Raw genomic sequence first — 122222 nt, 5'->3', positions numbered from 1 at the left:
TGACACCTGGACCCTCTTGTCTGCTGGCCGTGCTTCCCCAGTTTCTGCCAGCACCACTCAGTCAATACTTTCTCCCCAAACATTGTCAAAACCTGCAGAACAATACCAACAGAGTCCTCTCAGATGGATAAAAAATTGTGAAAGGACCCTGCTGGAGCAATGGCCACCAAGGGGCAGAAGACCTCATGTTTCCTGCAGTTTCCTGCAGTTTTTCCCCAGAGCTGCCCAGCACAGACTCTGTGCACCCAAGAGCAGCACTGCAGCTTTAAAATGGGAAGAGGTGTCACAAGTTACAACTTCTACATCCTTTCATGTGGAATATCTCTGTAATTACTGGGGGGGGGGGGGGCATCCAGGAGTCTGTGCATGCTTGTGACTAGGAGAGCAGCTACCCCTCCATTGAGGACATTGCCAAGGCCATGGAGCAGGAGCACTGACAAACAGACGATCTCTTGCCCTGTGTCCCAGCAGCTGCTCTGTCCCAGGGCTTGGCAGCCTCTCAAGGGCATCTGCCCTTTGGGAGAAGATGCTGCATACATCTCTGTGGTTTCTCCAGTGTCGTGGGCCGGGTTTCTGCGGCAAGGGTTTGAAGTGGGAAGGCTGCAGGAGCAGCTTCTGTAAGCAGCAGCTACCTCATTTTGGCCAGAGCCCGTTCCAGCCAGCCCAAAGACAGAGCCACAGCTGGCCAAAGCTGTGTCCATCAGGTGCCTGCTCATGGCTGTGGGGAAAAGGCCATGAGGTGGACAATGAGGCTTTGGGCGGCTGGAAATATGAAACAAAGGCTTCTCTCCTCTGCACACTGCTCTGCCAGCATACCCCAGCGGGCTGGGGGTGCACAGGAAGCTGTAAGGGGACACAGTGGGGCAACTGACACCCATTGTCCAGAGGGATTTCCCACAGCATGTGATGCCATGCTCAGCAATCAAACCATGGGGATAGAGGTTGGCAGGGGCTCCCTTGGCTCAGAAACTGGCTGGGCATCAGTTTGTTGGTTTTCTTGGGTTTCAAGGGTTTTTTTCTCCCTTTTCTTTGTGGTTTTTTGTTTGGTTGGTTGGTTGGTTTTGGTTTGGTTTTGTTTTAATTTAGTTAAACTGCTTTTATCTCAACCCACCAGTGTTTTTTGCCTTTCTGATTCTCGCCCCCAGGGCTAGGAAGTGAGTGGCTGTGTGGTGCTGAGGTGCCAAGCAGGAATAAATCATGACAGACTTCTGTAAAACCATAACAGCAGTGCTCTGTGCAAATAACATCTGAATGAAGGGACACAAGCAGCATCTGCAGATCAGGACTGCAGCAGGAAACAGGAGCTTTAGCTGTTGATGTTTAGAAAAAATCACAAGTATCACAAGAAATCTCCACACAGGAAAACATCACTGTTAAGAATGGAGACAGTCACAAATACAGGAATTGTGGTACTCATAAAGACTGCCAAGTGAGCCTTGCTGTAGCCACGTTTAATGACAAAGCTAAGGTTGATGTGAACCTTTTGTTTGGAGAGCTCAGTCATGGAGTTGTGAATCTGTGGGATAAAACATGGAACTTTGCCATTTTTGTCTTGTTTGATTTGACAAACTGGCAAACAGGATACAGGTGATGTATCTCCAAGACTTGGTTCTTAGCAAACTCAGTGTATCGCTGTTGCATGCACTAACTAGTCTATCAAAACCTACCACCCATGGTAGGATTATTTAAAGTGAATAGTATATTAGCTGAATCTGGCTAGTCTAAGGAGATACTTAAAAGAGGCTACAGGTTTTCTTTGCAAAGTGGTAGATCGTATTGCAAGCTGAATGGTACAGAACTGTGTTTGGGGCAACTTCACAGATTAATTTGGTTTTATGCTCAAAATTAAAGCTTTCTTCTTGTTTCCATAGTCCATGTATCTCTGGTTTGGGACAGTTTGAATTGCAATGATTTAATTCCTTAGGAAGTTAAAGGGGTTTTTTTTCCTTTTTTAAAATTTTAATATGATTGATTAACTTACTTTAAGGATGGATTAACTGGAATGCAATCACTACTCAAGCAACAAAGCTGGCACTTTGCTATTTTTTCTCCTTCTTTTAATACTTACTGGTGGTGTCTGAAGGGATTATCACTAGGATTTAAAACCCTTGATGATTTGTAAAATTAGCTATTTTTTATTGTTCAAATAATGCAAACTCTATCAATACAATTCAGACTACATTGCATAGTATCAGCCCATCAGCTTCTTCCAAAGGTTACATTTTACTGTAGCCACTTCCTGAGCTTTTGCATGTACAGATGCAGCCTTTGTGGATGAAAACAGCAGAAAACCACGGTTATCATACAGATAGACAGCAATCAGTGTGTGGTATGTTAGGTATGGTATGAAGTTTGTGCAAACTTCACAGTTAGACCAGTGTGACAGAAAGCACTTGCAGAAAAATCAGAACAGGATGATTCTAATCAAGGGTGGACCAAGAAAGGTCATCATTCTAGCAAGGTTTTTTAAATTTGAGCCATGTATCACTAAGTTTAGTCAGCCTGACTAAGGACTTTCTTGCTCCTGTATTTCAAACTGCAGAAACTTTAAAGTGTTAATGAATTGATCAGAAAAAAAATCCACATAAAGCCTAAAATCACATTACATGAATTCCTTTGAAAACTACTGTAATACATGGTAGATCCTTAGGAATATAAGTGGAAAATAATGAACAGAGAAAGGGGAAAATGCTGAACTCAAAGCCACACATTAAAATTCAAACCATTTGCTTTTGGCAACACAGCTTTAAATTGTGCCATGCTGTTACTATTAATGGAAAAGCCTTTCTACTGGCAAGGCAGATAAAAAAAATCTTCCTGCAGCTTCCACAATCTCTTCTGTCTCCTGCTAAAAGAAAAAGTCTTGGTAAGAAAACACTTTATGAAGAGAGTTTCAGGTAAATATGACAGTTACTGAGTGACATGCCTGAAATGAGCCATGAAGAACTGTCACTGCCTTTCACCTCTTTCCCTCCATCATCTCAGACAACATCCTGACCAAGTGCACATGGGCAGCACGGCCTGTGGAGAAAACCAAGGGCATCCACTTACTGCAGGAATTCCAAGGCACAAATAATTGTGTGCCCCTATGCTCGTTCAGTTGTGGGGAGTTCTGATTTACAATTTACACAGACTTGGCTCTTCTACCCAATGGATGCACTTTGCCTGTTTTTAATATCTGGAGATAACCACAACAGTAATAATAATTAAGTAAAAGATAAGGGGTTTAGGTGCTTTAAAAAGCAAATAGAAATTGCATTCGTGGCGATGGAGGTATTGATATTCCATAGCTACAACAATAACCTTCAGACTGCTCCTCACTGCCACACAGAGTTGGGATGTATGTGCAGGCAGGTTTCAAGGAAAAATACTGCATAAGATTGAAACCTGCGCTGGGGCTGCAGTTTTAAATGGTGCTATAGTTGGAAACCTTCCTTCCGTAGGATTTCACGTGTCCAGCTTTTCTTTTGGATAAGATAAATAATGCATAGTTAGTGTGCGGGAACAACTGATTTTGCAAATTGTTAATAAATAAATACTAATAAATTGAGATAAATTTAACAGACTCTTGAATGCCAATAAAAAACTTTGAACCCAGTGCTGATGCACAGAACTGCTGAGGGACCTGGCCTGAAAAAGCTCCCCCTGCATGTTGTAAAAATGTCTCAGCCACGACTGATTTTAATGCAAATGAGTTGATATAAATAAAGCAGATCTTGTTCTTTTCTCTTCCCTCACAATTTTATTTTACTCACTTACAGTTAGTCCAGAACTCAGACCTAGAAGAGCATGAAAATTTTACCACTGACTGGAAAAAAAATTTGTTTAAATAGAACATTTGATTCTTCCTGGCCTGATTACAGGAATACAAATAAGGAATTATTCCATGGAAATCAGTGTGGCTGTAGGAAAGTAATCTCAATATAACCATGAAAATCTATCACCCTGTGAGATACAAGATTGCCATAAATAAATGTTGGTCTATTCCCCTCATTTCCACTTTCCATGAACAACACTGGAGTGTGAAGTTGAACTCGGTGTGTTCTAACCTTGCATTGCAAATAAGGCCTTTCTGGGGCTCCTGGACACTGCTGTCACAGGCACCTGCCCAAGTGTGTCCTGAGGGAGAGGGACACACACAAAGCCACAAGATTTCTCAGCAGGATGGGGATCAGGAAGAGGCAGGGGTGCCATTCCTCAGCAGCAGCCATGGCAAAAAACTGGATGTGGTGTGGAGAGAAAGCTAATGAGGACAACGACACTGGCTGCGCAGAGAAGAGCATTTGAGGGTCCTTGGACATACTACAAAGCTACATGAAACAGAAAATAGTTGAGCCTTTATGTGCATCTTTGCAATAGGCATTATCCCAAATTCAGCCTGATCCAAGAGTTAGGTGAAAGTTTTTTGATGGGTCACTAACTTCATGACACTGTACAGGATTAACTTTGTCTAACCATAAAGGACCTTTGGGAATGTAGATGACACAAAACTCTTCCCAAAACCTTTTTAATCTCTAAACCTTTTACCTGTCACCAGTTCTCTGAAAGTTGCTAAAGTGTGTGGTTCTGTTGCAACACTCCTGGTTCTATTACTGGTGTTTGCTGTTGGGATAATGTAAGGTAACTCCAATTATCCTTTACTTATTCCTGCCAGTAAGAAAACAACTTGCCCTGCTTTGTTATGCTGATAGACTGTGGATGCCATGGGACAGGGAGAGAGAAACGGCAAGCGTTTCTCACAGCGGCTTGTGAGAAGTTTTAGGGAGTTGGAAAGATGTGATAACCTGTTGAGTATAAACAATTTGCAGCTGCTGTTTTCTACCATGTTTTTCTGTTCCTCTCAAGGACAGTGCGTGAGAAAGATGATTCTGTTAGTTAGCCAATAGAACAGAATCTATCGTACCACTCTATAAAAACCACGCGGTTCTTTCGAATAAAGTTCTTCTTTGCCTTTGCTACGATCCTGCCTCTCGTCTGTACCTGCCCTGACCCCGGTGCACGAGTGACACTAGAGTAGTTACTTATGGTTGCAACAATAGTGCTGTACAGGACATTCAGATGATCCAAGGTAAGTCCCAGGACTTCTTGAGGAAACCAAGACCATCATGGATGGTCAGCTGGCTAAAATTTTGTAACTAAGAATGCATGAAATGTGTGGTGGAAGTTTTCTAGCAATAAAATTCTACAGAAAAGATTTTTTTTTTTTTTAATGTGAAGATAATTGATTATGGACTTAGTAAATTTAAATTCAGTTTTCATTACCTATAAATGAAGGGGTCCAAGTTGTTGAAACTTGAAACTGTCTGAATCTGTATTTGAAGTTCAAGTTAGCCAGTTTAACTTAAAAGAATCACACATGGGCTCTTGCAATTTAGGTACAACACAACTTCCCAGAAAGCCTGAAGCATCAGCTTGTGCCAGTTTGTGCTTTAAAGTGAATGTCTTCTTTGGAAAAGTGATATCTAAAACTCGTAGTGTAGTTTTCCAAGTTTTAGGTGTGATACAACTGAATTTTAGAACAGGACCTCAGCTCTGGCAGCATAATCTGAGATCTTTCCCTTGAGCTTGATTCTTCTCCATAAAATTCTGGTTTTATTTCTGTTTAACAAGACTTAAATTTGAACCTTTGATACATAAAACTATTTAACAGCAGGCTTGCTTAATAGACAGAGTAACTTGAGAGGAAAATACTAGCACAGGAGTTCGGGCTCTTGAAACATGAGCCAGAGATGATTGCAGCTCACCCTCCCGGCTCTAATACAGCTTCTTGCAGCTCTTTGCTGCTAAACTGGTTCATTTCTAAAACGTAACAGCAGATTTGCTGATGGTGTTTCCACACTGTTGCTTTTCAAGATTTATTTTAACAGTGTTTTGTGGCTTCTGATACTGCAAATATCTTGTCACTCTTCACCATGTAAGCTACCTCCATAAATCAGCCTTATGTGATGGAGTCTCAATGCAAGGTAGGTGGAAGCACTGGGACAATTATAATTTTTTTAAGTGTTCCTAACAGAAGACACCTACATTAGTTGCCCTTTGTTTAATAAATGTTTTACTGGTTTATCTGCAGGAACATGGAGATAGTGAAAAAGCTCTGAGGGAAATGACATGGACTTTTTAAGTGACAAAAGACACCTTGGTGTACAGAGTGTTGAAGATCAATAAAGATTACAATGTTTTTTTCTCACAACCTGCTTTTGCAAATATGAGTGAAGTTTCAGAATGTGACCCAAAAAGTGTCTCAAAAACTAAACACTGATTGCTGTTGTTCCAATGTATCTCTGACTAAAGTAGTTTAACAGGCTAGGAGTGAATTCTTACCTACTTGTGGCAAAACACATCCCCTCCCTTTGCCCAGCCAGCAAGATTTAATGTTAAGTAGAGAAAAAAACATGAAGAGAAAGGGAGTTTTGTGAGGAAGAACATGATCTCAGTGGCATCTACTGCTTTATTTAAGCTAAAGGGATCGCTGGAGCTTGTCAGCTGATTCCCGTTAACTGAAGCTCTTGTTTTCGGATGCATGGGTCTTGGAGCTGTCATTAGCTGATGATTTCTGAACATGGAAAACTTTCTGCTTGGGCCATTACAAAGGAATTCAATATCCTGATGTCCCTAAACCAGCCTGCAGTATCCTCTGGGTCTGGGTAAATGTAGATTTTTTTTTTTTTTTCTCACTCCTCAAAGTAACCAAGTGGAAACAGAAAGAACTTTGGCTGACTGGAAACATGTAAAATTTACCTATATTCAGCAAAGGAAGTAGTTGAACATTAAAAATAGCTATTTTCTCAATTCTTGCACTTCAGGTTCCATATTTTTGTTGCAGATTAAAGTGTTGGTCAGTATTCATAAAGAAGGTAGATTTGCTTTATAGATCAACTAATCTAATAAAAGAAGAATACTTTTATCCTAGTTGATATGCTGCTGCAGTAATCTCCTATGAGATACTTAATATTGTCCTAAGCTACTCTTGGTTACACATTTCTGTTTGCTGGTATGACTGAAGAAAGAGAGGGGAACCACTGGATTGTATAAAGTACTATGCAAGACAAGTTTTCTGGACATGTTTTGAAGGGATATTTAAATTATGCTTTTGCCTGACATTTTCATGGTAGTTGAGAAAAAGCATGCCCAAAATTTGGGTTTACATGGGCCTGTGTGGTTTCTGGCTAGCTAAACAGAATAAACAAAATTTTCCAGCTGCTGGGCTGTCAGTTAAAAATGCAAATCAGTGTTAACACTGTTGCCTCCCCTACTTTTTCCTTTTCCCTCCTTTAAAAAAAAAAAAAAAGTCAGTCTGAGTGTAATAGTTTACAGCATGGGGATATTTAGAAGGGCAATATTCCTCCCAAAAGATGTTTTCTCTCTCAACTAGGGAAAACCAAGACAGAAATACAATCACTGAAAGCAGACGTTTCATTCATCCACATGCAAATCGCCAACATAAGCCATGCTTGAGTCTCACAGGAAAGACTGGAAGTGACACAACCTCCAAAGCAAAACTGGGAGCTCAGTCTTTTTCTGCACAACATGTGCTGTGAGTAATTGAAAGTTGTTCATTTTTCATCTCTCTCTCTCACCAACCAGCTGCTGAGTGTCTCATTTCCTTGGCGTTTCTGCTTTTTCCTAACTTCAGAATTGGAGAGTTGAATTTGTCACTTTTCGGCTCCTGCTGTATAAACCAGTGGTCAGACTCAATAAGTGCTCCAGCTAAGATAGCACACTTCACAGGCCTGGCTGCACTGCTGGATGAAATACCAAAACTGAAAATATTTCCATTACACAGAACCGCTGTCTTATGATAATTCTGTTGCACATTAAGTCCCAGGATTTACAAAAGTAATTCTGTGGTCAAAGCAGTGGGATTTACTCCCATTAGTTATTCTAGTTATTCTCTGTGGGGTTTTTTAAAATTTTTGGTGGGTTTTGGTGGTGGTTTTTGTTTTTTTTTTTTTCTTTTAATTTCACTTCTCTTTAGAATCATATGCCCACTGGAGAGAGAATTTTACAGCTATACTGTTCCTTGTTTATGTTCTGAATGACATCTTTCAGTGAGAGCTCTGATTTTTTTTATTTCAACTAAGGCTGCTAGCACTGTCTATGGGAGGCTACTGTCCTGACTGTACATGATACACATTGGGAAGGAACAGTTATTTCCCTCATTAGTTTTGATGTTTCACTGCAAGGCAGAAAATGTCCACACTGCCCCTTTGCTCACAGAGCTGTGTTTGTCTTTCTCCTGATTTCATAAGTAAGCAAAGCATATCAGAGGAGGCCTGTGGTCAGCAATTTCTGTCTGGGTCATATCCACCCCATCCAAGCTTTTGGCAGACTTGAGAAGTCTTCTGCAGCTTGAGGATTGACACCTTGTCTCTCACTACTGCTGAAAGAGAAATATTTTCTAGTTGTTGACAAAAAAGAAAGAAAAAGAAATTCTGGATCCCAGGTTATGTCTTTGCTAACCATTTAAAATGCTTTTTCTGGAGAATACCCAGTGCTCATCAAACTGGGTATATGATGAGTAATAATCAAATTGCTCAAACCTGCAATGAGGGGCTCTACTGTAGCATTCTGACAAGCCTGCACTAAATGCTTTGACAAAAACCAGAAACTCTCTGAAAAGAAATTTTATTTACTGTGGTGTTATTAAAGTGCTAAACAAACAGACAAACTCAGAAGGGCTGCTAGGATGTGGGTGGGTGAATAAATAAGCTTTGATGCTAATGTCAGTCAATGCTAATTTCTATCCTCTGAAGAAAGTGTGATAAACACAGCTGTCAGAATTGTGATCTGAAATTGCCCTAATTAAATTAGATTTTTACTAGAATGAAAACAGCACGTTGTTTTGTTTTCTCTTTAGCTGGACCAATTCAGAGAATAGTAACTTTCCAGTTCTTTCATGTCCAGGTAGGAAAGGTAAGATTTGTTAAATATAAACAAGGATCTGAATATGTACAATTGTATACAATTCTATGTATAGAATTCCATATTCATATTCCTTTTGTTGTATTTGCTACCACAATTAACATCTTAATTTAGAATCTGAGATCTTCAAGGGGGAATTATTGGAACTGGCCATTAAGTGCTTTCTCTGTGGTATTATGGGGAGGTGACATAACTCCATCATGTGCATCTCTCAAGTTTATGTGTTACACTTAAAGGCAGACAAGGGTGTTCCAAGGTTAAGAACTATTTTACTGGTGATGAGAATAATAACTAGCCATCACTGTAAAGAAAGGCATGAAGGGATAAAAGATATAAACCTGAAGTCAGATGATCTCTGGATAACCTTTCATCTTTTGTCTCTTCCTCAAAAATCACCTTGTTCCTTTTTGTAGATGGATAGAAAGACCTGTTACTGCAAGCCTTGCAAATTTACTTTGTAAATGAAATTGTCATTTGGCTGGGGGGGGCTAAGTCCTTTTCAGTAGAGCTGAAAATGAAGAAGGTGATAAATTGTTTCAGTTCTTTCTTTAAATGAGACCACTATTTTCCAAAGGAATATAATTAATTACAGAGAACAGCATAGCCAAAAATAAATAACTGGTATATATACATATGTTTGATTTGTGAGTGCTAGTGATTTTAATTTAATTAATGTAAAAGAGATCTGTGTCAGAATTTAGTGCCATAAAAGAAAAATATGAATTTATATATCACTATATTTATATAGAGAAATAATATATTAATATACCTTCTACTGGTGCCAACTATCAATTTTCAAAATGCATTAATTATAGCAAATCGATCTGATGAGGAGAAATTCGATTAATTACACCATCTCTTCCAGGAGTGGGCACTAGATGTCACTGAAAGATAGGAGCTGAGGTGTGAAAATTTTCCTGATATTCGTGCACCTCATTGGAGGATCACTGGATGAATATCCTGTAATCTATTCAGAGTGGGGGGGGGGGGAAGGAAGAAAGAAAAGAGTAAAAGGAATTACAGAAGCTTTATTGCATGACTCAGTTGTTTCTCGAGGTCTATGGAAGAAATTGGTACAATTAGAGGCAAAGTGGCAGAACGTGATAATAAGTAACCAGGGCAGACAGCAAAGTCCTTTGCAGATGGGAGAAATGTAACTTTCCCTCTCTCTCTTGGTCATGTTGCTTCACAGAAAAATCTCCTCCAGAATTCATATGCTCCCTCTGTGTCACCACAGCACTCCTTGAGTGCAGTTCTAGTCCCAAACTTGACTGTTAAAAACATCAGCTTTTAAAACCTTTTACACTCTGATTCTGCCCCATATGACCAATGGCAAACCCTTGGGCTGGTGGAGGAGACACAGCAATGGCTGTGGTCAGGAGGAGGCCTGGGTCTGAACTGGAGATTACAATGAGCCCTCAATAAAAAACACTCCAAATGAACCCCAGGGGGAGAATTAGCAGAGAAGGAGGGGATCGGAGTCTGACTCAGGCTGCAGACTCCAGCTCTCAAACCATCAGCAGCCTGACCCGGATATTTCACATGCTTCAGAAGGGTTTTTGGAGAGGCAGTTACCCTTAGGACAGGATGAAAGTGAAACAGCTCATCATGTGCAAGGGATCACTGCAAATTATCCCGTGTGTTGCTATGGCTTTAAAAATTACAAAGACGTACTTTTATTCCAACTGCAGAAGGAAGTGCTCAAAGATTAGGAAATTCCGCATCTGTTTTTTAGCCCATTCTGTGCCCTAAATAAGAAAGATGCCTTTTGGGACAGAAAAGTACACAACCATGTAATTAAAAATTGAGGCCTAAAATTGCATAAAAATATGCACAAATTGGCACAACTATGTCTGGAGTAAGCGTTTCCTAGGAATTCAGCATCAAGTTTATCCGTACAGATAATGTTGTTTCCTCTGTGCACTTTCATGTGCAATATTGACATGTTTTTAGAAATGAAGGGTGGTCCATCACATGGACTCTGATCTGTGTCACTGCCTAGGATGAAACTGTCTCGGTGTAATCTCCTAAGACTAATGGGGAATCCTTTCAACCCCAAACACGACTTTCTCACAGTTTCGATACATTTTTAAAAGTGTGTCTATTAGGCTGAGGCTCTTTGGAGAGGTTTGGACATGCTCCGTTCGTCGCAGCCACTACCCCAGAAGCCGGGCGGGCTGCGAGAGGTGGGGCGGGTCTTCACGCCACGCTCAAGATGGCGGCGCCGGTTGCCCCGCCTTCCCCCGCCCCTCCGGCTGTGACTTCCGGAGGGAGCGGGAGAGGGCGTCCGTCCCATGGTAACTGCGCTACGGTGGAGACGCTGCTGCCGCCTTTCGCTTTCTGCCCTCGCCTGGCCCGCGAAGACGGGCAGCCGCCGCCTCCGGGGTCGCGCCGCCGGCAGCCGCCAGGTCGAGGTGAGAGGAGCCCGCCGGGGCGGGCGGGCCGGCCCCGCGGGGCGGTTTTTCCGCGCCGCTCAGGTACCAGGTCGGGCTGGCAGCGCCAGGGGAGGAGGTGGCGGCGGCGGCCGTGGCGGTGGCCGTGGCCGCCCCGTGCTCCTGTAGCGGGGGAGGAAGCCCCGGTCCGGGGGCAGCGCCCCGGGGATCCGCGCCCGTGGGACAGCGGCGGCCCTGCCGCTTAGAGAGCCCTGCTCCGAGCGGCGGTCCTCTTGTGTCGGTTGAGCCATACCTTAAAATATCTTGTAAACATGAATTAATTCTTCACCTTCACTTCTGAATCTTTTGTGTTTATTTTCTGGGACCTGGGGCCTTTTTTTTCCCTCTTTATACAAAGGTGTTCAGGCACCTAACTTTCTTCCTTCGCTGCGGGCTGAGATGTGATCAGCCTTTCGTGTGCTCCTGCCCTTTGTTCAGACACACGGTACTTGTAGTTGCCTATTTTATTTGCGAGGAGCAAAGACTCCTTGAGAGCAGGTCTGCAGGCAGTGGTTTCGAAAGGGAGCTCATATGGCACCCTTTGTTTTGGGAAATAAGGATACGGTAATTCCCGACTTCTGGTCGCACAACCGATGTTGTGATAAGGTTGCTCATTGCTTCCAGTGGCGGTGGAAAACGCTGGAGGTGTTGGAGAGACCATTAGGGCAGAGGTCTGTCCAGAGAGGTTAGAAACCTCTTCTATTTCTGGATTCAGTGCGAGCAACCAGTTCCCATGTCTTCTGTGGAGTTGGCACCTGCAGCCAGTGCAGGAGCTCTCGCTGTACCCCGCTTTGGGAATGGCTTAGTTCCTGTATCGGGGCACACCTACTGGTTCTTCACATCCTTGTCCTAGGAGAGATTGAGAGGATACTAGAAGTTTAATGAAAAACTTTTCTGTGATATGACACTCCGTCTCTTTATCTCAGCTGGAAGAGATGGAAAAATAGATTTTTGCAGAATGGTTGATGGTTCGTGTTGCATGGATGTAAATGAGAACCAGCTCTTCAGGAGAGAGATGAAGAGCTGTAGTTACTCAAAGTGTGTCTGTAGCATGTGTGTGATTTAAATGAACAAAAACTCTCTGATCAGACTTGCAAGTTGCTAGTTATAGAATATCTGGCTTGGATAAACCTGTGAAATAGTAACAAACACTTAAGACTAGGCATCTGGGTTGTCAGTGAATTTATAAAAGTGCTCAGCTTTAAGAGTGTTGACTGGTGGAACTACAGGCAAAAATAGGTGCCAGGAATCAGATGGGATGAATTGAGACTGGAAGGAATAAGGGATTTCTTAACTGAATAAAGGAATAAGAGCCTCAAGCAAGCAGCCTGCAGGAATGGGTGTGGAAGAGATCTGGTGTCAAACAGCCTAGGTGGGGCCAGGGAAAAGTGCATTAGAAAAATTTAAATATTTCAAACGTTGGCATGGTACGAAGGCTGCCAGAGTTCAGGTGTTTGGACAATGCTCTCAGGTACACGCTGTGATTCTTGGGGCTGTCCCGTGCAGGCGCTGGACTGGATGATTCTTGTGGTTCTGTTCCAACCCAGGAGATTCTGTGATTTGTAGTCTCTTGTGGCAGATATTTAAGCCTGTAATCAAACCTTCACCCTATATGTGAATGTATATAACATTTACAGATTATATTTATTTATCATATATTTATGTTTTTCTCTGCATAGAAAATAAATTACTTGTGCTTCTTCAGTTTTTTAGTAGCTCCCAGAAACTCTTAACTACTACTGGGGGGCTGCTGTGCTGATTGCTGAATGCTTGTGTAAATTAAAACACAAATTAAAGAGGCAAACATCCAGGTGGGGGCTTTTTTTCTTAAGTAATTGTCTTTAAATGTTAAAATAAGGAAACAAAACAGCCTTTGACACTCATGTTTTGTTTCAGAATAGAGTGGTTGAGCTTTATCATTGTTGTAGAGTAGGATATTTTGGTGGTCGTTAAATAGAAAGAAAAATCAGATTCCACAGGAAGATTTGTTTTCCCCTTTAGAGTGAAGGGACTGATATCCTGTAGTAATATCATAGCCTAGTTGGAGGACACAGTTATTTTGAGATTGGAAGCATAAATGCGTTTGTTGTTTAGAAGCAGATGGATGTTGAAGTGGGGACTTGACACTAAGAGTGGTGCCAAGTATGGAAGAGTGCCTTTAGTTTTGAAACCTTGTGCCATCACTCAGGAGGGGTTTTTTCCCCTTTTGAGGGACACAGTATATATATAGGGAATAAAATTCAATGATTGGCTTTTTCCATTTATTTTGCCTGCTTTTCAGCTCACTGTAGCAAAGTTAAGGTTGTTTGCCAGTTATATGAAGTGAAAAATAAGGCCACAGCGATGTCTGTTTGCCTTCAAGGCACCTGGGAGAGGGCAGTGTCAGTGGCTGGGCTTTCCTGTGTGTACAGCCAAACCTTTGCTTCAATGGATTTGCCTTCTCCAGGGCAGAGGGAGACACAACTTGAGGATGAATCTTTCTTAGCAGAGTCTCAACATTGCTGAGAATGAGGTTTCTTCTCTTCACTTCAGTTTTTTTCACTCCTTCTTTCCAAATATGCTACCATCACACATTCCTGGCTCTGTTGGAGCATGCCACGCGAAGCTATTTTTGACTGCTCAGAGAATTACTGTAGCAGGAACAAAGGACAGTAATTTGGGCCTTGAGAAGGTCCCAAGGGGCTTTGAGAAGAAAGAGATGGAATTCAGATTAGCAGCCTCCAAAAATAATCTTGCCGTAGAAAAGGTGAAAAGTAAGACTTTGAAAGAACAAAGGTAAAAACAACATATGAAAACACTTAGTTCTCAAAATGTTACCCTTTCCTTTGAGGAGGCCTTTTGAATGGCTTTCATAGTAATGTTTCTCATATGTTAACCATAGATTTATTTGGGCAGTAAGCTTGACTTTTTCTCTCACCCTTTAACAGAGATGATTGATTTACTGGCTTTGATAGAGGGATAGAATTACTTTCAAACTCTGAAATATATAATAAGCATGTCAGGTAATTAGCAAGCTTACATCTATCTCTCTTTAAAGTGATCAATGCCATGAATTTGGTTTGGTAACCATGGCTATTTTCTTGTTCAGCAGCCATATGGTATTTCTGAATTTAGTGTGATTTCCTGTATGTGGTTTTTACAGAGTCAGCTGGGCTTTGGTGTGAAGTGAAGCAAAAAATAAATACTATGGGAAGGTGTGAAAATGTTCTTATATTAAAAGAGAAAAAAACCAGTTGCTTTAACTTTGGGGTAAAAGTCGACTGTAACCTCTAAATCACACTTTCAGGGAGACTGCTATATGAAAGCGGTACGAATTTGTAACTGCTGCTTGTTTGACACTGAAGTTTTTTAATGCAAATAATGATCAACAGATCAGTATTTAGTTGTAAACAAAATACTTTTTAGCTTTTCTGTAAAAAGGAGACCCTTCTTTTAGTATCATACCCTTTAAGGGGTTTTCTTCTTGAGGTGTGATTCATTAATGCTGTTGTTAAATGTGTCATGACATTAATAGAACAGCCACAGGAAATTTCCATCTGAGTTCTGATTTTTTGAGGCCTGCAGTAATGAAAAAAGTGTGAATTGTATCTGTCCCATGAGAAGTAGCTGAGGGAACTGGTGTTGTTTAGTCTGGAGAAAAGGAGGCCCAGGAGGACCTTACTGCTTTTTACAACCACCTGAAAAGAGGTTGTTGACAGGTGGGAGTTGGTTCCTTCTCCTGGGTACCAAGTGATAGCACAAGATGAAACAGCTTCAAGTTGCTCCAGAGGAGGTTTAGATTGGATATTAGGAAAAATGTCTTCATCAAAAAGATGGGTCAAGCATTGAAGCAGATGTGGTGCTTACAGATGGGATTTAGTGGTGGACTTGGCAGGTGTTTGTTTAATGGTTGGACTTGATGATCTTAGAGGTCTTTTCCAACTGTAATGATTCTAAGATTGAAAAGGAAGATTTCTGAGAAACTTTCTGGGCATCAAGGAGCATAGTCCATCTGAGCTGGTGAAAGCTAGGATTACAGAGGAGTCTGATTGGGAAGCTCAGAGCTGTTTCTGAAGCAGTTTTATAAAGGTGAAAAATCCTGGTTTTTATTTCTAAAGCTGACCTTTACTCTGTGCTTGTAAATAGCAGCTTAAGTTTCTCTGTGGGAGACTCTCCAGCATGCAATATTAACAGAAATAAATCTGTCTGGGAGAGTTGCGGGAAGGGGAACCAGTGTCAGATGGTGATTTTGGAAGGAGATTGGAAGTGGAAGCATTCAAGTAAGGGGAGTGGGGCAAAGAAAAGCAGCAAAAGTGGTATTGGGAAATGGAATGGGGCAAGCCCAGGGATCACAGAAGACTAAAGGTTGCTGATGGTGTTGTAGAGTAGTGTAGACCTTGTGAGCATAGTTTTCTGGTTAGTAAAGGTGGCATTGAGGAGAGACAGAAAAAGAAACTGTGTGGTATATAGGAAGGAAAGTGCCATTTAAAATTAAGTAGAAATACATCTGAAAGGCACCAGAGAAAGAATTAGTGATTGTAAGGTGCATGTTCTTGAAGTGTGTGGAAGGAAATGAGAATAGGGAGATGTGGAGTCCCTTCCTATGAGGGGGCAGAACCTCAGTGCTGAGGTGGGGAAGCAGAGGTCTTGTGATACGGAGACAGCTGAACACTTGCAGCCCCAAACGAGAGAAGCTGTATGGTAACCTAGGGGCATGTTAGTGTGCCATGCTGGTTGTTCTCAGTGATGCAGAGCCCAGAGTGCTGCTCACAGTGTTCGCAGCTGTGAAAGAAACATTCTTTCTGCCCTCTCTGTTCTTATTTCTCCCCCATCTTTATCCTCTATGGGAGACATGAAAAACTTGCTTTCATGGGTTGGTACAGTCAACATATGACTGGAAATAACATCTTTCTGCATTCAAGTCTTTAAAGAAAGGTCTTGCTGTGTATCTTTATGTATAGCATTGTTGTTTTTGTAGAAACAGACGAACGCAGCATGATAAAAACATTCTTGTGCTGTCTATAGTACAACATCACTCTTGTGCTATGTAACACAAATTATTAAAAATGACTGAATTAAGCCATAACTAATAGCAGATGGAAACTGTGTTTTAGTCTTCTGTAGTATTTCCTTGTTAATGAACTTCACATGCAGATGAAATGGGAGGGAGATAGGCTTTAATAAGGCAAAATGTTTGCCTTGTCATCTGAAAACACTTATGCTCCTGGGTGAAGCTTGTGTGCTCAGCAGTACTCCCTTCTTGTGCAGAGCCAGAGTGTTTAGAAATCAAACTTGTTATTCCTGGGTTGACTATGTCCCCCTCCTAGAGCTTAAATTCTTATCTTTCTTCTTTATGAAACCAGGGATGGTCAGGGGCTGTAACCAGCCTTGTTTTAGACTTCCTGGTATTTCCCTGTACCATTGCCATCCTTGCATGTGATAAGATGTGCCTGCTGGAGCTGAACCAGGAAGTCAGTCTCAAAGGCACTAAGGTTTATTGCCACAGCTAATACTGAGCTTGTGCCTTGCTTTTTAAAAGTATCCTGTGTGCTGTTTACTGAGTGGTTGGAGAAAGTCTTGAAGAGAATTGTTTCAGGTTTCGAAGTTTAAGTACAGCATCATCTTCCTGTGGCTTGTACATGTCTGGTTAATGAATATGCTTGAAAAATATTTTAGATCTAAAGTGACTGACCTAAGAAATTGTGAATTTGAATGCATCTCTCTTTAAGGCTTCTTTTCCAATACCTTGTTTATTTGTAACATAATTTTTCTTTGTTTTAACTTAGAGAAGATTCATCTGCCGATGAGCTGCCTTTTGTGAAATGTTTGTGATTAATTATTTATAGACAGGATGAAGCATTGCTAGTGAGATTTGAGAAGATGCATTTTGTAAACACAAAATCCATTCTACCTGGAATGTGAGTGGAATGGTACAGCTCAGATTACACTTGAGCTTCAGGGTAGTGTTTCAATTAAAGCTGGGAGTTTTGGAACTTGTTTGTTGGTTTTTTTGCGAAGCCTCATTTGTGGTCTTCTAAGTTTTGCACTTTCTTATTACTTGTTCTAAGGCCTAGAGGGTGCTTGATACTTACAAGCTTAGACTGAAAATGCTTTTAGACTTGATGTGAACTTAAAAGATTTCTTAGGAATTTTCTTCCTGTTGTGTTTACTGAAAGTAGTTGCTGTGCTCAGAAATACAGCTGATAAGATCCATTTCTAATGGCAAAAGTATTTAATATTGAAACACCCCTCTTGGGCAGCAGTTCTTGAAGTTGCATCAAAACTGGGTGATGTGGAGATATCTTTGGGTGGGAGGAAGGAAGAGGGGATTTTGAGAACTAGGTAATTAATTAAAGATTGCTGTGGTTATGATGTTTTAGGCTTAGAAAATTACAGAGTGCTATGCCACATACTTTGAATATGCAAGTAAGTTAAAAAATTTTCTTTAATACATATGCTGTTCTAAATAATTATATAAAGCTGAAGGGAATTTTTGCTTTTTGGAATAAACTTTACCCTAGTCTTAAACATATGTTCTCACTTATTATTGATAGCTTCTTTACTACTATAAAAACTACAGTAGGTATTGCAAGAATTCAGTAACTTAACCCTTTGAAGTTAAGTCCTGTGAAATGTATGTCATGCTGATAGCTTTATACAAACATAATGGAGTTTAAACCAAAATCCATTATTAAAGCTAAAAGTAAGATCATTAATATAGTTTAGAACTCACTTCTGTGGCAGTGAAGTCTCGGATCTTGAATGGTCCTGGACAGTTTCTGGGCCTGAATTAGGCATCAGGTATTTTCTGTGACAGTGAAACTCTATAAACTTTGATTACAAACAAGATTTGCTTTAAGGGTTTTGAAAATGTCATTGTGTAATAATGTTTATACACCATGACAGCTGAACAAAGTAGTTGTGGTTGACTGTGAGCTGTAACTGGGAGGTTTCTGTGTTACTGCTTAACTGTGGCATCAGTAAACTACTTTTCTTTGCTGTCAAGCAAAGCCAGTTTGATCTGCTGCAAATGGAGTACTTTGGCAACTTGTTCTCTGTTAAAAAATGGTAGACAACATGGCATTAGTGGGAAAACAATTACTTGCTTTGTAAGTTGTGAAGTATATTGATTTGCCTGGCCAACACAAACTCCAGACAAATTTCTTTTTTTTCATGGCCTTTCCATAAGAGGGTCACATGGTGGTTTGTTATTTCCCTGTACATGGTTGAATTTTACAAACCAAACCACTTTCTGGGGAAATTGAAAGGGGTTTTAATTTTTTTGTAATAGATTTTGATCACTGATGTGTGATATTGAATGGATTGGGGAAGGCTTGTGCCTAAGAGCCTTTTCCTCTTAGCTTTTGTTACTTTGCGAAGCTCTTTAACGTCTCCTCTTTTATGGCTTTACTAATCGCATACACAATAAAGAAGTTACTGACTTCCAAAAAGATAAGATTTTCTATTTTTGTTTTCACTGCGTAGGCAGGAAAAATTGCATCTGTTTGCTTGTGCCAAACATGATTTTGTTTTTTCTTTTTTCTTTTGTTTTTTCTGGCATCTTATCCTCAAACCCCCAAAGGCAATTTTAATATGCTGTTTAGAGTTCTTATTTTAGAACTTAGGTTCTGATTTTAGAACTTAGGATGCTAAATCTGTAGAACCTACAAGTTGAGGGCTGCTAAAACTGTAAAACCCACAAACAGAAGCCATAATAACAGGATTAGGAGACTCTGAGATGAATTCTTCATTTTGAGTGCTCTCTCTTATCTACTGTTCCTCTCATCATTGCCCTCTCTGGTTCAGGGAAGGCTTTGGTGGTCAGTGCCTTAGTGTAAAAGATGTATTAGGTTAACATTTAGTCAACTGATAATAATGGATCTGAATGATAGCTCAAAGCAATTGTACTACTTTACTCTTCAAGAAATAACACCAGCCCTTCTGTCAGCCCAGTTAAGAGGATGTTCTATGGTATCTTCTTTGTCTTTTCTGGAAATTTGTGTTCATATCTGTGCTGCGAATTTTCCCCATTGTATTACAGCTTTGAGCAGAATGACTGGAGCGGAGTAGAAGACAGAAATGCAGCAAGTGAAAAGTTGAAATAAAGTAAATATTTTGGTAGTTGTGAATTGGATGTGGTTATCTCTTCTGTGAGCTGTTTCTGGGTAGCTTTCCATGGCATGTGGCGTGTAATAAACCATGGGCCAAAACAAGCACTTGTGGCTATTACATGGAGAAGGGCAGCTGCTTTGTTCCACTGCTTAAATTCTTCTTTTCTCATAGTTACCTCCTTCCAGTGAATTCAGACATCTACAGACAGCTTCCTGAGAGGCTGTCTACAATTAACAATATCAAGTAATTTTAGGTGTAGATGTGGCTGCTGTGTGCAGTAGCTGTGCTCCAATGACGTGGTCATCCTTTGTCCTTGTAAGATCCTGGCTGAGGGCCACACAGAAAGAGCTCAAGGCATGGTGGGATGTAGGACAGGAGGCAAGAGACCTCAGCACTAAGGAGATGTTTGGTGGTCAGTGAGATCATTTGTGTTTGCAACATAGAACTTTTGTTTTCCCAGTTTACCAGAGTGGACTGTTGTGAAGTTGAATGTGAAATGTTTCTGGGCGTTTATAAATTAGGGTGTAGACAACTAATAAAAGACCTGAGTGGTGAAAATCTTCTAAAAAATCAATTGATTGCAACCTTTTTGGAAAAGGTTTAAATGAACTTTCTTCCCAGGAAAACATTTAAAAATTCTAGACTGTATGTTTAGTATACTTGTTTTAGATATATCTTCATTACAGAATATGCTGTAGTTATACCTGACACCAGAAACAGAAGCATAGGAATTTTTTTTATATAAGGAAGATGAAGAACACTTACAAAAGGGGTAATTTGGAAAGCAGGTGAAACTTAAAGGATAAATTAAGGTTCACCTGCTTCCTGGTCACAGAATGATTATCGGATCAAGTTCTTAAATGGGGAGACAAGCCAGGCTGGGCACCTGTAGCTAAGTGGAAAAGAAGCATGAGAGTTCTGGAGTCCATTTGCAAAAATACTGCAACAAATGTAGTTGTTGGATAAGTTTTTCAAGTAATAAGTACAAAAAGTGTTAAATAAACGTAAGTGTGGATTTTCTCAAATCAAAATTTGCAACCAGTCAAATCCTTTTATGGCATGATATCCAGACTTTTTTGGGAGGAACAAATGTGTTCTGAGTTTAGTTAGTTATTCTAATGGCTTTTTCTGTATTTAAACCAAGGATGTTTCTCTAAATACCATAAAATTGGTGAAAAGCCTTAAATAGTTTCATGGATCACTGTCAGACAAGAGAATGTGGAGACTGAATGCTCACTGCAGGGTTCTGTCACTAATTTTGACTTAAGTGAAACGTTAAGGCTGTGCAGTATTAACAGCAGATGGTATCAAGCTTGGAATTGCTGTAAGTGTGTTGGAAAATGTGGATGGGGTTCAGAGAGACTTGAGGACAGAGAAGATGCAGTCTGGAAGGGAGAAAACCATGCCTTTTGGATAAGGACAAGGTTCAAGATCCTTCTTTTATCATCTTTGTACAAGAAGACCATGGAGGAGTAGAATGAGTGCTGTGCAGAGTTCTGGGGATGATGCAATTGAGAAGCCAGATATGATTCTGTTAACACAGCTGCTGCAAACAGCTTAGATGTACTGTGACATCTAAGCAGGATGAGTTTCTACAAAGCACATAATAGTCCTTCATGCCAGGCTTAAGCATTTCACCCCAGGAAAAGCTTGATTACAAGACAGTGTAGAGGAAAGTAAAGAATGAAGTCTTGAAAATGTAATTATTTTATTCACAGAAAGATTGAGAAGTGTTTCCCTTACAGAATGGAAGACTACGGAGAGAAGGAAGAGTTTTTTTCAGGTGAGGTATAAACACGGAGAGCATTTTTCTGTTTAGTCTCTCTGACAACAGAACCTCTGGTAATGTGCTTAAACTGCAACAGAGAGTGGAAATGGACACTAGAAAAGAACTGTGACCCACTGAAACAGATTGCTTGGGAAGACTCTGGTATTGCCATTTTTAGAGTGCCTCGTAGGGCACAGATTAACTCTGTCTAGACTGTGTTTTTCTCCCTGTCATCGTTTGAGCCTGGCGCAATGCCAGTGCCCCCATGAGATCACCTCCTTCCCTGGCACCCACTGTGAGATGTGATCAGAGACAGAGCAGAGCAGGCTCCAACTTGAGGTTTAAGGGAAAAAAAAACTTTATTAACCTAAAACTACAAAGGAAAACACTAAGGAAAAACACACAAAATACATAGAACCCAAGATGAAAACCTTCCAAATTTCTTCCTCCTCCCCCCACCTAGATTTCCAATTCCATTACCACCAAATCCACCCTTTAGATAATCAGTTCTCAATTCCTCGAGAAGAGAGAAGTCCCTCTTGCACCACAGACTTCCCCAGGAAACAGTCGAAACTTCTCGTGTTTCCATGTCACATGTGGCACCACCCGGAGAACATTTTGCCATCGTGACTTCTTCCTTCCATGTCCAGTGCTCTCACCACTGCACATGGATCAGGGCTGCTTCTAGGGTTTTTCCCTTTAAGGATACTTTGTCCAGTTCCAAAAAAGAGCACAGTCCCTCTCCTTTTGGGACACCTGTCCCCCCCAAATTTCACCCCCTGGGGCCGAGGGGTCTCTTGAACAGAGATCATCTTCCTCTTCCTCTTCTTCAAAGACGGAGGGCACCACCACCACCCTCCTCACCCGTCGTCTCTGTTCACACTCCTCCACATCACTGCACTCTCCTGGCTCTGAGCCATCGCCTCCCCCTAGAACGCAGTCTCTGTGTCACAGGAACACAAGGGGGTCCTGCTGTGGCTATACAAGAAAAGTCCAGCCAAAGGCCACTCCATCATCTCCTCCCACCTAAAATTCTTCTCAACATCCTCTCAATCTCATCAACCTCAGGAGGAATCAGCATTTGCAAGGTTTCCATCCTCCCCAGAAGGGTTAAAAGTCCCAGGCTCTGCCGGTTTGTTTCATGAACTCTCACGCTTGGCTGCTTTGCTGGGCACCCCCCCCTTCTCTTTTACGCTGGCCGCTATCACCGGCACCGGCTCTGTCTCTCTCCCTCTCTCCGGGGGGGAGAATGGAGGATGGCTGCCCGAAGCCCTTGCAATGTTCTCCTCCACCCTTGGGCCTAGGCCTGGCCTACCTCCGGCCACATGGCTCCCCTCCCCCTCCCCCTCCCCCCCCCCCCCGCCCAGCTCAGGCCGGGCAGGGAGGGTTGAAGGTCTGCTCACTCTCAAGCGGGACTCCAAGATGAAGTTCCCCTGGGAGATCACAGCTTTTAATTTCTGTGTTCTCAGAGGCGTATCCTGCCCTCAGTGGACAAACCAGGTGCCAATATTAAATCTGAACACTGATTGGCTTGCCCACACCATCACAAAAACTTCATTTCCTTTCAAACCACGACACTCCCTCAGCCCTGAGAGGCAGGATTAGCTGATTTATTGAGCTGCTTTCTAACCATTAGAGTATTAGAATATCCTAGAACGGTTTCTAGAAAGCAGGGATATTCAAATTAAAAAGGTATCAAAGTGGTTAATAGCATTGGATGCATATTAATCACCTTCTCATTTTGTGATAATGGGTCTTGTGGTCAAAATTGCACCTCTGTACTCTCTCCTTTACACTCCCTGCTCTTCAAAGAAAGTAATATTGCATTGGGGGAGAGGGGGAAATATTTTTATAAATCTTCTGGCTCACTTCCATTTCACATCTGTAAGTATCTTCCAGTTGATACACCAAGTGTATACTGATGGCTACAAACTTGCAGAATCATCTTTCTTCCCTAGCTGTATGTAAAATTGCTTTCGGGATGAGGGAGAAATTAGACTCTTCAAACCCCATGGTAAGTTTGATATCAGATTCTAAGATTTCCGACTGTTTAGCTCATTCCTCTGACTCAGAATTAAGATATAAAATAAACCATTCCCTCATTAGCAGATAGCAGCCTTTATCTTGCATGACTTTTTTTTTTCCCCTAAATCTGGCCATTAAAATGCATGAATAAGAGGCAGTGTATTCTGATAGCAGGAACTGGGGCCTGGGAGACAGAACTGTCAGCATCTTAATCTTAGACATGTTGTTGAATTATGATTTGCTGAAAGGAATGTTTAATTCCTGTCCCTGTTTTCCACACACATAATGTAATGCTGCAAGGATTAATTTTTGTCTGTAGCTGCAGAGTTAAAACTATCTTGTCTTCCCACATTGAAAGTTAGTCTATAAGCCCAATGTTTCATTCATTAAATCCTAAATTGTGTTTGAATTCTTCTGCTACAGTATCCTCAGGTTAAAGAACAATAATTTAAAATTCTGATAGGTTAAAAATATCTAGCCTTGTGGTAATTTCCTTCGTTTTTAATATATGGAAAATAAATTTATTTTTCCTTTCCTTTTTTGGTTCCCTGCTGTTGTTGAAGGTAGCTCCTTTCTCAAAGATTTCAAATGTACAGTGTAGTTTTTTGCTTCATTCATTATTTATAAGGATACAGAAAGATTGCAGAATTCAAATTTTACTGGAATCCCAGTCCTGTTATTTTCTAAGCAAGGAGGCTGCATTGGTATAAGCTGGTTTGTCTTGGAGCATTGATAAAGCAATACAGCTAAAGGATTTATTTTTTAATTTAAGTTCTTTTAGAGGCTGAGGGCAATGCTGTATGATGTCATTCTGGTTCAACAGACCAGGAGTGTTAAAGAGTGAGAGGGTGTGTGGGGTCTTTAGGGCAATGAAATACCTTTTCCTAGACTGGTAGCATGAGGTTGAAATCCCTGTGGGCTTCTTCCTGCAGGTGCTTGTTTTAAGTAAGGTCTGCCCAGACATTTATATTTATAATTATGGTGTCACCCTACAGGGTTTATAGTTCTTTCAGTGAATTCTTTGTAAAAGAGCTGGCAACATTTTTTAAAAGGTTATGTTGAATTCTCATTTCCTGAGCTAGTTGCCATGGATATGTCAGGTTCTTAATATTTGTTTACAGAGGAATGAGGTAGAGAAGGTTTATGGTAGCTATTTTCAAATGCATGTTCTGCTTTCAATTGATGCAGTTCTCACTGGAGCTAACTGGCCAATGAACATGAATTCTGCTGTCTGTCTGCTTAGAGAATTAAGTTCACTTTGAAGAGAGTTAACACAGAGATGTTCATGTGTATATCCTTACTTTGCATTAACTTGTCAGTTGCTCAGGTTGCTTTATTCCCCTCTGCAGTAAAAAGACCCTGCTGATTTTGTGTGCTTTGTATTGTGTGTTGAAGTCTGTCAGTCAGCATTTGAAATAGGAAGGCAACGCACACACCAAGAGCTAAGGAACTGCTGCTGCAAAATGTGCTGCTTCTCATGCACCTGCACAAAGAGGTCCTAGACCTGCTGTGATTGGGAAAAGGGGATGGTGAATTTTTTCTGGCTAAGAACTGGCATAGGAAGGAAATCAAGCCATAAAAATCCTGCATGCATAGATGAAATGCCTATGAAAGAGCATTTGTATGTTGTATCACATAACACAACACTTAAAGTATGTTTCTCATCTGTTCTCTGCCTTCCAAGTCAGCTGCTTTGCTCCTTTGTAGCTGCACACTTGCTTTTCTCCCCTTCCAAAATAAAGCCCACAAAGATAAATGTGCTTATGTAACCATTCAAATCTTGATTCAGAAATACAAACTCTGGCTTTGGAGCCCATGTAAATGACCTGCACAGCACTAGATTCTGCTGTCAAGTAACCACTAGAAAAAGTATGCAATTAAACCAGAAGTCAAACTTTAATTTGTTCCTTTTCCAGGTCGAACTGGAAGAAGAGTGGGCAGGCATATTTGAAAGCTGAGGAAAACGAACCCTGTGTCACAGTGAAGGTGTCACTAAGTGGTGCTCATGTCTCACTGTAAGCTGGGCAGCCCTTAAGGATGAGACAGCTGCTGCAGGACACTTGTTTCAGTTTTGGGTCAAACAGCCAAAAGAGTAACAAAAAGTCAAGAGGCATCATAGTGGAAAATAATGAAAAGGTAAATATCCTGTTGTGGAAAGTGAAGGGTGAGAGAGAAACACCTGTTAAAGAAGCAGCTGCTAAAAATGGATGACCACTCTTAGTAGAGTAAAACAATTAGCCGCAGCTTTCTTGGTAAAATTGGTCCTTGTGTACGTTCTGTGATGAATTTAGTTGTGAAACTCCACAGCCGCAATGACTCTGCTCCCTTCCACTTTGTAATCAAAGGTGGTTTCTTGAGTGGGGGAGCATGCCTGGGCATGGTCAGTCTGCCAGTCAGTTCCCATACAAGCTATACTGTCAACCTTTTAGAGTTACCTCACATGTAAAGTTTATTAAAAGTATTTTAAGAAAATTGTGGTGGTCTTATGCCTTGTGTGCTCCAAAACCTTGAAATGTCTCTACAAAGAAGTGTGTTTTTAAAAGTGTTAATGAAATACCCTCAGTGTGCTATTTTAGTGTAGTAGGTCTGAGTTTCCAGATTAAGGTGACAAGATGTTCTCTGGGTTTAGTATCCATAGCAATAGCCAGAGATGCCTTTGTGAAGTGACAGGTGCAGAGATAGCTGTGTTTGAAACTGTGTTTCGTAGAAGAGCTCTTTCATTGCTTTTATAGATGTAGTGCAAAATATCTTGAGTGGTTCATGTATGCTTAATACTAGCCCCATTAAACATTGAATGGGGCTAGTAAAAAAATGTGTTTTCCATTCAGAATGAGTAATGTGGAGTCTGTACTTTCTGCACCTCTTTATAGATACAGTTTCATTGGGTCCTTCCCTGCAGCCAAACATCCAGTCAGGAGTGTGTGCCAGGAAAGGAGCCCTTACAGAGCTGTGAGACAAGCTGTAGTCTAGTTTCTTTCACACGACTTCAGCTTCTTTGGGAAGAAAGTGGGCATGGATCTGAAGACATGTTCAGGACTAAATGAAGTTGTGCGAATCTTTACTAGAATTGCCAAGAGGTGGATTTCTAGCTTCGCGTTGTGAGGCCTGATGTGGTGCTGGCTCCACGTGCTGCTCTAATATAGCCCATATCCCACAAGTTACAAACTCAGTAGGATGCTAAAACGTAACAGTGCTTGGGGATGAATGTCTTTTGCAGTTCTTTCATTTTATTAGACATTGTTTTAATAATACTAATCTGTCTCTTCTGCTGATAATCACCAGTGACCAAATGCTCTTGGGTTAGAATGCTTTTATGGCAGTTCAAGCCTAATTTCAAAGTAGATTGCTAGATAAAAAGCCACTATGTTTTTGTTTTGTGTGTTGGGTTTTTTTTTTTTCAATCATCCCATATGTTGATTTTGCATACCTGGAGATTGTGCTGTACGCAGAAACGCCACTTGGCTCTAGTGACAGGGAAGAAAACCCAAAGTGCTGTGTACATCTGTTTCATTATCTCAGTTTTCATCAATCCTCATGGCTTGACCCAACAGCCAGCTTCCAAAGCTGACACTACCAACCATCAAGATCCTAATATTCACAGAGTAATCTCTATTAAATGCTTTTTGGTTAACCCTTAATACACTGTGAGAAAATGCCCCAGATGCAGAATGTTGGGATTAAAAAAGAGATACTTAGAATTTTTTTATCTTATTCCAAAAGGCGTGACTGCTCCCATGAGTGTGTCAGTGTGGAGGAAGCTGAGCAGCCACCTTGTTCTTAAGCTCTCCTAGCTTCCATATTGCTCTTCTGGAACAGGTCATGTGATTTGGGTTATGTTTTGAACTGAATTAGATGAAGCTTTAAAGTGAGAATGCTCAATATATGACAAGTGTCAAGTTCTGTTTTGCTGGAAAATATTTAGTATTTATCTGTTTTTTTCCTCAAGGTGTTTTCATATAAAAGATCCCCTGTTGCATGCAAGAACTGAAGCTTGTTCTATGAGCCAGAAAAATCAGTCTTAATATTGTGAACTAACGAGACTTAATTCTTCAGTATTGCTGTTTCTCTGTAATCTGCTTTTGGTATAATTATTTCCCTTTGAGAAAGAAATGATCATGTGTTGCTCTGCTTAAAAGAGTCATATTTGAGAAGTTTGTCCCAAACCAAAGGTTAGGTTTTAAAACTTAAAAGTTCCCTTTGTATGCAGATGGGATGTGGGAGTCTCATGAGAGTTCATGATTTGCACTTCTATGCTGTTTTGTGCAAACAGTACTCGAAAGCAGGAACTTAGCTCCAACTGTGTTCTTGCAGGAATTTGTTTTTCTTGATCTCAGGGGGTATTGCTTGTTTGATCCACGTGCTTTTTATTACTATTCTATGCTGAATGCCTGAGAGAAATTGTGATAGGCAGGTATGGTCAGTTAAATAAATGAAGGCATTGTTATATCTATTTGAAATGTCATAAGAGGACCTCTTTGTTGGCTGGGGCTGTGACTGTTCTGTAAGGCTGCCAGGGTCCAAGAAAATTCACACTGAGAAATGTTATTTTTGAAGGCTCTTGAAGGGTGTGGTTGAATTCATACTTCTCTTATCCACATAAGAAAAATAACTATATAAACAGTATGCCATGGCTCTTTCTCAAAGTAGTAAAGAGCAGGTTTACAAAATAAAGGAGTAAGAAATTATTCTCAGCTGATTTTGCATTCTCATTTAAATAGCTGAACTATTTGATCTTATTTCCTGTTGCTTTTAGTGATAATTTAGCTGAAACTTGGAGAAAGAATTCTTCGCGTGTGGTGCTGTTGATGTGATGTCCATCATCTATAAAGTTGTGACCAGCAGAGACCTGAGGCCTTGGAGGACTTTTATGTTACATTGGGGTTTTTTTTGTAAAACATAAGTGTATTAATTTTAAGTATTCTTTTTTCTTCCTGTATTATTCCTTTCTCCTCCTTTGGGATTAACAGAAGAGCAGTTATCAGCTACTTAGTACCAGAATTCTGTATTCTAATTTCTGGGAAAAAAAAAATCTCCTAAATAGAGAAATCAAGTGAATTACTGTAAGCATGTGATTTTTTTGAAACTCTGAATTAGGCATATATAAAGTCACTCTTTTCAATGTCTTGCTGCGCTAGAAAGAAGGTTTTTTACACAGGGAGAGTTCTGCATGGTTTTGAAAGCATGGCAAGAATGCCAGTGTTCATAAGTAAAAACCGCTTTCAAATATAGTGGTAATGCACTTAAAGTGGATGTTACCCAGTTTACTTACTTGCTCATCAGTTATCTATAACCTTTACTTTCTTGCTATATATTGGTTTTTACACATTTTGCAGAATAAAAAATTGATTATTTGAGATTCATTCATTTAAAATTTCTTTTTGGATTAGCATTTGTGCACTTGGTATCACTTCTTGAGCAAGCTTTTTGCTCTGTTTTCTGTTTCTGGCTAAATAGGATGGATGTGCATGTTAGGGGTGTGTCCTGGGAAGTATCTGCTAGGGATTCCTTAGGTCTGTCAAACTCTGGAAGTGCACGGGCAGCCTGCTTACCCTCCTGGCCTAGAAGCAGCTGTTGCACCGAGGCACTGGCATTCCTGCAGACAGAAACACTAACTTTTGAGTTATAATGGTGGTGAAGGGAGTCTGTAAAGTGCAAATTCATGTTACTGGAGTATTGTATGTGTTATAATGACTCCTAGTTAGCAAAAGACTGTGGCTTGCCTCAATCCTGCATACCTGCTGTTAAACTTTTATTTGCTTTCCCTGATATTTTAGACTTTTTAGCAGCTGTGATTAGTCATGTGGTTGAACAGTATGAGAGCTAGTTGGAAACAGGTGGTGCATGCTCCAAATATCTTGAGATACTAATGATGGTTAACAGTGTTGTTACTGAAATGTAGATATTTGTGCCAGCTTGTGTTGGTTATGCTTCAGCTGACCTTCTGTATTCTTTGCTGTGGAGAAGTACATACAAAGTGTTAAAAAATAAATTTAGGCATAAAATGTTGCTGAAACATCAATTTATTTTGCATTGCTAAGGCTGTACAAAACCAGCATAGAATTTGCTGTTTTTATTGTAGAAGGTATGGATTAAGGCAGCAGCAGAATGTCACAACTCTCAGCTGAAAGACAGCTTTGTATGGAGTGTTTCATTTAGCACGCTGCAATTCCCACCCCAAATATTCCCATGTCCGATGAATGTGGTGTGTGTATAACTGGGAGATACACTTGCATAGCACAGTGATATCTTTCACAAGCAAGCACTTTGGAAAGGCTCAAACTTCAGGCAGAATCTGGTATTTTGTACCTTATTTTATTTGCAATGGTCTATCCTGTAGCACAACATTAGTTGTTGGAATTAAATCTGTTTGCAAATTGAGCCTGTAAAGTTGCAGCTAAAAGTGCATAGTTTTGAGTGTGTTGTAATTGAAGACTTTAGAGAAGAAGAAAATTGAGGCAGTTAATTTGGTCTCCTTAATTGAATCTGTGGCTGAAAGACTCTTATTAAACCTTTTAAAAATATTATCCTGTATCTCTGTACAACGTTGTTTTGCTATTCAAGTAAATGAGGGTTGATTCAGAGCTTTCTTTTAAGCAAAGTCCCTAGACCATTAAGCTGGCTAAAATAAATGTAGACATTTGGTTTTCATTAGTGCTGTAACTGAAACAAAAACATTTTAATGACTGATCCCAGAGTGTTTTGAAGTTTGTGCAACTTTGCTAGGAAGGTATTTAAACTGTAGTATCAGTTGCAAGTTGGCCATAAGCCAGGGTTTCAAAGCAAGATGCTGGGTTTCCAGAGTGTTACTAAACAGGAAAACTTTGAGATGGGAGAAGTACTGGAAGGTAGTTACAATAAAATTTGCACTGAAATGAAATTATCTGCTAAAAGGAGACAGTGACAATGTTTATGCTGTACAACAGTTTGCTGCTTTGTTAAAGAGAAGTTTCAGTTATTTGGAAAGAAAAATTATTTTGAGCTTTAATACTTACATCTACAGAGAATTAACTTTGCCAAGAAATAATGTGCATTTTTAGGTGGGCTTTTGATATCTTAAACTTACACAAAATGAGATCCTGCTTCTAAGGGAAAAAACCTACTATATTGCTTACAATATCTAATTTTAAAAGTACTTTTTGGGAAAATATTTAAATTGGTCTTGAAAAATGATGGCAGCGAAACTGGACAAACATTAGCATGTGGTCTTGGTCTTGGACAAATAAAATAATCAGTAGCTTTGCATTTGTGGGAGAGGCTGGAGATTGTTAAATGTGCTGCAGGATGAAGGTTGCTTATTCTGTATCATGTTGTAGTCACAATAATGTCTCAGGGCAAACCTGCAGATATTGTTGAAATGTTCTGGGTGATCAGGGGTCAGTCAGGGAGGCAGGGACTGGATATCAAGAGCTTCATTGTGGCTAGACTGCATTCTTGTGGGTGCTGCTTGGCTTGGGTACCAAAAGTACTGTTTACCAGGATAGTATTAATTTTTTGGTGTTTGTTTTATTTATGTCCTCATGGTTGATTTGGGCCTAAGTGGCAATTAGAAAAAGATTTCAGATTACTTCATTTAAAATATTAGAAATGGGAGCTTTTTGAGCTAGGGAAAACCAGCACTTCTAGCAAAAAACTCCAAAACTTCTCAGATGAAATTACAGAATGGTTCATCTGAGCACGTTTGAATTTTGATGGGTTATTTTGCATAGTTACAACCTTAGTGATTTGTCTGTAGTTGACAAAAAACCAAGTGTTCTTACAAAAATCCCTCTGTTTTAAGCAAGAATGAGAGATCTGAGAGTTTCATCCCAGTTTTCCTGTTGGTATGTTTATATTCCACTTTATATATTCACCTTCTAGGCATAGTGTTCTTATGTAGAGATTCTGCATATCATAAAGGTTTTATTTGAATGCCTGAATTAAAGATTTTTACAAATGTTAAATAATGAAAAGTTGCTGTCCTTCTGAAATGGGTCAGAAAGGCAGTTTTCCTTTCCTCTTCTCCCATATTCTGTCTCCAGGATCTTTCCTTGGTGGTTTCACTGTTGGAATGTTATAGCTGAATTGTCCCATCTCCTAAAGCTTGTGGAGAACACTGTGTATTTACACCTTCATGTTCTTCAAATGGAAATAAAGGAACAGATGCAGATGAATGTTTACTTTGGTTCCTTTAGCTATATGTTAGAAATATATTCACATTAAAGTTGGTTTTGCTAGGCCATGTAATAATCATCTGACCACAAGATCATAATAGAGATAAAAAATTTTGCTGAAGATACCTTGCCTCACCTGAAGATTTTGGTAGTACCAATTTTGTGTTGTTCTACACCTGAGAAGAAACAATTTGTCATAATTCAGTTTTAGAAAGATAACTTCTTTTTGTCATCTTAAAATGCTAGAAGCTCATCTATAATTACACTGTTCCTTGAAACCTATTCAATCAGTTTTCCTTTTTTTAATACCTTCCCCCATTCCAATAGTCATTAGAGGTTCTAAAAAAAATATTACTTTCAAGTTTTAATTTTAGAACTTAATTTCGTAAGAATGTTTAGTTGAGATTTACTACTATTTGGTAGCACCATAGTCTTGGTGTAGTGAAAGGAAATACTAAATTGGTGACAGTACTAACATGAAGAGAAACATCTGATCTAGCCTAAAGCATTAAAAACCTTATTAGAAAGGGAAGAGCTGTTCAGTACCATTTCACTGTACCGTTTATTCACTACTTTTTTTTTGATATTGTGGTTGTTTGAGGAGGGATGAGATGGAGATATCAGAAGACTGAATAACTGTGAGAAGGCTGAAAGAAGCCAAATCCTTTTTTGTTCAAGGCCTGTAAGAGTGCTGGGTATCTATAGGAGCAGTGATGTTGTTTGCAAGTGTGGAGGAACAGAATAAGCAGGAGGAGAATGCACCATTATTAAGCTGGAGAAAAGGCAAGTTGAGGAAGAACATGGAATCTTACTGTCTCAGAGGGTGTGAAGTTATTTGAGCCAGGGGCATGAAAAGCTTAACATGCTAAACAGCAGATATTCACCTCTCTTCTAATAGTCCTTCTGTTGGCATTAATACTATGAGCAGCTAAAAGTTCCTGACAACCATAAAAATTTGCAGTGCACTAAACTTTGCCGTATTCCATGGTTAGCATCATGTGGCAGGGAATTTTAAAGGATGATTGATTTCAAAGACATTAAGGTGCCAAATTTAGATTTTTATTGAATGTTCCCTTGTCAGGAGCAGACAACTTGCTTTGCTTCTGTTGTATTTCTCTCCACTTTCAGGCTGCAACTGGGAGCAATATTCTTTCTAATGAGACTCCTGAGCATGAAGCTGCAGTAAGAGCGGCAACATCTGCCTGTAATAAGGCTTTGCTCTTTCCTGCTTTGTTATTTCCATATGCCAAATGCCTGGTGGCTTCATACAGATGAATCTTGCTCAAAGCATGTGAAGTATGGGGAAGAAAATTAAAGTGCTGTGTGCAAACCCAGGAGATGCAGGCAGCTGTGGGTGGGGGGAAAGAATGTAGGGTGGAAATATAACTTGCAAGGTCAGGAATGCGTGAGGCTCTTAAGTCTTTAACACTATGAGGACAGTTTCCCCAGTTCTGATGAACCTCTCTGTGTGGTTATTCTCCATATAACTTTTAGTAAGTACAACACACTCCTTTGCAAGGGAAATAACTTCTCTAAGTTCAGTGTGTTTTGATATGGATGGGCTTCTTTTCCCCTCTACACCTGGGAAAGTCAGAATGACAGGAGTGTTGTTTTTACTAGGGGGAATTAGGATGGAGGGCAGATGGAAATTCTGTGATTAGGAATTGGTTTCTTGATGCTGATGGAGAAGAAAAGCAGGGACTTGGTGAAAGATGCTGCAGTACTGATAAGAATGTTTACTTGGAGGGAAGGACCAGAGGAATCAATCAAGAACAAGATGAAGAGGTCTTGGGTGGCAGTTGCATTAAAGGTAAATTTTTACAAATGCATTAATTGACTTTTAAATAAGAACATTCAAATGAGCCATTATTATATCTAAAGAACTGGTAACAGCAAAGTTGAATGTATGGGATTTGTAAGGCAATTAAGTAACTGAGGATTCTTTTTACTGAATCTTTTTATTTTCATTGTTCTGCTTGTAATTATTGTTATATCTGATTTGACTCTGTTAAAAAGCAGGTAGAACAATTAAATTATTTAAAATATAGTGCAGACATAAGTGCAGCCTGCTACAGAAGTGCAGACCTAATGGATGTGCTTGGGTGGGATCGAAGCTGGGCACAGGCTGTGGAGGGTGAGGTCCTAAAAGCAGCAGGGTAGGGTGTGCCACTAAAATGACATCAATGCTTCACTTAAACATCGATCCTTTCAGCGAAAGCAGAACAATTTCTGTGTGACTCATGGATGTGTTGACTTGGTCGGGTTTTTTTCTTTAGTTTACCTCATTGCTTGGGTAAGTAATGAAGGTGGCTGTAGGAGTACTTACTTGAAATTTGGAATTAACCCTTTTTCATTTGATGAAAGAAGTACTTTGTCTGGGTGAAGATACTGGCATGGTTTCTCTGTAGAAATGGAAAATCTATAGTTTTTAGATGACAGAACTGGGAGTGAAAGTTGCAAATAAAACTTGCATGTGTGTGCTTTCCTCTTTCCACGTTTACATTACCCACTCAACATCTCTAAAGGGCTAGTGGCTGAAAATATTTACCTTCTACTTGTCCAAGCAAAATTGCACCTATATAATAATACCTAAATATTAGAGAGGTACTGTGTATTCATGTAAGCCTTGACAGTTTTAGTCATTTAATTGCAAAGTAGTTCTGTGATGGGGAAAGCAGCATTCAGCATTAACTGCTTCTACAAATTTATTTGCTTTGTGGAAATGCAAAAATTGCAGTTCTTTGTTTCTAAGAGGCGTAGTTTGTAGATCAGACAATTTGGTTTCATGGTGCAGAACTGATGATGCAGAGATAGGACCTCTGCCATATCTGAAACCTACCTTAAAAATGTCATAGACTCCAAAAGTGAAACATTATTCAAGCATTATTAAAAAAAAAAAATCATAGTTATGGACTTACAGCTTGAATAACTCCTAGGGAAAGCATTTGCTATAGAATTGTCCATTTTGTGGTAAATGTTGTAAACGATCAAATCGGCAGCCAAATTTATAATCAAATTTAACAAAGATTTCTTAGATCATTAACAAAAATAGAATTTCTGAAAACCACCACAGCCAAGGCAGTGTCGACCCCGGGAGTCGGCGCTGGGTGAACCGAGATCTGACTGACGAAGTGTCAGCATCTCCTCAGAGGTTCACCCCGACTGCTTCATGCAGCTGGCTTATATCCCGTTTATTCTGCCTGAGGCAGAAATGATGGAAGGTTCTTTTGTGTCCTTTCACATTTAGAACTGGGGCTATACATGTGCAGAAATATACATAAGTCAGTCCAGATGTCTGGATGGTTGTCTGAATTCTTCGGAAGAGCCTGCATTCACATGTAGCAGAGTGGCGCTGTGCTTGAGTATGGTAGATGCAATCTTCCCAGGTGAATGGCTTAGACATTCTAGGGAAGTCAGCAATCATGGCCCGGGAAGGTTTCATTCATACGTTAACAGACTTGATATTACCTTAACGTTGTCTGGGAACTAATTGAATAGAAATAAGACTCTGCTCCCAGCCAGGGTGGTCAAAGACATAAGTTGGATTTTACAATATTTTATTCACATATATAGCATGAATTATCTTTACTATATACTACATAATCATACTTTTATCTGAAGAACCAGATATTTTGGTTTTGAGGCTTATAAAGTTCTTACTTTGTGGATTGATTCAGCACAATCATTCCTATATTTCAATCACAGAAATGTAAATACCTACAGTTGTGTACACTGCAGTATGTAGTATTATAGCTGCTTTCTATGACAGACATGATTTCATGAGCTACAGAAAGCAGGAATGCCTTTTCTATTCCATAAACACATATGCTTCAGTATTGCTAATGTTTTCTCCTAACCTGATAAATATTGGAGAGAACTCTGTTATTTCTGTATTGATTTACATGTGATTTCTCCTCCTAAAGATGCATGCCTGTCTAAAAACATGCAAATGAAACTAATCTGTCTTTAAAATCCTCAAGAAAAGAGACTTCTGGCTCAGTTTTCTCCAGCAAGGAGATTCTTAGTTTTCTTTTTCTTGTTGAATGTTTACTTTCAATGGCCCACTACTGCCACTGATGACATTCAAGATTCCAGAGGCAAAGTTTTAACGTGATTAAGCAGAGATCAGAGTTTCTTAAGCATTCTTGGTTCATGGAAAGTAGAGCAAATCAGCAGACTGTGAAACAGCAATCGGTATGCCCTGAAGTTTTAAACTGGGAGTGGGCGTGCTCTGATGACAGATTTCTGCCTCCTCCCTGATTTTTACTTTTGAGACTTTGCACTGCACTTTTTCAAAGAAAGGTTATGAGTAGGAACACAGTCCCCTGCTATTCCTGAGTACTCTGAGTCTTCTCTGAGAGGAGAGTGAGTGGGGTGATAAACTGCTTTCCCTCTTTCCATTACCTCATCCTCCCACCTCCTTGTTTTTCCAGTATAAGCTAGTGTTGCAGACACTACTTTTTTTGTCATCCTCCTACAGTGACCTGATGAGCTGATTGCATGTTTTAATGGTTTGGTACAAAAAGCCTAATTCTTGTTTGTGCTGTGCTGTAAAATAAAAGTGTGAACTTTGTGTTTCTGCTTAGTTTAGCAATTACAGGAGGAAGTGCTGTTTGTATTCATCTTTTCATTTCTCAGAGCTGGATGAGTATCTGTGCAGAGCTCATTCCAGGAGATGAAGGGGGAATGACAAACCACCTCACTACTTGCATCTGCTTTTTATCCCATCCAGCTCTGCTGCAGTCCATAAGACTTGTAGGTCCTGCCTAGGGAATGGAGCAGTTTCTCATATGCATTTTAGCTCTGTGAGTTTAGTGGCAACAGCTGCTTCCATCTGTGTCCATGTGCAGGAAGAGATGCTCAGCTGAACAGGCAGCTTGCCTTTTTATTCTGGTGTGTATAATGCTCATATGGTCTCAGTTTGCAAAGCTGCAGAATATGACAGATTTTTTTATAAAGCTTATTGAGCAAAATATGACTGTAAGAGTGTGTATGTTTATATTTTAAAAACAAAACAAACAGCTTCGAAAAATCACCCTGGATCTCATAGTGGTAATTTGAAGCTATGACCTGTTTGGTCATCTCTCCAAATGAACTTCTGTTATAAAAGGCAGATACATTCTTTTTCTTTCTGTATTCTACCCTAAAAGTGAAATACTGTTTTCTGTCAAGGTCTCCAGAGAGGGAGCCAGGGCTTTTGGCCTATATTCCCAGTTCTGACAGTGTACCCAGACTCTATTTGCAACTGGCTGATGTCATCATAGGCAAAGTTTCAGTTCATTGAGTCTTTGCACCTCAGTCTACAAAATATATTTTTGATGCAAATATTTGTTAGGGCATTGGGATATATAGGAACTGTGAATTTAGTTATTAAAAAAAAAATAAATAAAAGAAACCAAACCAGTAAACTCAGGAGTAGAAATTCTATTTTAGGATAAAGACAAGTGAATTTTCACTTTTCCTTCTAAAAAAATCTAGATATTGTGTAGCACATAGAAGTCTTTTGCTAAACAGTGGATAGTTGCCCTACTACTTGTGTTAGCTATTGCTTTGCAATATCAGCTAACTTGGAGCCCAGCAGCCAATTCTCTTCTCAAATACTGTTATTAAACACTTGTTTTATTTGTGCTTGCAGACAGAGGGGAAAGAATGGTGTAAGTCCTGCTTCTCCACCAGACAGATTAATGCACTGACAGTTTAGCTTTTGTGAAGAGGAGCTGTGACTTGGAAAGCTTCAAACTAGTGAATTCCAACAAGACAAGCTGTGGTGTGATGCTGCCTTAGGTCAGCAAGAGGGAAGACAGACTGGATCCTCAGTCCCCTGCAGTATGCACAGAAGGGTGAAGAAGCATGGTATAACTAAAGTTTAAAAGCACGCTAATTATGTTAAGGTGTTTCGAGCCAACAGCTAAGTTCTGGTGCTTCCAAAGAAGCTTTTGATACAGGTGTAAGTAATGCTAACTGGAAAAAAAGGAAAAGCAGACCTGCTCAGATTTTCTCTCAGTCTGTTCTTATGTTTCCTGTAGAGTACAGAATTTTTTAAATTCATGTTTTATTCAAATGTTGTTAGAAGTACTGGCTCCCTTTCTGCAGTACTGTGTGTTTCAGTGATCAGTATAGACAAGTCCCGCTTTGAAGTGGTTTATATCTAATTACTTTGTTAAAATTCCAAGCAGAGCTGCACTTAAAAATTTACATTGAGATCCCCTCATGAGGCTGATCGGTTCAGACTGTTTACTTTTAATCCAGGTACAACTGATATTTCACTCTAAGAAAAATTTGATTTCTTAGAAAAACTATGTAGAAAGTGTGAAGTGGCATGGTATTCTGATAATGAGAAACTTTGTTCTGGTCTTTCTCATAATTATCCTTTGCAGAGATGTGATTTTCCTAAATGAGCACAAATACTTTGTACTAGTTTGTTTTCCATGTCAAATAGATAAACAAGAGATCATATTCCTGATGTTAATAAGTATTAAGAGTATTAGAAATCTGCTGTCAGTTGCACACCTTTTGATTGTTTCAGTTACACAGATTTGATTACATTTTGGTTTTTGAGTAAGGTACTTTATAATCATGTAGTAGGCAATATCAGAGAGATGCTTCAGCCAAGGAATTACATTTCCTTGGAAAGGTAATTTACGTGGCTTTCCATACACAGCACTCCAAACATAGAGGCTTTGACTGGGACATCCTTGGGAGTCTTCTGCCCCAGTGATAATCTCTGAGGGATGTTGAAATAATATCAGGTAATTTTTGAAGGCAAGTCTGCTCCCTTCCCTTCATTCCTGATGTTTCTACCGAGTAAAGCTTTTTACTCTCAGTTCTGAAATCAAGTCATTTGTTCAATTTGCATGAGCAGTGAAAAAGTTGTCTGATAACTTTTTTTTTAATGGATGCTGCCTGAAGCTGAATATCAACTAGCATGCTAGAGATCTTCCTCTCCTACTCCTAGTATCTAAGCTTTATAGTTATTTTCTGAACCATTTCACGTGGACATATTTAGTGCTTGGTATCTTTGTGAGTTCTCAATCCTTGTTTTCAGGTTAAGGCATTTAAAATTTTCTTTGTTTTTAAAAGCTTTATGAATATTTAAATAGACACTTGTTGATAATTGTTTTGTTGGTAATGTCTAAACTCAAATATGGAATGTAAATGTTGTCTGCTTTCACTATGTTGTTTCAGACTTGAAAATTTTTGCTTGAAGATGGTATAGATGAAATAATAAATCCCTACCAGTTATTTTGTGGAGAGAATAAGATTGTGATGATAATTCCTATTAAGCTTGTTGTCTAAAACTTGCATCTTGGTCTAAAAGTCCCAAGATAACACAGTTCTGACAAGAAGTCATCATCCAGAAAATGCAGAAATTAGATTTTAATTGTATCAGACAAACCAAAACAGGGGGTCACTGGTGAAGCAGCGCAAAAGGGGGAAGAAAAGTCATTGTTAACATTGTTGACAGAGGGTTTGCAAGGCAAATTTTAGGGAGTTGTACAGATATTGGGCTAGTAATGTCTTTGGACTCCCTGTGTAATGGCAGGATGAAACTTTGCTTATTGGCCAAACTTGGTTGGCTCAAAAAAATCTACAAAAATAAGTGTCGGGAAGTTGATGAATGTCTCTAGCTACCAGTAGTTCAAGACAGATGCCTGTTTTTCATCGTATAAAATTTTCTGTCTTTTTTCAAGATTGACAGATGAAGAAATTGATGTGATTGTTACTTTCAGATAATGCAAATTATCCACACATCTTATCATTGTGACTTCTCTGAGACAGTGGTTTTCTTCCATAACCTCCATGATTTACAACCATTTACTTGTCTGCTGCGTCCCTGCTGGTATGGATGTCACCAGCCAGTGCACCTCTGTCCCATCTGTTGGGTGTTTCAGCTGACACTGTGCTGCTTTACCTTACAAAGCATCATCCAATAGAAGATTTGTACCTAGCAGTTTCCAAAGTTAAAGGTAGCTGAAGGCTACCCGATTTCGATGTAATCTGTCCAGTGAGTGTCTGGCATTCCTGGGAAATTGGTGCTTATTGCCCAGGAAGGTCCCATTCACACGGACTCGATGCTATCTGAACGATGTCCGGGAAATATTTGCATAGACTGCTCCTGGCCAGAGCAGCAGACAACCTGATTTTATCTGGATGATGTCTGAGAACTGTTTGAATAAAAAAATATTCTGCCTTCGGCTTATGATGGTCAGAAGCAGTTGTTGGATCTTTATAATATTTTATACACCTACATAGCATGAATTACCTATTTTATATACTACATTGGTGTCCTGGTTTAAGAGGAAGTTAGTTTTTGAGATGATGTGGTCAAACCAATAAGTGCTCAGATTTGAATATTGGCACCTGGTGTGGCCACTGAGGACATGGATACACCTCTGAGAACACAGGGGGGTTAAAAGCAGAGAACTCCCAGGGGGAAGCTCTCTTGGGTTCCGTCTGAGAAAGAGAGGGGACCTCCCCTGCCCTGCTCTGGGCTGGGTGGGGGAGGGAAACCACGAGGCCTGAGTGAGGTAGGCCGGGGCCTTGGACAGAGAAGGAAGGTGAAGGCCCCTGCAGGATGGAAGGGTGGAGGAACTCTGAGAGACATCAGGCAGCCCCCCCCCTCCCCCAAGGGGGGGAGAGAGAGAGAGCTGGTGTCTGTGCCACCTTGAAATTTGATAGCACGGCCAGGCCGCCCAAGAAGGAGAAAGGGGGGGGTGCAGCGAGAAAGTGCCTGACAGGGCAACCGTGGAAGTTCTGGACAGGCAGAGTCTGAGATTTTTAACTCTTTTGTCAGATGATATAAACTTTACAAATGCTGATCTTCCTAGAGTTGAATGAGAAGAGAGATAGAGATAAGAGGAAATGGGCCACGAGAGAAGTTGAGAAGAATCCTAGTTGGGAAGAGATGATAGAGTGGCCTTTGGCTGGACTTTTCTTGTATAGCCATGGACTGAACCATTTTTCCTGTGACACAGAGACTGCATTTAGGGGGGAGACAATGGCTTGGAGCCAAGAGAGTGCAGTGATGGTATGTGAAGAAGTGGTGTGAACAGAGACAGCGGGTGAGGAGGGTGGGGTGGTGCCCTCCGCCTTCAGGGAAGATGATGTCTGTTCTTGAGACCCCTCAGCCCCAGGGGGTGAAATTAGCAGGGGACAGGTGTCTCAAAAGTTAGAGACTGTGCTTTTTTTAGTACTGGGCAAAGCACCCTTAAAAAGGAAAACCCTAGAAGCAGCTCTGGTCCATGCGCAGTGGTGAGAGCACTGAGAATGGAAGGAAAATGTCACCATGGCAGATGATTACCCCACGGTGCCACGTGTGACACAGAAACACAAGAGGTTCCAACTGTGTTTCCAGGGGAAGCCTGTGGTACAAGAGGGACTCCTCTCTTCTTGATGAACTGAGAATTGATTATCTGAAGGGTGGTGATGGACTGAGAGTTGATGATCTGAGAAGTGGATGTATTAGAAATTTGGTGGGGGGAGGAAGAATGTTTTTGGAAAGTTTTCATTCTGAGTTCTGTGTGTTTCTCTTTATATATAGTTGTAAGTTTAAAAAGTTTTTTCCCTTTTATTCCTAAGCTAGAGCCTGCTTTGCTCTATTTCTGATCACATCTCACAGCAGACACCAGGGAGAAAGTATTTTCATAGAGGCACTGGCATTGCGCCAGAATCAAACCATGACACTTGGATTATCAAAATTTTATGTGCCCATGCTTCTCTGATCTGACAGTTTATTAATAGGTTTGTTTCTCTTGTCTTCTCTTCCTCCCTGCTCCCTTGACATGAGTTGTATGAGGAGAAGGGAGAATCTGCCCTGACCAAGGAATTTCTAAACACCATCTTAAGCTTCTGTCCAGAGTGGGCAAAAGTTTCTGCCAACACAAACAAGATGCAGAACTTGGATGCAGAACATTGCATGTGACATCAAACTTTGCAGCACATGGATGAAAACAGTGAATCAGCAGTGCCCAGATAGCAGGCAACAGCAGTCTCGTGGGATTTGTTAAAAGTGTATGTCATGCAACAGGATTTATGACTTAAAATATCTCAGTGCATATGGGCTGGTTCTAATGCATGCAAAAAACATGCAAAGGTTTGCATGGTCAAGTGGTCAATAAGTTCTTGTTACCCATTCTCAAGACAGTGAAGTTTTATGTACAGCAGTTGAGACACAACCTCATTCCATATTCTGATTTAACTTTGTTCTGGAAACTTAGAGCAATGTATTTGGATGGATGTCTGCGCTCCCTCTGCCTCGTGATGTGTTGAATTTGCGCTGTTTATAACTTTTCAACTAAAATAGATCTGACTGGCTAAAGACCCTTAATTTCTCTGCCTGCTTGGAATCCATTTTGGATTGCCTGGGATGTGGGAGGGGAAGTCAAATATTGCAAAACATTGTTTTAAGCTGATTATTTTAAGACTCCAGTGTGTTGTCTTAGATAACACAAGTTCTAGCGATATCATAGCACAAGGATTTTGTATTGTCAGAGCTTCATACCTTCTTGATGCTCCTCACAGACAGCTCCTCTACACACTGACTGTTCAAGGTCCTTGCAGTAGTAATCTCACTCCTCTTTCCTTACTCTTATATATTACTGGTTCTTGTTGGTTACAGGTGTGGCCTGTCAAGATCAGGCCCGCCTCCAATCTTCAGCAACTGGTCCAGCTGCAACTCATTGGGGGACACGATCACCCTCTACACCAATGAGTGTACTGATTGAAACAGCAAAATCCTTCCACAAATACTGGTTTCTCTCAGATTGATAAAAAAGTTAACTCAGACTCTTACCTGTGACAGGCTGCTTTGGGGATTTTGGCCTCTTTTTTGACTTTAGGGAGGGAAGTAAGTTTTGGGGATTTTATTCACTTAGGTTCCAACCTGATGATGACATGCATTCAGTCTCTGCTCTTCTCTAATGTTACTCTTGCTCCCAGGGAGATTCACCCCCTTCAAGTCCTTTCATTTTCTTCTCAGAAAATTTGTCCAAAAGGCCAAAGGAACAGATTTTCAGATGTGTAACACTTCTAGATGTACTTCCAGCAATGCTAGGTGTTTAACCAAGCCCATCACTTTAAGGACATATTGAAATCTTGCTTTGCCATGAGTATTGTAATTTTTATTTGTCTGATCTCTACCTGTTTCTGCTTATTCTTGTGGCTGTGAGCTGTCCTGTAGTGGCCATACCAGTTTGGGTTGTTCTGCTGAGCTCCCATCATGGTGCTCATCCTGCTGAGCTCCCAATTCATCGTGAATATCTGAGCTTCTGGCTGGCAAGCTGTATTTTTGATATCCACCTTGATGTCTGTTTTGTGGGGAACTTCATTGAACCAGGTGCTCAGAATATGAGGTACTTGTGCACAGATAGTGGCTTGGGCCAAAATCCTTGAAGTACCTAAACGTGGTGTAGTGAAAACATGTCTGTAGCTAAAATCCTACAATTCCTTCCTTGACAAGAATCTGTTTGAATCATATTCGCCTTTAGTTCTGTTGATATTTAGGATTTTTTGTGTGTCAGAACAGTTCAATTCAACTTCAAACTCTCATTGTTCAGATTGTTTCTACCTGCCTGAGACCTATTACAGAATCCCAGACTCATTGTGGTTGGGAGGGACCTTTGGAGATCACCAGTCCAACCCCCTGCCAAGGCAGGGTCACCTGGAGCAGGTGACACAGGAATGTGTCTAGGTGGGGTTTGAATGTCTCCAGAGAGGGAGACACCATAGCCTCCCTAGGCAGCTGTTCCAGTGCTATTGCATTAAAGAATATTTGAAGAAGGAACACTTCCTATGACACTTTAAGGCAATGTTCTATATGATTATGTACTGAAAGATCAAAAGAATTTGGTTATATTGTCAGTAATAATATTGATATATAAGTTTTGACATATATTTTTTCAGTGGTAACTGCACTAAATGCTTTAAAAAGCTATTTCAGAATCATGTAGGGGAAAACTGCTGAAGACTTATTTGGTTTTTTTTTGGTTTTTTTTTTTGTTTTGTTGGTAACTTTGCTGTTGGAAACACAAAGCACATAGGTGGCCAAATTGCATTTCAACACGACCTGCTGGAATGCAATTTAGGGGATTTCTACTTCAGTGCTGCAGTTCATTAAAGAGTTGTAAGCAGAAGTGCTGGAAAAGTTTCCTGTGGGCATGTGACGGGAGATTTCTGATAACCTCAAGGCTGCCTTCCAAATGATTTATTAATTCTGTGAGTAATCTGGGGAAAACCGGTAGGGTTTCTTTGACTTTTGCCCCCCAAGGTTGCAGTTTTTACAGCTCAGAGCAGCTATTAGTTACAATAGCTCTTGAAGTGTAATTTAAAAAGCCACAGGAAGTGTGTTCCTGTTTTTCTTTCTGGTACACTTAAAACTGAAAACTCCTCTTCCTTTAGCCCCTAATTCAGTGTGCTGCTGTTCCTGGAAACCTGTTTGGAATGATCTAATGAAGGTCTTCACTTGCCTGAAGTACATCAAATGTAACACATGCGCCTGATTTCCAGCAGAGACTTGAGTCTGTGTGCAGTCAGCTGATTCTCAAGAGTCACTCTCATGGTTGGGTATGGAAGGATGGAGTTGCTTTGTGCAGCTCTGGGAAATTCATGATTTTAATTTTGCTTTATTGGGAAGGTGCTGTTACAGTTGTCAGCTCACTTTGTTCAAGGTAACTAATCCAGAACCAGAAAGTGACTTCTTTCTTGCTTTTAGTGAGAGGAGCATTGATGGAAATTTAGATTATAGGACATATGGATCTAGAATGTCTTGGTCTGCATTGATGATTGGAAGAAAGGGCAATAAGTATTTTCATCTCTTCTTGTGAACATGTTCTCCTTTTTATGTAGCTTGAGGTTAGATTTTTTTTTCTGATTCTCTTATTTCCATCATCATTAAAATCTTCTATTGAAGAGTAACACAAAGAGCTGATTAAAATTGCTTTTTCTCCTTATGCAGGAGCTTTCAGCGTGTTATCATCCCAACTAAAACTGGCCTACTTCTTTCTAGGTGCCTTTTCTTCTCCTGTTCCATTTTGCCTTTGCTCTCCAGAGTTGACATCATATATTCTGCATTGCAGAGGGCAAGGTTCCTGAGAATAACACCCTTTTTAGAAAGGATTGTATCTGTGGCCTGTTGTCTGGATGTTATTTATTATGTACGCAGAACTGTTAACTCTCTCTCTAAACATTTCCCAGTTTAAAACTATTCCTTTCTATGCAAATTCATCTTGACTGCTCTTTAAAAGTGGTTTTTCAGCTGAAAATAGGACTCTTACCTTGCTAGTCAGCATTAGCAATGTATTTATTTGCTGCATATCTATGTAACTTTAATGCTATTATAGTTTCCAGTTCAGCTAGCTGTCTTACGTCTCTGCTTTTAATTCCGTTTTGGGGAAAGCATACCTTTTAAGTCAGATAAATGGGAAAGGTAGAATAAAGAGTACTAAAAAGTTTGGTCCAATGCTCAGTAGTGTTCAACCTTTGGTTACTGCAGTTGGGAGACTATGAAAAGTTTAGCTTCTTATTCAGCCTAAAATTTTCTTATAATTACTGGTTTTGAAGCCAGCAGCTATGTTACTTAATGTGTGAAACCCTAACTGTTCAGCTATGAGTTTTAAATGGGAGAGTTAAACAATTATTTATTTTTTATGACTTCTAAAGCAACTGTTATTCCTATTAAAAAAAAGGTTAAGAAAAAAAAAGTGTCTACATTTTGTGAATATCCACTGTTATTTTCTGAAGTTCTATTTAAGGGTTTAAAGTTTCAGCACTGGTTTTTAATATTTTCTAAAGATAGGAGCTTCTGTGATAAGTAACTATTGCTTGTCCAGTGGTCTTTTGAGAATTTAAAGTAGTTCCCTGGCTTAATCTGAAATTGTTGAAATGTAACTATAACTTACCGGTTAAGTTAAAACCATTTAGAAAGGGTTTTCTGAAGAGTTTTTTTGAAGTCAGTCTGTAAAAACAAAGTCATTTTAATGAAAACTTTGAATAGTACATTTTCTCTCTAGTCTCATGAATAAAACCTCAGAGTTTGTTTTGCAGCGCTTTCCCTTAGGGGTTAAATAGCTTGGAAATAATCTTACTCTAAATTGGAGAACTCAAGGAATGCCTCATGAAGGAGCATTATGGTGACTGGCACTTGAGTGTTTTGTGAGATGGAAGTGCAGAGTACAGGTCACTGAAATTATTAAAACGTGAAAATGGTTAAGGGGGTCTGTGGAACCTGTGTGCTCGCAGCAGTTCTTTGGTTATTTGTTCAAACTGTCCTGCACATCTAAACTGCTTGCCATGATAAGTGGTGTTTATGCAGACAGGTATTCTACACAGGGAGATTGCTTGCAGGACAGAGGCAGATTTCTTCTTCCCTATCTAGACTGCTGCTTGTAGAAATTATTCATCAAAGTTTCTGATTCTTCTGATTTGGAAGGCTTTGTAATTAGGGAAATTCAGGACAAGAGGAGATAAAAACAGAAGCAGGAGATGAGAAAGAAGCAAAGGTCCATGTAAAGTGAGGAGGAATGAAATTAAGACCATGGCATAGACCATGGTGCAGAACCAGGAGTATAAGGAGAGATTGCTTTTGATAGACTGGTGGAACTGTGTAAAGTGGGTTTGGCAATAACAGCCATTCCTTTGAAATATTTTTTTGTCCTGCTTTTTTAAAAATTATGACTTGGTTATATTGCTGCCTTAGGCTGAAAAGCAGACTGGGACAACCTCTGTTTTCTTCCCTCCTTTTTTGATTTGCCCATGTGTTCTGAGTCCAGTATTGAGAAACTGTAACTTCCCACTGTGCAAAAACCACTTTTATTTTAAGTTTCTTTATATTCCTCTGTCAATTACCATGCACTTTTATGGATTCTTAAAGAATTCTGTAATATGTGGAAACAATGAACTCATTTAGATTCTTATCCCCCAAGTTTTCAGCATCCATAAGGGGGCAAAATCCAACTTTGTCAGATGGAAAAGACACACAAAGAAATGTTTACTTTGATAACTAAAGAGGCTCAGTGCTCACAAAGATTTTCTGGAAGGATATTCTTTAGTTAGAGTGCATAATCTGACAACTTCAAAATAAAGAATACTATACTATGTTGATACATTTATTCACAGCTTCAGCTAAAATGACACAATCAATGCCTTTAGCAAGTTTCTGCTAAACAGCTGTTCTGCTAACAGTCTTCTGTCTATCCTTAGCAACAGATTTCTGTTAAGTAGGAGGATATAACTCAGTGTGTGCTTATAAAAATAGGAAAACTGCTTTTGTCTCAGATGACTCTGTAGTATCTTACATGTTTAAATCTCCATTAGATTTACTGTAGCATGACTTTCTAGACTATGGGGTTGATTTAATAAATTAACAGTATATGGAGCATTTCTCTTGTAGGTCACTTTGCTGAATGTGTGATGCCAGCAAAGACCAAGCTGACTTCCCTCTTTGATACCAAGGACTCAGTTGCTCCTATGGAGACTCCAAAAGATTCAGTAGGCATAAAAATGCATTTTTCTTTTTTGATGTTGTTTGTGCTTGCATTTTGTTAGTACTGCCTTCACATTTTTGATTAAGCTTTTACTGCATCCGTATGTATAATGACAGTTTGACTTTTCAGAAGATAAATTGGAGTGACATATACAGAAAACTAATTTTTCAGTAGTGCTAACTTTAGATGCAGTTTAATAATATCTACACTTTATGAAAAATGTACATCTGCAGTTCTCTAAGGAATGCTTCCTAATACCTTTAATGTTTATCATTGTACATAGGGAAGATATACATAATCCCTCTGTGTCAGAAAGGCACCTCAGTTTAAGTTTATTAAAGAGAAAGATTACTTTCCCCTGTCAGGAGCAAAGTTACCCATAAATCCAGTTCCCTCCCATGAAAGCGTGAGAATTTCTGCACTGCTTGGGGTCTGAGCAAATCATCTGCACTACAAAAGAGCTCTGGCTTCTTCCATTTTAGGAATCTGAGAAGGTAAATATTTAGAAGTGCTGGCATAACAATAGCAGAAGTAGAAGGAAGTTAAAGTTTAGGATCCAGTGCTGAGACACATTTGGCTTAAGTGTTGGGTGAAAAAAACGCAAGCTTTTTGGTAAATTGGTGAAACATTACAATTTTCAGCTGTGGAGTACAGAATCAGCAGGAACCATTCTATGTAGAATAAAGCACCCGGTTTTGAAAATGTGTCCTTTTTGTTCTTGTTTAGGTTTTTTGTTGTTTTTTTTTTTGTTTTTTTTTTTTTTTTTTTGGTCAGACCAGAGTATATTGTTGTGCAGTCCCTTTCTGACAGGTTGCAGGAGCTAGTATTTCACTGAGCAAATACTAGCACTGTTAAGGGAACGAGGCTCTTTATGGAAGACAACTGCTGGTATGAAAACTTCTTGAATATAAAGCTCAGGGGCTATAGGTTGAATGTATATACAAAGCAAACTGAAATTAAGACCATGGCATAGAAATTGATTTCATTATAGGAACTCTGGTGTTTAGGTTGCAAAGTTATTTGCTCTATGAAAGATTTTTTGTAGAATCTCTTAGAGAGTTTTTAGCATCTGTTTTTTCAACAGCTGTTCAATATTGAGCAGAAAGATTCATCTGTTCTCTGCATAGCAAGAAAAATGTATTCTTTATCTTGATAAATTCAATTGAGCTTGAGTAACTCTTCGGATATTAAAACCTGGTGTGTTTCACTTATCTTTGGGAGATTTTTGGCACCATGTTCAAATACCTAGATGTGTCCAAAGACTGAAGTCTGTTTCTGCCAGAATTTGCTGTGTGACTTATGAGCCTATATAAAGACCATTAGAGTAACTTAAGCTGATATTTGGCTTGTGTTTATGCAAGACAACTCCAAATAATCCTTTAACTTAATTTTGAGCAATGCTGTGTTTTTCAGAAAGAGACTCTATAGAGTTGGCTGGATAGAGAGAACTGTACTTTTGAAACTTAAGTGTTTTGAAATTAGATTTATATTTTTCATCCAATTTAAAAGCTAAAACAAAATCTGCATTTCATTGTAGAAGGAAATAGAGTTAAACCTCCACAGATAGGAGACTGCTTAGGTAGCTTTTTCTGATGCCTCAGGGCTCTTAGCTTCAGGTTGTATGGGTCTTCAGAAAAGGCAGGTTTTCAGTCAGTTCTACTGGAAAGTTGTCAAGCTTTACCATCACTGTTGTGTTTTAATAATATTTTTTTCATGTCCCTTCCTGTAATTTTGATTTTTAGTTTCCAGATGGCAGATAATTCAGCACAGCCCCTGTCAGAGTTTGTTGAATTTTAGATCACCTAATGTCTGAAGGCTAGCAGAAGTTGCTCTGCAAGAGGACCTAGACTCCTGAAATACAATGTAAAGTAATATTTGGAGATAGTTTAGACCACTCCAAGACTTCAGTGTCTCAGTTTTCTTGCAAACTTTCTCAGCATTTTCGTTACCTTCTTAAATTAATACTGTTACCTCTAAGTTTCTTTAGCAAGATGAGAAACACTTCAAGATTTAAATGACTGTCCTTTCTTGGCTTATTCTTACTGAGAGTATTCTGCAAATTCTGAATACTGAGAGTATTCTGCAAATTCTGAATTAGAACAATTCAAAGAAATTCTTATTCCTGTGAGGAATTTGCCCAACCTAGACACTGGAGAATATGCTAATTTTTTTCAGTTTAGTCACCCAGTGCCAAGAGGAAGTGGCAGTCCTACTCTCTACTACAAAGATACAGAGACTAGCGCAGCACAGAGCATGTTTGCCTTCCTTGTTCAGAATCAAATATGTCCTATACAAAAGGTGATATTGAATCTTAGAGTTGATCAACCAAGCTCTTTTTCCAGTCTTTTGCATATTTATTTGTTATGGGTATGTCTAGTTGTTCCATGAGATATATTAGTTATTAAAACAAAACCCCTTGCAATAGTAAGCAGAAAAAAAGGAATTATAGAGAGAACTGAATTCATAGTAAACTGAATTTAGACTAAGAAACCTGCACTCTATGGTAAGTTATTCTCTTAATTGCAAATTAGTATCAGTCTGCTTCAGATTCAAGGTCTCTGGCAACTGTGGAATTTTGGTAATAGCTGCACGGAACTCGTGACCAGGGTCAGTGGGATTCTATGATCTTTGCACAATAGTGTTCCACTGGTAAAATAAATCACAACAGAGCACATTTTAAATTTATTTAAGGCTTGTGAGACTGTAAGAACTCTGTTAGGTTTCTGTTCAATACTAATGAACAGGGCTCAGTTGTGACAGGTGTCCCTCATTTGTAAGATTTACCAGGACCATTTCATGGGGTGTTCCATTTCTTCCCCAGTAATTCAGTTATAACCCCATTTTACCTCTCAATTCCTTGTGAACCAGCAGAATTCAAGGTGTTAGTTTTACACTGTGTAAAAACAGACATGTCAAAATGGATTTGGCTAGTTGGAATGGCATTACTTCTGGGAGTTCTTGAAGTAACCTCTGACAAAGTAGATGAGAAGTTGGGAGGGACAGCAGGGATGAAGGCTCTCATTGCTTGTGGGAGGAGTGCAGAGGGACTGGATGTCACATTTGCTTACACAGCTTGGTGTAAGCAAATGTGACATCCAGTCCCTCTGTGGTCCTAGCAGCCAGGCAAAGTGGTGTGCTGGGGAGCAGAGCTGTGCCCAGTGCTGCTCCTGCCAGCGCCCCAGTGTCCCAGCACCACACCAGTGTCTGCACATGCCCTTCAAAGTGGGGATATAATTGCTGGGCAGCTGTGTGATAACCCTGAGAAAGGGAAGACTTGGACTTAATGCTGAAATCCAGCTGAAGGATTTCAAGCTGAGGTTTCTCACCAAGTAGTGGACTCTTCACTCCTCAGCTGTTTACTGGATTGGAATGGAGGACATCCTTTGTACTCCTAGGAATGCATAATTTACAGAACCAGAGCAACAGAGAGCACTAGTAAGAGAAACAGGACTTTATAATCTGATGGTGAGGTCACTTCCTTGGAAGGGGGAAACACAGGCTGGACTCCATATGTACTTTACATGAAACAGTACACAGAGTTTATGATCTGTCTTGGAAGATTAAGGAGAACTAAGTGTTACCTATAAAGTGGTGAATTGAACAATTCCTGTCCAAGGTGCTTCATCAATAATTAAGCTAAATTTCAAAAAGGTGGTAATAAAAATATAATGAAAGTAAGGTTTTTGTACATGTGGGGTTTTTTTCCAGATTCTTGATATTGCAAAATTGATTCATTTAATAATTGAATTTTACGCGGTGAAAGCTTTTTTTAATCCTATTTCAAGCCTCTGTATAATATTATTTTAAATTTGCTAATCAAGCTATGGTTTGTGTACTTGCCAGAAAAATTATTCTTGATTTGTGTTATAGTTCAAAGAGAAATAAGCATATTTAAAATCAATAGAAATTCTACATCCACATCTGTGGATATAAAATGCTGATGTAATAGTGGTGAATGTCAAAACTCTTCTATTTCTCAATTTATAACTTCAAAGTGAAGAAACGAAAATGTATTGTACTACAGTGCATGACTAGATTAGGGTATTAAAGCAGGTTCTTTATTATGTTTCCTCTAATTTAGTTGGTTTCAAAAACTCAGTTGTTATTAGCTAAATTTACAGTGGCAGTTTTAGGTATCTAGGAAGCTCCAGTGACCTCTGTAAAGAGGTAATTCTGTGAACCTGTCACTTAATAACTTCATTCTGCAGCTGTTAGTAATGGATTTAATCCAGAAATCATGAACTGGGCCACCCTTTCCTGAGGGAAATATTTCTTTCCACCTTTAAATATAAGGAGGTGCAAGCATAGGAAATTAAACAGAACCTGTTCTTTTATTTTTGTAATCATGAGGCTTTTGTGAAGTACTGTGCAGAATCAGTAATGTACAGCAGTTTTCCTTGAATTACCTCCTTCTGAAGGTTTCACTGCTGCCATTTTAGTGGAATACAGCTTTATCTGCTGTTACATGTTTACCTGAAAACTCACTCCTGATGGCTATGGAGTCTTTGGGGTGTGTTCTGTGCCCAAGAAGCCTGACTGCTCTCAATCATGATCTGACTGATAATCTGAAGAGCATAGATGCTCCTGCTCAGTGTTTACAGTGGCCATTCAAGGAGCTTACTACTGCAGCACTTGTGAGGAAAGTCATAATAGATGATGATGTTGTTGAAGAGTTGACTTTTTTTTTTTTTCCGTGAAAGAAAAAGTGCAGTCATTCAACAAGGAACCTGGAAAAATGCCCATCAGTGCCTTTACCAATTGTACCCCACTATGTTGTGGTATTGAATTAGAGTGCTAATCACTGACTTGTTTTCCATCTTGCCCTAATGAAAGAAAGTCCTGTATGTCGGGAACTGGAATTGCAGTTTGTAAGTGTTTTGAACACAGCCCTTTGCTTCTGCTTTGCTTTTTTGTGAGAATTCAAAACTAGTTCAGCAATACCTTTTATACAGAAAAATCAAAGGCAGAGATTGTGCATCATGCTTATCCCTATTATTTGCATTTCTGCCTTTTAGATATATTCCATGTACTGCATGTTTTTTCTTAAGCATTTTTAAAAAGTTTCTCTTTAGTCCTGTAAAGGCTATTGCTTTTGCAGTTTGTACTCTAATATACGCATTATATGCATGGGTTCTCCTATGTGAACCTAAATCATCAGTGCCACTAAAAGAAATGCATTGCCCCCATCTGGTTATCCTTGCCTGCTGTAGCCACCATCCTTATGCCAGCAAACAAGTTTATGCAAGTATGTGGGGAGTTGAATTTAGAAAATTTATTGGGATTAAAACTAATTTCTGAAGAGGAGGTGTGTGGGTGAACATGATGAGCATGTTTGCATGATAAGCACTTTCCTCTTAAAATTGCCACCTAGCTCTGAAATTCTTTGTCCTCTGACCCTGGACCAAGAATTCCAGGTTCTTTTCTCTCCCGTCTTCCCAGCCCCCTTCCCCCTTGATACGTGTGAGCAGTTTGCTCTTACCCCTGGTTTATAATGTGGCAGTAACCAAGGAGCTCAGGGTCACTCAGTGTGCACAAAGTGTTGGTCCTGCCTGGCAGCTGACACTCAGCTGTACTGGAAAGGTGGAAGGAACAGTGGCTGGAATTACAGTCTCTACTAATGCCTAGCAATAACTCTGTGTGCCTTTGAATACTGTGACCAGATCCATATGATAGGGTTTTTTTGTCCACTGTGAGGAAAAACATGAATGTGTCACACAAGTATGAAGAACAAGTCATGCAAAATTCATTGGAATGGTTCCCTTAAGGTTAGATTATTTTTGGCTTTGTTTTTAAAGAAAACTCTTTGAGAAAGATTTTTTTTTTTCTGGTAGATTTATACTTGGTTTGGAAAGGGCATATGCAAAGATGAATATCTTCTGACAAATGAAGCAGCCTTATTGAGGCTGGTCTTTTAATAGCTGGGCTGTGAGTTCTTGCTGGGAAAGTCAGTAAATTTTGTGTGTGTTACTCTTTTAAATGATATCTGCTGGTGACTGTTTAATCTGTAGACTAAACAAGGCTGTTCTGTGAAGTAAGATTTAAAATTATAAAAAGAATATTCAGGTTTTGATATCTGAATACTTGCTATAAAGGTTCAATGGCTTGGTAGTAAACAGATTTCTCAGGTTCATTAAAATTGCCACCATACCCTGGAACAAGTACATGGTGCAACTGAGGGAGCTGGAAGGGAGGGAATTGCAAAGGGACCAAGCTTTCCTTGGAGCTATGGAATAGCTGTGCAGCTGCTGCTGCCTAGGGCTGCCAGGAATCTTCCACAGCTGCTGTTTCCTTGTCTCCATGTCTGATATGGAGGTGCTTTGTTGGTGTTAACTTTGTACAGCTGTGGTACTGCTGGCATATACCTGGGCACTCCTCTTTGCCAGGATATAAAAAGAAAAAAACAACTGCACAGTTATAGTCTCTAATGACCAACACTGAGTAGTATTCTCTCAATTCTCATAGCCTGGCTTCCTTTGCAAACTGCTATCAGTCTTGCTGCTTTACAGTCCTGATCCTCAAATCCTAGGTATGAAAGCATACTGTACTCCTAAATACATTTCAGCAGCTGATCCTCTTTAGATTCCTTAATTCCTGTGTGAAGAGAGTTAACCTGATACTAGCATTCATATAACCAGTACAGAACCAAATCCTATTCCAATGATACTCCTAGAAACTGAGCATGTGTAGCCTGTATAGTAATTCAATAAAATGGTAAAATCAGTATTGTCCAGCTGAATTTCTTCATACATCACAGAATGTATAAAGCAATCTAGTCAAAATCTTCTCTTGAATTCCATCTTTAAGTAGGTATCCAGCTGTATTTATTGAATGTAAATCTCAAGGGGTACCTTTAAACTTGAAAAGCACTCAAGTACCTCACCTTAGATATTTTGGTCAATACTGGGTCATCTTCTGCATAAAAAATCTGGTCTGTTAAATGGACCTCATGCAGAGAAGCAATTTATCTGGGTTTGCATTACAACTGTAATGCAATGTTTCTGTGCCATGTGCTTTTCTAAAAGTATTTTTGAGTCAAGCATTGATCAGGAAGATTTGCAATTGCGGTTTTGTACTGACAACACAAGTTTTGTACTGTACAGTCAGAACTGTGTGGCTCCAGGGAACCTGTGCACAGTAAAAATCTCCAGATCAGTTTTTTAAGAAGACACAACCCTTGGGCATAATACAAAAGGAATAGGGATAGCATAGAAAAATCCATAGGGGAATGTTACGTAGGTGTTTTGTAGTTTAGAGTTGTCTCAAGGTTTTTCCCGTAGAGTAGCAGGTGAAGTGGAAGTGTATCAAACCTGGTGAAGAGTTTTGGAAATTATGTGACTTGCATGACTGGCACTAACTGTATTTTAGTCTAAGTAGTGTGAAATCAGCGGCTTCTGCAGAAATCTGACATCTCCTTCTAAAGCCACGGAGGCTGAGGCTCTGAACAGTCTGGTTCTTGATTTGTCTGAATATATGAGGAATTCTCAGGCTCACATCTGTTTCCTAAGAGACAGGCAGAAAAGATTGACTTCACATTGCAGGAGCTGTGTTTGGGTAAGCCTGTGGCAGGCAAGCAGCCTGGTGAACAAACATTGAGGTTGTGCTCAAATACCATTTTCTCCTGTCTTGTCTGTCTGGCCTTCGTTAGTGTGTCACTAAAGCTCGCTTCAAAGAAAAGGTTCTCTCTGGGCTCTAGCAATGCTTGTTTACTCCAAAAACTTAGATCTCTCTTTTTTTCTGGGGGTGGGGTGGGGTGGGGGCGGAATTAGCTCTGGTGCTTATTCCACTTTCCTGATGAAGAAAGGTGAAGGTGTGATGTTGGTTAAGCACAAAAAGAGGGGGAACTCTTTCATGTATTGTTGGAAGGTTTAGGCAGCTAATTTTGAAAATCTTTAGAACAAAAGAGCTGGTAGGGATTTCCTCTCCCCTTAGTTTTACTAAGCCATGGGAGCTAGGCTAAGCTGAAGGCTGAACGTGCAATAGTTCAGCCTTCAGCTTAACGTTTTAGAAATGTTTCAGAATTGCCATTGTTACCCAGTTTACTCTTAAATGAATAGCAAGAAACTTCTACTTAGCTCTCTAAGTGGATGAACGGCAAATTGAATAGTTTTCTGATGTCTGCAACATAAAAGTTTATTTTGCACACAGCTGTTAATATTGCATAAGCATTATATGGCAATACTTATGCAGTTGTGTTAAATATGGATTCTACCTTTTTAGTTTCCCTAAATTAATTTCAAAACAGTTGTCCCTACCTTAAAAATAATTGATATCTTTTGAAAGAATCCCATACATTGGAAGACTTAGCTGTTTCCTGAACTAAGATTATGAATCTGCAAAAAGTGGCATTTCCTTTGCTTCCCTAACTGAAATGGAAATGGTGGTACTTGTGGTTTCTGGACTGTTGCTATATGAATTTCGCCAAATGGTGGGAGAAATACAGTTCTTTGTTACTTCTTTGATTACAGACAAATTAATGTGGTGGTTATTAAAACAGTCTTAGTAAAATACATTTCTCCTGCCGTGGAAAAAAAATTACACTGCAATAGTTGTTTTCACTGCCATCAGGCTAGTGGTTGTAATTTAAGTGCTGGTGTTGTACAATTGGTAGAATTACTGCTATTTATGTCACTTGTTTATTTTATACTCAGATAAAGCATTCTGTTAGTTTTTCCCCCCCGTCAGTCTGGACTATTTTACAAGTGACATTATACATGTGTAAACCTACATAAGATACATTTATGTTTAGTTACTTCATAGTGGAAAAGGTACACCTGTGAGAAAGGAATGTGAATGAGAAAATATAACTGTGTGTAAACATGTTTATGCAGCTGTGTTTTAATGTAACTTATTATTGGAGCATTCTGTTTAGAGAATGAAACTTTTACAGCTGAAGACGAGCTATTAAAAGTTCCTTCAAAACACTGTAAGCTGTAGATAAATCAAAAGCATAGATACTCAATTCTACTTCCAGATTTATTTGGTTTTTTAACAAGTTTTATTCGTATTAGTATCTGAAAACTATTTGAGATGCTAATAAAACTGTCTTATAAATTTTCCATATTAAAGCTTTTTTGCAGAGTATTAGATCTAATCTTTTCTTCTGGTTTTCATGGTTAATTCACAACTTTCAGGGTTTTTTTAGAAATATAAATAATTTCATCCAGTGTGGGGAATTTTAAAACTTCGTAGCTTTTCAAGGCTTTTTGTGTGATGTGGGACTTAAGTTACTGTGGAACCTCAGATATGCATTTCAGTTCAGAGTACATGTGGTTTGGAAACATGGAAAATAAAAGGTTTATTGGTGTTAGATGTCCACCAAAAAAAAAGTCATTAAATCTATATTAGTATTTCTGTTCTGTAAGTAGATAAAACAAGACAGTCTTATATGTCATATAAACTCAGTCTTCACATTTAAAATCTCAGAATCTCAATGAAAAAAAATAAGGGAAATGCTGAAAGTGACTTGTTTCAGTTGGGAGAAGAGGCAAGGCTGTAAAATGTCATTATACTTTGAGAGCTTTTTTAAAAAATCAATAAAGGACAAAAATCAATAAAGAAAATAGTTTAGAATCTGGCTCTGTTTTATGGGAGTCTTAGCTGTCAGTTTCTCTGGGTCTGGATTGAAGGTGCTTGAAACGGTAGTTCATGTTTGGATTCAAGTGTTTATTATTTCTTATCGGTAGAACAGTCTCATTACTGAGTTCAGCAGCTTTTCATTAGAAGGCACAAAATGGCCACAATCTCTTGTTAAAAGGTCTTTTAAGACTAAACTTTCCAATTAAGAACTGACACCTAGATTATTTTCCCTTTTAACCCAGTAACTGATCCCAAAGAGCCCTCAATGAAGACTTTTCTGCCCAATTGCAAGATGCCACCCAAACCCATGAAGAAGAAGAAGCAAGAAGAGGAAACCCAGGACAACATCCTGTGCCCTCCATCTTGTTTCCATCCACAACACACTAAAAATCCCAAAATCTAAATTTCTCACCAACTGATACACCTACACTACTCTCTATAATCTATTTCACACTTTTGTGGATTCTAGTCTATCTTGAAGTGTAGGAAACTTTCTCCATGAATGAGGGTCAAAGTCAGTGCTCCCCTGGGGCTCAGGGCACCCTAGAGCAGACAGAGAAATATTCCTGGTGCCCTGGGTTTCCACAATATTTGTTCACAGATTCATACTGAACTAACTTTTTCATTACACTAGGGACTGAGAGGACATTGTTCTAGGCACTTTGTGGACAATGAAAGACCCTCTTTGCCCCCAGAAATTTATTTCTGTGCTTTGACTTTCAGTGTTATTTAAACTGATGTGGCCTTAAATGTCCAGTTTCCAGCATATTAAAAAGAATAAATTGGTATCTGGTTTATTGAATGTAGTGTGTGGAGTTTAAATTTTCCAGATGCATGCCAGATGTCCTTTGCATATCTTAACCCCAAACGACCAAAACAAACAAACCAAAGCCCAAAAAACAACCACAAGGAATAGAGCATGAACAGTGAGCATGTCTGAACTTTTCCCCTGTCACTAATCCTGGAGAAAGGCTAGAATTGAGTGAGTTTACAGGCTGAGAAATCTTTAAACCTTGCAAAGCAGTCTTTCTCCAGGATGAAAGATTTTATAATAAAGTCTGGATGAGTGGAAGCTGGAGAAGGACAGTCAATTTACTTCACATCCTCTATTGATGAGACAATATTTCATCTTTGTGGATGCAGCAGACTGTAAGCAGAAGAGTCTGTAAGTGTACTTAAGGCTTCTGCTATAGGTATATGATGATTTTGAATCAGTTTTGCTTATAGTATGACCTGTAATTATAAGAAGGTCTGTCTTCTACACTTCAAGGGGAAGAAAAAACAATATAGAAGAATACCAGTGTAAGAGGATACAGATTTTAATACCTTGAATTTCAGTCACTGCATTTTCTTCAACCTGTATCTCAGATAAATAAACCTACAGATTGAAGTGCCAGATTTTCATTGCTGGCTACTTTTGCTTTTATATTTTGCAATATTTTCTTTCTTCTCTGGAGGCTAACAGAGGTTGACTATTAACTCCAATGTTCAGGGGCTTCCAAATGCCAATTTTGAGACTTTCCAACTTCATTTCTTTATGGACACAGGCATTCTCTTTTCAGGTTCAGTTTACGCTTAGGAGCAGATAGCTCACATTGGCATGGCTGCAGTCTCGGGTCACTTTGTGTCTGTGCCTCATATTTCTGTTGACCCAAGAGCACTTGGGAACACCACGTAGGCTCTTGGATGTCTCTGCAGGTTGTAAGGTGTGAGGATCAGTGGCAGTGTAGACCTTGTAATCTCTGATGGATCAAGCTGACTCAGCCCAATTAACTTCTCAGTGCAGTGCTGGCATGACCCAAGTGCTGCTAGAAGCTGGAAGTTCCTGGGCTGTGCCCTGTGTGCCTCTGAGTAATTAAATTAGGTGCTGCTACGTTCGTATTACCTCAAGTGTTGCACAAAAATATACTTTAGTATGAAAAGTAGTAAATTAATGGTTGGATCCTACCAACCAATATTTTTCCTGCTATGTTGTTAATTTTAAAAGGCATTTGGTAAATTGCCTACTGTGAGTGCTATGGCATCTAAAAGGCAACAGAGACTTTTGCATCCAAAAAAAAAAAAAAAAAAAAACCAAACAAAAAAACCACCAGCCAGGAAATTCTGGAGGTGGATAGGAATTGTAATAAAATATGTGCAGAGTACATGTGCCACGTGCAGAATTCATTTTGTCATTTTAACCTTTAATTGGCTCTTTTATTCTCTATACCCTTATTCTCCCCAGTTCATTAGCAATTCATCAGCATTTCTACAGCACCTCTTGTGCCTTCTGTCTGGCTTTCAAAGATTTTGGAAGCCTCTGCGCTTTTTTCCTGAGCACTTGCTGAGTCCTTAATCACCCATTTGTCCCCAGAACACCCAGGCAATGTTTAAAGTCTTTCAGCTTCTTCTGAATCTCTCTTTGGAAGAGTGACACTGTGACAAGAAGAACTTGTAATTAATGTCATATTAAGCTCAGAGAGGCAGGTGAGAGCACCCAACCAGGAGAAGGTTCAAGGTGTAGCTGCACTTCCTGTGGTGAAAGGGTGGCAGCTTAGTCATGGCTCTTGATCAGGGGCAGACAGAGGTCGGAGAAGTGGCTGCACTCAATGGCATTGCCTCATGTCTTCAGTTTAGGAGAGGCTATGAAAGAGTCATGGCCAAGTACTGCAGCTTTTTGTATCTTGTTTGCATTACAACACTCTGTCCTGCTTTGTAAATGCCAGCTTCAGTTTTTTAGGCTCATTTTCTTGCACAGACTACAGCTCCTTTGAGTCTCTACCATGGTTATCTTCATGATCTTTTTCCGACGTATTGTATACATAAATCTGGGAACGGTATTAGTCTTTTTACTACTACTTGATTTCATTTGTGAAGTATACTGTGAAAAGTGTTATTTTAAAATCTCAATTAAAAAAGCACAACTTATGATAGAAAAATAGTTATCATAAGAGATGCTTTCTCTAAGTTAAAGAGTTTTTCTTTACCTGAACAATCAAAGTACTTGTAAAATGTATTGGCAGATCCATATACCTATGGACAGAACTTCCTGATGCATTGAGGATCATTTTGAATTAAACCAAGGCTGAACTAGTAGTACAGATGTGCTCCAGATTCCCTGCATAGACGCATTTCCAGGCAGTGAATAGAACAGATTATAGGATAAACTCATTTATCCTCTCAAGGCTTCCACAGATCAAATCTGACATTCCTGGTCTGCCTTGAATCACTTTAAGTTCTTCCATCCTTTTTCACTAGACCTGCATTCCATATGCTGTAGGGCATAGTTGTATTTTTTAATCACTTGCAAATAAAGAAGTCAGCATTTGTCTGCTATCGCTGGAGATGAATAGTGGGATAAGTAGCAACATTAGAAGTGATGCAGAAGGGGATGTTAAAGGTGGATAATTGAAATGTCCAAACCAGGAATACATTGGGGGGACCCAGGGCAACCAAGGCTCTGCAGGGCCTAAGTGTATCATGGGGAAAAGGTTTCTCAGCACTTAGTGTTGCGTTTGGTTTTCAGATACTGTAAGGGCAATAATTACTACAAGGCTGTAATTCTAATGTATGATACACTGTTTAAATCCCATTTGAACAAATACTTTTATTAAGCATATCTTTGAACATGCATTATACATTTGTTTTACTGTCACCCTTGGGAACAAAGTACCTGCATTAATGTGCTGAGAAACTAACACAATTTTCTGCAGTACATATAATCTTAAGAATCTTAATAGACTGTAATCCTTTAGATTTTTATAGTCCTTTTCCTCCTAGATATAAAAGCAGTGAGCAAGTATGTGCCTCTTGTAATTTCTTTTAGGTGATTAACAAATACAAGGGACACAGTATCTGATACGCAGTGAACTGATACACAGTAATATTGACACATTTCAGAAATACTTATATTAGTAGATATGTTTTTCAAAAATACATGGAGTTGTGTGACTTTGGAAGAGTAACTTTGAGATTATTCTTCCGGCGCTTCCAGGGTATATTATGTGTTTCGGATATTCAGAAAGTGAATACTGTATTGCCATCCTACTATCATTTTGAATTATGGTTACCTACTTTGTAGTAGTGCTGTTTTTCTTAAAAAATTTGAGATTTTGAGCAAAATTCATTTCTTACATAAAATCTGTTCTAGATCGTTGACACTGAATGGTTCTACCTTGGATAAAAAGCAAGTTTTCTGATATAGAATCCATTAATATTAGAAAAATTATTTTCTAGATGGGATGGGGGGACTGATGGTGTGGGGGAGGTGGAGATGGCAGCTGATGCCAGTTAAATTTCCCAGTTTAAGCTCAGTGAGAAAGTCAAGGAAGACAGGTTTAACAAAAAAAAAGTTTCCCCTTAGAAGTGGGGAAGCAGCACAGTTTCTCACCACCTGTTAAAGACCCTATCCAATTAGCTGGAAAAGCTGCCTTGTGTAAACACTTGTATCACAATTGGAATGCATAATTCTGAGGTCACACTGAGGGAAATCACGCTTCAGTGTTTCCTTTGGTTAAATCTTTTGCTTTACAGTGAGTAAAGATGTTTATAGATGAGCAATTAATTTTGCTCCAACTAGTTCAACCTGACCCTGAAATCAGAACTCCTGTATTTCAATAGAGAGTAAGGCGAGTACTTCGAAAAGCCAGTCAGAGGCCTGTGAATTGTGATCTACTTTGGATTTATGAGACTGATTCACAAGATCTGCCCCAGGAAGATGCCAGTTCTGAGGTTTGTATCTGAGATACCCAGAGCTGAGGAAAAACCAGGAGTCAGCTCCCAGAACACAAGGCTTGTGAGCCTGTGGGCTTTCTAAGTTGGTTTGAACATAATATCCTAGTAAACCATAGATTGAGACCTGTTTGTAGCACTTCCTCTGGTAGGATTTTAAGCTCCTCATAGAACACCTCTGCTAAGTGAGCGAGTACCCTGCTCCCCACATTAATACCTAGAACTGAGGTTTTAGCTATCTCCAGACTTTGGTAATCTCTATTTTTTCATTTTGAGTTGTGAACCATGAAACGTTCCATTTTTCGCAGTAATCGTCTGTAATAATTACGTTTGTATTTATAAAGTGTTATAAAGAATTGTTGTCTGAGATGTATGTGGAGATGAACTGCAGGTTCTCAAGTACTCCTCTATGGGTGAAGCTTTTTTAGGTACAAATATCGTAAAATCTGGCGTGGTAAAGGCCCTTAAATCCCATTAGGTATTGTGTTGCTGGAGACTTCTTGGAGATTTGTAGCCACACACCAATATTTGGCCTGACAACTAAAGGATAAAGTAAGAGCTTGGTGCTTGGAGGGGGGGAAGCCCTTGCCAGGTGCTCATGACGGCTGAAGTGGGTTTGAAAAGCACTCCAAATGAGCCCCGGAGCTGTTTTCAGTCTCCCGCCTTCCTCGGCTCTTTCCCTTTGCAGCAGTCGGTGCTAAGGCAGTGCCTCTCGTGTTCTTCATGTGGAGAGGCTCGCAGTCCCGGTGGGCGCGGGCAGGTGAGGCGGCAGTACTCGGTTCGGCCCCGCGCCCGAACCCGATCCGAGGGGAGCGAGGGCGGGGAGCGGCCCGGGGCTCCCGCGGTAGCAGCAGGAGCAGGGAGGAGCCGCCGGGCGCTGCCGGAGCCCGGACCTGCCGCCGGGAGGGGCGTCCCCGGCTGCCGGCACTCCCCGCTCGGGGCCAGTGTTGGGGCGAGCGGAGCAGTGGCTCCTTTTGTGGAGAGCGGGCTCGAAGCCGGGGGATACCTGAATCGAGACCGGGCTGCCGCTTCCTTCCTGCCCATCTGCCCCGATTTGCGGCTGGTGAGTGGCAAGAGCTGCGTCCCGTTGGGTCGCTTCGGACCTGGCCGTGCCTTCAGATAGCGCGGGGATGGAGATTTTTACTCTGCGTTATTTACCCTGCAATACTACTTTGTAATGTAAGTGGGCTCCTGGGATTGTGAGAGACTTTTCAGCTGAGTAGAAATGCCGGAGAGCTGAGCACAGGACTCTGCCAGCGCTGAAGAGCCTGGTGAGAAAGCAAAACCTCCTCCCCCGCCCCGATTCGAGATCCGGCTCTTGGAGTAGATTCGCTGTCATAGAAGTGGCGTACGAGGTTTATCATTTCACCTTCAGAGCACGGCTCAGCGAATGGGAGACTTTAAACCCACTCACGCTTTGGAAATGAGGTGGGGGGCGGGGGGGGGGACGACGGGGGACGGGACACGGGACCAAACAACTCCCATGTTTATTTTTTGGAGAAAATTATTGCTGGACTGATAGTGTAAAAGTGCTTTGCTGTGTTTTCTGTAGCCAAGTGCAAAAATGCTCTGTGTTTATCAAATAGGTGTGACTGCCAGTGTGTACCTGCCTGATGTGCCCTGACAGTCTCACTGATTCTTTGCCTTCTTTAATGTACTGTAGATGGAGATTATATTAGTGCTCCTATTGGAAATGGAAGAAAAATGCTAATATTAGTAACAATTCTTATTACTATGTTACTGTGTTCAAACACAGCCTTTAAATTTGGACAGAAACCAAGAAGTCTAAGCAGGTGGTGGAGAGGTTTCTTAACCTCTTATGTAACATTTATATAGCCGGGGTGCTGGTAGGTATAGCTGGGGCTGTACCTTAAAGTGTTGCTTTTGTGTCTCTTTAAAGCTGTAATAATTTCAGTGTTAGTCCCACAGCATAATTAAGTAAAAACCTATGGAACTGTCAATGCAAGTAACTCTTCTTACAGTCAGAAAGAGCTGTGTTTTAGTTTCTTCCCCTCCTGTGTAAGCAGGATTTAGAGCTATTTTGGATCAGAATATTTGCAATTACAAAAACTTTAAAGTCTTTCATATGGTAATGGAAAGTCAGTAAGTTGTGTAAATAAGATTTAGTGCAATTACAGTGTGGCAGTTGTAAGCAATGTTTGGGGTTTTTAACAGCTTTCTGGGCTCTTAAACTCTGAGGTATACACCTGCTTTCCAGAACTATGCACATATTTTCTTAAAGTAGTGTGGTTCTAATAATTTCTGGTTGTAGCTGTATCTCATTCCAAAACTCAGAGTATTTGAAGCCTTTTCAGACTTCATTACATTTTTTTCCATTTTCCCTACATAGATTTGCTTTTTTTTTTCTTTCTTTTAAATTAAAACTTCTGGAAGAGAATTCAGAGCTCCTTGTTGTTGATTCTATCTATAGTCTGATTATATCTATTGTAAATTTTGACTTTGAAAAGACTTTGTAGTTAAAGCACTACCATTAAATTCTGTAGTTGAAGCCCTGCAAATGATTTCTGGAAATGGTCTGCTGTTTCGTTCTCTGTGCCAGAAGAAGTAACTTTAGCTTAAAAGCAAAGGAAAATCTATTTCTGAGGGTCTGAAGAGATTGGTTTTCCCATCCTTTGCAGTCTTTCCCAGCTCCCTCACCCCATAGCTGTCTTTGGTGGGTTGGTTCTTGTTCCAGCTTAGCAACACTGGTTGCCAGTGCCCATCTGTACGTGAGCCATGGTGCTGGCATGGTGACATCTGGAAACTCCCTGTTACAGGAATTGCGGTTCCCGAGCCTGCCTGCGACACAGGAAATGAACTCATAGAGTCTCAGGTTCAGAACAGGACAGCTTCAAAGCCTCGGAGGCTGTGGAGAGGGATGGCAGGGACAGCTGGCTCTCAGAACACTTGGAGGAGGGGAAATTTCCCCTCTACAAACCTCTTCTGCTTCATACTTGTCTGCTAGCTACTACCTCATGGAACAAGGACTTAGATTGCTGAAAATCTGCTTTTTAATAAAGTGACATTAGTTGAGAATATGGGTATTCATAGACTGTGCAGAAAACACACTGACCATAATGGCATATCTCAAAAATAGGAGCTGTGTTGTACCAATTCTCAAAGTGAAATGGCTGCATTAATAAATAAACCAGGTAAACCTGCTCGTTGATGAAATAAGAATTTGAGACTTCCTGAAGCTGAAATGCTTATATTTAACATACTTGAAATACCTGGGGGGAAAAAAAGGAGAGCACAGGGATGGCTCGTTCTGGGAAGAGCCTGTATTTTGTACAGAGAAAGCTTTTCAGGGAAGAGGTAGGGGTTAATAGCTGAAATGGAAAAGCAAGAATGGAGGTATTGAGAGAAACCAAGCACCACTATGATAGCATTGGAGTAAGAGCTGGAGAATTTGAAGAATGTCTAGCTGGGAGCCAAAATGGAGATCAACAACCATGGAGCATTAAAAAGCAGTTTGACTTGCTAAAGACCATTGCAATGATAGATAAGTAGACATCTCCTATGAAACCCAGTATCAAACACCAGGCACCACCTGTTACTTCTTTTGGCATGGAGAAAAAGCAAAAATACAAAGAATTCTGGTAATATGAAAGAGGAGCAAACCCTCCTTTAGAGTGGCTGTGCACTGGCTGGCACAGCCAATGAAGGCTGGAGAGGATTTAACTGAATTTACAGACTGTAAGACTTGGCCACATTGGAAAGCTTAAACATCCTAAAGGACTGCGAGGCCATTATGGTATTTTATCTTGAAGGAGTCTTACCAGTTAGCACTGGGATTGTTAAATGTTGCTTATTTTAGAAATGCACTGCTTCTAGAATCCAGCTGGTTTAGATGAATTTTGACATGAAAAGACATTTTTTGTTACTTTGGACATGGTGTTTATCTCAGGACCATGATGCTTTGTAGCTGACAGGTCTGTGAAGTCCATAAAGCTTGTGCTGGTTCAGTTGGCTGACTGGTGCAATGCTGACTACAGCCGAAAAGCTTTAGATAACTTTGAAATGAAATTTGAATTCTTTCCTACTTAAATGAAAAATCTAAAGTCTTACAACAGTTTAGTTTTCATTTTGTGCAAATTACAGATTTTGGGTATTTTTTTTTTCTTATGTGGTTAAAATAACCCTCAACACTTTGCTGTTCTCTCTGTTGTCTTCTAAAAATCTATAAATTATCTGTACTAATATATTAGGTTATACTGAATTTCCACTGCGTCATTCCCTCTTGGATTTTCGCTTCTATCATTCCCAATTGCAGGTATTCTGAGTCCAGATTGGATTTGTTGAAACAATGTTTTTTAAGTCTGGTTGGTATTTTTTTGTTGTTGTTGTTTTTTTTTCTTTTTGAGAAACTTAAATCAGTGAAAAAAATCTTTCAGTTGCAGCCAAAGGAACAGGTGAACTTAATCCAAGTTTTAAAAGATCATGCTAGATGGGGAACACCAAATCCCACATAGTTTGTGTTGTACAGGATTACTTTATTTCCTGAAGGGCTTGCAATGCTTGTCTACTGGGTGAGCTGTGTTCACTGTTAGCTCCACAAATAATAGATGGATTACTCCATAAAATTGTTATGAAGGAACATGGCCACTGCAGACTGTGGTACATTCCAGATATGATGCTCTTCCAGGAGTTGTTTTGAACTGCATGGCTCAAGTCCTTTCTGAGCAGTTACTGCTATCAAGACAATTCTGGTTTTTTTTCCCTTATCAGTCCAGCTGGCATAATTTCTACAGAGATGATCACATTTAAAATACCTTGTGTATTGAAATACCAGCTAGAGATGTGGCATGTATTAAACATGTAGATTAACACTTTGTCTAATTGTATTTAATCTTCTATCTTCTATTATTAGGGCTGCCTGCATTAGAATCTGTATTTTCTATCACCTCATTATTCAGGCTACCTGTCTACTGCTTCAGAGCTTTCAGGTATAAATTTTTATAAGTCTGAAACCCCCACACTGCTGGAGAATGCTAGGTCCTAAAGCAGTCTGAGGAGTGCAGCAAAAATAAACTTGAACATTGAAATAATTCAGAATTTTCAAAGACTAAATTTTCAAAGATTCCTGTTTTTACATTCTTTTTTTCATGGTCAGTATGTTCTTAGATTTCCCATCCCATGTAATATTAAAAATCTTACTATGCTTTTACTTGCCACATATTAATTGGCTTATTTATTCATCCTCTAAAGAAAAGACTCAGTTAACTATTTCATTGGGCCATTGTTACATCTCTCTAAGTTCCCAGTCACTGCAGTTATGGCAGAGGAGACAAAATGCAGTGGAGAGTTAAGAATATATTTTGGTGCGACAGCTGCAGGTGAAGTTTTGCTGTCAGTGGATTTACAGCCACTTCTGTAAAGAGGGACACAAATGAAGTACCATAGTACAGATCCTTTTTTAATCCTCTCAGACATGAATGAAACAAAACTCAGATGACATTAGCTTGGTCAAATTCAGTGACTCAAAAGAGAAAAGTTACAAAACCAGATGTAAATGTACAGCCCAGCTCACATTCCAGAGAACTGGTTTGAGTCATAGATGTGACTGAAAAAAATATTTAATCAGATGGCTACCTTAGCATACAAAGTACTCTTGCTTTAATGTGTCATTGAAAGAACTTCAAGGCAAGCAGGTGCTTCCATTGCCTTTCTAAAAGAGTACATAAAAATGAACAGAACTCAAGAGTTCCTCAGGGCTTAAGAAAAAAGAATGAATTAGCCCTATCTGTTACTATTTTAATGTTTGAAATGGTTCATGAATTGCTTGTTCAACAGGGGAACAAAGGCAGAATTATATGGTGCAGTACTGAGGATCTTTTCTTCAAATGTAGTAGTTCTAAAACATTTCTGAACAAAAGGTACAGAGGTAGCTATTATATCTGTGGAAAATAAAGCATTATCTTTGATCATATTAAATGAAGGCAGCTGAGCTGTCTGGACAAAAGTTACAACTGCTATGTCAGTGTTCTCAAGGGGCACAGATATGCTGAAGGGCCGAGCCCATGTGTCTGTGCTGGGGTTGCCCAGCAGCTGCAGGCACGAGTTTGGGCATCCGTGTTTGGCACAGAGATGTGTGGTTTCCTTTATGAAGTGGTTGAAAACTTCTACTAAAAATTAATGTTGTAAGTGTCCCGGGTTTAAAGCAAAAGACTGTGTGTCTCTCTTCCTTCTCTCTTCCAAATATCAGATATTTGCAATCTCTCTGTCCCTTCTGTTCAATTATTACAGTAGACAGTAATTTTGCGCAGTGTACAGCAGTTTCAAGTGATGATATGGATGGATCCAACTAACCTAGAACAAATGGAACAGCATCACTGTGCAGCCTATCTCTTATGTGAGTGAATGTAAAAATAAACAGCCAGAAATTCCAAAAATGCTGCCAGACACCTGGAGAGGAGCTTTCTCTGCCTTAGTGTCCAGCTCTCATGTTGCCTGCAGTGTGAGAGAAAACCAGACTGCTGATACACAGTGGAATTTCACATAACTAATATATCTCTTCAGACCAAACTGAAGTTTAGCTAGCCCCTTGAATTTGCTCTCTGTGCTCAGCAGAAAGTCCTCCTTGGGCTTGACTTCCCTGGGCCAGGGGAGGGGGTACCCAGCAGGAATGTGTGGAATTGAAGGCTGGAAAAATCTGCTTGTCAAGCAGCATATTCTCCTGTTCTGAGTGGGTATCTAAATGAAAGTGATTTCCCAGGGCATCTGGCTCTGCACATGATCTAGAACAAATAGCAGAGGATTAATTTTTGTTTCAGAAGTGGAGGATTTAGCTCTGTCTCAGGGAGATGCTACGCGGGGGACTGCAAGGGGGAGCATTCCAATCTGCAAAGCACTTTGCTCAGAGTTAGCATTCAGGCAATTAAATAGCTCAGCTGGCTGGGCAGGCTTAGCTCTCTGAGCATTCAGCAAAGGTATCAGGGAAGAAAATGAGTTAAAAACTTCCTTGCTGTTCTGCCTTAATCTGTGTATGTTGTGTCTCCCTGCAAACTTCGTGTCTGTAATGCAAGCCATGCAGTTTGGATTTACAATGATGTTAATTAAATTTGGTATTAAAAAGTCAAAGCAGTTGTAATTAACTGATTCTGTTTTTTCTGCAAGTGTTGATTTATTTTTCTGAGTAGCACATAATTAGTGTTTTTCATGTTCTTTTTCCTCCTCCCTCCCCCAGGGTCATGTAAATTGAGTAGCAAACTCTTACCTGAGTGTGTATTTGACCTTTCATGTTATTTATCAAAGTAATGACCTCCAATTTACCTTTTTATCTTATTAAAAGAAGGTTATAGTTAAGATGGGAAAAATTGGCTGCTGTAAGCACCTCACACAAGTTTTGATCTTGAGCTGTGGTCACTTCTACAATGTTAATAGTTCTCATTTACCTACATATTGCCTGAAAAACCTTAGGAGAAAATCTTTTAATATCTTTTGTTTACAACACGTTACATTATGCCTTGCCTTTAGAGTACATGTCACATGTCACTGAGAAGCAAGAGGTCCTCAATCAACAGTAATTCAATCCTGGGATTATTTTTTTGTCAATTTGGGAAAAACATGTGGTTGTATTCTATCTTTTAAGTATTCATAACAGTTCATTTTGAGCTTCTGCTAAGGACCTAGTCTACTATTCAGGAAATGTCTGCTGAAATGGCTTGATTTATTCAAATAAGGCTTTTCAAAATTTCTTTATAAACATAAATAGGCCTCGTTTTTAACAGAAATTGGAAAGGAGGTTACTGAAACCAGCCCATTATTGGTTATTAAATAATCTCTATTGTGTGGACACATCTCCTGCAGTTTTTCAAAGCACACGGGTAAATTGAAGTGCAAGGTGTGGATGGTGACATTGTTTATACCAAAATCTGTTTTTATAAATAGTGGCTATAGCTTAGTGCACAATGATATTGCTCTGTGCATGTCAGCCATTACTAGTTAGCTGTGACACAGACACTGACAGATCTCTATTCATTTGACTTATAGCTTGGTGTAATCACTGAAAATTGACATAACTTCACTCTTAAGATTTTGTTGAACAAATTTAAGTAGTTTAAAACATTCCTGGCAGTGTGCGTGGCTCCTTTCGCTGTTTTCTCTGTGTTGCAAAAGGTGAAGCTCAGAGCAAAGTTTTACTCACGTTAATTTAAAGTTATTTTTGAGCATCTGAAAACACTGCAGCTCTCTAAACTATGCTTTATGTGTTTCTTCAGGAACATCACGTGTCCACTGAGAACTTGGAGCATGGCTATGAGCAACACCAGTGACTCTGTGGTCCTGAGCAATGGCAGCATCTTGTCAAATGCTGCTGGCCCAGGGGTTGTTGCAGCGAATGACAGAGACATCACTGTCCAACAGCTCCCATCCAGGGAAACACCAAAAACAAAACCAAGTCCAAATGGCTGCCTGCAACTAAATGGTACAATCAAACCATCCTTTCTGCCTTTAGACAACCAAAGAACCCAGCAGATGTTGTCGCAATGCTGCCATCCTTGTCCATACCATCATTCTTTAAGTAGCCATAATAGCAAGCAAGAATGTCATTCAGTGGTGGGCAGCTCAGCACCATCTCCTATGACCTCGTGCTGCATGCAGCCACACAGTGAGTACTCAGCCTCTATTTGCCAAAAACACACCCCTGTCTATCAGCCTGCCTGCTGTCTTCAGCCCTCCCCATCCTTCTGCCTTCGCCATCAGTGGCCTGACCATTTCCAGCATCAGCCTGTGCAGCAACACATAGCCAGGATAAGGTAAGCAGGTTACATTATTCCTTAGTTCTCAGCATGGATAATCTTTCCATGAACTGTTTTGTTTTCTTACAGAAGTAGGAGATCTGAAAGGAAGATGAACCAAATTTCTTTTCCAGTGATTTTACAGATCAATTTTCAATGTGTTAACAAGTCATCATTTCCAGGAGAAACCAAGTCAGGAGATTTGTTTTACTGGGCTCCATGAATATTCCTGAAGTGAAACAGTTCTTTCTTGGGAGAAAAAAAACAGTTGGTTTGTTTTTTGTTTTTTTTCTTCTTGGGGGTTGTTTGGAAGTCCATTAGTTCTTTTAGAAGACACAGGGTACACCTCTATTATGTAAAACAGTCCAGTATAGAGATAGCTAAGAATACACTGAAAGATCTGGTATGTCTGCACAGTCTAATCAAAATACATATTTCCTTAAAAAGGTGCATTAAAAAATATTTTCAACAATTCTTTCTCAAATGTACAGAGTGTTTTTTCTTTGCCAGGTCAGCTAGTTCAGTGGGTTGCCCTCATGTCTTTTCAGTGTAGGTTATCTCCTAAACTTCAAAATTGTGCTCGGGTTGAGAAATTTGGGATTGTGCCAGGTTTTAGTCCTTTCTTTTCTCTATCTCATATGAACCTGCCTCTTTGTATTTGTTAGCTTCAGAGTTCCAGAGCTTCTTGGAGCAACAAACACAAGAAAAATCTTCTACAGCCTCCTGATCCTAGGCAAAATCAGCCAATCTAAGAGGCAATTTCTGAAAAGCAAATTCCCATTGAAGGAAGGCACTTTAAAGCTTTTAAGCAAGGTTTTTATTTTTTCTGAGTTGCAGTTGGGCTAAAAGGGGTGGATTTTCATGGGAGCATTAAAGCTACCCTTCTCCCTGTTCTCCAACATCTGCACCCTTATTCAAGAACTTGGAGCTGTAAGTGTTTCTCAGTCAGTTACAATGATTTTGTCTTGATGAAATATATGAGCTAATTTTAAACTTCTAAAAATATCAGACTGGGAAAAACATGTGGAAAAGCTCAAAGTGAATAAAGCTTTTTTCACCTAAGATAAAAGCAGATGAAAAATAGATGGTAATACAGAGCGCAAATCAGCTTTCTCCTGCCAGTTATTCCACTTACACATGGAAAAAATCTTAGTTGTCAGAACTGCTTATAATCAGAGATGTATTTTCCACCCCATTCTAGTTTAAATGTCAAGTAAAGATGTTGTATAATTTTGTATGCAAAGGTATGCAGGAAGTTGAACTATTGTAGGATCAGTCATACTTTTCAAACTGTCAGAATGGTTGCACTGCTTTCACTGTTTTTCTCCCTGTGTATTGGGGTTGTTAAACTTCATCTGTATTCCATAGTCATGAGGAAGGGAACAAATGCCATCCATCGTCTGGGTTTCTGGTTTTAGTCTAGAAATAAAGCCAGTGAAAATTTCTTCTGGATATGATAAAATAATGTTTTCCATCACGCTTCACAGATAAAAAAACTGTTTGAACTGCTCTGATTTTGGGCTCTTGAGCCAAGACACAGGAATTATGAATAATGATTTATGATAAATGGTTTGTCTTACTGCTAGCAGTCAAAACAAAAATGCAATCCAACCTTTAAAGCACTTATACGTATTTAACCAGCTCTACCTGTTAGCATACCCTGCATATCCCTATCAAATGATTACTGTACTGCTTCCATGAATTTTCACTCTGTAAACTGCCCATGGCTGCATTAATGGACAGTGTATACTGATCTGACTATCACTTAGCATGGAACCAAAGACTTCTCTTCTCTCTTCATACTCAGCAAGGTGTGTCTAAATGCAATAGTCTGTCATTGCATTGTGAAGTTATCACCCTGAGAGGCCACTGTCAATGTAGACATATTGGGAGATGGTAAAAACTGGGAGCAACTGGATGCAGCCTTGCAGGTGGATGGCTGTGCACTGAGGAGGAAGCAGACTGCCTCGTTTGTAGCTCCTTGGCACTGCTAAAAAGGAGAGGTGATAAATGAGTATTTATTTTTTATGTGTTCAGGTCACTTCCTGTAAACAGAAGAGTAACACTTAGGTGTGTGATATTTCAATGTGATATTGTTCCACACTCTTTATTGCAGTTTGAGTTTATAATCTGCACAGCAGCTTCTTCTCCAGGTATTTTATTACAAGGTTCATTGGAAATCATCCAGCTTTATGAAATGTGCATGTTTTAACAGGATTATTTAAAATGCAGGTTCTCATACAATACATTAGTTAAATTCAGTATGTAGTCAAACTACACTTAATTTAGCTTCTTTCTTTTTTTAAAAAATGCATTCAAATATTGTTATAATTTTAAGAAGGGGGAAAAGTTGTGATTGGATAGAGGATGGTGAACACTCTTTACAAACTGTATCACTGATGCTTATGGCTCTGGGCAGGTAACCAACTGCTTCAGCACAACAGGCTTTGTCAGGTTTTGAAGCCCAAGGCTTGACATTTGTCAGTGACCTAATATTAAAGGAATGTGGCTCTGGTATACCATTGCAGATTGGAGTGAGTAAAGGCAGATTGAAATAATGCCACACTTTTCCTATCCTCTTAGAGCTGTCTGTATCTGGCATTTTGTAGAGGGTTCAGCTTTGAAGTTTAACTAAATTACATGGAGTCATCATCTATCCACTGCATCTTGAGAGTCTGGACAACTGTTAATTTTTTTTAGGTTGGTGAAAACATTCTGCAGTACAAAGGGAAATATTTTTAGTGGTTGGTGTTTTGCAGAATGATTGTGGTAAAAAATTATATTGTAAAAATAGGTAAAAGTGGTCAGCATTTGGTTGTAATGATTCTGATGATTTTTGTATGTTTTTCTGAGGTTGGAAGATCTTGAGTAAAGTTTCTTGTGTTGTTTTGTGCACATATTTAAGAAGTAGCTCATGTAAACTGGTTCATACTTCTTTTTTTCAGTGGCCATAATATCTTGACCACACAAACACTCCCTAGGAAATTCTAGCCATCTCTCCATATCACAATGCAGTTATCTTGGGGTTTGATTTGCTCTAACCATTTCTAAATTTAACTGTGTATAAGCATGACACATTTCATTCTCTTCAGTACTGTTGGATGGGTTTTTTGTGTTCCCCTACCCTGCCCCTTTGGGGAGCTTATGCTGAAGTATCTGTTTTTGTTGGAATGTACTTATGTATCTCAAGAAACCTGGGGGCTTAGACACCCTGGAAGATATGAGTTACTGCCCTCCCTTTGCTGCTGCTTCTGTAGTCATCAGCAGCCTTCATCAGGGTGGGTAGAAATGGGGAAAACCAACCAAGTAAGACTGTGAAAGAAGCATGAAGACTGACCCATAATGACTGGAAGCACTGAGTTAGGAGTCCCTAGGGAAAAGCAAAAATGTGCAGGCCAGTAGCATGCTTAGTGGGATGAAAGGAGAATAAAATAAATAGTGAACAGTTGCATATTTCTCTAGAAGAACTAAATGCTACAATTTTTAAGAAGCCAAAAAACTCTTACAATGTTTCCTGGTGTTTTTCAAAACCTCTTCATATAGGAATGTGTGCATGTGAATAGGAGTGGCAGAGGAAGGATGTGCGGAGATCATTTAGGAAGTTGTCTCAGGATTGAGGAAGGCATGGAATAACAGTGGTGGTATCTCTGGTGCCAAATTGGATTGCTTCCTTCAGACACGTATGGGAAGTTTTTAGTAGGAAAACACCAGTTAAAACTACCTGTGTGCTTGTTAATCTTGATGTCAACTCTGCTGGAATCTCTCTGGTGATAAAATTTAGAAAGCTTAGGTATGTGGACTCAGAGATAAAAGGTAGGACAGAAGAGGTCAGGGAGCTGTGAAGGAACTGCTGGTGCTGCTGCTAAGGAAAGTGCTCCAGACAGCCAGTGTGTGCTGTGCTTGCACTTTCACAGTATCAAACCAATAAAATCAAACAAGCACTCTTGGCTCAGGGTGAACCTGCTTTGTGTCACCCACTGTTATTTATTTTTTAAACTATACTGTTGATGCTTTTGACTAAAGCAGACAAGTAAGGAAAACTGTTCTGAAAAGCATCTGAATTATCTGTGGTAAAAAAAAACCAAAAAACAAGCTGAAAGGATATATGGGATGATCTCCCCATGATCATGCAATCATCTCAGGCTGGAACGGGAAAATAAAATCTGTTTAAAGCCCCACAGAATCCTTACTTTGGATAAAATTTAAGAGTTGTTCCTCATCCCCCACCAGCCTACTCTGGAGGTTTTAGCTCCCAATGCTTAGTTAGTTTAAATTGCTGGATTCAAAGCTTTTGCTTGTTAGACCAATTTATATTCTAAAAAAGCCAAAAGACAACGTCAGGAAACTGGTAAAGCATCCAGATTTATTGTACATCTTGCTTTCAGTTCAATTTAAACCTCTTTTGGAGTGTTTTAGCATTGCAGATTTATGTGATGGTTCTGGGACTCTGGGTTTTGCTGTGTCTCAGCGTTCTGTACCACACTCTGTTTCAAACAGTACTGCAGACATAAATGAATACTTACACTTTATTTAATACTTTAAAACAAAGCTCTGTAGAAATGAAAAAGCTGTGAAGTGAGGATAGAACACTTCAGCTGCCTCTTACCCATTTTTCCTTCTAGTTATTTGGCATAAATATTAGAACCAGAAAAAAATAAAATCTCCTGTTTTTTCAAAAAGCAAGGGAATGTTTGTTAAATACCAATCTTAATAATGAGACTTTGTTATGAAACACTTCCCTGCTTAATTCCAGGAAAAGGATCATGGTTATCTAGTACATTCTGCATGGCTTGCAGAGCTGATTTTGCATATACATGTGTATAAAATATTTTCAAATAGCCTCATTTCAGCAACATGAACTGTTCACAAAAATTTTTCCACTGAGCTTTTTTAACAGCCTATCCTATTTTGAAAGATGTTAGCTTCTGCTTTATTTGATGCATTAAAAGATATTTTAGTTTTTACTTTTTATATGAATTGTATACTAATGTCTTTTGTACAAAATACATTTGCATATCATGATTTAAAAATTAATAAAGGAGCCTTTCTGCCTTCCCATAAGAAGATTAAAATAGGAATCTTTAAGAGGAAACCTTTAGGTTAGATTTCTGGAAGTGGGATTTCTGAAATGTTTTATCAGCGTTTAGCAACTAAAAAGCAAAAGCTGTGACCATCATGTCATTCATAGTTCAGGGTGTTGCAAATCTTTTGGTTCATGTTATAGATCAGGAGTTCCTGAAATAATACAAATTCTGGCTCTCTTCTCATTTAAGCCATTTTTTCTATGCCAGAATAGGAGTTCTCCTTATTACGAAGCATTAACAACCCAATGGCATACTTGGGATTTTGATGTAGTTGAGAAAAAAGAAATGTGAAGCCATCTCATGTATCCATCTGAGTCCAAATATGGGATTCTCTGTTGAGCACGTGTGGAAAAGTAGATTTTCCCTGTGACCAAATGAACTGGTTTTTTTTTCTTTCTTTGAAATAATTTTTCATGTCAGTTAATTTGAGCTGTGCTTCTTCATTTTCACACATTTTTATTTTAGTCTTGCATGATCTCTGAGTGTGATACCTTAGGAGTTTTATTCTGGTTTTATTAATTCATTTACTCTTCCCATGATAAATATTGTGCATTGTTGGCAGTGCAAACAACTTGCTGCACTTTCTGGAACTGAAAGCAAAGAGCTGACACATAGAGACCAGAATGCAAATAAAAATGCCATTTATAATTTGGTGGCTGACCAAATTAAAAATAGCATGGCTAAGAAAGTATTAAATGCAGTTTAAAAAACAGTGTCATTCTGGGCTGTCCAGGAGATTTTTACAGGCTTTGGAATTGAACAATTAAACATTAGTGTTGGTCTAGATTTCAGGTTGTTCGGAATCAAGCAATTTTGCCATAGGAATGTGGTGCTTGGTGCTTTGGTCTGAGTGCAGCTGAGGACCAGCCTGGCTGTATTTTGCTGTGTAGATTCTGCTCCTTAGGGAATTCAGGTCCTGTGTGTGCCTGAAGATGAATCTCCTGTGCCCTGTATCCCTCACCTTTCCCTGAACAACAGAGGAGCTCACTCATAACTAGCAATCTGCTGGGCCTTTGAACTGCTCTCCTTAGAAGATGTAAAGCTGCGGGAAACTCAGCTTTATGGGAGGGAAACCATAAAAAACATGGCTCCTTTCTTCTGTACTAAATTGACTGGAAAACCAGCCTCAGCTGTGCTTGTTCTGGAAAAGGACTAATTGGTGTGGGGTTTGAGATGACTTTTAAAACTGAGCATTTATGTACACTTAGAAAAAACCCGCAACATCCAAAATGATGTCATTTTGTTGGAATATTTTGATGATGTATGGTTGTTTTCACATACTTTTAATTTAGTAGGAGGTTGTAGTAAAGTTCAAATGTGGATAAGACAACACCAGACAACAAAGAACAACAGTCTAAACTACGCATGGCCAATGACCTGATTTTCATCACCCTTTAAAGGATGGGTTTTGAAAGATTTGCATATTCCTACATAAAAATTTTGAGTCTTCCTTTTATGGGGGAAAGTGCAAAATTATCAACATCACCTTCAGAAAGCTCTTTATGAGTTTCTGTCTCTAACTCTTTCTAAAATTACTTGTTCATCCTCTCTGGTAATTTCGGTGTTGTCTTCATCTCCTAGGGAATAATAATAGATGTCCATGCTTTTAATTGGTCAGTGGTGCTTAAACAGCAAAACAAAACAAAACCCCTAAACGAAGTGCCAGAGGGAAATACAGAGGGTACCTGAGCAATTTGGCATCGATTTTGCTACACAAAACTTGCAGTGAGATTCTACTGCATAAAGAAATCTCTTAAAAACTGGACTATCAATGCAAAATAGAATTGAGATGGTACCACTGACAGATCAGTGGCGGTAAGGGAAGTTACAGCTGTATTTATATATATCCTGCTTATATTTATTTCAGAGAGCTTAGTCTCACAATTGGCATATTAGGTTGTGTTTCAGTTCTTTTCTAGTAAAATCATAAATAGATTTATGTACTGGACTGGAAAAGCTGGTTTGCATTACTTCTGCCACTTCTCCTATATTTTCTAGCATGTTGATAGGATGCCTTGCCTCAAAATTTTTTATGTTACATTTCCAATTTGTAGGATGTTTAGTTTGTTCTGTCAAATGGATGAACTTTAGCAAACATTTTGTTGAACATTGATTATGTTAAATCTGTTTTATAGTCTGTTCAATCCTAGAGCACTTTTTTAGGGTTTTAGCTACAATACTGGATGTATTTAGCTACTTAAATGTTCAGTAAATATTTCCTTTTTGGTTTTTTTTTTTACTTGCTTGTTACTGAGCATACAAAACACATTTCATGTCAGGAGATCCAGAAGATAATGTTGCAATATATATATACAAGTTTTCATTAGCACTAGCAAAAGCTAGACAGCCTTCTTTGTGCAATTACGTATTTAAATCCTTTAAAGTATATTAATTATGTTGAATAGACATTTGTTTTATATCACTTAAAAGTTACAGCATTCTAAGTGACTAAATTCACAGATATTGGAACAGGAGTTCAACACTGAAGAGAAATATTTGACTAAATTTAGACAAAGATCTGAAGTAACAGTATTTTCTTTTGCTGCAAGAGATTAAATGTGCAGAAAGGTAAAAACTATTGTTTGTCCCCATTGTTAGATGAATAATCTGGAGAAATTTTAAGTGCTTTAGTCTATATTTAGAAAGGCTCTCTGGTTGAAGAAGGTTTTCTGAGAGCAAAACTGAACTCCCTGGTACCTTACAATCACAAAGTCTTATATCTGCACAGGAAGGAAGACTGAAGCATGTATCAGTTGAAGTGTGATTTATGACACTCCAAGTCTCCTTACTCCAGAGCCAAACTTCCATCTGCTTGATGTCAGTCTTTAATATCTATAGGAACATGTGCTTCAGTCTGTGTGGAGAGACATCGTCATAAAAATAGGCACTCTAGGATTTTTTCATTCTCAGTGGTATCATGAGATGGGGGTTTTCTTCTGTGTATGTTGTGATTCCTTGAGTCATGTTAATTTTCTGTTAGAGAAATCCAAGATGTGGCCATGACCTTGTGTTGCTCCATTCAACTGGGAAGTGTAATAAAACCAGCTTTGAAATGAAATATTTCTAAGGAAGGGACTTCTTGCCAGTAAAAATGTTGAAAACTATTCTAGTCATCATTTAAATCCCAGAACATATTTATTTATTTTACTGTAGTTACCAAGAAAAGAGAAAAGACTAATGGTTTTAGACTTGTGAAAGATCTTGAAATAAAACTAGTCTGCTCCAAATTAGCTGTTGGCTTGTTTTCTAATAATGATTCATGGTGGTATTTTACTAAGCTTTTTTTAAATTCTCTTTAATAGATCAGAACGTTTGTTTAATTTGCCAGGCAGTGCTCTATGTAGTCCTGCCTTCAGTGTTTCAAAAGTTTAAGGAATATATATATGTATAGCTTCAATTAAACCTTTTGAAGAAGTGTATACTTTAAATTGTGTATAAACTTTGCCATTTAAAGCAGGGAGAATCCAGTTGAAGTATGCTTGGTGGCAGTCTTCTTATTGACAGTTTTGGAGCAGTGTTTAAAAGTGGCTACACTCATTGGAGAAAAGTTCAGAGAAACAAGAAAACAAAAAAAGTGTTTGGAGCGTGTGTGTGACTTGGCTCCTTCATATGCTCTCAGTTTTTCCTACAGAGAAGATACTTAATTCCTTTTCAAGACAGGTGAAGCAAGCAGATGCTAGAAAGGAAAAGAGCCGGCTTTCCTAGTGGTTGATAATACTTAGTCAGTTGTTGAAGATGAAAGAGGAAAGACATTAGAAGTCAGTATTGCAAAAATGGGTTTCTAAGGAGCCTTAAACTGAAGACTTGGCCAGTAAATCTAGGCTTATATGTGGATACCATTCCTGTAGAGCAGTGAGGAAAAGGAGGGGGGGGAAAACCCAACAATCCCCCCAGCCTTGGAGATGATTATAAGAGGATCATTTCAGTTTCAAATCATCTGTATGTTAAAAATTTATAGAAGTTTTAATTTTAGCATATAATGAGTTATACAGGGTTAGAATAAAATAGACTATTTCAGTTGGGAGGGACCTGCAAGGATCACCTGACCTATTCAGGGCTGACCCAGTTAAAGCATCTTGTTAAGGGCATTGTCCAAATGCCTCTTGAACATTGACAGGACTGGGACATCAACACCTTCCTAAGAACGTCTGGTCAGGTGTTTGACCACCTTCTAGATAAAGAAATATCCAGTCTAAATGTCCCCTGGCTCAGCTTTGAACCATTCCTGTATGTCCCAGCACTGGATTCCAGGGAGAAGAGATCACTTCTCTACTTCCCTGCCTCAAGAAGCTGTAGAGAGCAGTGAGGTCACTGCTCAGCTTCCTTTTCTCCAAATCAGAAGAGGCCAAAGACCTCAACCCATCTTCTTAGGACATTCCTCACAGTACTGTAACTAAACTTGCAAATGAAAATACATCTAGTTTGTTAATAGGATTTCCATCTCTGGTGCCTTGATGGAAACATATTTCCCTGTTGTACTCTGACATGAGCCAGAGTTTTGTCCATGGGAGGTGTCAAAACTCCCTGTTACTTTTGCAGAGTAGGTTAATAAAGTTTAATATTGATTTTATAGCAGAAAGGGAGTGAGTGAAATGCTGGCTTAGTTAAGGATACAGGGTTTTTCCCCCCACTCCATGGAGTTTTATCCAGTGGGCATGCTGTAGGTCAGTAAAGCTTAAACTTCTATGCTGAATTTAAATCAGTAAGAACAAGAATCAGTCAGACAATGATTTTATCGTTAACACCTTCCTTACAGTTGCTTTCTTCGCAGAAAGGTAAACTTATTTGCCCCTATTTGCTGTGAAAATAGAGCAGATGCTCAGTTGGAACTGAAGAGGTAAGTAAGAACACAACAAGAAAAGCAGATGGGAACTTTTATAAAGCTTGATGTCTCAACTGTAAAAATCTGAATTGACATCTGTAATACAGTTGCCAAATTGCATATTGATTTTTGGTCTGCTAAGTTGCATTTTGCTTAATTTTAAGCAAAAGAACAGTCATGTGTACAACATTAAGAAAAGTTGCAACATTGACATTTTGCACATTTTAATGGGATGAAATAGCAGTTAGTGTGATATAATTTTACCCTGTTAATTTAGACATTAAAAAATATTAAATCCTTTTGGATTATTCCTTGATATTTTATGTGGGGGAAAACCCATGAAAATTGGTTGCATTCTTCTTTGTTTTTAATAATCCTTAAAAAAGCAACATACCAGAAAACTGAATTCTCTCTTTCCTTTACAACATCATTTTGCTGTGGGTTGTCCTGTTCCTTAGAGATCTAAACAAGTGCTGACAAATACAATGAACATTGCATGTTTAAAGAACATCTAGATAGAATTCATTCTTAAAATAATGGAAAACTGCTCATCATAGCAAAAAAATTAAATTGGGAGGCTTATAAAAAATTTTTTTGCAACTTAATCTGTTGGATTTGTTGTCTGAGTGATTGTTAAAATAATAAAGCACATAGGTGTTACGTCAGATATAACAGCAAAAGCTAACCTCATATTTAGGAGCAATTCAAATTACTCTCTTGGGTCAGTGACATTCTGAAAACACAAAGATTTTCTTTCTGTGCAGGGATTTAGTGTATATTGTATGTTCTGATGGAGAATGTACAATATGATACATATGTCATTCTATCCTGCAGGGATTTCGCTTATCCAGGAGTATAACAATGCCCAAAGGCTATGTTTTATCACTTCTGGTAACCAGATCTACCAACAAAGAGAATAGTTTCCCTCTGGCAAAGTAAAGCATTGAGGTTAAACACCTCATAATCCTTGGACAGGAGAGTATTTTTTTTTTTTCCCCAGGAAATACAGCTTTTTATTGCAATGTACCATTTTTGCCTCCAGTGAATCTTTAAGTGAAAAGCAAGAGTGCAAAATTAATCTGTTGCCCTGTGCAGGACCAGGAGTTGGACTTCAGTGATCTTAATGGGTTCCTTCCATCTCAGGATATTCTATGATTCTATATTGAGTAAATCCTTTTATGATAAATATCAGTAAGCTGTGCTTTTATTTTCAAAATTTTGTGCAGCTCAGCACCAAAATGACAGTGTTGGATATCGTTGCTGGGGGAGCAGCCTCCGCTACCCTTAGCTCCTGTCTCCCAGGAATGAAACAGAGGAGAAGCACCCACACTGACAGTCTCGGATTTATCCACTGCTCTTTGTTGTTTCCTTAGACCTAAAAATAGGGCACAACAATCACAGGCAGAGCCTTTGTGCTGCCCCTGTCAGGCTGGTAGGCATTAATTTCAGCTTAAAGTCTAACTGGCTTATTGTTCCTTCAAAGAAAAAAAGAGGAAAAGCCTTTCTATATCCAATTTCCAGTCTCTACATCTGCTTATGGTGAAATAGAAATTAATTGCAGCTAAGTGAAATGGCATGAGAAATCAAGTGTTTAGCCAGGGCAGTATCCAGAATTGTAACAGGAATTTTAGGAAGGTAATGTTTGGATAAGCTAGTACAAAGATATGATTTGGAATGTGTTGATGCTTTTTGACTCAAAAAAAGACCCCAACCGACATTACTGCCAGTGTAAGCAGGAATGTTCCTATTTAAAATCATATTAATATCTCTTTCAACCTCTTAGGGTATTGATAGTTGCCTTTTTAACACTTCTTTGAAATGATGGGTGCTTCACAACAGTTAGAAAACTCTTCAAAGTATGCTTCAAAACGGAGCCTGTTTTCCTAATTTTCTATTTCATGGCTACATTCTTCGGGGTTTCTTGCACCCACTAATGAAGCAGCAAGCATTAATTCTTTGGGGTGTGAGGCCAAGGGGTTGCTTACATTGATACCTTTCTCACAACCGAGGTTTGTGAAAAAAGCCTGAAAAAAATGCCTTGGAATATCTAGATAGTTTTGTTGTCCTCTGACACATTCAGGTTTGTATTTCCCTGAAATGTACTAGATTAATAAAACACGCTGCATATGAAGTAAATCAGCCATAGTATTATTATTAAGTCCCAAGCTGTGGAATGTGTTTTGAAATATTGCCTTGTGCCATGTGATGTCCAGGTGACATGAAGGTTATGAACTAGATATAATAATACATAGGATTTCCAAAAACTTGTTTTCCAGTGTGATATTTGAAATTAGGATCAAACTCCTCTCTATGATTACCCTATTAACTTTCATGAGAAAACTCATTTAGTGCAGTAATCAAAAGGAGGCTTTGGCTTCCCTGGGAACCCAAAGTCAGGATGTTGCCATGTGGCACAGCATGTTCCCCTCCAGGAAGCTCAAGCATTGGTCGTTATCTTTCTCAGATTGAAAAATATCTAAAGCAATCATATTTTTTATACCTGTGAACTGCCCCTATGTAGGTTTCTTCACAAAGAAACGAATTATTTCTACTACATCACTGTTCAAAATACCAATAGAAACACTGAGGTTCAGTGCTTATTTATGCTGGAAAGGTGAATAATTGGAGCTGTAGTAGTCCAGTCCAAAGCTGATCAATCCTCCTGATACTTGTAAGTATCAGCAAGTAAACTTGCTGATATTACAGCAGCCCTTTTTAAAGACACCATTCCTCCTTTTCAGCATGTTATACAGAAGGATCCTGGGCATTCAAAATACATTTCATACTGAGAAACATCTGGGGGTTTTAACCAATCAATTTATCTTTTCTTTATGTATTTCTTAATTGTGTGATGTTCAGACAAACTTGCCACTAGGAAAGGACAGGATGAAGCAAAGCATATGTTGAGCAGTGGCTGACACTCACAGTAAATGGTGCTAGAACAGAACCCGTCCTTCTCTTCCTCTTTCCCTTTTCCCTTCTTGGTGCAGAGTGAATTAGATTTTATCAGTGACTGCAGTTTGTGCAGTAACTTGGTTGTGCTGGTCTTGTCGCCAACAACTGTGATTGTCACTTTCTGCTATCAGACTTGTGAGAACTAAGTACAAAGGTAATTTAATACACAGATCAGCTTGGCTTTTGTCCCAGCAAAAGAGTGGAATTCACCACTTCTTTCTCACAAAAACTGATGAGGACTCTTTTTGTCCACACTTTTTTCTGGAGGCTGATGGTGTTATTAAAACTGGCTCAATGAAAGTATAATACTTCAAAAATTAGATACAGCAACATTCATTAAGTGGGAAAGATCTCGTTTTGCCATGCATTTCTGTATTTTAGAGCATAACTAAAGAATTTTGGGGCATAGTTTTCAGGGATAACTTTTCCTATTGACCAATATAATAAAGTTATCACAACAGCTGCAAGGGATTGGTTACACTGCTGGAATTTACCCGAGTGTACCCAGGTTTTTTCAATGCATGCTTTTCAAAACAAAAGTTTGATAGCAGGTGTGACCTTTAACCCTGCCTAGCTTTGAAGAACTTAATCATCATCATTTGTTCAGCACTGAATATATTTTGCAGGTGGAGGAAACAGAGGGAAATGTAGTTAGGTTTTGATGGGACTGGGGGAGGATGAGGAATGACTGTGTTGGTATTTTTACCCACTTTGTGTAAACCAAATTAGACAAATTTAATTTTAAAGTAGCCCCCATGCAGAAGAAAACAATTTAATCTGCTAATATAAACCAGAATTGTCCTAGAAGCCTTTATACAAGTCAGCATAAATACAAAGCGTGCACTAATCATTGTTGGGTGGCTCTGCTTGTGCCAAAGCATTGCCTGATACTGTTACTCACATCAGAGCCTATTATGGCACAGACAAAAACAAGTGACTGAATATATATGGAAATTCAGATCTTTACAAACGAAAGGTAGAAATTAATGTTTAAATTACCTTACCAACAGTAAGTATGTCTGTTTATATTTTTCTCTCATCAAACCCAGGATTCTATGCTGCAGTTTAAAAAACTGTTATTTCCAACACTCTGACTTTGCCCCCTTTTCCATACAGTTGTGAAGGCAAGTTCAGCGTGTGCTCTGCCTTGGTGCAAGTTCATGAAAGGGACTGTCTGTTTAAGCATTTCTCTTCATCCAGAGTCCTGTTACTGTTCACTTCAGGTTTGAGTGAGTTCTAACTTCAGTACCTGGTTTTTGATCCTCCAGTCTAGCCTGAGTTGGGAAAAGTTGATTTTGTGGTTGCAGCTGTAGATAAGACAATGAGCAGTCCCCCAAGCCTGCCACAGCTTCTTTTCAGCCTCAGGGAATTTACTGCTCAAAGTAATTTCAGAACTCAGTTCAGTTGGGTTTCTCTACATTCTGGCTGCTGGTGAGTCTGTTGTAGTGCCACCAGCAGCTATTAGCATGAATTGGAAAATTGGGTATGTTCTGTACCTCTGGAAGTCAGATTTGTGCACCTAGTCTGAAGGTTGGTGACACTTCATAAATTTAATCTTGTGGCTGCATTCAACCGAGAATCTTTGTCTGTACCTTTCATTAATCCTTGAGTTACTCTACAACTAGAGAATGGTGAATCTGCTTTTCTCCAATTTTCTTGTGGCTGAAAGGAGCAAATCTTACTCTTGTCTAGTAGTAAACAACTCTTACTACTTTGAAGACCAGCAAATTTCATGTCTATGTAGTGGATTAAGTTTTTCTGAAAATCTCTGAGGAGTCTGACCTGTTTATCTGTGTGTGAAAGCATGCAAATCTATGCTTTTGGCAACCTCAGTGTGATGTTACTAAATGATCTATATTATGCAGGTACCTGCTTCTTAACTCAGTGCTTTCCATACTTTTTAAAAGAAGTAATATTAAATGTCCTTGGCGGTAAAACAAATCCATATCTTAACTGAAGCCATTGTATGGTTACAGCTTCAGAGTGATTTTCTGTCACATTATTGAAATTATTTGCAGATTGTTTATGAAGGGTTTTTTTAAGTGAAATTTATGTGAATCTTACTGGTCCAGTAGCTAAGAAATTGATGTGCACACTGAACAGTGTTAAATAATTTTCACTTGGGCTTGCCACCTCCTTCTCAGAATAATATACTTTATATTTGACATTTAAGAAGTAACAAAAACTTGGATAAAAATATTTTATAGAGGTATCCTATGTCATTCTACTTCCTGTATTATGGCAAGATGGAATTTATGGCCAAAATAATTTTTTTAAATGAAAAACTATAAAGTTTTGTGAATTACATTCAGAATATGGTGTTATTTCAGAACATGGTTGTTTCACATGGTGTTGTGTTCAGAACATGGTTGTCTGTTTCCATCATATGCAAACTTTGTCATGATTTTCAATAGTATTGAATTTTTTTCGTTTATTTGAATTTTTATTCATTTATTTGGTCTCTTGTTGAAAACCGGAAAAGCCTCAGGAATAGTAATCCCAAAAATCAGCTGCATAAAATTCCACTTTTGCAAACCCAGCTGTCTGTAGCTGTAATTACTCTCTGAACTACTTGTTTGCAAAGACTCAATTAAATATGATTGTGAGCCTTTCAAAATAATTCATATCCTAAAATATCTGATTTTTATAATTTATTTTCTTACTTGTGTATGAGAATAATTAAACAAATTGGTGTGTGCATGCATATTTCATGCATTCTCAATTACTGTCTTTTTTTTCTTCTTTCAGGCCAGCCAGACCATTGAAGTTACCAAAAAGGTAAGGTTCAGTGCTGTCACAGCTGTGGTTTGTGGAATTGTAAAGGTGGTAGATGAGGTGTTGGCAAAACTGTTTTTCCCCATACAAAGCAAGAATAAGAAATATTCAAAGAAAAAAGTAAACATTCAGATTAAATCAGACTTTAAAAGTATTTCTTTAGGCAGTGGGGGTAGTAAACTTCTGCAGCTGCCATGGGAAACCAGATACTATCAGCAAGGTCAAACAACATTTAGAAGAATTGATCTGCAGTGGGTCTCTAAAACTCTGAAACAAGGAGCCACAGCCAAGTTCTTTTATGTCCCTAAAAACACATCTGTGAATCATAGGGGAGCAGGAATGGGATAGAACATGAGGGAAATCCAAAATCAGGCTCCATTTACAGGCAGAAAAGCAGTATCCTCATTAATACTAGGCCAGAACTTTAAAATCTATGCAGATTTCAGTGCTTCTTGTTTTCAACTATTTTAGGCATTTTTATTACAATCTCTGCCTGGTTACTCCATGCCTCAGTACTTTTTTGGTTAAGGGTTGCTCTGAGAAGTGGCTTGGTTGTATCATCAATAGTGATAAACAAACCTGACAGACAAGTTCTGAAAATTTTGTCATAGTAGTTTTTAATTCTTCTAAACTCCCAGGCAATTTAGAACACTGGATTTGGATTCTGTACGCTCTGTAGAATGGCAGGGACAGAGAAAATAACAGACCATTATATCTAAAACTGTCAGTGCATCAGAATGGCAACAAGAAACCATCTCAAGTGAAAAGACATTAAAAACACAGTCCATCTTTAGGATTTGCTTTCAGTAAAGAGCAGGCCTTTTTGTTAAATGTCATGTAATATGTAAGTATTTGAGTTACAGAAATCTGTGTGTTGAAATGATTTGGGTCACATAAATAACTATTGTTCATAGTGACCTTTTTACAATACAAAAACTATATATGGTACATTTCTGTCTCTGTACAAACCTGAGAAGTGGTTGAACCTGAGAACATCTGTATATAGGAGCTGAATTGAAAAGTTTTTCACTAGCCATATATTATGCTTAAAATGGGAAAAGAACCTAAACATTCTCTTTTTTACCTTCTCCTTTTGAAGAAAACATTTGAGGTCTTGGATCACCTTTAGACAAATTGCTTTATAACAGTGGTGCTTTAAATTGTGCTAAATATAGATTGAATTATTGTATCTCCTAAGCATTTTGAATTACTTAGAGCATGAATTAAAAAAAAAATACTAAAAGCAAATCAAACCTTTTTTTGGTGTGTAAAAAACATCAGGAAGAAATAAATTAATGGAAGCTATATTTTAATGGTACATAGCTAGCTAAAGTTAGTACCATTTACAGACTGAAAACAGTGAAAAATGGCATAAAAATGGTATTTCTCTCAGTGTCAAACTTACATGAGTTCATCATTCAGTGCTGGAATATTTTGAATGAAACAAAACCAAGGTGTAAGTGTGGCTGTATGTCTAGGTCATTGTACGAACAAGAAATAGTTTTAATTAGGCATCCAAAAGTGGGAGGTTTTATCCTGATTTAGAAAAGTACTAAAGAATGTGCTTAGCACTAAGGATACCCTTTCTGAATGTGATTCCTCTACTGAGGAATTGATTTAAGCTTTTTCCTTGTACTCAGGCATTTTCAGGCAAGTGGTCATTTATGCCCCATCTGTCAGGGTGGTGGCTTCCTCCTCACAGAGAAACAAAAAGTAACTAAACTGATGTTATAGCTTTTTAATGAATAAAAAAATTAAAAACCTGCCATTTCTTTAGCCATGTACAGTGGATTGGGGCTGGGGCTCCTTTTAGGCAACTTGGTTGGAGCTGGAGCCCTCAGCAGCATAAATAATGCTCAGACAGGTAAAATTAAAAATAGAGTGGTCAGTCCACTTGTCAGCCCATGTGAGCTTTGCTTATCTTTATTTCAGTATGTGGTAAAAGAAAGAAGAGAAATTTGCAGATGTAAACAAGCACTTTCGTATGTGGCTTATTATCACATTAAACTTTTAGGACAGAGTTTCTTTTACAGCTGAAAGAATTTACCCGATTTAAGAGTGCTCAGCTGAGAATGGAACTGTAGAGACAACATGTTAAAGTGGTAAATCTGGCACTAGTGATGAATAGGAAAATAAATCTTTTGGGTATAACTTTTATGACTTCAGAGCAAATGTCTGTAATAGCTAGCTTGGAGTTTAGAAAAATATTTAGTACTATAAATAGGAAAATTCTGTTAGGTCATTTACTTCACTTCACCTTTGTACAATTGCTCATTTGGCAAGCTTTGTGATTAACTTCAATGAAAACTTTGACTTCAGATTGCTTTTCAAGCTTTTGCTAATTAACCTTCTTGTGTGAGCATATCAGAATTATTCCATGTTTACTTAATGGGAAATGGAGAAACACCCAGTGCTTTGGATTTCCTTACTCCTCAAAGCTGTACTTAGACCCCTAGAGATGTCTATTTCCACATGCTACGGAAAAGCAGAAATAAGCTTGCATATGCCATTGATTTTGCAGTCAGAGCACTGGTAACCCACACCTGGAGTGGGGAGATGGACAATCCGTCCCTTCTTAGCAGCAGGACAGAAAATTTCGGTCAAGCTGATAATTGTATTGAGATTAATTAGCAAGTTGCTCTTAAAACTGAAAAAGAGCCATAATCTTTCAAGACATGTAGAAATAAGTAAAGGAGCTCTCTGTAGTAAACTTTCATGTTATGCTGCTTGAAGTCGATAAGGAAATAAGAGTGGAGATCTTGGTCAGTATTTAATGTGTACAGAGACCATTTGTATAGAAGGATTCATAGCCTGTAATTATTTTTCTTATGCCTTTATGGGACTTCCTATACACTCATTGCTCCCAATATATAAACAGTGTTGCTTTTGAGACATAAACTCTATGAATTCAAGTCTTTATTGTAAGAAAAATCATTTAGAAATGAAGATTTCTTGATTTCATTTAATTTTCTGAACATTTCTCTTGAATTAACAAAAATAAAAATATTTTACAAAAGTAATGAAAATTAGGTTTGCATATAACATTTCTTCCACTCATAAAATTTAGAATGAACTAGGTGTTAAAACCCAAGGATGGATGTTATGCTGTAAGACTAGACAGTTAATGTTAGTTTATATATTGTGTTGCCAACCCCTCTTGCATCTTTGAACTATAACAGATTTCATGGATCATGTGTATGTAGGGTTTGAATATTTTTTAAATGACTGTTTTAAAAACAGAGGAAGTATTTTCTTTGAGTTCTGCTTTAAAACAGATCTTTTTCTTTCTTCAATATTTTTCTTTAAAATGCGTAAGTTTAATAAAGATCCCAAGTAGTAACATTTTCTCTCACTAAATTTTTGACAAATTGTCTTTTTCTAGTGGCTTGCAATCATAGATAGGCTTGCATTTTTTGTCAAAATCCTGGGGAAAAATAATAGTCTGAACTGAAAAGCTCCTGAGAGAAGTATGGATTAGTCCTGTGTGCAGTGTTTGTTGCTGTAGCACCTCTCTCTGCTCCTGTCCCATAGCTACGCCGCACTCATCGCTGACTGGCCTGTGGTGGTCCTGGGCATGTGCACTGTGCTCATAGTGGTGTGTGCACTTGTGGGAATATTAGTTCCAGATCTTCCAGATTTCTCTGATCCACTGCTGGTAAGTCAATGCCCATTAGTTGTCCTGTCAAATAAGTATTTTTTGTTTGCCATGTTTTCCATTGGAACCAGTAAACAGCAAATGCAAGTAGAGCAATTGATAGAGTATTAAATCTTGACATTGGAGCAGCAAATGATAATACAAAGCTGCAGTTGCCATCAAAGTATATTACCCACTAGTTTCCATGCCCTCTTCATTTTGCTAAGGTCATGTGTCCTTCAAGAGAACTGCTTCAGAATAAATAATGTAAATTTTTCCCAGTTTTAGATGTACAGCACAGACCATACGTTCTAAATCAGGCTTCAAAGAATGAAGGCCAGGATCTGTTAAAGGAGAGTGGATTCTAAGTCCCTTCTGAGGATGAAGTGATAGCCATATTGAAAGGATAAAAGTAATTTTTATCAGATTCTATTAAATATTGCACTCTTTTTTTTTTTTTACTTTTTATGAGTTGTCTTAAGCATGAGTAGCTTTCAGGATTTTTTTAATTGAAAATATGGCATTTAATCAGTATCCTCAAATAAAAATAAACTGTTCCTGTAAGTTATTGGTATTTACAGTATAGAATGTATATCTGTACAAATCCATATGCAATGGATATTTCTTGAAAACAGCCAAGTTGTTAAAATTGTTTCAAAGTCACTTTCAAAATTATTTAAATATTTGCCTTATTTTTAATTAAGAGTGATAGTTGAGATACAGAAGAGCACTTTGTATAATGCCCTTGCTCTGAAAACCAAGTGTTGAGCATTGGATGGACCAAATCATCTCTTCTCAGGGAGAGCAGTAGGACGTGCAAGAATTCTTAATCCCTCGTCAATCTCTACAATCAGTCATTATTTGTCATGAAGCATTTTACCTCTAAAAGTAGATACCTGGAGTAATTATGCTTCATAGTGAAAGCCATCCATCACTTTGATCATGTTTCCACTGTCCTGTTTGAGCTGAAGAATGAATAGCATTAGTGGAATTTTTTGCTTCTCTCCCCTTAGGGTTTTGAACCCAGAGGGACAGCCATAGGACAGAGACTTGTCACATGGAACAACATGGTGAAAAACACAGGGTACAAAGCAACACTTGCAAACTACCCTTTCAAATATGCAGATGAGCAAGCTAAAAGGTAAGGCTTTATAGTTATAATGCATTTTGTTTTATTGGTGGTTTTGTATGTATATCGTGCTTTCACCAGTATGCTCTGAAGTTAATATATGTGCTGCCACTGATTTCTATAAATGCAGAATCTAATATTCTACAGTATTTAAGGCCTTTCATACCAGGCTAGATATTTCCCACTGCAAGCTTTTTTAAAAAATGTATAATTGTACTTTTCTCTATGGATATTTTCATTGGTACTGGACTCAATGTCCTTTCATTTGAAGTCTCTTAATTTAAAGAAAAAATTAAATTACTGTTTCAGTTTTTGTATCCCAAAATCACATTGGTAAAAATATGTTTTATCAGGTGTCAGAGCTGTTAAGCTGTGTGCCTTATTTGGATGTTGCTTGTTTTAGTGATTTCTTTGCTAAGGTAAAGTGAAATCCTTTGTTCTGGTTTAGTCATCAAGATGACAGATGGTCAGATGATCACTATGAAAGAGAGAGGAGGCAAGCAGACTGGAACTTCCACAAGGATACCTTTTTCTGTGATATTCCAAGTAAGTGGAGAAATGATACAAGAAAAGCTAAAAACTTCTGAAGTTCAGAGTTTTCTGAACTCTTCTCTATATTGTATGCCATATTAGGAAGATATTTTTAACTTAGTATATAAGCACAATAAATACCTTCTTTCTCTTTGCAGAAATCTTGGTAAAATTGGACTGAAATGTTTCAAAGCACTTTAAGAATTATTTCAAGAATTGCCTTATTGGTTCTATTCTACTGGCTCTTTCTCAGAAAAACCTGTATTTACTTGAAGTGCTTCCTTTAAGTGTTTCCATTTCCTGTAAGGAATTTTATTAGTTGTGGATAGTACTGAACATTGTAAAATCAGTGTTTTGTGTGTGGCTAGAGATGTAGTTCTTAATTCATGTTTGGGAAGAAGCTATGTTTTGTCCATGCCATTAATTTAATTATAAAAAAACCTAAATCAAAATACTTCTCCTGTGTATGTCCTAAAGGCATCCACCAATTATATTTTGTACAGAATATAGGGGTTTATGTATGGAAAAATTATAGACACAGAAAAACGCAACAAAGAAAACATCCCCCTCAAAGAATCAGAAATAAAAATAAAATGTCCCCACCTTAAAAGCACTGTAGGCTATGAAGCTGACTAAGTTAAACTAGAGGACAAAAAAGACAAGGTCTTTTGACTTTTTACAAGGCACACTGCAGAACGGTTCTCCTGTTCTGGAAGAGAGATGTAGATCTTGCCTCTATTCATAGAAGAACCTGAGCTCTTATGTGGCTACTTCCACATGTGAGGACTGATAACAGAGCACAAAAACACAATTGTGAAATTATTTGTTTAGATTACTTGGTCTAAGAGAGCAATGACCAGGGAAAACCGGGGTGAAGAACAGATTTTTATTCTTTTTTTTCAATTGCAGTATAGTCTTTCATTTAAGTGAGAGCTTGGGAAGCAAGGTCATCATTTCTACTCTTGTGAACAGAACCAAATTAGCATATCATGAGTGAGGGAGAGAAAATGTAGTTGGTACTCTGCTGAGCATTCTTGAAGTGGAATTGACTCCTCTTATCCAGGCTGCTGTTCTGCACAGTCTTACTCTCCTCCTTTCTTCTGCTCTTTCTGCCTAGTCTCAGTTGTGACAGTCATGAAGGAATTGCATTTCTATGGGAAAATTTGCCAGTCCATTATGTAAAGAAAACAGTTGATTTCCTCTTGATCCACTTTTGTCATTCCTGGTATCTTTCTTTGTCTGCTCCAGGACCTCTAGATTTCAGCTCCCTTGATCGTAAAGCATGGTTGGACATCATAAAGTACTGCCCCTGAGTCTTTTCACTGCAGCTTTGTGGAAGGCAGAAATTCTGCAGCTTCACAGCAGTGGGGAAAATTCAGCCTTTTGGGTTTTTGGAATATTTTAATTAATGTGATCGTGTTTTTTAACCCAGAGTACCCAACTGTGTTAGCCAGTTGTATTTTTTTGTGTTTGTATATTTGTTTCCCTTGTGAGCTCTGCAGACAGATCTCATTGCCACTAAGTAATTATTTTCTTTCCTAAATCTGTCTTCTGATAAATGTGATTTAATTTGTAATTTAGGCTCCATGGGTCTAAACTGTGGAATTCTTGAAAATCGCCTCAAGGATATCACAACAATTTCCACTGCAGTCATTTGCTTCTAAAGCAAAAACATTCTTGTAGAAACAGCTTTATAATTATTATTTATATTCCCAAATTACTTACTAAATCAGCCTTTGATTACTGTTATCAGTGTACTGCCATTATACTGTGCCAAGAATTTCATAGTTTGCTGATTAAATCTTCTGATTTTTGTTTGTCATATTTCAGAAGATAGTTTGCTTGAATAGAAGTCTGTAGAGCTTCTGAGTGGTGTGTAGTATTGAAGATGCCAAATTTACTATAAGCACCTTAAGGAAATGGAAACTCACTCATGTGGAGTGAGTCTTAGAGATAATCAGCTCATCTTGAAAAGGAGGTGAATTCCCATGACTCAACAAAGATTTCCCATGTGCCATTTGAATGGTGGGATTTTGCCTCAGCCTTTGATACCAGGCCCACCCGAACAACCAGTAAAAACCCCCTTTTCTGTAATTTCAGGCGATCGCTATTCACGAGTGGTGTTTACATCAACAGAAGGAGAGAATTTATGGAATTTGAATGCAATTAAGTCAATGTGTAATGTAGACAACTTGAGGGTAAGTCAATTTGGCATTTGTTTCACTTGCAAATACAGAGCATGCATTTGAAACTTTGTTTTGCTGCCCAGTGCCATCCAGTAGCATATGAGAGGATTTTCATGTAGTTTAACTCCTGTCAAATGATCAGCCAGCATGTACATACAGTTAAAAAACAACCTGGAATTTGTGGATCAGGTTATATATTGGGGAATTTATTTGAATTTTCTACTAATAGCATCCAGAATTGGGTAGAATAGGGTTGCTTCAGGAAAGGACTATCATAACTTTTACTGTGTGTTTCCTTAGAGAATATTATTCTATGGAGTTTTGTTCTTGGGTCCCAGAAAATATTTGATTTTTCTTGTGTTTTCACCTCCAGGTGAACTAACTATAATCTCGTAATATATGCATTGTTCTCTGACACCTGGTGGATCACTCAAATGAATTTTTTTTTTGGTTAGTTTAGAATAGGCTGTTAAATGGACAGCAAAGGAACTTAGGTCAAATAGCTAGAGATACTAATTTTCATTTAAACTTTACTTTATCTGTAAAAATAAGCTTGTCACTTGCTGGAGCAAACTCCTTTGAACTGAGTAACAATGAACTTTTGGTTCACATACTGATGACTTTGCATGGAAATGAAGCGATATGTTTTTCATCTGTTAATACTGAACAAATTATTTCTACTTTGCTCTTCTCCAAAAATAATCATAGACAACTTAATTCATATTTCTCATTTATTTAATGAGAAATATTTTCAATATTAGATTGATCATTGCCTATTGGACAGATATATTAATTTAGCAAATTCCCAAACTGTTTTCTCTACAACAGCCATCATTTGCTGGCTTAAAATGTTGAACTATAGTGGAACATTGTATAATGAATCTCCCTTGGCAGTCTGCTGACAGGCATTTTGTCCTGGTTGACTCCCTTGTTGGAAGTGAGTTTTGTCCTCACATGCTTGTAAATGTTCCTTATTTCCCCATCAGAGATGATTGCGCTGACAGGATGGCTCATGTGGTTTTATCTCTTTTTTTTTTTTTGCAATCAGAATGAGCCAGGTGAGCAAGAGTACAGGATCAGTTCTGAATGAGCTGAGCTAGGGAGTCATCACATCACCAGTTCAGTCAGGAGATCCAGGGGAGAATAACCTTAAAAAAGGGTAAAAATTGAGGCTGAGGGAGGAGATGTTAATCTGTGCATTTACTGTAGAGGCTCAGTCACACAGGCAGCTGATGCAGGTAAATCCCAGGTAGTGCAGATTGTTGCAAAGCAATGCAGTCTGAATGAAAAAACATCATTCTGTTTAACAGAAGATGGTTAATTACCTCTGAAGAATATATCTCTAATGATTGCATTACTACTGAGAATTGTTTCTTTTGTTCCTCCCCATCTGCTCACCTTGCTAAAAATGTATTATATCAAAAATGGCTATACCTTCTGAGGAAAGGATGAAACTATTTTACTACAACAAACAAGGCCCATGAAACCAGCTCTTCCTTTGAAATAAGAACACTTCAGAAAATGATATGTTTGATGCATCATCTACACCCACAACTGTGTAAATATTTATAAAGAATATTGTTGTAAATAATGGCCTTGCAGATCTTTGTAAATTACTTAGGAATAAAGTAATTTAACACATCTGCTGAGCAGAACAATAGTGCATCATGGTTGCAGCATTGATTTTTAGCTAGTTAGTATGGAAAATGATTATGGTTAGGTTTTGGTATTTTTGGTGGTCTGTGCATATAAATTTATTTTAAAAATTAGATACTCAGGACTCAGAAAGGGATAAAGTTTTTTTCATAGTTTCTTTTTAAATGCTTGTTACTTATAAATAACATTTTTAAATATTTGAACACTTTCTAGCAATTTTTAAGTACTTCTGACACTTCTTAGAACTCACAAAGTGCTGTGATATGTCCCACTTTTAAATGCAAAGTTCTGCTAGCAGCCAATCCCTGGGGAGGCAGAGGATTCTGACTTACACTGCAGCCATAACAAAAAATCGATGACTTTGGTGACCTCCTGGTCTTACAGACTCTTTTCTAGCTGTAGTTATTTTATGTTTTGAGCTCCTGCTTGTTTAGGGCCATAGTTCTGTTGAATTAAGTGGAAAAGCTTTCTGTAGTCAAAGACAGGAAAATCAGGCGCTGCTTGCTGGAAGTGCAAACCTTTGAATTTATGTATTTTTCTGATGATAAGCAGGATATCAGCACCAACTAGTACTGGTTTTAGTATGGAACTAACAGCATATCCTCTATGTATTAATTGTATTCCTATCTGCTTGCAACTAATTTAACAATAGGTTTTACTGACATTTAGGGGCTCTACCCTGCAGCCATTCAGCATATGCAAGTCCCATAATCATCATGGAAACTTTATATACAAAAATAGTTATGGGAGGTGTTCTCATTTTTTTAGAAGAGCTTTTTTTTTTCCACCTGTTAATTGCAGAATGTTTTCCCTATAAACTGTAAACAGTTATTTTATAAACTTTAATGACTGTATATTATGTCTTAAGACTGCTTCCCCAAAGCAGTGGATTTGTGATTCTCTGTCACTGCAGAAAGCCATTTGGGCAGATCTGCCCCCAGATGTGTGCAGGTTGCCCAGTTTCATTTCCTTACTTGTTCCAAAGTAAATTGAAGTGGTGCCGGTGGCAGAGCAGATCTGGAAACACCAAAATGACCTTTCCCGTTCCTTTGGATCACCAACAAAGCCTAATGCTACAATCTATTAACATTTTACGTAGTATTTTAATGAGCAATCAGGACCTAAGTTTTGTATTTTACTTTGTAATTTCCAGCCACCAGCTCATGTTACTTTATCTTTGGCAGCAGTTACTTTGCCAGTGAATGTTTATGGCCTACAGCAAGTGTAGAAGAACAGTGTATAAACATCATTGTCCCATATTGAACTTGAATACAAAGAGAAGACAATCAATCCTTTCCTCCCAGTTTGCCTCTTATATCCTCGTAGGACTAACCTGGAGATGTGCCATGAAAAGCACAGATATGCTATTCCAGATATGCAGCTTCCTTTTATTTAGTTGGTTGTTCAATTTTTCCTGAGTTTGCATGTGTGCATGTTTTTATCTGGAAACAATCAAATGTGAATTACCCTGGTGTTTTGCAATGCCAATTTGTTATTGTTCAGAAACTGGTTGACAAAATTTGGCCCAAAATAAAGCTTTTATAACTGCTGAGAGAATCCCTATGTTTTTTTTTTGGTCTGCATTATGAAGGATTGCTAATAATAAGCCTGTGTAATTCTGCTGAAGAAAAAAAAGAAAAAGGAGGCTAAGTGGTTTCTTTCAGATCAGTTAGAGCATACATGGACAGCTGTTTCAGGATGCACTCCTATAAAATCCGAAGAACATGGCTTTATTTATGTGACTGTATTAATATGTGTGGGATTCTGTGTAACTTGATCAAAACATAAATTTGACATATATCTTAACTATTTGATGGACTAATTCTACTTTGTCACATATAACAGAAGTTCTGGTTTTGGAGACTTTTATTCCTTGTGCTCTACAAAGATTGAGTTTTCTCATCTTGAGAGAATTTCTCTATCTTGCCTTGTTAGAGTTTCATTTCTGGTTTATAGTTACTTTCAGTTTGTGTAGAAATGTCTTGAGGTGATTTAGCTAAGTCGTGCTCTTACTGTCTTCAACTAAATCTGGAGTATTCTGGAAATAAAAGAAAAATATCCCCATAAGGGATTAAGACTCACTTGGTTGAGGAACCTCTTTAACCACAGTTGTGCCATGGACTGTGGGTGCAGCGTTCAGTGGCTTGTTATTTTGGGGTGCTTTATGACAGTGGAATTACCTTGTGCTTTGGAAATCCTGCATGACTTAGGGACATGCAAGTGCCTCGGTGGCAGGCTGAGCTGTTTGGGGCCAGTGCCTGCCAGCTGTACAAGAGCTAAGAAAGATTAATAAAATCAGGGTTATAGAAGAGAGATCAGGTGATGGAAGTTGTGGTAAAGCTGTCACATCCTTCCTTTCAGGATGGTAAGTCCTTGCCTCTCCTAGGAACTTCGGGATATGATTCCAAGCAGAATGAAACTTCACTGATGTATGGCTGATTGTTTATTCTCAGTCCTCAGACTGGAAAGAAACAAAACACCTCAGTGGATCTTCAAATAATACTCTTTAACACCTTTGCCAATTCTGTGCCACTGTGACAAGTCTGTATACTGGCTGGTTTGGTCTGCTGCATGCAAGAGGATACCAATCAAAAGCAGTGTGTGTAAAAATAAGAATTTAATATGTTAACGCCAAAGGTTAACGTAAACAATTTTCATAATTTAAAGTAATTTCTTGTGTTGCTTTTTTTTCTGGTTACTGAATGTTTCAGAGTGTTACTTTAAATTGGATTTGTCTCCCTGTCTGTCTTTATACAGATCAGATCCCATTCCCAGTTTGGTGATCTCTGCCAGAGAGCCACTGCTGCTTCTTGCTGTCCCAGCTGGACACTAGGCAACTATATTGCTATTCTGAACAACAGGTCATCGTGTCAGAAAATTGTCGAACGGGATGTCTCTCACACCCTAAAGCTGCTTCGCACTTGTGCCAAATACTACTACAATGGGACCCTGGGGCCCGACTGCTGGGACATGAATGCCAAAAGGAAGGACCAACTCAAGTGTACAAACGTGCCTCGAAAATGTACCAAGTACAATGCTGTTTACCAGATCCTTCACTACCTAGTGGACAAGGATTTCCTAAGCCCAAAGACAGCTGACTTTGTATTACCAGCTTTAAAATACAGCATGCTCTTCTCTCCCACTGAGAAAGGGGAAAGCATGATGAGTATTTACCTAGATAACTTTGAGAACTGGAACGCTTCTGATGGTGTAACAACTGTCACGGGGATTGAGTTTGGAATAAAACATAGGTTGTTTCAAGATTATCTGTTGATGGATACTGTGTATCCTGCCATAGCCATTGTAATTGTCCTGTTAGTTATGTGTGTGTACACCAAGTCCATGTTTATCACGCTGATGACTATGTTTGCAATAATTAGTTCCTTGATTATATCTTATTTTCTCTATCGGGTAGTATTTAATTTTGAGTTCTTTCCATTCATGAATCTCACAGCATTGATTATCCTTGTTGGGATCGGAGCAGATGATGCTTTTGTCTTATGTGATGTTTGGAACTACACAAAGTTTGATAAACCTCATGCTGGCACCTCTGAGACAGTGAGCATCACATTGCAACACGCTGCTCTTTCCATGTTTGTCACGAGTTTTACAACCGCTGCTGCCTTCTATGCTAATTATGTCAGCAATATCACAGCAATCAGGTGTTTTGGTGTTTATGCTGGCACAGCCATTCTGGTTAATTATGTTTTGATGGTTACATGGCTGCCTGCTGTAGTTGTATTACATGAACGATACCTTGTCAATATTTTCAGTTGTTTTAAGAAACCTCAGCAGAGGGTAAGCAACAACAAAAACTGCTGGACAGTGTTGTGCCAAATGTTCCACAAGATTATTTTTGCAGTCTCAGAAGCATCAAGGATATTTTTTGAGAAAGTTTTGCCATGCATTGTTATCAAATTTCGGTATATTTGGCTTTTCTGGTTCCTTGCTTTAACAATTGGTGGAGCATATATTGTGTGTGTAAATCCAAAGATGAAACTGCCGTCGTTGGAGCTTTCAGAGTTTCAGGTGTTTAGGTCTTCTCACCCATTTGAACGATATGATGCAGAATACAAAAAACTTTTTATGTTTGAACGTGTCCACCATGGAGAAGAGCTCCACATGCCGATTACCGTAATCTGGGGTGTGACACCTGAGGATAACGGTGACCCTTTAAACCCTAAAAGCAAAGGAGAGCTGCAGCTAGATAGCAGTTTTAATATTGCTAGCCCAGCTTCGCAGGTTTGGATTTTACGTTTCTGTCAAAAGTTAAGAAATCAAACCTTTTTTTATCAGACAGAAGAACAAGACTTCACAAGCTGCTTCATTGAAACATTTAAGCAGTGGATGGAGAATCAAGACTGTGATGAGCCATCTCTTTACCCCTGCTGCAGCCACTGGAGCTTTCCATATAAACAAGAAGTTTTTGAATTATGTATCAAGAGAGCTATAATGGAGCTAGAAAGAAGCACAGGGTACCATTTAGATAGCAAAACCCCAGGGCCTCGCTTTGACCTTAATGACACCATCAGGGCAGTGGTGTTAGAGTTCCAAAGCACCTACCTCTTCACACTGGCTTATGAGAAAATGCATCAATTCTACAAAGAGGTGGACTCGTGGATTTCAAGTGAGCTTAGTTCTGCTCCTGAAGGTCTTAGCAATGGTTGGTTTGTGAGTAACCTTGAATTTTATGATCTTCAGGACAGTCTTTCTGATGGTACTCTGATTGCCATGGGCCTTTCAGTTGCTGTTGCATTTAGTGTAATGCTTCTTACAACTTGGAACATAATCATAAGCCTTTATGCAATAGTTTCAATAGCTGGAACTATTTTTGTCACTGTAGGTTCTCTGGTTCTTCTTGGGTGGGAGCTGAATGTGTTGGAATCTGTCACGATCTCAGTGGCTGTTGGCTTGTCGGTGGACTTTGCTGTTCATTATGGAGTGGCTTATCGCTTGGCCCCAGACCCTGACCGAGAGGGGAAGGTCATTTTTTCTTTAAGCCGTATGGGTTCTGCTATTGCAATGGCTGCCTTGACTACATTTGTAGCTGGGGCAATGATGATGCCCTCGACAGTGTTGGCATACACTCAGCTTGGCACTTTTATGATGCTTATAATGTGCATTAGTTGGGGTTTTGCAACGTTCTTTTTCCAGTGCATGTGCCGATGCCTTGGGCCCCAGGGCACTTGTGGCCAGATCCCACTACCAAAAAAACTGCGGTGTAATGCCTTCTCTCAGGCCTTTTCAGGACCCCAAGGGAGCAGAAGTCAAAACAAATCCCATCCTGTAAGCAAGTACGGCCTGGACTCCAGAAGCCAAAAACCAGAAGTGGAGCATGAGCACTATGAGCTTGAACCTCTGGCATCACAAACCGGAATCTGTAACCCTGCAGAGAAAGTGACATATGAAGAAACTCATATCTGTTCAGAGCTCTTCAGCAGCAAGCCCCACAACTCATCTGTGCCAATGCATCCAGCCTATAATAGTGAAGTAAGTAAAGGCATCAAAAACATTACTAATTCATCTGTGCTCCAGACCTCTGTTGACCAACACACCATATGCCCAGTTTTCTCTAAGAACAGGCAGTGTAGCTGTCCTGATGCATATAAGCAGGTGACAGTGAAGTGGAGTCCACACTCCTCTCAGCAATTAAGTGACACCTTCTGTTACCAGTGTTCTCCCTCCCCGGCGACCGTGCAGATCCAAAGCTCTGTAGCTCCTATAAGTGCTTTACAGCAAGCTGCTGAGGGTTACGTACATCCAGTCCAGCATATGCTCCACTGCAGCTGCCTTCAAGGAAGGCTCAAAAGAACGATGACACAAAACTCTCTGCCTAAAAACTTTTTCCTCCAGTCCGTGCAACAGTTCCAGGCACATCAAAGAATTAACAGGACAGATACACATGTTCATCAAAACCCAGAGGAAAATTTAAGAACTGTTCCAAAGGTAACAAGCTCCTCACAGTTCCTCTGCCGAAACGCAGCACCTCTAATAGTGCGTTGCTCTGAATGTGAGAACAGCGTCTCAAATAACCAAAAGGGATTCTGTCAGCAGACAGACAAGTGTGATGAAAAGGGTGGTACGGAAGCAAACAAGATGGAAAGCAAGAAAGCCTCTCTGTCAAAGCAGAAAAAGAAAGCTGAGAGCAAGATAGATCAGTGTTCTTTGCAGAATGACCGAGTTTTGAAAGTAGACCAAAATGATAAAAAACACCTGCTGACAAGGTCAGGGAGAGAGGCTCGTTCTGAGGGTTGCCATGAAAGTTCACACTGTTGTGGCAAGGCAATTGCAGTAAAGTGCAATTCTGTTGACTATCAAACGCCAAACATCGAAGCCAATGTGCCTCCTATGTTAATGCGCCCAGAACTTTCCAATGAAAGTTTGTTAATAAAAACACTATAATAAACCTTTAATTTGGCAATCCTGTGTCTTTCTTTTAAAAATAAGTTTAAAGCACTAGAAAGGAAAGTCCTGAATAATTATGAAATATAATTTGCCTTTTGGAATGAAAAATGTATTTTATAGAACAATAACATTTATACATTTCATAAAGCCATTACATGTAGTAAAACCTGATGTTGTCCAGAATGTTTTTTTGCTATAACTCATAAGGTAGAATATGCTTTATTTAGATTTTGTTCCAGGGCATTAGTGTTTGATTTCTCCTTATAAACCATCTCAAGAAATAAAGCATTACAAAGAAGCTCTCCCTGTTCTGAAGCCAGGGCTTGTGAGATCAATAACATTTGGGGCAGACTGAGATTGCCACATTTCCTGAGTACATAATTTGCTTTTATTTTTCTGCTGCCTTGGCAGGCTTCTGCACACTTTGAAATGGCAGCAGAACTGTAATTATGTTCTTTCAGGATTGTTTGACAGACCAGCTCTGCAGGGTAGCCTGTTTGGGAAATATTTTAAACTATTCGTCCTAACAAAATCTAAAGAAAAGCTCCTGGAGGTCTACAACATTTGCACTGCCTGTGTTGCATTTCTGTATATATAGTGCAGTAAAACATTTTAAACTGCCTTTTTGGCAGTTACTGTATAGACTTTACCATTACATACCAGAGAATACAGGTGAAAACAATAGTCAGTGAACATTATTGACTTCTCAGTGATGACAACAAAAATACAGTTTATGCAGCTGACAGAGGTATGTGAAATCAGGACTTGTAAAATTGGACATGAAGTGCCTTGCAAAACTGAACTTTTTCCCACAGAGAGTTAATCTACTGTGGAGAAAGGTGTTGTTAATGCACAGGCTCTAGACTTACTGCCAACAGTAAGTATCAGATTAAGTCAACTCCAAAGGCTCAGAAACATAAATTAAAATACTGTGTTCTGAGTGTTCTATCTGGAGAAGTACCCAGATGAAGTTACAAATACTGAACTAAATCATGTAACCAAGACGTTGGATTTCAGATGCTGTATCTGTGTAGGCACAGGGTTTAGTCACATGATAGCTGTGGGTAATCATGGGAATACTTGCTGGTTTTACCACTCTGGGAGGGTGGATTTGAGAGCTGGAACTGTGTAGCATGTCATAATTTCTGAGTATCTTAATGACAAATCTCTTCATTTCATCACTTGGTTATGCTGATGATGTTGATTTATGAGACACAGAAGATAGATTTCATGGGCTGATGTGATATCAGGTACTTGGTGTGTAATGAATCACTGGAGGAAAAGCCTGGATAATTCTGTCCTAGTGTTCTAGTTGGAGGCATGATGTTCATGTTGCAGAAGGTTCATATAATGCAAAAAAGCACTTTGGTTTGGCTGGGAGTAGTGATGTTAGTGCTTATGTGTCCCAGTGACTGGAAGAGGCTGAAATCTACAGAAAAACCTAAATTAGTTTTACATGATTTAAGACGAGTATCATTCTTTATTAGTTATAAAATAAAATGAAACTCAGTTTTAGTTACCTTGGAACTTGTCACTCAGTTTAGAGCCTGATTCTTTAGCCTATAATGAGTTTTCTGTGCACTACAGACACCATTAATTACAAGCTAACACTTGCAGTGATAGCAAGCTATTTAAGGAAATAAGAAATAAACTGGACTGTTGCTGTTGTCCAGCTTTTTTTCTGCCCACCACACCTGCTCGAGTGTAGTTTGTCAGATCTAGTCAAAGCAGCATGTAATGCTTACCACAGTGCCTGTCACATGAGCTGTCATTCACAGCTCTGAGACATGGGCCTTCGGGGAGGTCCCCAGCCAATGTGTCTGCAGAACAGAGAATTTTGTCAGCTGATGAACTCAAAATGAACTTTTTCTGTAAGCCAGTTTTCCATCCTGCATTCTGGGTAAGGAAACCACCTTCGATTGCTTGTATTAATAACTAGTTTTGAAACAGCTATGTAAGTGATAGAGATTATTGTTATGTTTCCATAATGATTTGTATGTTCTTAAAGGCTGATACAGTGAGAAAAATGGGGCAGATAAGGAGTTCTGGTGTAATGCACTCTTAGGAAAGATTAAAATGAACTAATGTGATTGGCTAGTGAGCAGGATCACTGTCGTATCTGCCTTTTGTTGTTGCAGTAGTATTAATCAAGTTATAATGAGCAGCTATATTCAGCTCCATGAGCAGCCTCTGGGCTGACAGAAGCTCACAGCCAATGGGAGGTTTCCTAGGATGCAGGCATCTTATTGGTTCAGAGTCTGGAGACAGAGATAGACCAATGACCTGCCCTGACCTGGGAGTTTAGAAGGGGATAAAAGGGTGCAAGACATAATAAATGACGCTGTTGTCTGATAACCAAAAGGAAGTTTGACTTGTGTTACATCTCAGACATACAAACGTCATGGATGCTACTTAATATTTTGTGACTTTGCTATTTCATCCCTGCAAAGTGCTTTATCGTTTCTAAATCGGTAACCTGGACAAGGAGCAATCACTAGCTTAGATAAGTTTGATAGTTATGGATGTAGCACCGCGTGTGTGTGTGTGCTGCATCTGTGTCAATTCAGGTGTAGACTCTTAAGACCCAAGCCAGTGCAACTCCTGGAGAGTGGAAGAGAATAGGAATTGGTTCCAGTGACAGATGAAGGTAAATGAGGGTATGCATTACTCCATCCCTAGAAAATCCAGGAGAGAAATTAATAAATGCTAATTATTAAGTTTTTACAGGCTACTGGGAGCAAGCAAGGATAGGTGGAATTCTGTTCCGCTCCAGGAAATTTTAACATCCTGCTGAGACATCTCTCAAATACATGCCAGTGATGGCCAAGTCCCAAGGGAAGCTGATTACATTAAAATACTGGAATTTCCATTAACTAATTTCCTGTCACTGAGGTCCTGCCTTACTTTGGGGTTGCATGGGGATGTGGATGTGTGCACACCATACAGATTGGCTTAATGAGGTGCTTCTCCTTTAGGCTGCCCAGGTGGGCTGAGGGCCCTGCCACTGGCTCGCTCTTCCTCTGGGAAGTAACATGGTCCTGGATTTGGAAGATGCAGATATTTCCATGGATAATCCATGCTGGGATTGTTTGGGAATTGTTCTGCCAGTGATGACATGTGTAGCTTGAGATATGACAGGTGAGATTTCTGCCTCTCCAAAGGAAAGGCTTGACTTAAGTTACTTGTACATGTTACAAGAGAGTCTTTAAAGTGACATCTCTGATTATTCAAGGAAGAAAATAAACTTTATGTGAGAAGACAGTGGTCTCTTTGTGGGTCTTAAGTTGCTGGTATGGTTTCTTCAGAAATAAAGACTTCAAGCCAAAATCTTCCTAAGAGTGGGGTTTGTATCTGAGACCAACTCACTCAAATTTTCAGAGGGAAAGAAAATTATGTTTAACATAATATATACTTTAGTGTCGTGATTTGAGAGGAAATGAATTTTTTTTTTGATGGTGGTCACGCCAATCGGTGTTCAGATTTTAATATTGGCACCTGGTTTGTACACTGAGGGCATGGATACGCCTCTGAGAACACAGGGGGTTAAAAGCTGTGAACTCCCAGGGGAATTTCCTTTTGGGTTCCGGTCTTGGAAGAGAGCAGACCCTCCCCTGCCCGGCTCCAAGCTGGGCGGGGCGGGTGGGGGGGTGGGAGGGGAGCCATGTGGCCAGAAGGAGGTAGGCCAGTCCTGGGCCGAAGGGTAGAGAAGCACTGTGAGGGCTTTGGGCAGCCAACCCCCATTCCCCCTCCCACCCGGAGGGAGAGAGAGAGAGAGAAAGCAGCCTGTGCCAGTGATAGCGCGGCTGGCGTGAAGGAGAAGGGGGGGTGCCCAGCAGAGCAGCCAGCCATGGGAGTTCATGAACCAAACCGGCAGAGCCTGAGACTTTTTACCCTTCTTGGGATGATGGAAACCTTGCAAATGCTGATTCCTCCTGAAGTTAATGAGATTGAGAGAAGTTGAGAAGAATCCTAGGTTGGAGGAGATGATGGAGTGGCCTTTGGCTGGACTTTTCTTGGATAGCCATGACAGAACCCTTGAGTTCCTGTGACACAGAGACTGCCTTCTAGGGGGAGGCAATGGCTCAGAGCCAGGAGAGTGCAGTGATGTGAAAGTGTGTGAACAGAGACGACGGGTGAGGAGGGTGGTGGTGGTGCCCTCCGCCTTCGAAGAAGAAGAAGAAGATGATCTCTGTTCAAGAGACCCCTCAGCCCCAGGGGGTGAAATTTGGGGGGGACAGGTATCCCAAAAGGAGAGGGACTGTGCTCTTTTTAGAACTGGACAAAGTATCCTTAAAGGGAAAAACCCTAGAAGCAGCTCTGATCCATGTGCCGTGGTGAGAGCACTAGACATGGAAGGAAGAAGTCACGATGGCAAATGTTCTCCAGGCGGTGCCACACGTGACACGGAAACACGAGAAGTTTCAACTGTTTCCTGGGGAAGTCTGTGGTGCAAGAGGGACTCCTCTCTTCTCGAGGAATTGAGAATTGATTATCTAAAGGGTGGTAATGGAATTAGAAATTTGGTGGGGGAAGGAGGAGGAAATTTGGAAGGTTTTCATCCTGTGTTCTGTGTGTTTCCTTGTAGTTTTAGGTTAATAAAGTTTTTTTTTTTCTTTCAATCTTAAGTTGGAGCCTGCTCTGCTCTGTCTCTGATCACATCTCACAGTAGATACCAGGGAAAGAGGTATTCTCATGGGGGCACTGGCATTGCGCCAGGCTCAAACTTTGAGACTTAGTTATCTGTATTGTCCTTAGTGTTTTTCAGGTCATAATTTATAGTGCGGGTAATAGATTGATCAATTTAGCAAAAAAGATTTAAAAATTTACAGTAAATTCTTTAAAATATTAAACCTGGCTCAATATATAACCACTGGAAATGCACCTACCTCATACAAAGGACTGGGGGCTGGGTAGGTAACTGATAGATTAACATAAAGGAGTTTTAAATTACTGTTTTATTGTTTGTGTTTTTAAAGAAAATTAAAATCCATCTTTTTACAATCACCCATAATCACTTTAATTTGATCTTTTTGAACTGGTATGGGAGAATTGCTTTGAAGTGCTTTGGATTAGGAATACCCCTCATATTGCCAGATGGAGTCCTGGCAGTTAGTCCAAGAGAGCTCTAAAAATACAGGTTGACAAATGACAAAAATTTTAGCTCCATAAGAAATGTCAAATGTGATAAAATTTGAATATATTTTAATTTATACAAAGAATGTTATACTACTTAATACAGGTAGCAGATGGGTGATTCAGGCCAGAATCACACTGACTTCATTGAATTGGACCTTAAATTTTCCACATGCTGGCAAGGTGTATTAAATTTTACTTCTGCCAATAACATCTGAAGTGCCTCTACATGCAGCATTTGATTTATGATGGTGAGCTGGGACACCATCCTACTAAGTGTTGCATATTCCCACAGTGCAAAACAAGGCTTGACTTTGCAATAAAAATCTCAGCCTGGAGAAGTTATAGTCTGGAAGAAAGGCGAGAACTTCTCCAAGTTTATAACAGATATCTGCAGACTCATGAATTTGGATCTAGTGTCACCATTGCAGAGCTACCCACACTTTAACTGTGTTATTCTTTTATTCACTCACTTTATCAGAAAAAGGTCTCTGAGGTCTGCAGAGCCTGTGACATAGATCATGCACAGCTTAGAGAGGCTGCAGCTTTTAGGAAGTACTGTCTGAATACTAAGTAGTCTGAAACCAAGGACTCTTGACTTTGCTGTTTCCCTTTATTTGGCAGCCTGTATTCCAAGAGTTTTTCCTAAGATCCCCACCTCAGAAAGTTCCATGCAGTCAGGCGTCTCCTGGAGACACCTAATTTGGGGTATTTTGGTGCACCTGAAATGTATTAAAGGTAGTATGTCCAGCTTGGGTTTGGATTCCGTTATTTTAAGTTTTGGTCAATGTCATTTTACCTGCAAATGGATAGACACATTCTAGAGGAGCTGTTGCTTGTTGCTTTTATTTAAATTCTGTTAGTTAGAAATGTATGTTGAGTCTAGTTCCAAGCTGTTAATTTAAAACTGATGCCCATTTGTCTTAAAATCAGCAGGATAGTACTTGCTTTCTTGCTGAGAGCTGGCCACAACTGGTGGCAGCGTTCAAAATTGAACCCTTCCAGCAATGAGTCTTTAGAGCAGATGGATGGCTTTGTTTTGAGGCCTAAACAAAATTTCTTAAACCCTTGTAAAGCCTTAACCAAAATTTTCTGTAGATTAATCTTAATGGCAATTCTAGAAATGTTTCTCTGTGGCTTAGGAAAGGAGCAGATCATTCATGGCTGACTATTTAGTTACGCTGGCTTTCTTACAGTGCCCTGATCCTTGGAAAACAGTGTGACTAAAATACACAGTCAATATTGGCAGGCCCTTAAAAATTTGACCTAAGCCATGTCTTCTGCATACAATAATATTTTTACAATATTATTCCGTAATTGGAAATGTCGTAGTTTAAATTGTAAGATTGATGATGTACTGAAGTTTACTGAGTTTTTGTGTATTTGAAGTCATTTTCAGGACAAGTGACAGGTGAGGACAGCTTGTCTCTTGAGGTGGTACTTCTGGCTGTCTGCTCTCTCACTCAACTCTCAGAGCAGGTCACATGACATCACCTAGCTGTGGTGGCAGCATTCGGAAGCTGACAGAGGAGCAGCCGGGTACCTGCAGCATGGTGGGGAGCAGAGGGGCAGTAACTGTATCATCTTCCTCTTCTCCCCCTCCCTCACTGGTAAAGTTCTCCACTTGGTAATAAAACACCCTTTCAGTGTGTTGTGTGTTGGAGCAATAATTCACCTCTTGTTTTAGTGGTATAAATCAGAGGTAAGTTAATTGGAGTTATTTGAGCTGTGTTAGTATAAGAAAGAGAGGTATCTCAACTGCTGAGTTATTGGCTCTCGTAAAAATTCCAAAATTCCATTTTGTTTGGACCAAAATCCACTTTTGAGGAGGTATTTTTATGTGCAAATGCAGAACCCATCAAAGATCTTACAGTCCAGGTAAAAACAAACATAAATTGGCAACTGAAGGCATGTGAATCTCTGGAAAGATTTGACAGCACAGAAAAGCAGGTTTAGAAGTGCTTTGAGTGGAGCAATCTGTTGGAGTCATCCTGCAGTGCAAAATTAGATACTCTCCTTCTCTTTCTCTTACAAAAATAGTCTGTTTCTATATATATATTTAAATCTATATTTTTAAAACCGATGTTTTAAATATCTCATTTAAAACAACATCAAGCCTTTGCCCTAAAAAATGTTCTTTGCCTTTCTTAGATGCCCTGAGAGCTTGCTTTGTTTCCTGACAGAGTACTGAATCTGTTAAAAACCAAATGTAGCTCATTCTGTCATTAGTGTACATTAAAGGTAACTAATTCCCCTGTATCCCATGGGTTCATAAAATGGCTTGCAGCAGGCCTTCTCTCCTTTTGTTGGTGTCTTTTGTCTCAAGTTCCTGAAGTACAGCTTCTGTAGTGGTGTAGGATAATCTCTTTGAGCCTTTCCTATTAGAGAAGCTTTATTTACATTTGGGGAGTATAATGTGTCAGCTTTTTAAGACTTCACAGCAATATTGCACTACAAAACAGGGCAGAAATAGAGAGGGCTGGCTGTGTTACACTGACACTGGTTTGAATCCTTGGAGCAGTGGGCAGTTCCAGTACACAGAGTTTTTTTTTTATTTTGCATAGCACTAAAAGAGTATCATCCTCACAAAGACAGGCATTTTGAGTCTTGTAACATAAATGACAGATAATAACTTACTCTCACATTTTGTGTAGCATAACCTTCACACAAAGAAACTTAAAAGAAGTAATTCAGGAAGTATTAGGCAAAACAACACAAAATTGAAAAATGCTTGGATTACAGTGGTTTGCCAGGAGGTAAACTCTGCTGCTTTTTCAGTTCTGTAAGGACTTTTTAAACCACCTTGCTTAATATGTGCAGGTAAACATCATGCTGTTTTTTAATGAGAATTCAAGAAACTTTCCTCTGATAACTCTAGACAGTATCACTTTCCAGAGTAGTTTGAATATGTGAAATAAAAGGACTGGGGAAAGATACCTTACCAAAATAAGGTGCTGTAATGAAACTAATCATTCAAGAGTTAATCTGGCTTTTTCATCATTTGCAGCTGTGAAGTATTATGGGATTTGAACTAATGCATTTTGACTGCAAGGTACTCAACCCTGTACACAAGAATTTTAGACAGCTCAGCAGGTGCACTGGATAACTTAGATATAAAATCTTCAATTATCTTAGAGCAGGGGAGAGAGAATCCCAAATCCTTATTTGTATACCACACAGAGGGACGAAATGTATTGAAAATATGTTTAAACTACAATATTTGAGCTGACGGTAACTTTTATGATCTCAGAATAATAAGCACAAAACAGAGTTACAAATAATAGCATGTATAATGTGATTGATGTTTAATTTGGGAATGGGAAATTCTGTGCATTTGAAAACACCAGTATTTGAATGGGGAACATTCAAAGAACCTGCAGTAAATCATAGAATCACTCAGGTTGAAAAGGCCTTTATGATTATTGAGTCCAAGTGTTAACTGCCCAGCCACCACTAAACTATGTCCCAAGTGCCACATCTACATGTCTTTTAGATACCTCCAGGGATGGTGGCTCAACCACTTCTCCAGGCAGCCCGTTCCAGTGCTTTACAACCTTTTCTGTGAAAAAAAATTTCCTATTATCCAGTCTAAACCTCCTGTGGTGCAACTTGAGGCCATCTCCTCCTGTCCTATTACTTGTTACCTGGGAGAAGAGACCAACTCCCACCTTTCAGGCAGTTGTAGAGAGTGAAAAGGTCTCCCTGATCCTCCTTTTCTTCAGGCTAAACACCCCCCAGCTCCCTCAGCTGCTCATCGCAGAATTTGTGCTTCAGACCCTTCACCAGCTCCACGGCCCTTCTCTGGACACACTCCAGCCCCTCAATGTCCTCCCTGTAATGAGGGGCCCAGAACTGGATAAAGCATTTGAGGATTCACTCCTCCCATCTCGATCACTGGTAAAGGGATCACTAACATTAAACAGGGCTGGCCTTCAACACAGAGCCCTGAGGAACACCCCCAGAGACTGGCCACCAGCTGGGTGTGACTCCAGTCACCACCTCTCTGGCCCTGGCCACCCAGCCAGGTTTTACCCACTGAACAGTGCACCCATGCAAGCCATGAGCAGCTGGTTTCTCCAGGAAAATGCTGTGGGAAATGATACCAAAGGCTTTACTAAAGTCCTGGTAAGTACATCTACTCTCTTCCCCTCATCCACTAAGTGGATCACTCATCATAGAAGGAGATCAGGCCAAGCAGGACCTGCCTTTCATCAGCCCATGCTGGCTGAGCCTGATCCCCTGGTTGTCCTGCATGTGCCATATAATGGGAACCCAGCTGATCTGCTTCATGGTTTCCCTGGCACTGAAGTCAGACTGACAGGCCTGTAGTTCCCCGGAGACTCCTTCAGCCCTTCTTGGCAATGGGCTTAGTCATATTTGCCAACTTCCAGAAAACTGGGACTTCCTCAGTTAGCCAGGATTGCTGGTAAATGATAAAAAAGGCTTGGGGAGCACGTCAACCTTTGGTACCCTTGGGAAGGGTCTCATCCAACCCCACAAACTTGTGTGTCTGAGTGGTGCCGCAGATCTCGTTGGTGCTTGTTCAAGTAAATCCAAATAGTTTTCAGTCCTATAACTTCTATATACTCCACTTGGTATCTGTTACACAGGTACACTGTGTCTGTCAGTCCAGTGAATTCAGCTGTCACCAGTCTGGACTTTGGGTGGGGACTGAAGTGCTTCCTGAATGAGCAGCTCAAAACTGAGAACACCTCTGAAAGCAAAATGTGAGTGTTCCAGATTGCAAGGCAAGTTGTATTCTATTACCATCTGTATGGCAGTTGTCTGGTGTCAAGTGGGCAATTCCCCTTATTTCTCCCTCTGAGTGATCATAATCACTCCTCCCTCAGCAGGGCACATCTGCTGATAACAAGCTATTGAATGTCACTGCATGGCCGATAAGAACTATAACTTCCCATTGTGAGATGCTCTGTCCAGAGGGAGGAGCCAAGCATTGCTACCCAGATATGAGCTGGAGATTCTTACACACCAGCATGTGGATTCCCCAGAGGAACAGCAGCTGCTTCTACTTCCACAGATCTGCAGAGGAAGAATACACCCTTTTTCTACAGGACCCCCCCCGCCCCGCCCTGCTCCAACAGAACCACACCTGACACTCCAGGAGGACTGCAGCCACTTTTCCAACTGGACTGCTACCAACACCCTGACTAGCAGGGTGTCAGGTTGAGTTCTGACTCTGTCATTGTTGTTCTAGTGTATTGCATTGTTTTCTTTTATCCTTTTATTTTTCCTTCCCTATTAAAGAACTGTTATTTCCTGCTCCCATATTTTTTGCCTGAGAGCCCCTCAATTTAAAATTCATAGCAATTCGGAGGGGTGGGGAGGGTTTGCATTGTCCATTTCAGGGGAGGCTCCTGGCTCCTTTTAGTAGGCACCTGCCCTTCCAAACCAAGACAGTGAGTATGCCTGTTCAACAGGCATACTGGTCTGTTGTGGGCAATGGAGAAAGGAGAAGGGAGGTTGAAATCTCTACTTCTGCTTGTCCCCAGAACACAGAACCTGATAACTTTAGCACAGATATTCCAGCACTCAAAAGGTGAATCAATGAATGCCTTGTGGTCCTGTGTAGCTGAAACTGTGTGTATGGGCTGGGATTCTTTGATTCTTCTTAGATTTTTGTAGCTAAGAAGTTGCTTATGTTCAAATTCATTCATTTTTCACTTCACCCTGTTAAGTGTAAAAGTTGACCTGATCTGTTTCTGCTTTGTTGCTGTCAAGGAAACTGTTATGAATAAAAAAAGGGTTACCCATTTTTTTAAAGGTTGTGGAATTACAAGTTGAGCCAGTTCTGGCAAAGGAGAGTTCTTTGTTAGCTTCATGTTGTAATCACCTGTTAAGAGTTGGTCATTAACTCCCTATTGTTGAGAATTCCCCTTTTTGTCAGTACCACCATGCCTGCTGCCAGGAGGATGGCATCCCCTCTCCCACCCCGGACAGGGAAAGGAGGGGACTTTGGAATTGACATGCAAATAACCTCGGAACCAGGATGCAACGAGAGAGGCCCCCCACCAAACCTAGCAAGGGACCCCTAAAAACAACGAGCCAACACAGAATTGAGAGAGTAGGATGATGTATCGACGTGAGGAACGGAGTCTGGAGTCTGCTGAGACCCTTTTTACCTCTCACACTAACCTAAAGATGTCAGCTGGACAGAGAACCTCAAATGTCAAATCAGAAAATGGGGAATTCCTGGTGCTTTCCTGAGGATGGAACCCCCAGCTGTGCCCACGGACTAGTGGACAAAGCTGTCCTTATCCTCCTCATCTGTGCCACTCCTGGGAGCAGCAGCAGCAGCGTGAGCACAGACCCGTCGGGCCTTCCCACCTGAGCTGATCACTTATAATAAAGTCATTGAAAAGGAGAAAGATCTGTCCTATTCATTTCAGAAACACTATGCTCTTATGTTTAAATTCAAACTTATTTTAAATATATAAAAGCCAGAATAACATTCCTGGCCTAAAATCCTATTATTATAACTGATGTTTGTTGTTATTATTACCTCACTATTTTTATAAATGGGCAAGGGCAGTAGAGACATATAAGCTCTGATTTAATTTTCCAGTTTTAGTACTTTGTGATTGTATTTCATGAGGCCTTTAAAATAATGAATTTGAAAGGCTAGGCCTGAAAGCATAGATAATTCAAAGTGCCTGAACTTGCATCCTAAAAGACAAGAGCAGGTTATGATACAGCAAGGGGCCAACCAGTTCTGAGGGGCTGCACTTATGCCAGTATATGCCTGCTTTTTCAGTGGGTTTCCAGACACAGAACTTGGAAAAGACCCACTGTTATATCTCTCCTAGTGCTTTGAGCAGAGGGAGGGGTTGATCTCAAGCAGCAGAGTAGGTGGTGTGGCCTGTGCAGCAGGGGGGCACTGGGCCATGCAATCCTTGAGGATTAGAGCTCTCAGCAATTTATCTGTCTGATACTAGGTCTAAATTTGCCTTTTGTCCCTTGCCATTGTGTTACCTTGCAAGTTATTCCCCTTCCTTTGGGTGGCTGAGAGTGGCTCCCTCCTGGTGCTTATGTTCCTCAAATCTCTGCAATTGCTGCTGCCTGCAAGGAGGCCCCATTGAGGAAGAATCCCTGCTGCTCCCAACATTGTGTGCAGCCTTGTTGGAACCCCATATTAAGGGGAAGAAATGCTGGTGGCATTCATTTATTTCAGTGGCCTTGCCCCAAAGATAGCTGTTAATTGTACAGTCACCTCCTCTGCCTCCTGGGGTCTGGGGAAAGAGCAGGGGTGCTGTGAGCTGCTGAGGTGGACTGTAAATGTAAATGACTTTAAACCACTTGTGTCTTCTGATCTCAGAAATCGTCCTGACATCTCACATCTGCTGTCTCACTCCTGGGTTTTGATACACTAAAATAGTGTATCCTGAAAAGCCTGATTGATGTGAAACCCTGCAGGAGTTTTCAGTTTCTGCACTTGCTCTGGATTCACATTGCATTTTAAGACCAGAAGAGCAAAGATTCATGTCAGATGTTGCTGCTGGTGTCTTCCTGCTTCCCTCCACCTAAGCCCATGCTATCTGGAAATGGGTCCGCCCTTCCTTAGGAAACCCAGACTGTGAGGAAGCCACAGCCTCTTCATGTTTTTACATTTATGTGTTCCTACCTGAATATAGATTTCCTCAAAGCCATCACAGCTCTCAGATTGGTTTGTTTTTACTTCAGAGGGTCTGAAGTCATATTTCAGTGTATTGAACTCGATGCAACTCTTGTTTATAACCTCTCCTACAGCGGGAGGGGAGAGGGGAAAGACACACAGAGGCTGCATCAAAAGACTTAGTCCTTCCATCCCTTCTCTGAGTGGCTGATTTGTAGCTGATTATCTGAACTGGGAATTTGACTCATAGCGACCAAATTTTGCCATATAGTGAATTAGTAAAGGACGTCTTGGAGTTCCAGCCTGCCTGGATATGGATGCAGCACCTGGAGCTGACTGCTGACGTAAGGAAAAGGATGTGCATCCTGGGCTGTGCTGTGCTGCCTGAAATCCCTCTGATCTCACTGCAAAATACTCCAAATTAAATGTGGGACAGGAAGCTACTGACTATGGAACCGTAACATGAGACGTACTCCCCTTGTCTTCTGCAGACAACTGGTTCAGGTACAACCTTCTGGAAGCACGTGTTTCTTTTCCTAGTGACTGTCCAGAGAGCCCAAGGTCCTAATTCAGCAGCAGCAAGTCATACCTAACTTGGAACATCACCCTCTGAAGGTTTTCAGAGGTTGCAATGTTTTTTTTTTTTTTTTTTTTTTTTTTTTTTTTTTTTTTTTTTTTTTTTTTTGCTAACATTGTAGCATAGGCTCTTTCCTGTTAATTCACAGACAAGGAGATTGACACCTGAAACTGGAATAACATAGGAAAATTGGAAAAGCACAGGAACAGGTGACATACTTCTATCTTCTTTAAGGCTGCAATATGTCAAAGGGCCTTCCATAAATCTTTCTGTTTGACCAGACAAAGGAAAAGGAGGACAGCCTTACCTGACATATGTGCTCTGCTCCTCTTAGCTACCAAAGGAATCCAAGTGGGACAACACAAGCTCTGGCCAGGTTTATTTATCCTGCCTTCCCACTCAGTTCCCACAGGTATCTCTGTGCTGTGGAAATTTAACCATAAGCCAGTGTCGACTCTGTGGGAAATCATCTTATGCAATGGTCTTTAGGAGTTGCCTTTTAGGGACAGAGCATCTCCTTTTCAGGGTAACTGCTTATGTGTGTCATAATAGGTTTGAATCAATGGTTTTGGTAGTCCCTGGCTCTGAGCCCAGCTCTTGTCTCTTGCCTTTCCTGTGTTGATGCTTCAAATCCAGTCCATCTTCCTCCCAACACTCAGCCCTCAGCCATGTGCTGGCTTGGGAAAGCTTGATTCAGTTGACCACTCTATTGTTTCCATTTGTTTGTGTGTGTAGTTTTTAACAGGAAAAGGTGTGGGGTTTATGCATGGCATCAGACAGCACTCACCCAGCACAGCTGGTAATGATGCTCTGTGTGCAATGTGCATCTTAACAAATCTTGTGTGCTCTTTGTAAACTAAAACACTGGATTTCCAGTTCAGAATGTTCCACTGTGTAAATACAGATATTAGGAAATACAGGTGATCTACTCTTGTTCTTAGGAATGAGCAGTTTGCTTGTACACCTCTGTACTTTTATGTCAGAGCCATCATTTGATTTAGATTTTGAACAAAACCTCTCTGACTCTGGAATTTACAGTCATCCTTTCTGTGATGAGAAATTAAATGGGAAATCATTTTTCTGGTAAAGTTCTATCATGATATACACATATATAAGTGGATGTATATAAATAAAAGTTAAATAAGCAGGCAAGCCCCTGGATTTCTTTATATGTTATATCTGGTCTGGTCATAAAAGTTGTGACTGTTTAAAAAAAAATTAAAATCTTCTTCTTGTTCTGTGTTTACACACAGTGTTTAAGCCAGCTGAAGCTTTGAGACACATCAGCATACTTTACTTGAGAAAGATCAGGTTTATGTTAGTTTCTAAAATTGTAGTCTTTGACTCCCAGCTTTCTAAGAAAGAAGGCACTAAGAAAGAAGGTATCAGCTTAATTTCTGCAGTATTAAAGATAATGCAGATGTGAAAAGAATGACAAAATAAGGTAGATTTTGTTTGGTTGTCCAGTATTTTTTGTTCTGTATTTCTTCTGCAGTTTTTGTGGATGTTCCAGGATTGATAGATAAATATGAGGTCAGCTCTGTAAGGAAAGGTTATTAAGAGATGGATAGATGAAAGAATTAGGGAGAGCTGGGTGACTAATATTCATTTAACTACTCCTAATTCAAAACTTGCAGAGCTCCAGGTGAAGGCAGCATCCCATAAATTACATCTCCACTGTGATTGCATTATTATAGTTATTAAAAACCATGTATGAAATAAAAAGGCAAGCCTAATTCTCAGGTAATGGGTTAAATCTATAACACTGGCAGCCAGATAAATCCTTCTTCTGCCTGGTAAATAAAACAGAGACAGAAGTGGCTGTTTAGAGGTGTATTTAATATTGACTGCAAGAATAAAAGGGAGAGAGAGAATAGGAGAGCCTGAGTTGCAGATTTGCCTCTGAGAGTGTGTATTGTTTCCCCGGGTGGTGGGGGTCTTCAATGCGTTGAGTTAGGAAGAAATGCCTTGGAACAAGTGGAGTTAAGCAGTGTGTGCAGAAGTGTGAGACGGGGCCCTGGTGGATGTGCAGACAATATGCTGCACAGTAACTGGAGTAATGCCTTCACACACACCCGTTACTGTGTTGTCATGGATTGCAGCATGCAGCCATCTGGGGCTCATCTGCCAGCATTTCAAGTGGAAAGGCAAAATTCCTTCATTACCTCGGTCTGGATTGCTGCTCTGCCTGGATTTTGCACTGCTATACAGAAGGGGTCAGTGAGCTGTCTGGTCAAGATTTTTCCTGACACTGCTCCCAGGTGTGGCTGTTTCAAGAAAAGTTTAAGTGCTGATTGTGTCCCCTTTGTAATCACAATGAAGTGTTGTATAGGTGAGGGTGGGGAAGGTATTTTTTCATGTCTGGTGATCAGTTTGTCCCTTGAAGCATGACAGTCAACACCTTTGGCCATTTTTCATTAGCCAGTGTAATATTAGATACTATTCTTATTCCTCTTAATGTCTAATCTAGCTTTTGCTCCCTGCCAGAGGATATCCAGGCAGAAGGGAGTAGAACTAGGAAGATGCTGTACTGAAGTGGTGTGACTGATGTTACCAGGAATACGCAACAGTAATTGCAGGGTTTTCCTGCTCTAGTTTCTTTTTCCTGTTGGTACTGAAGCTAAGGAGGATTTGAAATAATTCTTCAATCTTGTGCTTGCATAATAATTATTGATATTCTGAACAATGAAGGCAATAGAATTATGTTGGAAATGCTAAGTGTTGTTGCTGGAAGGCTGAGAGGGTCATACAAAATACAGTACAAACTAAATTTCTTCAAGTAAAGCAGGAAGTCAAAACCTTCCCCAGGCCTTTATAGTTCAAGAATTCGTCCTAAATTTTGCCAAGAGAGCAACTTGTCTAAGAAAGCAGTTTCTGGAATAAATCAAAGTCCTTGTTGCCCTTAGGGCCCCACTGAGATGTTCTTCTCAGATATCAGCTGTGTGACAGATGAAAATAAGTGTGTCTTCCTGACTGACTGCTGTTGTCTTTCCAGCAGCCTGGAGAGAATGTACAGTGACTGGCCTGAAGTGAGTGGCGTTGTCAGAAACTGCAATATTTGGGAGTCTTGATCTTTAAGGGAAAACCTCAGAACATGGCTGAGCTGGAAAACTCTAAAGATAAACACAAATACAAGAAATTTAGCCATTTAATGACACAAACTCTGTTTATCAACTCTAGGAATTACTGTCTATATCTGTGTCTGGCCATGGATTGGCAGTAGCAAATGTTTTCTTCTGCTTGCCATTCAGTGTGGGGCACTAGGCAAGAATAAGAAACAGTGAGCTTTGTACCCCACTAAATGTCATTTTTAAAAAGACAACTGGAAAGAAAATAAGAAATAAACAATTGTGTTATGCTCTTTGTTTTCAAACTGATGCTGAGTGATACATAAATCCAAGGGCTTGAACCTCCAAGGTTATGGCTGTTTCAAATATTATTGCTATGATTTTATTCAAGTGCAGTTTGGACAATTTTGAAATGTCAGAAATGCTTTGTATGACTCAGAGTGTTATTACAGGGGTTGTGAAGTACTGAGGATAGAAAAATTATCTTTAAAAATGTTTCTGTTTCAAAGGCCTTTACATACAGCATAAGCATCTTATTAATTCAAAATATGTCACCTGCATTTATGAAGAAAAAGTCCACATTTCTTTGTGACCGCCTGACATTTTCTCTTTTTCTCTCTTAGTCGTTCCATTTTGCCACTGAAAAAGTGTAAGAAGAGGGAAAGAGATAAAGGAAATCAATCAAACAAACCAACAAATAAAAGAGACAAGAAAACTGAAGGCTCTTTAATGAAGGATTCTTTTTGTTTCAGAAGATGATTTTGAATATATGATTTTTGCTGGAAACAAGTATTTTAAATGTTTTCCAAAATGAAAAAAGCAGCTCAATCTGATAAGAAAAGCTTGTTTTGTTTAAGACTTTGATCTTTTTCCTGCACCTGGCCTTTGTCTCCTCTTTTATAAATCACAGGCTTGGTCTTTTCACTCCAATTTGGGAAGAATGTCAGGTATGCCTCTGTCAAATTGTCCACATATCCTTCCCTGCTTTAAGGCATACACTGACATTAAGCTGTCTCTGTGTAACAGTGTACATGCTATCTGGTTTATCTCTGACACCTCAAGGTGAAGTCTCCTTCCACACTTTTCCAGGTAACAATTAAAACCAGTAACTGTCCAGACATCTCAGCTCTGCCATGCGTGCCTGATGTTTGACAATGCGAATCTCTGTGAGCAGAAGCTGCAGAGGAAATCCAGCTCCAGTGAAGTCTGGATTCCTAGTATTTTTAGCACCAGAGAATATATAAATAAAAGCATTTCTTTCTCCTATATTGCCAGTCTTTCTATATGGAGATGCCTGGATCTCCCAAATCCTTCCATTTATTTCCTTCTTTTCTCTTAGGAAAAGTTGCTTTGTCTAGATGCTGGCATGCACACACTTAATCAGTGCTTAAAATTATCTGAGATCACTCTACCTAGAGTGATCTCTACCTTCAAAAAATGAAGGTAGAGATCTTTTTGAATTCTACCTGAATTTTTGGGGGCAATTTTGATTCCCATCAAGATGTCTGTACAGCATTGTGCCAGGTTCCCTTGCTGCATTCCCTAATTTCTGTTTGCAGCTTCCCTCCCAGTCTCAAATTAGCCTATCCCAGGAATATTTAGTTCTGCTTCTTTTCCGATTTCCATGTTTCACACAAAACCTGTTTATGATATTTTCTTTGGCAAAGGCACTTGGAAATTAGGGGTGTTATAAGAATAATTCTACAATGCGATGACTTTTTTTAATCTTGACCAAACCTTCCTCCCTATGAAGCAAAAGGTTTTAAGAAGTTGAAACAGGACTGGTCATCAAGACTGTACAGTGAAATTGCAGTCACAGAAAGTTACTTGTATTTCCTTCTGAGGTGTTTAATGTGTCCAACCAGTTCTTGGGCAAAAACTGAGTCTGATGACTCTGCTGAGCAAAAACGGAATGATTTGATTTTTCTTCCAAAATATTTTGAATGGTCCACGTGGTGGTTAAAGCAAGAAACACAGGGATTGTGATGATGGCCCCGACTCTAACTTTTCCAATGACTTATACTATTCAATTTCTCTGTGCTCTCAGTTCTGAGTAGTGGGGGAAGGATAATGCTCATTATTCAGGAAGTTTACAAAGTACTCAGGAACTGCAGGCTACTGTTGCATGCCATGAATTGTGAACAGTTCACCCAGACATTCCTAATCTGGCCCTGGAAGGGACTACCTGGTTACTAAAGCCCCCTTCCCTAGAATCCCAAAGGAAAAATATCAGTGGGATGACATGACCATGAAAAAACAGAGAGAAAATGTGCAGGCACATAAGCAGAATTTCATGTTGTCTTTCGTCTTGGAATCTTGGAATCCAAGAATTTCATGTTGGCTTCCAGAGACAGCAGGACTGAGATTGAGTCTTATCTGTATCTTGGACTTGTCTTTTTTGAAGCACAGATTGAAAACAACAGCCTGAAGTTTTGATGGTTTGTTGTTGTCCCCCCTCCATCCCGTATGAATTAATTATTCCCCAAAGTTTTGTAGCCAATTCCATTTCACACCTGGCACTTTGCAGCTCTTCAAGAGCTCTGTGTTGACATGCTTGGAGATACTTCATCTTAAATACATCCCGTATGTCAGATATTGCCTGGAAATGAGACAGAAAACAATGGGTTGGAGGTTGATGACTTACACATGATATATAAATATTATATGAATTTTATATAGCAGTGATAATAATGCTATATAAAAAGTTATCACAGATGCTGAAAAAAGTTCAGTTGCCTAACAGACCTCTCAAGGCACTGTCACTTAAGCATGCTGTGATTCTTTGCCATCCCAGTGGACACTTTGTCCAAGGTCAGTTATAGATGTGCTTAAGTTTTGGAACAAATTTTGGCTTGTAGCATGTGCAAGTGGAGTAGAAGTCACAGAAGCCACTGTGTGTAATCCAAAGCCAAATATTTTACTCAAAACCTCAAGAATTTTGCCCTTAAAGTGCCCTTTATCAATTACCTTGTTCTTCCTGTTCCAATAATATCTTTTTTGATTCTTTCTCTGAAAAGTGAAATCACATTATGAAGTTACATTAGTGTGCATTGAGAGAGCACCAGTTATCTCATCTGACATTTTATGTATTGATTGAAATGCTGAGAGACAAGAAAGTCATGATTTATAAGTGTACAGTGAAAAACTGAGAAACAGGTGAGGGAAGGTCACAAAACATGAGCCGTAAATGGGGTCTGAGCACACTCAGATGAGTCTGACAGGGCTATTGCGTGATATGAGAAGGAAGGAAGATTGGTGGGGCAGGGAGGGTGGGCTCTTATTCTCCAATCCAAGTTTGGTTTGCTTAGCTGTTTTATTTTTCTACGTGGTCTTACCAACCTATATGGAACAAACCTCACTGATTGTAAGAATTTATACTAATACCTAATGCAGAACTTCTTATTCAAAAATAGTTCAGTAAGTTAAAATAGGCAAAAATAGTTCAGAAAGTTAAAAGCAGCAGAGATGCCCCAAGGTGATTACGTACCAGGCTGCTGGGGAAGGCAGGACAGCCCCTAGCACTCTTGAACCTCAGTCAAGAAGTCTGTCCTTTTGGCTGAATTGCCTCTAAACATGAGACTAAGAAGGAGTGATGTCAGGCTTATATTGTCATCTGCAGTTTCAAATAGCTGGCCAAGTCACATTTAACTTGAGCTGGTTTCTGAAACATGCTTGGCTTTGTCAGCCCACCAGCCTTGACCACTGGGTAAGAGCACAGAATGTACTTTAGGGGAGGGTTTTTTAAAACAAGATTTTGCTTTAATAGTATTTACACATTCCACCCTTAGCCCTTTCTCAGCTGCAGGGAGATCTTGTTCTATTTTAAAAGCTCAGGCAGAAACTTGACGCTAGAGACTGCAGCCAAATCAAACAGGAATCTCACCAACCCAAAAGACAGTTGGCTGATAATAAAGGCTATCTTCCCAAGCATTTAAAGCTCTCTTCTTCCAAAGACACTCCCTTATCTGAAGCCTCTGGCTTTCCATGAGAGGATATAAACATCTTCCTATGCAGCAGGGTACCCTTTGACATTAAGAGGAAAGCACAAGTCAAGATAAATTGAAGAGGCTTTTATGTCTAATCTCAGTAAGCAGAGGCTGTGAATGTCTTTTTATCCTGAGTTGTTGAGGTTTGGTTTTGCTTTTTTTTCCTTTTTCCAGATGAGCTGTCAGTGCAGTACTTTTTTGGTCAAAACTTGTGTGTTTACTTGGCATCTTCAGTGTATAAACCCAGTGCTGTTTGCAGGGCTTCTATGTAGCCAATTCTGCTAATATTTTAAAGTTCTCACTAATGTGGCTTGAGGATAAATGTTTTCTGACTTTAACAGTGTACCCTGCTCACAGGAGCAAATTCTGATGACATCCTTTAATTGGCAGAGGTTTCAACGTTGTCAATTGACTGCTATTCCTCATTAGAGGTTTTTTAAAAGGTGTCAAAGATTTTATTCTTTTTTTTTTTTCATAGCTGTTGCGATCCCATGAATGAACAGCTCATAGAAAGTCCAGCTCACTTCACAGAAATGCATCCTCTGTGACTGCTGAAGGCAAGACCCCTGTGCTCCCTTTGCAGTAATAATCTCCTTGTCCAGGAGTACAGATCTCCAATGTGCTCTCCAGGACCCCATCACTGATCCTTTCCCAGCTTTTATAACCCAACCACTCTTTTCCTGGCTAATGCAGAGCAAATGAGGTCTTACTCAGAGCCTGTTTTAAGTGGCCCCACTGCTGTCCTAAAGGACAGAGGCTG

General features: G+C 39.4%; 1 protein-coding gene across 5 annotated transcripts; it reads left to right on the top strand.

Moving 5' to 3' along the window:
• Positions 1-11196: 11196 nt before the first annotated feature.
• Positions 11197-101076, top strand: DISP1 (dispatched RND transporter family member 1). 5 transcript variants are annotated; one of them, XM_050972278.1, is made up of 10 exons: positions 11203-11336; positions 21164-21228; positions 25155-25374; positions 69373-69909; positions 85501-85530; positions 89059-89182; positions 90175-90302; positions 90739-90836; positions 92922-93019; positions 97421-101076. In XM_050972278.1, the coding sequence occupies exons 3-10, from the start codon at positions 25367-25369 to the stop codon at positions 101063-101065; spliced, it is 4668 nt and encodes a 1555-aa protein (XP_050828235.1). In that variant the 5' UTR covers positions 11203-11336; positions 21164-21228; positions 25155-25366; the 3' UTR covers positions 101066-101076. The 5 variants fall into 5 exon arrangements, with proteins under 5 accessions (XP_050828238.1, XP_050828235.1, XP_050828236.1 ...); XM_050972279.1 differs by lacking the exon at positions 21164-21228; XM_050972281.1 differs by lacking the exons at positions 21164-21228; positions 25155-25374 and having other exon boundaries at positions 11197-11336.
• Positions 101077-122222: the final 21146 nt, after the last annotated feature.

This window comes from Serinus canaria, chromosome 3 (assembly GCF_022539315.1).
Source record: "Serinus canaria isolate serCan28SL12 chromosome 3, serCan2020, whole genome shotgun sequence".
Lineage (NCBI taxonomy): Eukaryota > Metazoa > Chordata > Aves > Passeriformes > Fringillidae > Serinus > Serinus canaria.
Note: the sequence above shows the minus strand (reverse complement) of the source record. Positions and strands in the feature narration are given on the sequence as shown.

Bases quoted from the DNA above. Each gene is read 5' to 3' on its own strand.
- DISP1 (XM_050972279.1), top strand. The intron at 85,531-89,058 runs GTAAGGTTCAGT...CCTGTCCCATAG, and splicing joins CCATTGAAGTTACCAAAAAG to CTACGCCGCACTCATCGCTG. The intron at 89,183-90,174 runs GTAAGTCAATGC...CTCTCCCCTTAG, and splicing joins ATTTCTCTGATCCACTGCTG to GGTTTTGAACCCAGAGGGAC.